The sequence below is a fragment of the Lactuca virosa genome, chromosome 1, assembly GCF_052849685.1.
Source record: "Lactuca virosa cultivar CGN04683 chromosome 1, Lactuca_virosa_CGN04683_v6, whole genome shotgun sequence".
Classification (NCBI taxonomy): Eukaryota; Viridiplantae; Streptophyta; class Magnoliopsida; order Asterales; family Asteraceae; genus Lactuca; species Lactuca virosa.
Window position 1 is genome coordinate 269,507,312 of NC_136426.1, and position 144,179 is coordinate 269,651,490.

Here is a 144,179-nt window from a genome sequence, read left to right on the forward strand (position 1 = left end):
CTATCTTTGTAAATCTTAGACCCGTTAGGTCTTGATTTGGTAGTAGTCTGTCAAAATTTTCCATCTTGGTTGATGTAAGACCTACTTCTATGTCATTTTTACCGAACTCATTACATCTGTAATCCCAGTATTTTTTTGACAGATATCTAATCTCATGGAAATTATATCCAAATGCTTTCGTTTACAATCAATCGTGTTATTCATTTGTATTGTTGGACTATGGAGAGTTAGTCCATGAGTCATTCTTATCTACTTCCTATTAAATTCTTATCAATATCTTCATCTTTCTAAACTTATAGTTAAAAGATGCCTCCACGTAAATCGACAAGACGCGATCCTCCCGCACCGACACCACCTGCTCCTCAATTCGACACGGCAGCCCTGAATGCTGCTGTAGCTGCAACTGTGGCTACAACCATGGCTCAATATCATTCTTCGGGTTCTACTGGGGAACGAACTCCTGTCCTATCTACTCATGGTGAAATACCTGTGCGCTCCAGAGAGTGCTCCTACAAGGACTTCACAAACTGCAAACCATTGTCCTTTAAAGGGACTGGCGGAGTCATTGCCCTATCGTAATGGTTCAAAAAGACAGAGTCGGTCTTTGAGATTTGCTCATGCCCGGAGGGAAGCAAGGTCAAGTTTGTTGCTTGCACCTTGGAGTCAAAAGCCCTGACATGGTGGAATAGCCATGTCAAGTCACTATCCCTTATAGTGGCAAATGCTATGGGTTGGGAAGCTCTGAGAGAGCTAATGGTTGAGGAGTACTGCCCGAGGGGCGAAATCCAAAAGCTAGAGGAAGAACTGTGGAGCCTAACCATAAAGGGCTCCAACATAGTCTCCTACACCGCCAAGTTCTGTGAACTGGTGGCCCTCTGTCCCAACATGGTTCATACAGAGGGGAAGAAGATTGAAAGATACATATGGGGGCTGGTGCCTCCATTCCAGGGAAATGTTTTGGCTTCAAACCCCACTACATTTGATAGTTCCAAGCGATTGACACAGCGGCTCATAGACCATGGGGTTCGTACCCCGGCCACAACAACAACCCTGGCCATCTCAGAACCCGTCAGAACCGCTGATTCCAAGCGGAAATTTTGGGATGACAAGAGAAAGACAAAGGCTGCCAAAAAGCAACAGGTCGTGGCAGTTCATGCTGCGATAGCACCTGCCACTGCTGCTATGGTAAAGCAGTACGCTGGAAGTTTGCCCAAGTGCAACAAGTGCAACTTCCACCACGTAGGAGCCTACCGGGAAATGCAGTGTTTGAACTGCAACATGAAGGGGCATATTGCCCGTTTTTGCAAAGCTCCGGCGAGGCCAATCACCCAAGTCCCCGGCGCTGGTGTGAGACAAACTTGCTACGGTTGTGGCGAGGTGGGCCACTACAAAAGGAACTGCCCGAAGGCAGGGAATGTCGGTGGAGTGGCAAGAGTTCTGACCATAGGCCACGAGGAAGCGGTTGCCGACCCCACAGTGGTCACTGGTACGTTTTTCCTCGATAACCCTTATGCATGCATTCTGTTTGATAGTGGAGCGGAGAGGAGTTTCGTGAATCAAAAATTTGCTCATTTACTTAAGCAAAAATCACGAGAAGTTAAAGAACCGTTCACTGTAGAAATGGCTAATGGAAAGACAGAGAGCACGAGCAGTATATACATAGAGTGTACCCTAACTTTAGATAGCCATTCTTTTTCGATCGACCTCATGTCGGTTTCTATTAAAAATTTTGATGTCATTATCGGCATGGATTGGTTGAGTCATCATCGTGCCGACATCATGTGTTACGAAAAGGCTGTACACCTTAATCTGTCGTCTGGCGAAACTCTAGTAGTATATGGCGACAAACCCGACACGAACCTTCGTATCATCTCGAGCATTCAAGCTCAGAAATTCTCGCGAAAGGAATGTCACGCATTCCTTGCTCATGTGGTCGATGTGAGCCAAGAAACGAAAGACATTCAGAACATACCAGTAGTACGCGACTTTCCCGACATCTTTCCAGAAGAACTCCCAGGATTACCTCCACAACGTCAAGTCGAGTTTCGAATCGACTTAGTTCCAGGGGCTACTCCCGTAGCCAAATCGCCCTATCGTCTAGCACCTGCAGAGATGCAAGAACTGTCCTGTCAACTTAACGAACTGCTCAGCAAGGGCTTTATAAGACCAAGCTTCTCACCCTGGGGAGCTCCAGTCTTGTTCATCAAGAAGAAAGACGGATCGTTTCGTATGTGCATCGAGTACAAGGAGCTCAACCAACTGACCATCAAAAATCGTTATCCTTTGCCTCGGATTGACGATTTATTCGATCAACTTCAAGGGGCGAACTTCTTTTCAAAAATCGACTTAAGGTCCGGATATCACCAACTACGAGTGCTAGGGGAGGATGTTCCGAAGACAGCCTTCCAAACTCGTTATGGGTATACGAATTCGTAGTAATGCCGTTCGGATTAACAAACGCACCTGCAATATTCATGGACTTAATGAATAGGGTGTGTCGTCCCTACTTGGATCAGTTCGTCATCGTTTTCATCGATAACATACTTATCTACTCTCATAGTAAGGAGGAGCATAGTCAACATATACTACTAGTCTTAGAAACCCTTCGTTCTGAGAAGCTCTATGCGAAGTTCTCGAAATGCGAATTTTGGATCCGACGAGTCGAATTCTTAGGGCACCTGGTTAGCGAAGAGGGAATACACGTGGACCCTTCCAAAATTAAAGCCATTGAGAACTGGTCAGCACCGAAGACGCCTACAGAAATTCGTCAATTTCTAGGCCTCGCTGGCTACTATCGCAGGTTCATTCAGAACTTCTCCCGCATTGCGAAACCTCTTACAACACTGATCCAGAAGGGTGTGGCCTTTGAGTGGGAAGAGAAGCAGGAGAGAGCGTTCCAAACGCTCAAAAGAGCCTTGTGTACCGCACCAATACTATCCCTCTCCGAAGGGATAGAAGACTTCATTGTCTATTGCGATGCGGCGAATCAAGTGCTCGGATGTGTTCTGATGCAGCGAGGTAAGGTCATCGCCTATGCCTCGAGACAGCTAAAGACACATGAGGTCAACTACTCTACCCACGATCTTGAGCTAGGAGGAGTTGTGTTTGCTCTGAAGATTTGGAGACACTACCTGTACGGTACAAAGAGCACAATCTTTACAGACCACAAGAGCCTACAACATATATTCGACCAGAAAGAGCTCAACATGAGACAACCACGGTGGGTCGAGCTACTCAGTGATTACGAATGTGAAATTCGTTATCATTCGGATAAAGCCAACGTAGTAGCTGACGCCCTAAGTCAGAAAGAATATTCTGGTCGTAGAGTCAAATCATTGACTATGACTATCCATTCACACTTGTCCATGCAAATTAAGGAGGCTCAGCTCGACACTTTGAAACCTGAAAATGTGGCGGGTGAATCCTTGAGAGGGATGGATAAGAACTTGGAGGTTAAGGATGGCGGAGCTTATTTTCTCATGGATCGGATCTGGACCCCGAAACGCGGTGGTTTCAGAGACTTGGTCATGAACGAGGCGCACAACACTCGTTATTCCGTCCACCCGGGTTCAGATAAGATGTATCTGGATCTTAAAAAGTTATACTGGTGGCCTAACATGAAAGCAAAGATTACTACCTTCGTGAGTAAATGCCTTACTTGCACAAAGGTCGAGGTCGAATACCAGAAACACTCCGGTCTACTACAACAGCCAGAGATACCGGAATGGAAATGGGAGCGGATTACTATGGACTTCATAACCAAGTTGCCCAAGACAACGGGTGGACTTGATACCATATGAGTCATCGTCGACAGATTGACCAAGTCCGCACACTTCCTGCCTATCAAGAAAACAGACAAGATGGAGAAACTTACAAGAACTTACATTAGGGAGATTGTACGACTGCACGGTGTTCCCATATCCATTATCTCAGACAGAGATAGTAGATTCACTTCGAGGTTCTGGCAGTCGTTACAAAGTTCCCTAGGAACTAGGGTGGACATGAGTACAGCCTACCATCCACAGACAGACGGGCAAAGTGAGAGAACTATCCAAACCTTGGAAGATATGTTGCGAGCCTGTGTGATCGACTTTGGGAAAGCATGGGATACTCATTTGCCCATCGTCGAATTTTCCTACAACAACAGTTATCACACGAGCATAATGGCTGCTCCATTCGAGGCCCTCTATGGCCGAAAGTGCAGATCCCCTCTGTGCTGGGCTGAGGTGGGAGATACCTAGTTAGCTAAAGGACGAGTTCCTGAAAGCACTCTCACAGGTCCGGAGATCATTCGGGAAACGACAGAGAAGATCGTTCAGATTCGTGAACGATTGAAAGCCTCTAGAGACCGACAGAAAAGCTATGCTGATAAACGAAGGAAACCGTTGGAATTCCAGGTGGGCGACCGTGTTCTATTGAAGGTCTCACCCTGGAAGGGCTTGATACGCTTCAGAAAGCGTGAAAAGCTAAATCCAAGGTACATAGGGCCTTACGAGATTCTCGCAAGAATCGGCCCTGTAGCTTACAAACTTAACTTACCACGCGAACTCAGTAACGTACACTCTACTTTCCACGTCTCGAACTTGAAAAAGTGTCTGTCCGACGAGACTCTTGTAATCCCACTCGACGAGATCGAGATCAACAAGAGCCTCAACTTCGTGGAAGAACCAGTAGAGATCATGGACCCGGAGGTCAAGCAAACGAAACAAAGCCGTATCCCGATAGTGAAGGTTCGCTGGAACGCCAAGCGAGGACCTGAATTCACTTGGGAGCGAGAGGATCAGATGAAACTGAAATATCCTCTTCTTTTTACTTAGTTATTTGTAACTACTTATTTGCTTAAACTCTAATTTCGGGACGAAATTCCTTCTAACGGGGGGATGATGTGACAACCCGAAATTTCTATTCTGTACAACCATTCACTTCAATAGGAGTCAAAACTGTTTCTGCTAATTTTCAAGCTTTTTGGAATAAGTTTGAGTATTTTAAGATTAGTACTTCAGGAGATAACAGGAGAGAGGATGCCCTAGGATTTATTGTGCAACAATATTATTCCAAAACTCCAAGAGTTTGGAGTTTACGGCCTAAACAAAGGTGTTTACGGCCGTAAACCCTAAAAGAGGGTATAAATATGACACTTAGTCATGATTATCACTTTTCACAATTTCAAGATCCAAATCTCAATTCTCTCTCAAGTATCATCGACGTTTCTTCTTGATCTTCAACATTGTAAGTGTTTCTAGCCCTCAAAAGTTGATATCTTACTTAATCTAGTGATCTAACATGATTCCATCCGTGAAATCATTCCAAAAGTGTAGATCTTCAAGTTTCACCAAGAACACCAAGAACACACACTAGTGTTCTTGGACTTTTAGCACCTTTTCAAGCTTCTACCTAGTAAGTACTTCTATCCTAGAGTATTATAGAGCTTGTTACACTTCTAAACATCAAGAAAACACCCAAGAAACCAAGGATCAAAGGTGTTTACGGTCCAAGGTGTTCTTGGACCGTAAACCCTAAAAAAGGTGCCAAAGGGTGCCCTAGTCCCTTCTAAGCCTTGGAAACTAGCCTAGATCCCTTCCTTGATGTGCTTAGTACTTGAAAACATCATAAAACCATAAACCATTTGGGTTTACGGCCGTAAACCCAAAGGGAAATGGTCGAGGGACCGTAAACTCCTAAAAGGAGTGAAATGGTGCCCTAATCTCTTCCTAAGGCTTAAACATGAAGTAGGAATGCTTCTTGTGATCTTTAAGGCTTCAAAACGCTAAATGGTCAAGAAACATGAGTTTACGGCCATAAACTCATGGGTTTACGACCGTAAACTCAATGAGTTATTGTCACAAAACCGTAAACTCAAATAAAGGGTTCCCTTGAACCCTAAACTCAATAGCAATGTCCTACAACACTTAGATGCAATCCTTAGGACTTATAGCACTTATATAAGGTGTTTTACATGTCCTAGGATGTCTTAACTTTGTTATTTAGTTGTTTTATGACTAACTGGATACATATATGTGTTATTATATGTTAACTAGGATCCTTGTGTGTGTTCAAGTCTTCACTTGACACTTAGCATCCTATACATTCCGTTCATCCAAACCACTCACTACAGGTGAGTTCATACCCCTTAATTAACCTTTTAAATGTATTTAAATGCTTTTATGGGGGGGGGGATAAAAGTTGAACTATTATAGTTATTATATCAATCACATGTGATTAATAACTACCAAACAAGTGGATTTCTTACTTTTCAAACTGTGTTATCAAACTGTTTTACTTCAAACTGTTTTACTTCAAACTGTTTTACAAACTCTTTTACTTATCAAATACTTTTATTAAACTCTTTTAACTTATATTCTGTGTATCTATATGGATATAATTATATAAGTAGGATTGGAAGGACTTAGGACTGATAGCTCACCTTACTTCCTGTTCCTTGTTTGGTTGTGGACTTAGGGTATTCGGGTTATTTGTCCGAAGGTCGTTTGAATCCTAGTTATATATCATGTATATGTGTATAGATATAAAAGGTTACTTCTTTCATTCAGTTCAATGCCTTTGGGTAGCAAAGGTACACAAACATATTCATATACACAAACAACATTACTAGTAAACTATAATAGGTATAGTTTAGGAAGATACTATTACTAGAACAATGAAACATACAATGAGTCAGTTCATTCATGAGTAATACATAGTGATGAGAAACAAACATAATACATAGTGATGAGAAACAAACATAATACATAGTGATGAGAAACAAACATAATACATAGTGATGAGAAACAAGCATAATACATAGTGATGAGAAACAAAACATACAAGCTAGACAGAGAAAGAACACACAATACAGCTAGCACATACATATACATATACATATACCTTACTTACAGTTATGTGAGCCACTTAACGGGGGCATGACACTACCTGTCATGACCCGTTTTGTATCCAGAATCTCCTTAATTGGGGAGCGTATGAGTTTGTGTATAGATCTATACTGGATTGACTATCCTACACCTTGCTGCTCGCTACAGTGGGACTTGCAAGTCTACGGGTGCCAAACGTCATTTCTTACGACGTCTTACATCGTCGTTTTACTATAGAGTCGGTAGCAGGATACATGCCGATCACATGGTACTTTAAATAACAAATAGTTTAAAGTAATTAGTACAACAGTAGTTACTTAATACAACACTACAGTACTATTTCATTTTCCCTTTACATTTACTTTGTGATATTCACACAATAAACAATAATGTAAGAACTATATTTTTGGTTAATGATAGTCAGATTTGGGAAAATACACACTCTTACAAGAGGCACACACACAGATACTAGATGCCTTGGTAGAAGGCTACTTTTAGTAGGAAACATAGGGTTTTCTAGGAGAGTTCAAACAATTACAAACTTTTACAAAACTTATACATTACAGACTTACAAACACTTTCATACAAATACAGACACTACCAAACAAGTGGATTTCTTACTTTTCAAACTGTGTTATCAAACTGTTTTACTTCAAACTGTTTTACTTCAAACTGTTTTACAAACTCTTTTACTTATCAAATACTTTTATTAAACTCTTTTAACTTATATTCTGTGTATCTATATGGATATAATTATATAAGTAGGATTGGAAGGACTTAGGACTGATAGCTCACCTTACTTCCTGTTCCTTGTTTGGTTGTGGACTTAGGGTATTCGGGTTATTTGTCCGAAGGTCGTTTGAATCCTAGTTATATATCATGTATATGTGTATAGATATAAAAGGTTACTTCTTTCATTCAGTTCAATGCCTTTGGGTAGCAAAGGTACACAAACATATTCATATACACAAACAACATTACTAGTAAACTATAATAGGTATAGTTTAGGAAGATACTATTACTAGAACAATGAAACATACAATGAGTCAGTTCATTCATGAGTAATACATAGTGATGAGAAACAAACATAATACATAGTGATGAGAAACAAACATAATACATAGTGATGAGAAACAAACATAATACATAGTGATGAGAAACAAACATAATACATAGTGATGAGAAACAAAACATACAAGCTAGACAGAGAAAGAACACACAATACAGCTAGCACATACATATACATATACATATACCTTACTTACAGTTATGTGAGCCACTTAACGGGGGCATGACACTACCTGTCATGACCCGTTTTGTATCCAGAATCTCCTTAATTGGGGAGCGTATGAGTTTGTGTATAGATCTATACTGGATTGACTATCCTACACCTTGCTGCTCGCTACAGTGGGACTTGCAAGTCTACGGGTGCCAAACGTCATTTCTTACGACGTCTTACATCGTCGTTTTACTATAGAGTCGGTAGCAGGATACATGCCGATCACATGGTACTTTAAATAACAAATAGTTTAAAGTAATTAGTACAACAGTAGTTACTTAATACAACACTACAGTACTATTTCATTTTCCCTTTACATTTACTTTGTGATATTCACACAATAAACAATAATGTAAGAACTATATTTTTGGTTAATGATAGTCAGATTTGGGAAAATACACACTCTTACAAGAGGCACACACACAGATACTAGATGCCTTGGTAGAAGGCTACTTTTAGTAGGAAACATAGGGTTTTCTAGGAGAGTTCAAACAATTACAAACTTTTACAAAACTTATACATTACAGACTTACAAACACTTTCATACAAATACAGACACTAATATACTTATGATCTCACCAGCTTTAAAGCTGATAAACTCTTTCAAAATAACGTGTATTTTCAGGTGACCAGTAGACAGGTACCGGTGCCTGGTTCTGAGAAGATGGAGCTCGTTCAAGACTCATCTTTTATTTTTGATGTATATTTTTGGTGTCTATATAACTTGACAGAACACACTTGTATGAAATTATATTATTAATGCAATGGATGATGTTGTTGCGTGTTTACTACTTTGCATTGTTGTGATACTGAACATGATGTCCTCCACCCCCGAACGTTTCCGTCGTTCCGGTTTTGGGGTGTGACAGAAGGGGACTGATGAACTGACAGTGATAGTAACATCTAAGAAGCTTGATGTTGCCATGCCTAGTGTTGGAGGCCAAAAGGGACATAACATTGTCGCTATGGGTAGGGAACCCACGAGCCTATGCGCTACAAGTTCAAATGTGGCAGGTGCAGACGAAAGGTTCATGTTCACCAAAATTGCACCTTGGAGGTAGAATTATGTCATCGTTGTCATCAGTATGGTCACATTAGTGCAAATTGCCCACATTGAATTTCTTACCAAAGTTCAGATTTCTGATACGAGATGCTTCGATAAGCCTTTATCTAAGCTCATACACCTTTTATTATAAAGCTCATATGTGGGTCTAAACTATTCAGAACTTACAACAATAAGTTCCTAATGTTCAAACTATTTTCCATTTCTCACAATTCGAACTATGAAGAGGGATGTCGTAGTCATAATCGAATTTGAGAATGCAATTAATACACCTGCTATCTCCTTAAATCTTCTTAGTGAAAGCGTTTCCTCACAATCATTTTCATGAATTGGAGAGAAACCTGATGACACTTAGATTTTATGGTGTACGTGTTCCTATCCATGTGAATTTGTCATAACCATAATGACAAGACAAGGTTAGTGACAAAACCAAACTTATATGGACTGAGCTTGTTCAATCTTAATTTCTTGCCACCTGGCAGCTCAGGGCCTACCATTACTTCCAAATTGTTATGCAAACAATTGAGCACTCATAGAACTCACATGCATAGTCAACTTTAACTGAAATGGGCACAGAAACAAGAATATGTCAACACGATACGTTAAAAACCAAAAGTCGTAGGCTAGTGATTAACAATAGGGTTAGTCTTGATCAGTTCTTGAAACTTTTCAAGATCTTTAAGACTCCCACTGACCTCTTGACATATAAGATTCTCTTTGTCAAGAAACATTCCTTAACAAACAAATATTCAAGAGTTAGTGCGGATTCTTATCGAGACAAACACTTCACACAATTGGTCTTAGTTGGTCTTTGTCTTATCTAAAACATCACAACTTACCAATTTCAAATGTACAAGAGTAAGAAACATTTTACTCTACATTTGATAAGTGTTATAAACCTTTATTAATATTATGTCACACAAGTTACAATCTTGGAGTATGACTTTAAGACTTGATTTTGGAACAAAGTATGATTTATCTTCTTGATTTAACCATTTCAACAATTCACGATTCCTCTTCTTAGCCATACAAGTGCACTAAGGTGTCCTTAGAGGATCAATTGTGATATGGTTTTCATAATCATAAGGATGATCATAAAACACGATACTAAATTACTCTCCCTTATTTTCAGATTGGAGAAACTTTTATCTTTTTGCCTAATTTGATTCTTCTTATTCGTTCTGCTATCTATTGAAACTTTTTCAATGATTCAGAATTACACTTAATCTTCTAAATATGACCATGTTTACTAAACTTTTAGTAAATCATAACGAATAGTCTTCTCATTCTTTGTGGTGGACCTGGCCAGTGCACAACCAAGTGTACCCAATCCCCTAGTCCTTCACTTGACTCACATATACATGTGAACAAGGAATTGGTCTTAATTTCCCAATGAAGAAGGTTCTCACTCATCATACAATACAAGTTGCATGATTCCAAGTTTCTATTTAATTGAAACTTAGGTGATGATCATCTTTCCTTATTCGGTAAATTATGACACTACCACAGACGAAAGAATCAAATCCATTTTCAATATTGCTAACAATATATAAACACCAATTTTCACAAAGGCCATTGCAAGGAAATATAAATAAGAGAAAATCAAAATTTTATTCTATATTTATAAAACACGGAAAGCTTGTCCTTACAATGCAAATACATATGAAAACTATGTTACTACATATTTCTAATCAATCTATCATAACTCCTAAGCAACTCAAAACTCTGATCATCGAACCATGCGACCGAAATCCACTTCTTTGCGATCAGACTCAGCATGTTATTTCCTTCTTTCTCTTTCATTCTGAAAAGCATCAAAATGTAACTTTACATCATGTAATAAGAAACAATAAATGGGAACTTAATAGAGTTAGATAATGAACTCACCTAAAGTAGAACCATACAATTTGATTCTACCATCTCTTAGATCTCTCAGGTGTTCAGGGCAGCTTCGCTTCCAATGTCATTTTCTTGGCAATAGAAACATATGGACTCTTTGGGAATGGTACATGGGACAATTGCATACTTAGCCCTTCTATTTGATTCTTTCCCATTTGGATGAGAAGACTTTTCTGGACTTCCAATGTTGCCATTGTCAATGTCCATGGAAGTTTGGGAAGTAGATCTTCCAATCAAATTTTCTTTACTAGTGCGCCAAATCATTTCTGATTCAGCAGCAATTAGCAAATAGGTAAAATTGATAAGGGACATGTCGCAGTATATCATATAGTAATCTTTAATGAACTCACCATATGACTTAGGAAGTGATTGAAGAACCAAGTCAACAACTAACTTCCTCGACACAACGACTCCTAACATTCCCACCCTGTCAATGTGTGACTTCATCTCCAAGACATGTGTACACACAGACCTTCCATCTTGGTGTTTGCTAGCCAATAGGGCTTGAGTGACCTTAAACTATTCAAGTCTTTGAACTTGTGGGTTAGGGAGAATTATTGGATGAGGTGGAGGAAGTGAAGTTCCACTACAACACAAGGAAGGGATTAATCTTTCACCTTGATTGTCTTATGGAATATCATCTTCATGTGGAAAGCTTTTTCCAACAGGATAAGGCAGACCATAGTTGTCTGACCTAGAAATATATATGGGAGCAATTCAAGTTAGTTAATTTAAGTCCTTAATATAACACCCAACATGAAATATTAAGGCTAGGACTCAACACAATATTCTACAATTCGGAAGAGGGATGCCATAATCTAATTGTAAAATATTTGAAGGTAGGTAAATGACGATTTACCAATTTCCACTATGAAAAACGAAAATGAACTTTAGGTTTTAAATGAATTGAAATTCCTAGATCTTTTGAGATTCATTAAACTTTTCAATGGCATGTTTAATCTCGATTATCCTCTTCAATTTTGTGACTGAGATGCCGAGGATCACAAAGAAGGTGTGAATAAGCATGCAAATTAGCTAGGTACACTTAATGTTACAAATCATCCAATCAATCTTCCGGTTAACCACACATGCTCCATTGATCCACGATTAACATCAAGCTACCCTTTGCCACATACTATCAGCCCCAGATTAGTGTGTCGGTTAACCACACACACTCCACTAACGACTTAACAAGGTGCAAAGTGCAATTTCATGGGTTAGCACCAAATTCACATTTTTCCGAAGTAACTAAGATTGGGAATTGATAAGTGTTTAGTTACTTGGTAGTTTCATTATACTTTTAATGCGAATTAATATCATACCCTAGTCGTTCGGATAACGACCCTCCACCAGTCAAGGAACCGGTGGGTGAGAGTGGACACCCATTAAACCACCATTTTATAGGCAGTAACCTTATACCACCCTTATAGACCGGCTTCGTGAATGAGGCCTACTAACGGTAAGACTGACTTTTAACTTATACATATATAATATATTAGACTTTTAATTTTATATAGTATAACGGTGTATTTTAAACTTTTAAGATACTAGGTGGTTTAATCTTTTAATTAAACTAGAATTTTAATTTAATTAAACTTAAACCATGTTATTATTGATTTATTAAACTTCTCTTTAATTTAAACACTTTAATTAATTTAATAAAGTCCATAAGGTGTAATTAAACTATTCAAAGCAAATAGGTTATTAAAAATTCAAAATTAAAACTATTTAATTAATTTTGAAGTTATGAACCCAAGAGTTGCATCTTTTGAAACCTTTCAATTCAGGAGTTAATGTTTTCATAATTTGAGACTTTTCAAATACCAAAACTTGAGGGCAAGTTTTGTAACACTTGAAAACTTTTCATTTCCATAACTTATGAGTTTAATGTCATTTTAATGGATGAGACTTTTCATGTTCCATAACTTGAGGACAAGTTATGGAAGTCATTAAAAAATATTTAGATCAATTTTAACAAATAAAATTATCATATAATTCATGATTGATCTAACTAAACTCATAAAGCAAGATAATTTATATCAACAATTTACAAGCAACTTTGTTTATCATATAACCAACAATTAACTTAAAACTTTGACAATTATCTTTTAACTGGAAGAGGATCAGCATTACGAAAATCAGAAAATACATTTTTTATGATTATAAAATAGTGTGTGGTAATAATCCTAAACCAATTCTGGCCAAAAACTCAAAATTCTGCAGCCCGAAGCATCTACTCGACGAATACATGATATGAATTGGACTCGTCAAGTTGCCCTTTTACTGAGTGGACTCGTCGAATTCATCAGGCAGAGGCCAGAAAATCGATTTTTTCAGCATTGAAAATTAAAAAGCATCAAATATAACAGAAAACAATCCTAGACTCTGATACCACTGTTGGGTTTTAAGCACTATAACACTCCTATGGTGCACATGCAACCCTAGATGCTTTGGATCTATGTTTTCTCTAATTATACATGCATTTTATATTTTCTAAAGCATACATCTTAACTAGCATACAATATAGGATATACAACATAAAAACCAAGTTAGATGAATACCTCTTGATGTAGTTTGTAGTTTTGGCCTTTCAAGAGCTTAGCACCTCAAGTGTGATGCCTCAAATGGTTCACAAACACTATGAACAAATGAGGACTTTGAGAGAGAGGCTAGACACTCCAAAATCGCCTATGATTCTCTTAGAATACTTAGGTGTGTCGATTATGGCTAAGGGATAATATATATATATATATATATATATATATATATATATATATATATATTGTAGGATTCCAAGAGTCATGAGTAAACCCTAATCCACACACTTAGGTTTTGATCCATATCTCATGTGGGCTAACTCTTATGGTTACTTACATAAACTTAACCCATCATGGATCAATAGCCCAAACAATATATATCACTGATTTACATAATCAGTCCCCGTTAATTTAATTAGTTTCTTTTGATCACAAAATTAATTCCAAATTAATTATTGATCAATACTAATTAAATAATATGATTTCATATTAATATATTATACTTGTAATATATTAATAAATCATAAATAACCTCTTTCTCAAATATCCATCTTATCAGATTGTTCTGGTGAAGGCAACCCAAATGGATCATGCTACTCTTGCGTCGAGTACATACCAATTATAGTTATGGGCTTAGAAACCTAATCCAATAATTTTGCATATTGAGGATCATGGATGAAGGATATCTGGATGAGTCAGTTGCAGGCGTTAGTTTAGGAGGCGATGGCCAGTAAAGGCGTAAGACCTAGGTTGGAGTAAGCCAATTGTTCTGGTTGGAGGATCAATAGTCGGATTGATTTGGATGGTTTCAGCGCAATGGGTCGGAGGAAGTCGCAGTGTAAGTTTAGTGGATTATTGGAATTCGAGATGGTTAAGATATTTCGTAGTTGAGAGGTGTAATGGATTGGTCAGAGCGCGAGTGCAGGGTGAGTCGCAGTCAGTTTCATATTTCAGGGATGTGCATGTGGTCCTAACATCGAAAGTTTCTAGGAAAAGATATTGTGGTAGTCGGTTGTCCCTTCTGGGAAAACAAAGACAAAGTTATGAGGTACCTGTTTTGATCAAGTTGGATGTTAGTTGGTGGTTGTGTAGCTTGTTGAACGGGTTGCTATCATTAGTAGGGTAAGAGTGTTTGTGACCTATTAAATTCTGCATGTGGGTGATGAATTTTGTCGTGGATTGGTTCAGGTTCTGAAATTGTTAGAGAATGTTCGATTTGTATCAGTTGACAATGTTTGGGGTGCATCGATCTTTTGGAAAGTGAGTTGTAGGATTGGTGATCATTTTGTTCCAATAATGGGTTTATTCGTCGTTTTCATCGGTTGAGTGTGTTCAAGGATTTGGTATTGTATCAGGAAAAGGTTCTTTAGATGCAGCAATCTTCCGTCAAGAGCAGCGAAGTGTTTAACCTTGTTTTGGGGTGGGTGTACCCTTGATTGTGTGGTGTTGAAATCATGGTTCTTGTAAGCCTGAGATGACAGTGATAGAGTAGTGAGGTTGTGATATGGTTTGGATATCGAATGGTTATAAGGTTGGCGGATTGCAGCTGAATCCAAGTAAGGGAGAATCGTTTGGATTAATGGGAATATTTCCAAGTGAGAATCAATGTGGAGGTTCATATTCTAGGCCATGTGGACAACAACTTCTGGTTGTGGCATGAGTCGCGAATTATGCGTGGAATAGTGTTCATTTTTTGGTTATAATCAGGGAGTAAAATGTTGAGAATTCAGGATATCTTGTCCGAGGACGTAAAGCATAGGTGGTGGGACATTTTGGGGTCATGACTAGTTTCAGGTTGAGAGTTTTATTAGCACATCTCTGCACGTTCTTGTCTAACGAAGGCTTGGGGGTTCAAAACATGACCCGAACGCCTGTTTGGGGTTTAGCAGGTCGGGGGTTTCGTCCATGTTAATTTCGGATAGATTTTGTGATAGCTGGCAAGACCATGGGCTGGGCCCATGCATTGATGGGTTTTGAGCATTCTAACACTCTTATGGTGTACATGCAACCCTAAAACCTTAGATCTATGTTTGACTAAGATACATCCAAATAATTATTTTTCCAAGGTTCTTATCCTAACTAGCATGGCATGGGGTACTTGAATCAAATAAAACTAGTAAAATTACTTACCTTGTAGTAGTAGTTGATTGCTTGGAGTTTGAGAGCCTAGCACCAATAACATGGATGCCTCAAATGGAAGTCACAAATCACCACAAACTTGGAAACTTGAGAGAATAGTCACAAACTTCTTGAAATCGGCCCTCTTAGTTTACACACATCAACTAGTCCAATTTCAAGAACCAAAGCCTCCTTTATATAGTGTGGTGGATTAGGGTTACATCCATGTAAACCCTAATACCCATGTCTTTTCATTTCCATGAGATCCATGGGTTAAAGCTCCATGGAGTGTCCATGGACTTTCCATGCAAGCCTAGCCCATTCCAAATAAGCATTAGCCCACAGTATATAAATACAAGAGCCCATATTTAATTAGTCATACTTTTGATCTCTAAATTAATTCTAAATTAATTATAGATCAATACTAATTAAATAATATGATTTTATATTAATATATTAGGACTTATAATATATTAATAAATCATAACTTATACTATTCTCAAACGATTATCCATAAATTGTTCGGGTGAAGTGCAACCCAAATGGACCATGCCGGGTCGGGTCAAGTACATACCAAATATAGTTATGGACTTAGACACTATATCCAACAGTCTCCCACTTGGATAAGTCTAATAACTATAGTTGCAAGTATGACTTCAGGAACCGATCAGCAATCATAGCTCTTTAAACTCTGTTGAACTATGAAGCGCCATTTTAGATAAGTGATCATATAATCCTCTGTTCTAGATATCAGCCGGACAAATACATGGAACATGGTCTTGCTTGTTGTCCAGCATTTGTTTCCCGATTTCCGATTTGTTTGACATAGAACTTAACTGAACACATCAATTAATTCTGACCGGGCCCGGTACATACGTCAAAACAAAATCATCGAGGGGCCCAGATATCGCTTCTAATCCTAGAAGGAACAGATAAACTTCGACTCATATGTTTGCTCTACTACTTGTTGAACTACACACAAAGGCACGGTTTATAACATCGAGTTACCAATGTGTTTTCGTGCAATCAATGCATAACCAACTCATAGGCAACAAATCATATCTCTAGGTTTGAAGACTTATATGATATTACCGTCTCATGATCACTCGAGATAAATTCCATGAAGTGATACAAGTGAGCGTGGGTTGAATCCAATACTCAGAACTTATGAGCACTCATGAGTGTTGTAGCCCCGCTTTGTCTAACATCTTAGACCTCTACAAGCCAACCCATGATAGACTTGATTCATATCTACTTCCAACATATGACCGACTGTAGAGAGTTTAAATAATATGATATAAACCATAACAAAATTATTTTGGAAGTCAAAACATGCAAAAAGAAATAATAGTAAACGATTGACAAGAGATAGCAACACTTTACTCATAAATAACAGCTTTTATTTATCATCAAATGTCAATTACATTTTACAAATTTCAAGATTATCTAACTACCAAAACTAATATCATCCTTCAGCCCTATGCTTTGAGTATGCTGGAGATGCTTAGCCCGAGTCAGTCCCTTCGTGAGGGGATCTGCTGGGTTCTCATCCGATGATACCCTCTTTGCCACGAGGATTCCTTCTTCTATTCGATGTCTGATGAAGTGATATTTTCTGTCAATGTGTCTGGATCTCCCATGATCTCTTGGTTCCTTGGCTAAGGCAACCGCACTATTGCTGTCACAGAAAATCTCCATTGGCTCCTTTATAGCTGCTACAACTCCAAGGTCTCCGATGAAGTTCTTTAGCGATATAGCCTCCTTTGCTGCCTCGCTTGCTGCTATATACTCTGATTCACAAGTGGAATCAGCCACTGTCTCCTGCTTGGAACTTTTCCAAGTAATTGCCCCTCCGTTTAGAGTAAAGACCCAGCCCGATTGAGAGCGGAAATTATCCATGTCAATCTGAAAGCTAGCATCACTATATCCTACAACTCTCAAGTCCTCACTGCCACCGAGGGTAAGGACCCAGTCCTTAGTCCTCCGTAGGTACTTGAGGATATTCTTTACTGGACTCCAGTGTGCCTTGCCATGGTTCCGCTGATACCTGCTAACCATGCTCAAAGCAAAGGCTACATCAGGTCGAGTACACGTCATAGCATACATGATCGATCCTACATGTGAAGCATAAGGTATTCGACTCATTTCTGCTATCTCAACCTCAGTACTAGGAATTTGTGTCTTACTCAATCTGGCGTTACTCTGGATGGGTAACTCTCCTTTGTTGGAGTTATGCATGTTGAACCTTTTCAACACTTTGTCCACATAGGTGCTTTGACTAAGTCCAATTAGTCTTTTACTCCTGTTTCTCAAAATCCTTATCCCTAGGATATAGGCAGCTTCTCCAAGGTCCTTCATAGCGAAACACTTCCCAAGCCAGGACTTTACTTCCTACAGGGTTGGGATGTCATTTCCTATGAGTAGTATGTCATCCACATACAGTACCAAAAAGCTGACTATACTCCCACTAGCCTTGCTATAGACACAAGATTCATCTTCACTCCTTGAAAAGCCAAATTCTTTGATTTTCTCATCAAAGCAAAGATTCCATCTGCGAGGTGCCTGTTTTAATCCATAAATGGATTTCTCGAGCTTACACACTCTACTGGGGTACTCTGTACTGACAAAACCCTCTAGCTGAACCATGTAAACATCTTCAGCCAACTTTCCATTAAGGAAAGCGGTTTTGACATCCATTTGCCATATTTCATAATCATGAAATGAAGCAATGGCTAACAGAACCCTAATAGACTTAATCTTGGCCACTGGTGAAAAGGTCTCATCATAATCAACTCCCGGAGTTTAAGAATAACCCGTTGCAACCAGTCGTGCCTTATAAGTGTGTACATTACCATCCATGTCGGTCTTCTTCTTGAAGATCCATTTGCACCCAACTATCTTACGATCAGGTACATTGTCAACCAAGTTCCAAACTTGATTGTCATACATGGACTGTATCTCGCTATCCATAGCCTCTTTCCATTTAGCAGCCTCAGGGCCTGCCATGGCTTCCGTGTAGCTGTTAGGCTCATCCAGATTTACCAGTGTGTTATCACTGATAAGTGTCTCACCTTCTGCAATAATACGAAAACCATAATAATGCTCAGGTGCATTCCTAACTATGGTGGAACGCCTTAGAGGTATAGATTCTTCAGTCGGCTCAACAGGAGTTTTCTCCTCAGGTTGAGGGCTAGGGGTTGAGGTTCGTTCACCACTTGACTCTTGAATTTCCTCAAGGTCAATTTGTTGCCTCCCACTGTCTCCTTGGCTCATGAATTCTCTCTCTCGAAAGAATCCTCTTCTTGCTAGAAAGACCACACTATCACTAGGTCTGTAGAAGATGTAACCAAAGGATTTCTGTGGGTAGCCGATGAAAATACACCTTTCGCTTCGGGGTTCGAGCTTATCATGAGTCTCGCGTCTCACGAAAGCCTCGCAACCCCAAATCTTGATGTGGTCTAGATTGGGAACTTTTCCAGTCCACACCTCGTGAGGTGTTTTGGCAACCTTCTTTGTAGGGACTAGATTAAGGATATGGGCGGCAGTCTCTAAGGCATACCCCCAAAATGAGATTGGTAGCGAAGCTCGACTCATCATGGAATGAACCATGTCCAACAAGGTCCGATTGCGCCTCTCAGCTACACCATTCAACTGTGGTGTCCTAGGAGGTGTCAATTGTGATACAATCCCACATTCCTTAAGATAGTCAAGGAACTCAGTACTAAGATACCACCACGATCAGATCGAAGCATCTTAATGTTCCTGCCCAACTGATTCTCCACTTCTTGCTTAAACTCTTTGAATTTCTCAAAGGTTTCTAACTTATGCTTGATTAGGTAGACATATCCATATCTACTAAAATCATCAATAAAAGTCACATAGAACCGATTAGCATCTCTTGTGGCGGTTCTGAAGGGTCCACACACATCCGTGTGTATGAGGTCCAACAAACCTTTACCCCTAGCACAAGTGCCAGTTAAAGGTGACTTTGTCATTTTACCAAGCAAACAAGATTCACAACTATCATCTGAATTTAGGTTAAATGACTCCAAGACTCCATCCTTTTGGAGTTGGCCTATGCGTTTCTTGCTTACATGTCCAAGACGACAATGCTATAAGGATGCTTTATCTAAGCTAGTGGACGAGTTAATACACAATACATTATTTCCTAGATTATCTACAACAAAAACAGTTTCATACACGCCATCATAAGGTAATTCTTTAAAATAAAGAACATTATTAAAGAAAGCATCAATACTACCATTATTATTATCAAAATAAAAGGTAAAACCTTGTTTATACAATGCATGAAAGGAAATAACATTTCTTGCCATTTCTGGCGAATAATAACATTTTCCCATTATCAAGTTTATCTTTCCCTGCTCCACATTCTCACTACTTTTTAGTCCCTGCAAATCGCAACATATGTGAATACCACAACCTGTATCAAGGACCCAAGACTTCGAATGAGGTGAGTTATTAGACAATATAGTGTATATACCTGCATGGTTGGGTTTTACTTTCCCATCCTTCAAATCTTGTTGGTACTTTGGGCAGTTTCGCTTCCATTGTGACTTTTCATGGAAATAGAAGCATTCAGCTTCATTAGGGTTAGCAGAAGGAGTGACAAAACCTTTCTTGGTTTTGCTTGAAGAGGAGCCTTCAAGGGTCTTACCCTTGGTACCCTTAGAAGGGTTCTTTCTCTTCTTCCCTTTGCCATGCCTGATTGCCAAGACATTGGCCGCAGTTGGAGTAGGAGTAGGAGTAGTAACAACCGACTTACCCTTTAGACCACTTTCGGCGGTCTTGAAGAGTCCTTGAAGTTTGCTGAGGGTGACTTCTTCTTTGTTCATGTGATATGTCATGCGGAATTGATCATAACACGATGGCAACGAGTGCAAAATGATGTCTATTGCTAACTCCTCAGGGAAGTTCACATTCAGCTTTAGTAAACGGTCCACATACGTTTGCATTTTCTGTATGTGGCCCGTGATGGGTTCACCATCCTTCATTCGGGTTGTTATCATGGAGGAGATTATTTCATATCGCTCTTGACGGGCACTTTGATGGTAGCGGTCCATCAAGTCCTGGTGCATCTCAAAAGGATAATAGTCCTCATAGGACTTTCGGAGCTCGGCTGTCATGGTGGCCATCATGATGTATGCCACTTTTGTAGCATCTCTTTCATGTACCTCATATTCAGCAAGCTCTTCAGGAGTAGTAGTTGGCTCGGGTACCTTCAGCTCCTTGTCGAGAACATATTCTTTGTTCTCATACCGAGTGACCATCCTGATGTTTCTGATCCAATCTATAAAGTTGGACCCATCAAAGATGACTCTCCCACAAAGATTCATGAGAGAGAAGGAGCTAGTAGGGTTTGAGCCAGAAGCATTGTTATTGAAAGACATCTGAAAATAAGAGGGAATAGATTAGATTAGATATAGAGATAGTCCTTAACAAAACACCCAAATGTAATATTAAGGCTAGGACCCAACACAATATTTTATAACTTAGAAGAGGGATGCCGTAATCTAAGCTATAAGATATTTGAAGGTAGGTGAATGACGATTCACCAATTTCCACCATGAAAAACGAAATATTTAATTAGGTTTTAATTGGTTTAGAAACTCCTAGATTCTTTGAGATTCATTGAACTTTCTTCAATGGCATGTTTCAATCTCGAGTGTGCCCTTCAAGTTTTGTGACTGGGATGCCGAGGATCACAAAACAAGGTGTGAAGTAACCATGCAAATTACTTGGTACCCTTAATGTATTACCCCTCAATCGATGTGCCGGTTAACCACACACGCTCCATCGATACAATGATAAACATTAAGTCACCCTTTACCTACCTTGTTAAGTTCAAGTTAGTGTGCCGGTTAACCACACACGCTCCGCTAACGACTTAAACAAAGTGTAAAGTGTAATTTCATTGATTAGCACCTTATTCACATTTTCCTAAAATAACTAAGATTGAGAATTCAATAAAGTTTAGTTACTTTAGTATTATCATTATACTTTTAATGAGAATTTATAAGTCCTTGTCCTACCCGTTCGGCTAACGACCCTCCACCGATCAAGGAAGCGGCGGGTGAGAGTGGACACCCATTAAGTTGCCATTTTATAGGCAACAACCTTATACCCCCCTTATAAACCGGCTTCGTGAATGAGGCGTACTAGCGGTAAGACGACTTGATCTTATACATATATAAATATTATTAAACTTATAATATTATAAAGTATAAGGGTTGAATTTTAACTTTCAAAATTCTAGGGCTTGGAACTAAAGTTTTTAATATGACTTTACATGTTCCAAAACTTGAGGGCAAGTTTTGTAAACTTTCAAAACTTTTCATTTCTCATAACTTATGAGTTAATGGTTATTTAAAATGAAGACTCTTCGTTTTTTATAACCTATGTGTTGTTTTAATGGTTATTTATAAATGTGACTTTTGGTTATCCATAACTTAAGACCTAGTTATAGACTCCATTAAAACACATAAAGATCAAGAATTAATCTAATCAATAATTAGCACATAATTTCTATGATCTTCTAAACTCATATGTTTATGAATGTTCATATAAAAAATTTCAAGAATCGTAAGTACATATACAAAACTTGAAATTTTGATACGAGCTTTTGAACATAACCTCGATTTACAAGTTTTTTTTTTTTTTTTTTTTTTTTTTTTTTTTTTTTTTTTGCATCAAGTATCAAATAAACAAACCAGTCTCTGATACCACTGATGGGTTTTGAGCATTCTAACACTCTTATGGTGTACATGCAACCCTAGAAACCTTGGATCTATGTTTGACTAAGATACATGCAAATAATTATTTTTCCAAGGTTCTTATCCTAACTAGCATGGCATGGGGTACTTGAATCAAATAAAACTAGTAGAATTACTTACCTTGTAGTAGTAGTTGATTGATTGGAGTTTGAGAGCCTAGCACCAATAATGTGGATGCCTCAAATGGAAGTCACAAATCACCACAAACTTGGAAACTTGAGAGAATAGTCACAAACTTCTTGAAATCGGCCCTCTTAGTTTACACACATCAACTACTCCAATTTCAAGAACCAAAGCCTCCTTTATATAGTGTGGTGGATTAGGGTTACATCCATGTAAACCCTAATACCCATGTCTTTTCATTTCCATGAGATCCATGGGTTAAAGCTCCATGGACTTTCCATGCAAGCCTAGCCCATTCCAAATAAGCATTAGCCCACACTATATAAATACAAGAGCCCATATTTAATTAGTCATACTTTTGATCTCTAAATTAATTATAGATCAATACTAATTAAACAATATGATTTTATATTAATATATTAGGACTTATAATATATTAATAAATCATAACTTATACTATTCTCAAACGATTATCCATAAATAGTTCGGGTGAAGTGCAACCCAAATGGACCATGCCGGGTCGGGTCAAGTACATACCAAATATAGTTATGGACTTAGACACTATATCCAACATGCATGTGGTGGGTGTATGGAAAGACGACGGGATAACATGTAGTATTGATGGGTTTTGAGCATTACAAAATTCCTATGGTGCACATGCAACCCTAATTGCTTTGGATCTAGGTTTTTCTCAAGTTATACATGCAAATCAATTTTCCAAAGCATGAACCCTAATCTAGCATAAAAGTTTCGGATTTAATGAATAAACAAGAGTTAGAAGAATACCTTTCTTGTTAAATAGTAATAACAAGCAATCCTTTCCTTGATCTTGGCCTTCAAGAGCTTAGTGCCTCAAGCGTTGCACCTCTATTGGAGTCACAAACTCCACAAGCAAAGAATGAGGAGAAGGAGAGGCAGAAATCAGATAGGGTTTCTTGTAGGGACGCAGTGGCCGATTTCATGAGGCTGGGGGGTTCCTTTTATAGTTGAGGCTGCTATGGTTTTCAACTAGAACCCTAATTCCCTTGGTTAGGCCCTAAGCAACACATGGACACCCACATGTTAAGCCTTGGATAAAAACTCTGTGGGCTTCCCATAGATTTTCGTCCATCTTATACCAACAGGATCCATTAGCCCAAACTACAACTATTACTGATTTACATAATTAGTCCCCGTACTTTTAATCAGTCTCTTTTGATTAGTAAATTAATTCCAAATTAATTTCTGATCAATACTAATTAAATAATATGATTTCTCAATGAATATATTATTCTTATAATATATTAATAAACCATTAGTTAACCTCTTTCTCAAAAACTCATCCTATCAAATTGCTATGGTAAATGCAACCCAAAAGGACCATGCTACTATCGGGTCAAGTACATACCAATTATAGTTATGGGCATAGACACCTAATCCAACAGTGTCCTACTTGGATAAGTCTAATAACTATAACTGCAAGTACGACTTCAAAATCTGTTTAGCAATCGTAGCTCTCAAAAGCCATTTTCGAATTCTGACCTAGTCAATGACGCGTCCTTTAGATAAAGGATCATATAATCCTATGTTCTACAAGATATCGTGTGGACAATGACATGGAACATAATCATTCTCAATGTCCAATAGTTTGTTTCCCGACTTCTGATTTGCTTGACATATAGCTTAATTGAACACATCAATTTAGTCGTGGCGGGCTCGACACATAATTCAACACAAAATCGTCTAGGGGCCTAAGATATCACTTGTTTACCCTCTTAGGTTAAAAGGAACAGATAAACGTTGACATATATGCTTGTACTATTTACTCATCAAATCGTACACAACAACACGTTTTATAACATCAAGTTACAGATGCGTTTACGCATTATCAATGCACAACCAACTCGTACACAACAACTCATATATTTTGGTTTAAAGATTATACGATATTATCCTCTCACAATCACTCGTGATAAATTCTATGAAGTGATTCAAATGAGCATGGGTTTAATCCAATACTCAAATCTTATTTCAGAAGTACTCATGAACGTTGCAGCAAACCTTTGCTATGTATAAGCACTTAGAGAATCTACAAACCAATTCATGACAGTCTAACCTCACAACTTACTCCCAAAGTATGATTGACTGTGGATAATTTGAATAATCTAATTATTCTAGAAGTAAAACATGCAAAAGTGAAACTATAGTATACAATTGAGACATGATAGTAAACTTTACTCATAAATAAATCTCCATTACTTAATTATCAAATGTCAATTATATTTATCTATCACAAGTTTCTAAACATCTATCTAATCACTAAAACTAATATCGTCCTTTAGACCAATGCTCCCTGTATGTTGTAAGTTCTTAACCCTGCTCAGACCCTTTGTGAGGGGATCTGCTGGGTTCTCCTCTGATGATACCCTCTTGACTACGAGGAGTCCCTCTTTTACCCGATGTCCGATGAAGTGGTATTTTTTGTCGATGTGTATGGATCTACCATGATCCCTTGGTTCCTTGGTTAAGGCAACCGCTCCTTCATTATCACAGAAAATCTCCATAGGTTCCTTCATGACTGGTACAACTCCAAGGTCTCCAATAAAGTTCTTCAACCATATTGCCTCCTTCAATGCTTCACTCGCTGCTATGTACTCTGATTCGCACGTTGAATCAGGCACGGTCTCCTGCTTGGAACTTTTCCAAGTAACTGTTCCTCCATTTAGGTTAAATACCCATCCCGACTGAGAGCGGAAGTTATCTCTGTCGGTTTGAAAGTTGGCGTCAATGTACCCTGCAACTCTCAAGTCATCACTCCCACCAATTGTAAGGACCCCGTCCTTAGTCCTTCGCAGGTACTTAAGAATGTTCTTAGCTGCAGTCGAATGAGCTCTACCCAGGTTCCCTTGATATCGGCTAACCATGCTCAACGCAAAAGCCACATCAGGGCGAGTACATGTCATTATGTAATGATCGAGCCAACGACGAAAGCATATGACACTCGGCTCATTTCTGCTATTACGGCATCGGTACTCGGACACTGAGTCTTACACAGCTTGGTATTGCTTTGGATTGGTAGTTCCCCTTTCTTGGAATTCTCCATGCTAAAACGTTTCAGCAACTTATCCAAGTAAGTACTTTTACGAAGTCCTATTAGTCTCCTACTTCTATTTCTCAATATCCTTATCCCCATAATATAAGCAGGTTCCCCTAGATCATTCATAGCGAAACATTCCCAATCCAGGACTTAACCTCCTGCAAGGTCAGGATGTCGTTTCCTATGAGTAGTATATCATCAACATACAAAACTAGAAAGCTAACTATACTCCCACTAGCCTTGACATACACACATGACTCATCGTCGCTTCACGAAAATCCAAACTATTTGACTTTGTCATCGAAAAAAAGATTCCATCTGGAAGACGCTTGTTTTAATCCATAAATGGATTTCTCAAGCTTGCACACTCTATTGGGTTATTTAGCATCCACCAAACCCTCTGGATGACACATGTAAACAGCTTCAGTCAACTTCCCATTAAGGAAAGCAGTTTTCACATCCATCTGCCAAATTTCATAATCATGAAATGCAGCGATAGCTAACATAACCCTAATAAACTTGATCTTGGCCACTGGTGAGAAGGTCTCATCATAGTCAACCACCGGGGTTTGAGTAAAGCCCTTCGCAACCAGCTGTGCCTTGAACGTATGCACTTTCCCATCCATGTCGGTCTTCTTATTGATGATCAACTTGCACCCGACCGTCTTATGACCCGGTACATTGTCAACAAAGTTCAAAATTTGATTATCATACATGTACTGAATCCCACTTTCCATTGCCTCTTTCCATTTTTCAGACTCCGGGCCTGCCATGGCTTCCTTATAGTTAGTAGGCTCATCCAAATTTACCAGTGTGCTATCACTGATAAACGTATCACCTTCCGTAGTAATTTGAAAACCATAAAATCTGGCACCATCCTAACTCGAGAGGAACGTCTTAAAGGTAATGACTCATCAATCGGTTCAAGACGAATCTCTTCCTCAGGTTGAGCGCTAGTGTTAGAGGTTCCTTCATCACTTTATTCTTGAACCTCTTCAAGATCAATTTGCCTCCTACTTTCCTCTTGGCATATGAGTTCTCTCTTGCGGAAAACCCCTATCCTTCCTACGAAGACCACGTTGTCACTAGGTCTATAGAAAAGATATCCAAAAGATTTTTGTGGGTAGTCGATGAAAATACACCGCTCACTATGAGGTTCAAGCTTGTTGTGAGTCTCTCGTCTTACGAAAGCCTAGCAACCCCAAACCTTGATATGTGCTAATAAGGGAACCTTCCCTGTCCACATGTCATGAGGTGTTTTTGCAACCTTCTTAGTTGGGACTAGGTGAAGGATATAGGCGACAGTCTCTAAGGCATACCCCCAAAATGAGATAGGTACCGAAGCTCGACTCATCATGGAACGAACCATGTCCAACAAGGTTCGATTGCGCCTCTCAGCTACACCATTGAGCGGCGGTGTCCTAGGTGGCATCAATTCTGAAGCAATTCCACATTCCTTAAGATAGTCGTGGAACTCGATACTAAGATACTCACCACCCCTATCGGATCTGAGCATCTTTATCTTCCTGCCCAATTGATTCTCCACTTCTTGCTTAAACTCTTTTAACTTTTCAAAGGTTTCCGACTTGTGCGTGATTAAGTAGATATACCTATATCTGCTATAATCGTCGGTAAAAGTCACATAGAAGCGGTTAGCATCCGTTGTGATTGATCTGAAGGGCCCACACACATCTGTGTGCATGAGATCCAACAATCCCTCAACTCTTTCACAAGTACGAGTGAAAGGTGATTTAGTCATCTTTCCAAGCAAACAAGATTCACACGTGTCATCTGACTTTAGGTCAAACGACTCCAACACTCCATCCTTTTGGAGTTGGGCTATGCGCTTCTTGTTGACATGTCCAAGACGACAATGCCACCAGCATGCCTTGTCTAAAAAATTATAAGAATCGATGTGCAACACATTATTTACTAAGTTATCTACAACCATCACTGTTTCATATACACCATTACAAGGCAATACTTCAAAATATAAAGTACCATTACAGAAACCATTAATAGAACCAATTTCATTATTAAATGAAAATCTAAAACCTTGTTTGTACAACCCATGAAAAGAAATAATATTCCTCGTCATCTCTGACGAGTAGCAACAACCATTCAACTCTAATCCTAACCCACTACTAAGCACTAAAGAATAAATCCTGATCTTGGTGACAGGCGACGATTTCCTATTCCCCATTATCAGGTTCATCTTCCCATGCTCCACATCCCTACTTCTTCTTAGCCCTGCAAATCAGAACAAATGTGAAAACCACATCCTGTATCAAGGACAAAAGATCTAGCATGTGATGAGTTATTAGATTGAATAGTATAAATACCTGCGAAGGAGGGCTTTATCTTCCCATCCTTGATGTCCTGCAAGTATTTCGGGCAACTTCGTTTCCACTGCCCTTTGTCGTTACAGTAGAAGAACGTTGTTTCTATAGGATCGGATGACGGAGTAGAAGAGCCGGTTTTACCTTTGGATCTAGAGGACTCATCATGGGACTTTCCCTTGTGGATCTTAGAGGGAGCTTTACTCTTCTTCCCTTTTCCATGTCCTATAGTGAGGACAGGGGCAACAACAGTAGGGGCAGACTCGACAACTTTGCCTTTGAGTCCACTTTCAGCAGTTGTCAACAATCCTTGAAGTTTGCTCAAGGTGACTTCCTCCTTGTTCATATGATAAGTCATCTTGAACTGATCATAACAGGGAGGTAAAGAGTGGAGAATGATATCAACCACCAAATCTTCGTCAAGGTTGACATTCAACTTGAGCAACCGATCCACATACCTTTGCATCCTTTCCAAGTGGCTCGTGATGGACTCTCCAAACTTCATCTTGGTAGTTATCAGTGAGGCAACAATCTCGTACCTTTCGTGACGCGCGCTTTGATGGTACTTTTCCATCAAATATTGGCACATGTCAGAAGGTCAGTAGTCCTCGTAGAAATTATGTAGCTCATGAGTCATAGTGGCTACCATTATACACGACACCTTTTTCGCGTCTTTTTCATGAGCCCTATACTCAACTATTTCTTCAACATAAGCTTTGGTTTCATCTATCTCTTTGAGCTCTTTGTGGAGGACGTATTCTTTCACCTTGTATCGCAAGGCCATACGAATGTTGCGAATCCAATCATTAAAATTGGATCCATCGAAGGTGACCCTGCCACAAATGTTCAAAAGAGAAAAGGAGCTTGAGGAGTTGGAGTTCGAGCCAGAAGCGTTGTTTGAGCCAGACATCTAAAAAGGAAAGAAAACAAAGTTTTGATTAGATCAAGAATCCTTAATATAATACCCAAATGAAATATTAAGGCTAGGACCCAACGCAATAATTCACAATTCGAAAGAGGGATGCCGTAATCCAATTGCAAATTATTTGAAGGTAGGTAAATGGCTATTTACCAATTCCACCATGAAAAATGAAAACAAAAATTAGGTTTTAAATGAAATGAAATTCCTAGATTCTTTGGAGATTCATTGAACTTTTCAATGGCATGTTTAATCTCAATTATGCCCTTTAAGTTTGTGACTGGGATACCGAGGATCACAAACAAGGTGTGAATAACCATGCAAATTAGCTTGGCACTCTCGACTCATTTACCACCTAATCAATGTGCCGGTTAACCACACACGCTCCATTGATCTATGATAATTCTCGAGCTACCCTTTGTCACCCTTGTTAGTCCAAGTTAGTGTGCCGATTAACCACACACGCTCCACTAACAACTTGGCAAGGTGCAAAGTGCAATTTCATGGACTAGCATCATTTTCACATTTTCCTAAAGTAACTAAGATTGGGAATTTATAAAAACATTTAGTTACTTTATAACTTTCATTATAATTATTAATGAGGAATTAATGTCTTATCCTACCTGTTCGGCTAACGACCCTCCACTAGTCAAAAGTACGGTGGGTAAGAGTGGATACCCAATGACGGTCATTTTATAGGCCGCTTTCTTATACACCGTTTATAGACCAGCTTCGTGAATGAGGCCTACTAACGGTAAGACTGACTCATCTTATACATATAAGTATTAAACTTTTAATATTATAATAGTATAAGGGTTATAGTTTAAACATTTAAAACACTAGGGTTTTAGAATTTAATATTTCAAAATTAAAACTTTTAATCAAATTTTAAATTCCAAACCTTGAGGGCAAATTTTGAAACTTTTCAAAACTTCTAGATCAAATTTTAAATAATTTAAACTAATCACATAATTTTGGACATTATCTAAAAATTTGATCACTATCTTCCAATTAGATGAGAATAATCATTACCATAAAAGAACATTCGAATTTTAACAGTTAAAACAATTTAAGGTAATGATCCTTGTCTAATTTAGGCTTAAAATCCAAAAAATCTGCCATCTGACGAACCAACTTGTCGAGTCAGGGCATGGACTCGTCGAGTAGGTCCAACTCGTCGAGTACATCTTAGGACTCGTCGAATTCTGCAATCAGAAGCCGAAAATCGATTTTTGTTCCAGCTTTGAAAAACATAATAGCATCAAATTTAACGCAAAAACACCCTAAGCTCTGATACCACTGATGGGTTTTGAGCATTACAAAATTCCTATGGTGTACATGCAACCCTAATTGCTGTGGATCTAGGTTTTTCTCAAGTTATACTTGCAAATCAATTTTCCAAATCATGGACCCTAATCTAGCATACAATTTTCTTATTTAATGAATAAACAAGAGTAAGAAGAATACCTATCTTGTTAACTAGTAATAACAAGCAATCCTTTTTTTGATCTTGACCTTCAAGAGCTTAGTACCTCAAGCGTTGCACCTCTAATGAAGTCACAAACAACACATGCAAAGAATGAGGAGAAGGAGAGGTTGAAATCGGCTAGGGTTTCTTCTAGGGAAGCAGTGGCCGATTTCATGAGGCTGGGTGTTCCTTTTATAGTTGAGGCTGCTAGGATTTTCAACTAAAAATCCTAGTTCCCTTTCTTAGGCCCTAAGCAACACATCGACCTCCACATGGTAAGACTTGGACGAAAACTCTATGGGCTTCCTATAGATTTTCATCCATCCTATGCCAACAGGATCCATTAGCCCAAACTACAACTATTACTGATTTACATAATCAATCCCCGTTCTTTTAATCAGTCTCTTTTGATCACTAAATTAATTCCAAATTAATTTCTGATCAATACTAATTAAATAATATGATTTCTCAATGAATATATATTATTCTTATAATATATTAATTAACCTCTTTCTCTAAAACTCATCCTATCAAATTGCTATGGTGAAGGCAACCGAAAAGGACCATGCTACTATATAGTCAAGTGCATACAATTTATAGTTATGGGCTTAGACACCTAATCCAACAAGTATATTCTAGGATGAGTTCGCCATTGCAGGAATGGTTGTAAGACTGTGAGGGGTTCATAGTCTTCATTTGGGCTGAGTCATGCTTGTTATTGATATTTAGTTACTCCAGGTATAGGTAGGGGTCTGTAGCTCCCAATTAAAGGCGATGCTGGTTTGGTTATGCTATCTTGGGTGATCGGACCATTCAGACATTTGAGGTTATGCTCAGTGCATTTGGTATTAGTTGTGAATCCCTAGGCCACTGATGGAACGCAAGATCAGGGTGTTCTATGATCTTAACATTCAAGCGGATTAAATAGTGTCACGGTGTATCGTGAATCAATAAGTGTATGACTCATGAGGGTGGACCTAGTAATGTCCGACATGGTTGGGGCGTTAGATGAAGTTGGAGTAGGAAAGTTCAAGAGTCAGGGGGTTGGATTCGTGTGACATGTAGTCTAGGTTAGCCTTTTTCAGTTGGACTCTTGGTCAGAGTTTCGTTGTGCGATTGTGTGTAGGGTTGTCGGTCTTAGAAAATGGTCATGGATTATGTATCCCTGTTTATTAAAAGTTCAATGTGCAATTAGGAGATCTCGGATAGATCGAATCTGCAAACTTTTTTTTAGCAGGATGTGAGGTATGTATTGTTTTGGCGCCGACAATTGAGACTGGTATTGGGAGTCACCTTTATTTTTGAGTCAGAGGTTTTCGGCATCGGTGAATTTTCAGGGTTCTGTTTATCAGTTATCAGTTAGATGTTCAAGGTTAGAGGAGTGTTGTTTGATTCGGGTTGCGGATTAGAGTCAGCATGGATGTGGTGTGAATGGTTCGGTCTGCCTGGAAGTCAGGCATTGTATCAAGTTTTCAGTTTTTAGGTGGTGTAGTTGGGTTTTCTCTTTGTTGGTTAAGGGAAACATGTTAAGGTTCGTTCCACTGTTAGGGTATATGTTCCTATGGATATTGGTTGAGTAGTAGTGGCGAAGGGTAGTCGTCTGTGTGAGACGATTCCCCGGTTCTGTTATGGTTGCAAGAAATTTTAGTCATGGTTGGCCGATGTAATTGAGTAAGTTGTAAGGATTGATTTCGAGGACGAAATCTAATTTTAGTGGGGGACAGTTGTAACACCCGTGTTCCAGAGTGGTTATGGTAACTATTTATCGAGGACTAAAGATGAAGTTTTGGGAAAAACTTTGTGTCACATTATGGTGCAAATGCCCACAACGTGGAATTGATTATATGGAGTGCATGTTTTAATGAGTGCCACAACGTGGTAGTAGGTTGGCCATGGCGTAACAGTTGTTCTGGCCTAATCCCGTAATTTTAGGGTTTCCTACCATATTTAAGCAACATTTCTAGAGGATAAGGGAATCCTCTTTAGCCTCAAAACCATAGCCTCCCTTTGAGAATTTTGGCTCATTTTGGTATTGTTGGTTCCTTGAAGAAGAAGAAGCAGAAGAAGGTCTTTTTGGTGGATTAATCAAGCAAGAAAACTTCTTCATCACCATCTTGAGCATATTATGGACCCTTGTGAGTATTCAAGTTCCAATCTTTGTAGTTTATGCATCCAGATCTAGGTTTCTTGTCCCTTTTCTTCACATTGTGAGAATTTGAATGAATGGATTCCATAAAGTTGACAACTTTATGGATCCTTGAGGTCCATTTCAATTTATATGTTTCAGATCTAGTGTTCCTTCGTGTATTTGGCCTCATGCACAAGTTTGAGTTCATTTCTTCCATGGTTTTGACCTAGTTTGGGAGAGACATGCATTGGACAAGCATGTCCATAAAAGCACTGACTTTACTATGCTTATGGAGTGCAAAAGTCTTCTGGAAAGTTTGATTGGGTGGCTTTAGTGATTAAGAGCTTAAAGGATTAGCTCATGCCTTAATATATTATTAAGGACTTAGGTTTAGAAGTTTTGGATTTTTGGGATGACTTAAGGGATAAAGTTGGAAAATTTATCCATTAAGACCTTGGGGTGTACCAGATTTGAGATTTAGAGCTCTTGAAATCGGAAGCAAACAAATGAAGCTCAATTGAGCTGTTCAAACTAGTTCCCACAATGTGGCGACTGGGAATCATCGACTGCCACGACAAGGGAGGTCACGACGTGGAGGGTCGATTTTGGCAGTTATGGCTTTAGTTTTGACCATTGACTTTGAGTGTTGACCTTGGACCGTTGACTTGTTGACATGGGTTGACTTTTGGAAAAGATTGATGTTTCTAGTGTGTAGACTAAGATTAGACCTTGTATGTTTTGATATGAGTGTTATAGCGTCTGTTGCGGGGCATTGAGATATGGTTTAGCAGATTTCGTGAGTTACGTGAGTCTGGTCACTATACTATAGGACACTAGGTGTCGTTATGTGCATGTTGTCTTCGGGACTCTTGCAGGTATGCTTGTATGTAATGTGCATGTGGGTTGGTACGGACCCGAGATTGATATGGTCCCGATGGAGTCGAACTAAACTCGGAGTCAATAAGGACTCGGGGTTGATATGGACCTAAGATTGATGCAGACCTGATGGAGTCAATCTGGACTCAGAGGTAATACGGACTCGGGGTTGATACGAACCCATTATAGTTATCTACTGTTATATTTGTGGTATGTGGTATTTTGCGAAACTCATTAAGATTTATGCTTACGGTTTGTGGTTTAAACATTTTTCAGGTACTTTCAGTTCAAGAGGGAAGGGCCCGACGTGATCGCACTACATCCCATATAGTTTAATCCGCATTGACTATTTGTGATTTGACTCTGATGTTTTGGAGAATAGTACTACTTTTATTTTCTTTTGGAACAAATGAATGAATGGTTTGATTGATTAAAAATGAAATTTTTACTTGGTAGTTTTGGGATGTTACAAGGAGGCTTTATAAACGGTGTTGGTTAGGAAGCTCTAAACGCTTGAACATTTTCCAATATCCTCACCTTTGCTTCATAAATGCTTCGTTTCACAACCTTAATAGTGATGTTGGACTAGCGGACCATTTTTCCCTTTCTTCGTTAGATAAAGCCTTCTCGTTTGAGAGGTTTTTTCGGAGGGAGGAACTTGCGTGTCTTCATTCATGTTTTCATCTTGGTGTTTGTATTCTCGATTCCAACCACTAAAGCCTTCTTCTCTCACTCTTGAATTGGAAGGCCCAACCACTAAAGCCTTCTACTTGTTCTTTGAGGTGTTTGAGTTTCTCAAAAACCTTTTGAAATTGGCATTTATGACCTTTGTCAGGTTATCATAAGTGTGAGCAGTTGGGGCTTGTTGCTTTAAATCTTCTAGGTTATCCTCCATAATTTTGATAACTTAGTTGGAATCAAAGTTTGGAATATCGACATAGTGTTGGGCATATTTTATAGTTCGGATAAGCAATTAATGAAGCACAAGGTTCATGTTGTCATTATCATGAATTTCTCTCTCCAATCTCTAAATGTTTTTCTCATGACGAACATTGGTTTGCTTGATAAGCTTGTTTGTAGCTTTGACCAGTTCATCATAAATGTGCAACATCTTTTCAACAGTGTCGTCATGATGCTTGATGGTGTGATTATATTGAACTTCTGACTCTTCCATAGAGTGCTTCAACCGCAAGGAGATGAGCTCGTCAAGTTGTTTCGCTCTGTCTTGGATGGAAGGGGAAGAAGACTTGATCCTGGACAGAGATTTGATAACTAATTCCATCTTGTAGGCTATGGATCTGACTTTTTTTTGACCGAGTAGACTTTCTCTTTCATGTGGATGAACTTGGCTGGATAAAAACTAATCTCATCCGAGGAGCCGGTATCAGACTCAGATTTATCTAGACTTTGGTATTCTCCTTTTTCTTCTCTTCCTTCAGGATTTCATCCCAGGAATCTTCAGTTTTCTGAACCTCAACATCATCCGATAAGGATAGAAGATCGATATCCATGAACGACTTGGATGAGGAGGGTTTTAGAAACTTTATCTTCCTAAGTGGATTTTGAGCATTTTCCAGGTTGGTGTCATTTGCTTCGAAAACGATCTCTTCTATTGTTTCTTCTTCATTTCATTGTTCGATATCATTATTAGAACCGAACAATGATTCCAATTCTCCTGTCTTTTCTTCCACCCTCATTTTCTTTTTTATTGCATCTCTTCATTTGTAGGTGGATCATCTAAGCCAATAGAGGAAGTAGGAACATCACCTTACTCTTCACTGTCATTTTTTTTCTCTTCTTCATGACCTTAATCAGTGTTGTCAGGGCCAAAGATCTTTTCTGCCTCAGGATCAACATTCTCCTTTTTTGGGAAGACTCCATGTAATCGTTCTCATCTCTTTCGGAGGAAGTGTAGAAGTTTCTCCAATTGTGTATTGAGATAACTGGTTTGGAACATGAGAACAATTGGATCATGAATCAAAGTATCAGTTCAACATCTTGTTATACCAAAAAAAAATTTGTAGTTTTATAAATTTATTAAACAGGTTTTTATACAAGGCCTAAAAACATAATAAAAGAATGCATACAAAAAAACTTGATTATTATAAAATAGATTGGTATTTGTTATATTTACCCCATACACAACATAAATGCATTAAATAACATTGGAGCTTCTATTAAAAGTAGATTGATATCTTTTGTACCTACCCCTTACCTAACACACACAAAAGTTATGTTTTGTTAAAAAAAACAAACTTTCATAGAAAATAATCTACAATCTTATAAAGTAAATTGATATTTATCGCATTAAATATAATTATGTTGTAGAGTCGGTTCGGAAGAATTTGATTATGTGTGTTAAATGTATATTGGTATTTATTGCATTTGACTTATTCATGCTTTAAATGCACTAAAAAGCAATATACTTTATTGAATTAATCAAAATTGAAAGTAATTCCTTTAGTGAAAACGACCATTTTTACCTTTATTTGGATGGAAGGGGAAGAAGACTTGATCCTGGACAGAGATTTGATAACTAATTCCATCTTGTAGGCTATGGATCTGACTTTTTTTTTGACCGAGTAGACTTTCTCTTTCATGTGGATGAACTTGGATGGATAAAAACTAATCTCATCCGAGGGGCCGGTATCAGACTCAGATTTATCTAGACTTTGGTATTCTCCTTTTTCTTCTCTTCCTTCAGGATTTCATCCCAGGAATCTTCAGTTTTCTGAACCTCGACATCATCCGATAAGGATAGAAGATCAATATCCATGAACGACTTGGATGAGGAGGGTTTTAGAAACTTTATCTTCCTAAGTGGATTTTGAGCATTTTCCACGTTGGTGTCATTTGCTTCGAAAACGATCTCTTCTATTGTTTCTTCTTCATTTCATTGTTCGATATCATTATTAGAACCGAACAATGATTCCAATTCTCCTGTCGTTTCTTCCTCCCTCGTTTTCTTTTTTATTGCATCTCTTCATTTGTAGGTGGATCATCTAAGCCAATAGAGGAAGTAGGAACATCACCTTACTCTTCACTGTCATTTTTTTTATCTTCTTCATGACCTTAATCAGAGTTGTCAGGGACAAAGATCTTTTCTACCTCAGGATCAACATTCTCCTTTTTTGGAAAGACTCCATGTAATCGTTCTCATCTCTTTCGGAGGAAGTGTAGAAGTTTCTCCAGTTGTGTATTGAGATACCTGGTTTGGAACATGAGAACAATTGGATCATGAATCAAAGTATCAGTTCAACATCTTGTTATACCAAAATTTTTTTGTAGTTTTATAAATTTATTAAACAGGTTTTTATACAAGGCCTAAAAACATAATAAAAGAATGCATACAAAAAAACTTGATTATTATAAAATAGATTGGTATTTGTTATATTTACCCCATACACAACATAAATGCATTAAATAACATTGGAGCTTCTATTAAAAGTAGATTGATATCTTTTGTACCTACCCCTTACCTAACACACACAAAAGTTATGTTTTGTTAAAAAAACAAACTTTCATAGAAAATAATCTACAATCTTATAAAGTAAATTGATATTTATCGCATTAAATATAATTATGTTGTAGAGTTGGTTCGGAAGAATTTGATTATGTGTGTTAAAAGTATATTGGTATTTATTGCATTTGACTTATTCATGCTTTAAATGCACTAAAAAGCAATATACTTTATTGCATTAATCAAAATTGAAAGTAATTCCTTTAGCCAAAACGACCATTTTTACCTTTATGGTTAATTTAGTAACTTTGACCATTTTTGCTACTTATAAATTATATAGTTTTGTTCATTTGTGTCACTTTAAACCAAACAAATAAACATTATAATCATAATAAAAAACCAAAAATCGATTCTTCAGAAATGGTCATTAGGTTAATTTGGTGGTTTTTGACCAGTTTTGGTTGTTGTTTTTGCATCTAATAACATTTGGTTAATTTGGTGGTTTTTGACCAATTTTGGTTGTTGTTTTTGCATCTAATAGCATGATAAAATAAGTTAACAGAAATTTTCCTTGGTTAAGTAAATATACAAAAAATTGCCATTTTAGACACTTTGGTAAATTTCACCATTTTTGTTCTTTTTTTTTTATTTCAATGAGTTAAAAATATTCAAAAAAGAACTTTATAATGATAGGAAAGACTTACAACATGACATATAATTATTTTTTAAACTAATGACAATTTTAACCTTTTTGCTCAAATTTGACCATTTTGTATATTTTGGTTCTTTTTGGTCAATGTTGTTTTCGTGTCTAATATCATGTTACTTTTCTTACTTTTTTAGTTGGGGAAAAAGGTTACTAATAATAAAAAAAACAAAAGTATATTGCTATTTGATTATGTGTGCAAACTAAAACTATATTGGTATTTATTGTATATGGCCGATTCATACTTTAAATGCATTAAAAAAGAAAAGTAATTTATTGAATTAGTCAGAACAAAAAGTTAATTTTTAATGAAAAACGACTATTTTTACCTTTTTGGTCAATTTGTTAATTTTGACCCTTTTTGCTAATTGCAAATTCTTCATTTTGCTAATTTGTGTCACTTTAAACCGAACAAAAAATCATTATAATGATAAGAAAAAACCAAAACAAATTCTTTAGAAATGGTTATTTCATCGATTTGTTGATTTTGACAAGTTTTGGTTGTTGTGTTTGCTTGTAATAGCATCCTACTTTTGTTAATTTTTTTAGTTTTTGGTACATCATTTTTGTCTGACCTACAATACAATAAAACAAACAATTTAAATTATATAACAACATTTCATTTTCATTTTTCTCTTAAAGTAGTAATATTTTATAATTTCTTTTAAAAGCACAAAATTAAAATGATTAAGGAAGTACAAACAGGAAGCATGAATTCGAAAATTTAAATTTCGTCCTACCTTATGACAAACATTTTTGGGGTTCTTCATAAAGATCTGGTGAGATGAGTGATTTTGTAATGCAGAAGTAAAAGTGAAGCAAATGTTTGCAGCTCATTCAGGTCATTCCCAAGAACAGCTTGTGCCAAGTCAGCATAAGTCTGCTATTCACAACAAGAATTAGCAATACCCAGGAAAAATGCACATGAGTGTACACAATTAAATTTTTTTACCTAAAACTATTAGGTAATCGAATGCCATTTCATGATAAACACAAAAATACTTTCTTGTAATTAAAACTGCATCATCATCATTCATGCCAGAGCCGAAGACCATGAAAACTATTCGTGTTATTTTTATATACCACAAACTTCATGAGAAACTTCACATAAATAACAATACTTTCTTGCTTTCCTTTATAAATCCACCAAATAGAAATAATAGTCACAGAGAATGGTCAGTGTTACAGGTTCATCACCCAGTCATGATAGGTACAAATTTTTAAACTTGGTTTATGGTAATTCATTGCAAAACAGGAGAGACTAATACATAGCAAGTATTTGATGCACACTATAAATATCAGACAACTTTCACAAAATATGCATTTATAAACTCAGTTGATTGGTAATTTATGTTGGAGCAGGTCCCTTGATACACGGAGTAATACAGATACAAAAAGGGAAGAGAGTTTTGAGATAGAGGAATAATCTTCCTGTTTCTTATTCACTGCACTGTATCTACATATTCAGAAAACCAAAAGGCTATATATAGCCAACACAAATCCAATGGAAATAAGTAAAAACAACCTAAAACTAAGCTAACTATTCCTAGAGAATAGGTCAAAGTTCACTCACGTGCACATACAATGACATGGTCAGCCTTTATTAAAAAAACTGAATAAAACAAATATTAAATATCAACCCATACCCATCAAGATTATCCAACATTCACCCCCATAATCTTGATGATCTTGTCCTGTTTTTCTTGCTAGCTGAATCCTGGTGATTCAATCTTGCTCCTTGCTTTAAGAACACAAAGTTCTTATCTCTTGCTCTTGCTAAACATTCTATTTTCTTGCTTGATTCGAACACTCTTTCTCCTTCGAATCTTATTGCTTGCTTGTTAACTTGCTATTCAAATCCCTTAGGTTTGATATTGCTATCTTGCTTTAATCTTGCTCTATCTTGCTTAGACTTCTTGATGTCTCTTTCTTCAATTTTCTTTCTTTCTCGATCAAAAGACCCAACACTAACGACTCCCTTTTCCTGCTTCTCTCTATAATGAGTCTATCTCTCGGCAATGGAGGTGATCGGCTCCAACAATGATCGACCTCTTCTTTCTATCTTACTTTCTTTCTTCTTTCTGCTTTCTTCTTTCCACTTTCTTCATTCTTCTTTCTTCTTGTCTTTCTTTCTTCTTTCTCTCTTTGTTCTTTCTACTTGCTTCATTCTTCTTTCTTCTTGTCTTTCTTTCTTGCTTTCTGTTTTCTGTCTTTCCATCTTTCTTCTTTCCTTTGATTACTGCCAATCAAACCTTCTTTCTGTTGCCGACCTATTGCTTCTGCTGCTCTCATTGCCCTGCAGCCAAAGGCTCCTCCCTCCAAAAGTCGACTCTCAAACCAACCCTCTTCAACCTGCGCTGATACCAAATGTTGGAGCAGGTCCCTTGATACACGAAGTAATACAGATACAAAAAGTGAAGAGAGTTTTGAGATAGAGGAATAATCTTCCTGTTTCTTATTCACTGCACTCTATCTACATATTCAGAAAACCACAAGGCTATATATAGCCAACACAAATCCAACGGAAATAAGCAAAAACAACCTAAAACTAAGCTAACTATTCCTAGAGAATAGGTCAAAGTTCACCCACGTGCACATACAATGACTTGGTCACCCTTTATTCAAAAAACTGAATAAAACAAATATTAAATATCAACCCATACCCATCAAGATTATCCAACATTCACCCCCATAATCTTGATGATCTTGTCCAATTTTTCTTACGAGCTGAATCCATGTGATTCAATCTTGCTCCTTGCTTTAAGAACACAAAGTTCTTATCTCTTGCTCTTGCTACACATTCTATTTTCTTACTTGATTCGAACACTCTTGCTCACTTCGAATCTTATTGCTTGCTTGTTAACTTTCTATTCAAACCAGTTAGGTTTGATCTTGCTATATTGCTTTAATCTTGCCCTATCTTCCTTAGACTTCTTGCTCTCTCTTGCTTCAATTTTCTTTCTTTCTCGATCAAAAGACCCAACACCACCGACTCCTTTTTCCAGCTTCTCTCTATAATGAGTCTATCTCTCGGCAATAGAGGTGATCGGCTCCAACAATGATCGACCTCTTCTTTCCATCTTACTTTCTTTCTTCTTTCTGCTTTCTTCTTTCCACTTTCTTCATTCTTCTTTCTTCTTGTCTTTCTTTCTTCTTTCTTTCTTTCTTCTTTCTACTTGCTTCATTCTTCTTTCTTCTTGTCTTTATTTCTTGCTTTCTGTTTTCTGTCTTTCCATCTTTCTTCTTTGCTTTGATTGCTGCCAATCAAACCTTCTTTCTGTTGCCGACCTATTGCTTCTGCTGCTCTCATTGCCCTGCAGCCAAAGGCTCCTCCCTCCGAAAGTCGACTCTCAAACCAACCCTTTTCAACCTGCTCTGATACCAAATGTTGGAGCAGGTCCCTTGATAGACGAAGTAATACAGATACAAAAAGTGAAGAGAGTTTTGAGATAGAGGAATAATCTTCCTATTTCTTATTCACTGCACTCAATCTACATATTTAGAAAACCACAAGGCTATATATAGCCAACACAAATCCAACGGAAATAAGCAAAAACAACCTAAAACTAAGCTAACTATTCCTAGAGAATAGGTCAAAGTTCACCCACGTGCACATACAATGACTTGGTCACCCTTTATTCAAAAAACTGAATAAAACAAATATTAAATATCAACCCATACCCATCAAGATTATCCAACATTCACCCCCATAATCTTGATGATCTTGTCCTATTTTTCTTGCTAGCTGAATCCTTGTGATTCAATCTTGCTCCTTGCTTTAAGAACACAAAGTTGTTATCCCTTGCTCTTGCTAAATATTTTATTTCCTTTTTTGATTCGAACACTCTTGCTCACTTCGAATCTTATTGCTTGCTTGTTAACTTGCTATTCAAACCAATTAGGTTTGATCTTGCTATCTTGCTTTAATCTTGCTCTATCTTGCTTAGACTTCTTGCTGTCTCTTGCTTCAATTTTCTTTCTTTCTCGATCAAAAGACCCAACACCACCGACTCCTTTTTCCTGGTGCTCTCTATAACGAGTCTATCTCTCGGCAATGGAGCTGATTGGCTCCAACAATGATCGACCTCTTCTTTCTATCTTACTTTCTTTCTTCTTTCTGCTTTCTTCTTTCCACTTTCTTCATTCTTCTTTCTTCTTTCTTCTTGTCTTTCTTTCTTCTTTCTCTCTTTCTTCTTTCTACTTGCTTCATTCTTCTTTCTTCTTGTCTTTATTTCTTGCTTTCTGTTTTCTGTCTTTCCATCTTTTTTCTTTCCTTTGATTGCTGCCAATCAAACCTTCTTTCTGTTGCCGACCTATTGCTTCTGCTGCTCTCATTGCCCTGCAGCCAAAGGCTCCTCCCTCCGAAAGTCGACTCTCAAACCAACCCTCTTCAACCTGCTCTGATACCAAATGTTGGAGCAGGTCCCTTGATACACGAAGTAATACAGATACAAAAAGTGAAGAGAGTTTTGAGATAGAGGAATAATCTTCCTGTTTCTTATTCATTACACTTAATCTACATATTCAGAAAACCACAAGGCTATATATAGCCAACACAAATCCAACGAAAATAAGAAAAAAAAACCTAACACTAAGCTAACTATTCCTAGAGAATAGGTCAAAGTTCACCCACGTGCACATACAATGACTTGGTCACCCTTTATTCAAAAAACTGAATAAAACAAATATTAAATATGAAATCACACCCATCAAGATTATCCAACATTCACCCCCATAATCTTGATGATCTTGTCCTATTTTTCTTGCTAGCTGAATCCTTGTGATTCAATCTTGCTCCTTGCTTTAAGAACACAAAGTTCTTATCTCTTGCTCTTGCTACACATTCTATTTTCTTACTTGATTCGAACACTCTTGCTCACTTCAAATCTTATTGCTTGCTTGTTAACTTTCTATTCAAACCAGTTAGGTTTGATCTTGCTATATTGCTTTAATCTTGCTCTATCTTCCTTAGACTTCTTGCTCTCTCTTGCTTCAATTTTCTTTCTTTCTCGATCAAAAGACCCAACACCACCGACTCCTTTTTCCTGCTTCTCTCTATAATGAGTCTATCTCTCGGCAATAGAGGTGATCGGCTCCAACAATGATCGACCTCTTCTTTCCATCTTACTTTCTTTCTTCTTTCTGCTTTCTTCTTTCCACTTTCTTCATTCTTCTTTCTTCTTGTCTTTCTTTATTCTTTCTTTCTTTCTTCTTTCTACTTGCTTCATTCTTCTTTCTTCTTGTCTTTCTTTCTTGCTTTCTGTTTTCTGTCTTTCCATCTTTCTTCTTTCTTTTGATTGCTGCCAATCAAACCTTCTTTCTGTTGCCGACCTATTGCTTCTGCTGCTCTCATTGCCCTGCAGTCAAAGGCTCCTCCCTCCGAAAGTCGACTCTCAAACCAACCCTCTTCAACCTACTCTGATACCAAATGTTGGAGCAGGTCCCTTGATACACGAAGTAATACAGATACAAAAATTGAAGAGAGTTTTGAGATAGAGGAATAATCTTCCTGTTTCTTATTCACTGCACTCTATCTACATATTCAGAAAACCACAAGGCTATATATAGCCAACACAAATCCAACGGAAATAAGCAAAAGCAACCTAAAACTAAGCTAACTATTCCTAAAGAATAGGTCAAAGTTCACCCACGTGCACATACAATGACTTGGTCACCCTTTATTCAAAAAACTGAATAAAACAAATATTAAACATCAACCCATACCCATCAAGATTATCCAACATTCACCCCCATAATCTTGATGATCTTGTCCTATTTTTCTTACTAGCTGAATCCTTGTGATTCAATCTTGCTCCTTGCTTTAAGAACACAAAGTTCTTATCTCTTGCTCTTGCTAAACATTCTATTTTCTTGCTTGATTCGAACACTCTTCCTCACTTCGAATCTTATTGCTTGCTTGTTAACTTGCTATTCAAACTAGTTAGGTTTGATCTTGCTATCTTGCTTTAATCTTGCTCTATCTTGCTTAGATTTCTTGCTATCTCTTGCTTCAATTTTCTTTCTTTCTCGATCAAAAGACCCAACACCACCGTCTCCTTTTTCCTGTTGCTCTCTATAATGAGTCTATCTCTCGGCAATGGAGCTGATCGGCTCCAACAATGATCGACCTCTTCTTTCTATCTTACTTTCTTTCTTCTGTCTGCTTTCTTCTTTCCACTTTCTTCATTCTTCTTTCTTCTTGTCTTTATTTCTTCTTTCTCTCTTTCTTCTTTCTACTTGCTTCATTCTTCTTTCTTCTTGTCTTTATTTCTTGCTTTCTGTTTTCTGTCTTTCCATCTTTCTTCTTTCCTTTGATTGCTGCCAATCAAACCTTCTTTCTGTTGTCGACCTATTGCTTCTGCTGCTCTCATTGCCCTGCAGCCAAAGGCTCCTCCCTCCGAAAGTCGACTCTCAAACCAACCCTCTTCAACCTGCTCTGATACCAAATGTTGGAGCAGGTCCCTTGATACACGAAGTAATACAGATACAAAAAGTGAAGAGAGTTTTGAGATAGAGGAATAATCTTCCTGTTTCTTATTCACTGCACTCTATCTACATATTCAGAAAACCACAAGGCTATATATAGCCAACACAAATCCAACGGAAATAAGCAAAAACAACCTAAAACTAAGCTAACTATTCCTAGAGAATAGGTCAAAGTTCACCCACGTGCACATACAATGACTTGGTCACCCTTTATTCAAAAAACTGAATAAAACAAATATTAAATATCAACCCATACCCATCAAGATTATCCAACATTCACCCCCATAATCTTGATGATCTTGTCCTATTTTTCTTACTAGCTGAATCCTTGTGATTCAATCTTGCTCCTTGCTTTAAGAACACAAAGTTCTTATCTCTTGCTCTTGCTAAACATTCTATTTTCTTGCTTGATTCGAACACTCTTGCTCACTTCGAATCTTATTGCTTGCTTGTTAACTTGCTATTCAAACCAGTTAGGTTTGATCTTGCTATCTTGCTTTGATCTTGCTCTATCTTGCTTAGGCTTCTTACTGTCTCTTGCTTTAATTTTCTTTCTTTCTCGATCAAAAGACCCAACACCACCGACTCCTTTTTCCTGTTGCTCTCTATAATGAGTCTATCTCTCGGCAATGGAGCTGATCGGCTCCAATAATGATCGACCTCTTCTTTCTATCTAACTTTCTTTCTTCTTTCTGTTTCTTCTTTCCACTTTCTTCATTCTTCTTTCTTCTTGTCTTTCTTTCTTCTTTCTATCTTTCTTCTTTCTACTTGCTTCATTCTTCTTTCTTCTTGTCGTTATTTCTTGCTTTCTATTTTCTCTCTTTCCATCTTTCTTCTTTCCTTTGATTGCTGCCAATCAAACCTTCTTTCTGTTGTTGACCTATTGCTTCTGCTGCTCTCATTGCCCTGCAGCCAAAGGCTCCTCCCTCCGAAAGTCGACTATCAAACCAACCCTCTTCAACCTGCTCTAATACCAAATGTTGGAGCAGGTACCTTGATACACGAAGTAATACAGATACAAAAAGTGAAGAGAGTTTTGAGATAGAGGAATAATCTTCCTGTTTCTTATTCACTGCACTCTATCTACATATTCAGAAAACCACAAGGCTATATATAGCCAACACAAATCCAACGAAAATAAGCAAAAACAACGTAAAACTAAGCTAACTATTCCTAGAGAATAGGTCAAAGTTCACCCACGTGCACATACAATGACTTGGTCACCATTTATTAAAAAAACTGAATAAAACAAATATTAAATATCAACCCATACCCATCAAGATTATCTAACATTCACCCCCATAATCTTGATGATCTTGTCCTATTTTTCTTGCTAGCTGAATACTGGTGATTCAATCTTGCTCCTTGCTTTAAGAACACAAAGTTCTTATCTCTTGCTCTTGCTAAACATTCTATTTTCTTGCTTGATTCGAACACTCTTGCTCACTTCGAATCTTATTGCTTGCTTGTTAACTTGCTATTCAAACCAGTTAGGTTTGATCTTGCTATCTTGCTTTAATCTTTCTCTATCTTGCTTAGACTTCTTGATGTCTCTTGCTTCAATTTTCTTTCGTTCTCGATCAAAAGACCCAACACCACCAACTCCTTTTTCGTGCTGCTCTCTATAATGAGTCTATCTCTCGGCAATGGAGCTGATCGGCTCCAACAATGATCGACCTCTTCTTTCTATCTTACTTTCTTTCTTCTTTCTGCTTTCTTCTTTCCACTTTCTTCATTCTTCTTTCTTCTTGTCTTTCTTTCTTCTTTCTCTCTTTGTTCTTTCTACTTGCTTCATTCTTCTTTCTTCTTGTCTTTATTTCTTGCTTTCTGTTTTTTGTCTTTCCATCTTTATTCTTTCCTTTGATTGATGCCAATCAACCCTTCTTTCTGTTGCCGACCTATTGCTTCTGCTGCTCTCATTGCCCTGCAGCCAAAGGCTCCTCCCTCCGAAAGTCGACTCTCAAACCAACCCTTTTCAACCTGCTCTGATACCAAATGTTGGAGCAGGTCCCTTGATACACGAAGTAATACAGATACAAAAAGTGAAGAGAGTTTTGAGATAGAGGAATAATCTTCCTGTTTCTTATTCACTGCACTCAATCTACATATTCAGAAAACCACAAGGCTATATATAGCCAATACAAATCCAATGGAAATAAGCAAAAACAACCTAACACTAAGCTAACTATTCCTAGAGAATAGGTCAAAGTTCACCCACGTGCACATACAGTGACTTGGTCGCCCTTTATTCAAAAAACTGAATAAAACAAATATTAAATATCAACCCATACCCATCAAGATTATCCAACATTCACCCCCATAATCTTGATGATCTTGTCCTATTTTTCTTGCTAGCTGAATCCTTGTGATTCAATCTTGCTCCTTGCTTTAAGAACACAAAGTTGTTATCTCTTGCTCTTGCTAAACATTTTATTTTCTTTTTTGATTCGAACACTCTTGCTCACTTCGAATCTTATTGCTTGCTTGTTAACTTGCTATTCAAACCAGTTAGGTTTGATCTTGCTATCTTGCTTTAATCTTGCTCTATCTTGCTTAGACTTCTTGCTGTCTCTTGCTTCAATTTTCTTTCTTTCTTGATCAAAAGACCCAACACCACCAACTCTTTTTTCCTGCTGCTCTCTATAACGAGTCTATCTCTCGGCAATGGAGCTGATCGGCTCCAACAATGATCGACCTCTTCTTTCTATCTTACTTTCTTTCTTCTTTCTGTTTTCTTCTTTCCACTTTCTTCATTCTTCTTTCTTGTTGTCTTTCTTTCTTCTTTCTCTCTTTCTTCTTTCTACTTGCTTCATTCTTCTTTCTTCTTGTCTTTATTTCTTGCTTTCTGTTTTCTGTCTTTCCATCTTTCTTCTTTCCTTTGATTGCTGCCAATCAAACCTTCTTTCTGTTGCCGACCTATTGCTTCTGCTGCTCTCATTGCCCTGCAGCCAAAGGCTCCTCCCTCCGAAAGTCGACTCTCAAACCAACCCTCTTCAACCTGCTCTGATACCAAATGTTGGAGCAGGTCCCTTGATACACGAAGTAATACAGATACAAAAAGTGAAGAGAGTTTTGAGATAGAGGAATAATCTTCCTGTTTCTTATTCACTACACTCAATCTACATATTCAGAAAACCACAAGGCTATATATAGCCAACACAAATCCAACGTAAATAAGCAAAAACAACCTAACACTAAGCTAACTATTCCTAGAGAATAGGTCAAAGTTCACCCACGTGCACATACAATGACTTGGTCACCCTTTATTCAAAAAACTGATTAAAACAAATATTAAATATCAACCCACACCCATTAAGATTATCCAACATTCACCCCCATAATCTTGATGATCTTGTCCTATTTTTCTTGCTAGCTGAATCCTTGTGATTCAATCTTGCTCCTTGCTTTAAGAACACAAAGTTCTTATCTCTTGCTTTTGCTACACATTCTATTTTCTTGCTTGATTCGAACACTCTTGCTCACTTCGAATCTTATTGCTTGCTTGTTAACTTGCTATTCAAACCAGTTAGGTTTGATCTTGCTATCTTGCTTTAATCTTGCTCTATCTTGCTTAGACTTCTTGCTGTCTCTTGCTTCAATTTTCTTTCTTTCTCGATCAAAAGACCCAACACCACCGACTCCTTTTTCCTGCTGCTCTCTATAATGAGTCTATCTCTCGGCAATGGAGGTGATCGGCTCCAATAATGATCGACCTCTTCTTTCCATCTTACTTTCTTTCTTCTTTCTGCTTTCTTCTTTCCACTTTCTTCATTCTTCTTTCTTCTGGTCTTTCTTTCTTCTTTCTCTCTTTCTTCTTTCTACTTGCTTCATTCTTCTTTCTTCTTGTCTTTCTTTCTTGCTTTCTGTTTTCTGTCTTTCCCTCTTTCTTCTTTCCTTTGATTACTGCCAATCAAACCTTCTTTCTGTTGCCGACCTATTGCTTCTGCTGCTCTCATTGCGCTGCAATCAAAGGCTTCTCCCTCCGAAAGTCGACTCTCAAACCAACCCTCTTCAACCTGCTCTGATACCAAATCTTGGGGCAGGTACCTTGATACACGAAGTAATACAGATACAAAAAGTGAAGAGAGTTTTGAGATAGAGGAATAATCTTCCTGTTTCTTATTCACTGCACTCTATCTACATATTCAGAAAACCACAAGGCTATATATAGCCAACACAAATCCAACGGAAATAAGCAAAAACAACGTAAAACTAAGCTAACTATTCCTAGAGAATAGGTCAAAGTTCACCCACGTGCACATACAATGACTTGGTCACCATTTATTAAAAAAACTGAATAAAACAAATATTAAATATCAACCCATACCCATCAAGATTATCTAACATTCACCCCCATAATCTTGATGATCTTGTCCTATTTTTCTTGCTAGCTGAATCCTGGTGATTCAATCTTGCTCCTTGCTTTAAGAACACAAAGTTCTTATCTCTTGCTCTTGCTAAACATTCTATTTCCTTGCTTGATTCGAACACTCTTGCTCACTTCGAATCTTATTGCTTGCTTGTTAACTTGCTATTCAAACCAGTTAGGTTTGATCTTGCTATCTTGCTTTAATCTTTCTCTATCTTGCTTAGACTTCTTGATGTCTCTTGCTTCAAATTTCTTTCGTTCTCGATCAAAAGACCCAACACCACCAACTCCTTTTTCGTGCTGCTCTCTATAATGAGTCTATCTCTCGGCAATGGAGCTGATCGGCTCCAACAATGATCGACCTCTTCTTTCTATCTTACTTTCTTTCTTCTTTTTGCTTTCTTCTTTCCACTTTCTTCATTCTTCTTTCTTCTTGTCTTTCTTTCTTCTTTCTCTCTTTGTTCTTTCTACTTGCTTCATTCTTCTTTCTTCTTGTCTTTATTTCTTGCTTTCTGTTTTCTGTCTTTCCATCTTTATTCTTTCCTTTGATTGATGCCAATCAACCCTTCTTTCTGTTGCCGACCTATTGCTTCTGCTGCTCTCATTGCCCTGCAGCCAAAGGCTCCTCCCTCCGAAAGTCGACTCTCAAACCAACCCTTTTCAACCTGCTCTGATACCAAATGTTGGAGCAGGTCCCTTGATACACGAAGTAATACAGATACAAAAAGTGAAGAGAGTTTTGAGATAGAGGAATAATCTTCCTGTTTCTTATTCACTGCACTCAATCTACATATTCAGAAAACCACAAGGCTATATATAGCCAACACAAATCCAATGGAAATAAGCAAAAACAACGTAAAACTAAGCTAACTATTCCTAGAGAATAGGTCAAAGTTCACCCACGTGCACATACAATGACTTGGTCACCATTTATTAAAAAAACTGAATAAAACAAATATTAAATATCAACCCATACCCATCAAGATTATCTAACATTCACCCCCATAATCTTGATGATCTTGTCCTATTTTTCTTGCTAGCTGAATCCTGGTGATTCAATCTTGCTCATTGCTTTAAGAACACAAAGTTCTTATCTCTTGCTCTTGCTAAACATTCTATTTCCTTGCTTGATTCGAACACTCTTGCTCACTTCGAATCTTATTGCTTGCTTGTTAACTTGCTATTCAAACCAGTTAGGTTTGATCTTGCTATCTTGCTTTAATCTTTCTCTATCTTGCTTAGACTTCTTGATGTCTCTTGCTTCAATTTTCTTTCGTTCTCGATCAAAAGACCCAACACCACCAACTCCTTTTTCGTGCTGCTCTCTATAATGAGTCTATCTCTCGGCAATGGAGCTGATCGGCTCCAACAATGATCGACCTCTTCTTTCTATCTTACTTTCTTTCTTCTTTCTGCTTTCTTCTTTCCACTTTCTTCATTCTTCTTTCTTCTTGTCTTTCTTTCTTCTTTCTCTCTTTGTTCTTTCTACTTGCTTCATTCTTCTTTCTTCTTGTCTTTATTTCTTGCTTTCTGTTTTCTGTCTTTCCATCTTTATTCTTTCCTTTGATTGATGCCAATCAACCCTTCTTTCTGTTGCCGACTTATTGCTTCTGCTGCTCTCATTGCCCTGCAGCCAAAGGCTCCTCCCTCCGAAAGTCGACTCTCAAACCAACCCTTTTCAACCTGCTCTGATACCAAATGTTGGAGCAGGTCCCTTGATACACGAAGTAATACAGATACAAAAAGTGAAGAGAGTTTTGAGATAGAGGAATAATCTTCCTGTTTCTTATTCACTGCACTCAATCTACATATTCAGAAAACCACAAGGCTATATATAGCCAACACAAATCCAATGGAAATAAGCAAAAACAACCTAACACTAAGCTAACTATTCCTAGAGAATAGGTCAAAGTTCACCCACGTGCACATACAGTGACTGGGTCACCCTTTATTCAAAAAACTGAATAAAACAAATATTAAATATCAACCCATACCCATCAAGATTATCCAACATTCACCCCCATAATCTTGATGATCTTGTCCTATTTTTCTTGCTAGCTGAATCCTTGTGATTCAATCTTGCTCCTTGCTTTAAGAACATAAAGTTGTTATCTCTTGCTCTTGCTAAACATTTTATTTTCTTTTTTGATTCGAACACACTTGCTCACTTCGAATCTTATTGCTTGCTTGTTAACTTGCTATTCAAACCAGTTAGGTTTGATCTTGCTATCTTGCTTTAATCTTGCTCTATCTTGCTTAGACTTCTTGCTGTCTCTTGCTTCAATTTTCTTTCTTTCTCGATCAAAAGACCCAACACCACCGACTCCTTTTTCCTGCTGCTCTGTATAACGAGTCTATCTCTCGGCAATGGAGCTGATCGGCTCCAACAATGATCGACCTCTTCTTTCTATCTTACTTTCTTTCTTCTTTCTGTTTTCTTCTTTCCACTTTCTTCATTCTTCTTTCTTGTTGTCTTTCTTTCTTCTTTCTCTCTTTCTTCTTTCTACTTGCTTCATTCTTCTTTCTTCTTGTCTTTCTTTCTTGCTTTCTGTTTTCTGTCTTTCCATCTTTCTTCTTTCCATTGATTACTGCCAATCAAACCTTCTTTCTGTTGCCGACCTATTGCTTCTGCTGCTCTCATTGCGCTGCAATCAAAGGCTTCTCCCTCCGAAAGTCGACTCTCAAACCAACCCTCTTCAACCTGCTCTGATACCAAATCTTGGAGCAGGTCCCTTGATACACGAAGTAATACAGATACAAAAAGTGAAGAGAGTTTTGAGATAGAGGAATAATCTTCCTATTTCTTATTCACTGCACTCTATCTACATATTCAGAAAACCACAAGGCTATATATAGCCAACACAAATCCAACGGAAATAAGCAAAAACAACCTAAAACTAAGCTAACTATTCCTAGAGAATAGGCCAAAGTTCACCCACGTGCGCATACAATGACTTGGTCACCCTTTATTCAAAAAACTGAATAAAACAAATATTAAATATCAACCCATACCCATCAAGATTATCCAACATTCACCCCCATAATCTTGATGATCTTGTCCTATTTTTCTTACGAGCTGAATCCTTGTGATTCAATCTTGCTCCTTGCTTTAAAAACACAAAGTTCTTATCTCTTGCTCTTGCTAAACATTCTATTTTCTTGCTTGATTCGAACACTCTTGCTCACTTCGAATCTTATTGCTTGCTTGTTAACTTGCTATTCAAACCAGTTAGGTTTGATCTCGCTATCTTGCTTTAATCTTACTCTATCTTGCTTAGACTTCTTGCTGTCTCTTGCTTCAATTTTCTTTCTTTCTCGATCAAAAGACCCAACACCACCGACTCCTTTTTCCTGCTGCTCTCTATAACGAGTCTATCTCTCGGCAATGGAACTGATCGGCTCCAACAATGATCGACCTCTTCTTTCTATCTTACTTTCTTTCTTCTTTCTGCTTTCTTCTTTCCACTTTCTTCATTCTTCTTTTTTCTTGTCTTTCTTTCTTCTTTCTCTATTTCTTCTATCTACTTGCTTCATTCTTCTTTCTTCTTTTCTTTATTTCTTGCTTTCTGTTTTCTGGCTTTCCATCTTTCTTCTTTCCTTTGATTGCTGCCAATCAAACCTTCTTTCTGTTGTCGACCTATTGCTTCTGCTGCTCTCATTGCCCTGCAGCCAAAGGCTCCTCCCTCCGAAAGTCGACTCTCAAACCAACCCTCTTCAACCTGCTCTGATACCAAATGTTGGAGCAGGTCCCTTGATACACGAAGTAATACAGATACAAAAAGTGAAGAGAGTTTTGAGATAGAGGAATAATCTTCCTGTTTCTTACTCACCGCACTCAATCTACATATTCAGAAAACTACAAGGCTATATATAGCCAACACAAATCCAACGGAAATAAGAAAAAACAACCTAACACTAAGCTAACTATTCCTAGAGAATAGGTCAAAGTTCACCCACGTGCACATACAATGACTTGGTCACCCTTTATTCAAAAAACTGAATAAAACAAATATTAAATATCAACCCATACCCATCAAGATTATCCAACATTCACCCCCATAATCTTGATGATCTTGTCCTATTTTTCTTACTAGCTGAATCCTTGTGATTCAATCTTGCTCCTTGCTTTAAGAACACAAAGTTCTTATCTCTTGCTCTTGCTAAACATTTTATTTTCTTTTTTGATTCGAACACTCTTGCTCACATCGAATCTTATTGCTTGCTTGTTAACTTGCTATTCAAACCAGTTAGGTTTGATCTTGCTATCTTGCTTTAATCTTGCTCTATCTTGCTTAGACTTCTTGCTGTCTCTTGCTTCAATTTTCTTTCTTTCTCGATCAAAATACCCAACACCACCGACTCCTTTTTCCTGCTGCTCTCTATAATGAGTCTATCTCTCGGCAATGGAGCTGATCGGCTCCAACAATAATCGACCTCTTCTTTCTATCTTACTTTCTTTCTTCTTTCTGCTTTCTTCTTTCCACTTTCTTCATTCTTCTTTCTTCTTTCTACTCTCTTTCTTCTTTCTCTCTTTCTTCTTTCTACTTGCTTCATTCTTCTTTCTTCTTGTCTTTATTTCTTGCTTTCTGTTTTCTGTCTTTCCATCTTTCTTCTTTCCTTTGATTGCTACCAATCAAACCTTCTTTCTGTTGTCGACCTATTGCTTCTGCTGCTCTCATTGCCCTGCAGCCAAAGGCTCCTCCCTCCGAAAGTCGACTCTCAAACCAACCCTCTTCAACCTGCTCTGATACCAAATGTTGGAGCAGGTCCTTTGATACATGAAGTAATACAGATACAAAAAGTGAAGAGAGTTTTGAGATAGAGGAATAATCTTCCTGTTTCTTATTCACTGCACTCAATCTACATATTCAGAAAACCACAAGGCTATATATAGCCAAGACAAATCCAACGGAAATAAGCAAAAACAACCTAACACTAAGCTAACTATTCCTAGAGAATAGGTCAAAGTTCACCCACGTGCACATACAACGACTTGGTCACCCTTTATTCAAAAAACTGAATAAAACAAATATTAAATATCAACCCATACCCATCAAGATTATCCAACATTCACCCCCATAATCTTGATGATCTTGTTCTATTTTTCTTACTAGTTGAATCCTTGTGATTCAATCTTGCTCCTTGCTTTCAGAAAACAAAGTTCTTATCTATTGCTCTTGCTAAACATTTTATTTTCTTTTTTGATTCGAACACTCTTGCTCACTTCGAATCTTATTGCTTGCTTGTTAACTTGCTGTTCAAACCAGTTAGGTTTGATCTTGCTATCTTGCTTTAATCTTGCTCTATCTTGCTTAGACTTCTTGCTATCTCTTGCTTCAATTTTCTTTCTTTCTCGATCAAAAGACCCAACACCACCGACTCCTTTTTCCTGCTGCTCTCTATAATGAGTCTATCTCTCAGCAATGGAGCTGATCGGCTCCAACAATGATCGACCTCTTCTTTCTATCTTACTTTCTTTCTTCTTTCTGCTTTCTTCTTTCCACTTTCTTCATTCTTCTTTCTTGTTGTCTTTCTTTCTTCTTTCTCTCTTTCTTCTTTCTACTTGCTTCATTCTTCTTTCTTCTTGTCTTTATTTCTTGCTTTCTGTTTTCTGTCTTTCCATCTTTCTTCTTTCCTTTGATTGCTGCCAATCAAACCTTCTTTCTGTTGCCGACCTATTGCTTCTGCTGCTCTCATTGCCCTGCAGCCAAAGGCTCCTCCCTCCGAAAGTCGACTCTCAAACCAACCCTCTTCAACCTGCTCTGATACCAAATGTTGGAGCAGGTCCCTTGATACACGAAGTAATACATATACAAAAAGTGAAGAGAGTTTTGAGATAGAGGAATAATCTTCCTGTTTCTTATTCACTGCACTCAATCTACATATTCAGAAAACCACAAGGCTATATATAGCCAACACAAATCCAAAGGAAATAAGCAAAAACAACCTAACACTAAGCTAACTATTCCTAGAGAATAGGTCAAAGTTCACCCACGTGCACATACAATGACTTGGTCACGCTTTATTCAAAAAACTGAATAAAACAAATATTAAATATCAACCCATACCCATCAACATTATCCAACATTCACCCCCATAATCTTGATGATCTTGTCCTATTTTTCTTGCTAGCTGAATCCTTATGATTCAATCTTGCTCCTTGCTTTAAGAACACAAAGTTCTTATCTCTTGCTCTTGCTAAACATTTTATTTTCTTTTTTAATTCGAACACTCTTGCTCACTTCGAATCTTATTGCTTGCTTGTTAACTTGCTATTCAAACCAGTTAGGTTTGATCTTGCTATCTTGCTTTAATCTTGCTCTATCTTGCTTAGACTTCTTGATGTCTATTGCTTCAATTTTCTTTCTTTCTCGATCAAAAGACCCAACACCACCGACTCCTTTTTCCTGCTTCTCTCTATAATGAGTCTATCTCTCGGCAATGGAGGTGATTAGCTCCAACAATGATCGACCTCTTCTTTCTATCTTACTTTCTTTCTTCTTTCTGCTTTCTTCTTTCCACTTTCTTCATTCTTCTTTCTTCTTGTCTTTTTTTCTTCTTTCTCTCTTTCTTCTTTCTACTTTCTTCATTCTTCTTTCTTCTTGTGTTTCTTTCTTGCTTTCTTTCTTTCTTGCTTTCTGTTTTCTGTCTTTCCATCTTTCTTCTTTCTTTTGATTGCTGCCAATCACACATTCTTTCTGTTGCCGACCTATTGCTTTTGCTGCTCTCATTGCCCTGCAGCCAAAGGCTCCTCCCTCTGAAAGTCGACTCTCAAACCAACCCTCTTCAACCTGCTCTGATACCAAACGTTGGAGCAGGTCCCTTAATACACGAAGTAATATAGATACAAAAAGTGAAGAGAGTTTTGAGATAGAGGAATAATCTTCCTGTTTCTTTTTCACTACACTCTATCTACATATTCAGAAAACGAAAAGGCTATATATAGCCAGCACAAATCCAACGGAAATAAGCAAAAACAACCTAAAACTAAGCTAACTATTCCTAGAGAATAGGTCAAAGTTCACCCACGTGCACATACAATGACTTGGTTGTTGGATAAGGTGTCTAAGTCCATAACTTATTTGGTATATACTTGACCCGACCCGGCATGGTCCATTTGGGTTGCACTTCACCCAAACGAGTTATGGATAATTTTATGAGAGTTGTATACTTACGATTTATTAATATATTATAAGTTATAATATATTAATATAAAGTCATGTTACTTAATTAGTTTTAATCTTGAATTAATTATGAATTAATTTAGTGATTAAAAGGAAGACTAATTAAATCATGGGCTATTATATTTATATAGTGTGGGCTACACTCATTTGGGAATGGGCTAAGCTTATATGGAAGTCCATGGATGATCCATGGAGCTTTTACCCATGGATCCTTGGAAGAGGAAAAGACATGGGTTATTAGGGTTTCACCCTAACCATGTACACTATATAAACAAGCTTATGTTGCATGAAAAAGACACTAGTGTGTGTGTAAGTGTGGTGGCCAAAATCAAGAGTTAGTATACTCTCTCATACATTTTCCAAGTTTGTGGTGATTTGTGATTTCTATTTGAGGCATTCACATTATTGGTGCTTGGCTCTCAAACTCCAAGGAATCAACAATCAACAAAATGTATGTAATTCATCTAGTTCTTTTATGGTTAAAAGTACCCCATGCCATGCTAGATAGGTTATAAACCTTGGAAAATAATATTTTGCATGTATCTTAGACAAACATAGATCCAAGGTTTAATAGGGTTGCATGTACACTTAGGAAGTGTTAGAATGCTCAAAACCTAACAGTGGTATCAGAGCCTAGGCTTGTTTGTTTGATACTTGATGCAAAATAGTGATAAAAGGTCGATTTTTTGCTGTCTGACTGATGAACTCGCCGAGTCCATGGGGGGACTCGCCGAGTTCATGTGTAAACTCATCCTACTCGGCGAGTAGGTTCGTGCACTCGGCGAGTAGGAGCCTCAGAATGCAGATTTTCGACTTTTGCTGCTGGAAATGGACTAGAAACATTACCCTAAACTGTTTTGGTGTTTTAAAACTTGTTTTAGTTGGTGTAATGGTTGTTCTAATCCATTTACAATAGCTTGTATCAAAATTTCATGCTTTGTATGTGTTCATATAATTCTTGAAACTTTGATGATCATGTTCATGTTCTTATGAATTTAGAAGATGATAGGAATTATTTGCTGAATTGTTTAGGATTAATTCTTGATCATTTATGTGTTTTAATGGAGTCCATAATTTGTCCTCAAGTTATGGATATCCAAAGGTCACTTCTTTTAAACACACACTTAAAACACATAAGTTAAATGGAAATGAAGAGTCTTCATTTTTATGAACCTTTAATTCATAAGTTATGAAATGAAAAGTTTTGAATAGTTTCAAAACTTGTCCTCAAGTTTTGGAATTTGTAAAGTTACACACACTTTAATATACTTTAATTCCAAACCCTTAGAGTTTTAAAAGTTAAAATTCAACCCTTATACTATTTATAACATTAATGGTTAATTATTATATATATGTATAAGATCAAAGTCGTCTTACCGCTAGTACGCCTTATTCACGAAGCCAGTCTATAAGGTGGGTATAAGGTTGTTGCCTATAAAATGGCAACTTAATGGGTGTCCACTCTCACCCACCGCTTGCTTGACTGGTGGAGGGTCGTTAGCCGAACGGGTAGGACAAGGACTTATAAATTCTCATTAAAGTATGATGAATATTATAAAGTAAGTAAACCTTTTATAAATTCCCAATCTTAGTTACTTTAGGAAAATGTGAATATGGTGCTAACCCATGAAATTCACACTTTGTACCTTACCAAGTCGTTGGTGGAGCGTGTGTGGTTAACCGGCACACTAACTTGGACTAGTAAGGATCATGAAGGGTGACTTAATGTTTATCATAGATCGGTGGAGCGTGTGTGGTTAACCGGCACATTGATTAGGTGATAATATTAAGGGTACCAAGTGAATTTGCATGGTTATTCACACCTTGTTTTGTGATCCTCGGCATCCCAGTCACAAAACTTGAAGGGCACAATCGAGATTGAAACATGCCATTGAAAAGTTCAATGAATCTCAAAAGAATCTAGGAATTTCAAAACCAATTAAACCTAATAATTCATTTCGTTTTCATGGTGGAAATTGGTGAATCGTCATTCACCTACCTTCAAATATGTTATAGCTTAGATTACGGCATCCCTCTTCTAAGTTATAATATATTGTGTTGGATCCTAGCCTTAATATTACATTTGGGTGTATTATTAAGGATTCGATATATCTGATCTAAATTTGTTTTCTTCTTTTCAGATGTCTTCCAACAACAAAGCTTCGGGCTCTAACCCTACTGGCTCCTTTTCCCTCATGAACCTTTGTGGGAGGGTCATCTTTGATGGTTCCAACTTCATGGATTGGATCCGGAACATCAGGATGGTTACTCGTTACGAGGACAAGGAATATGTCCTCGATAAGGAGCTAAAGGAGCTTGATGAGTCCATTGCTACTCCTGAGGAGGTCGCTGAGTATCAGGCACATGAAAGAGATGCCACCAAGGTGGCATGCATCATGATGGCCACCATGACAGCTGAACTCCAAAAGTCCTATGAGGACTATTACCCTTTTGAGATGCATCAGGATCTGATGGAAAGGTACCATTAGAGTGCTCGTCAAGAGCGGTATGAAATAATCTCCTCCATGATCACTACCTGTATGAAGGATAGCGAACCAATCACGAGCCACATACAGAAAATGCAAAGGTATATGGACCGTCTAATGAAACTGAATGTGAACTTCCCTAAGGAGTTGGCAATTGATATCATTTTGCACTCCTTGCCATCGTATTATGATCAATTTCGTATGACATACCACATGAACAAGGAGGAAGTCACACTCAGTAAGCTTCAAGGACTTCTGAAGACTGCCGAAAGTGGTCTTAAGAGTAAGTCGGTTGCTACTCCTACTCCTACTACTACCCCTGTTTTGGCTATCGGGCAAGGCAAAGGGAAAAAGAGGAAGCACCCTTCGAAGGGTACCAAGGGAAAGTCCCTTGAAGGCTCCTCATCAGGAACCAAAGGTGGTTCTATCACTCCTTCTGCCATCCCTAAGGATGTTGAATGCTTCTACTGTCAAAATAAGGGGCACTGGAAGCGAAACTGCCCAAAATACTTGCAAGATGTCAAGGATGGGAAAGTGAAACCATCCCATGCAGGTATTTACACTATATTGTCTAATAACTCACCATATTCTAATTCTTGGGTTCTTGATACAGGTTGTGGTATTCACATCTGTTGTGACTTGCAGGGCCTAAGAAGAAGTGAGGATGTGGAGCACGGAAAGATAAACTTAATCATGGGGAACAAGAAAGTTGCACCTGTTACCAAGATTGGAGTTTATACTTTGTTGCTAGATAGTGGGTTAAAGTTAGATTTGAATAAATGTGTGTACTCGTCTGAAATGGCGAGGAATATTATTTCCTTTCATGCTTTGTACAAATAAGGTTTTACCTTTTCTTTTGATAATGAAGTTGGTAGTATTAATGTTTTCTTTAATAATGTTCTTTATTTTAAAGCATTACCTTATGATGGTGTGTATGAAGCTGTATCGGTTGTAGATAATTTAGGAAATAATGTATTATGTATTGATTCTTCTACTAGCTTGGATAAAGCATCTTTGTGGCATTGTCGTCTTGGACATGTAAGCAAGAAACGCATAGGCCAGCTCCAAAAGGATGGAGTCTTGGAGTCGTTCGACCTCAAGTCGGATGATAGTTGTGAGTCTTGTCTACTTGGAAAAATGACAAAATCACCCTTCACTGGTACTTGTGCAAGGGGTGAGGGTTTGTTGGACCTTATACATACTGATGTATGTGGACCATTCAAAACCGCCACAAGGGATGCTAATCGCTATTATGTGACTTTTATTGATGATTTTAGTAGATATGGTTATGTCTACTTAATCAAACATAAGTCAGAAACTTTTGAAAGGTTTAAAGAGTTTAAACAGGAAGTAGAAAATCAATTGGGCAGGAACATTAAGATGCTTCGATCCGATCGAGGTGGTGAGTATCTTAGTACTGAGTTCCTCGACTATCTTAAGGGGTGTGGGATTGTCTCACAATTGACACCTCCCAGGACACCACAGCTGAATGGTGTAGCTGAGAGGCGCAATCGAACTTTGTTGGACATGGTTCGCTCTATGATGAGTCGAGCTTCGCTACCAATCTCTTTTTGGGGGTATGCCTTAGAGACTGCCGCCCACATCCTTAATCTAGTCCCTACAAAGAAGGTTGCCAAAACACCTCATGAAATGTGGACTGGGAAAGTTCCCAATCTAGACCATATCAAGATTTGGGGTTGCAAGGCTTTCGTGAGGCGCGAAACTCATGATAAGCTCGAACCTCTAAGTGAAAGGTGTATTTTCATCGGCTACCCACAAAAATCCTTTGGTTACCTCTTCTACAGACCCAGTGAGAATGTGGTCTTTGTGGCTAGGAGAGGAGTCTTTCGAGAGAGAGAATTTATAAGCCAAGGAGACAGTGGGAGGCAAATTGACCTTGAAGAAATTCAAGACTCAATTGGTGAAGGAACCTCAGACACTACCAATCAACTTGAGGAGGAAATTCCTGTTGATCCAGCTGACGAGTCTATACTTCCGAGGCGTTCCACAAGGGTTAGGAACACACCTGAGTTTTATTATGGATTTCATATTACTACGGAAGGTGATACATTTATCAGTGACAGTACACTGGTAAATCTGGATGAACCTAACAGTGTTAAGGAAGCCATGGCAGGCCTAGAGTCTGCTAAATGGAAGGAGGCTATGGACAGCGAGATACAGTCCATGTATGACAATCAAGTTTGGAACTTGGTTGACAATGTACCTGGCCGTAAGACAGTCGGGTGCAAATGGATCTTCAAGAAGAAGACCGACATGGATGGGAAGGTGCACACTTATAAGGCTCGACTGGTTGCGAAGGGGTTTACTCAGACTCAGGGTATTGATTATGATGAAACCTTTTCACCAGTAGCAAAGATTAAGTCTATTAGGGTTATGCTAGCCATTGCTGCATTTTATGATTATGAAATATGGCAAATGGATGTCAAAACCGCTTTCCTTAACGGAAAGTTGGCTGAGGATGTTTACATGAATCAGCCAGAAGGTTTTGTCAGTGCAAAGTACCCCAATAGAGTGTGCAAGCTTGAGAAATCCATTTATGGATTGAAACAAGCATCTCGAAGTTGGAATCTTTGTTTCGATGAGAAGGTCAAAGAGTTTGGTTTCTCAAGAAGTGAAGATGAGTCCTGCGTGTATGTCAGAGCTAGTGGGAGTATAGTTTGTTTTTTGGTACTGTATGTGGATGACATACTACTCATAGGAAATGACATCCCAACCTTGCAGGAGGTTAAGTCCTGGCTTGGGAAGTGCTTTGCTATGAAGGACCTTGGAGAAGCTACCTATATCATAGGGATAAGGATATTAAGAGAAAGGAGTAAAAGACTAATTGGACTTAGTCAGAGTATCTACTTGGATAAGGTTTTGAAAAGGTTCAACATGCAGAATTCCAAGAAAGGAGAATTACCGATCCAAAGCAATGCCAAACTAAGCAAGGCTCAGAGCCCGAGTACTGAAGATGAGATAGCTGAGATGAGTCGATTACCTTATGCTTCCGCTGTTGGTTCGATCATGTATGCTATGACTTGTACCCGTCCTGATGTGGCCTTCGCTTTGAGCATGGTCAGCAGATATCAGGGGAACCCTGGCAAGGCTCATTGGACTGCGGTAAAGAATATTCTCAAGTACCTGCGGAGGACTAAGGATTGGATCCTTACCCTTGGTGGGAGTGATGACTTGAGAGTAGTAGGGTATAGTGATGCTAGCTTTCAGACTGATAGGGATAACTTCCGCTCTCAGTCGGGCTGGGTCTTTACCTTAAATGGAGGGGCAATCACTTGGAAGAGTTCCAAACAGGAGACTGTAGCTGATTCGACTTGTGAATCAGAGTACATAGCAGCGAGTGAAGCGGCAAAGGAGGCGATATGGCTGAGGAACTTCATCGGAGACCTTGGAGTTGTACCAGCTATTAAGGAGCCTATGGAGATTTTCTGTGACAGCAATAGTGCGGTTGCCTTAGCTAAGGAACCAATAGATCATGGCAGATCCCGACACATTGATAGAAAATATCACTTCATAAGACACAAGATAGAAGAGGGACTCCTCGTGGCAAAGAGGGTATCGTCAGATGAGAACCCTGCGGATCCCCTTACGAAGGGACTGACGAGGGTTAAGCATTTGCAGCATGCGAGGCGCATCGGGCTGAGGGACGATACTAGTTTTACAGATTAGATAATTTTTCTGAAACTTGTAAAATGTAATCGAGGTTTGATGATGAATAAAATTTGTGATTTATTTATGAGTAAAGTGTTGCTATCATTGTCAATTATTTACTATTGTTTCAGTTTTGCATGTTTTGACTTCCAGAATAATTAATTTATTCAAACTCTCCACAGTCGGTCATATGTCGGAAGTAGGTATGAATCAAGACTGTCATGAATTGGGATTGTAGATGACTAAAGGTGTTTAGCCATAGCAATGGTTGCTACAACATTCATGAGTACTCATAAGTTATGAGTATTGGAATAAACCCACGCTCACTTGTATCACTTCATGGAATTTATCTCGAGTGATCGTGAGACGGTAATATCATATAAGTCTTCAAACCTAGAGATATGAGTTGTTACCTATGAGTTGGTTGTGCATTGATTGCACGTAAACGCATCAGTAACTTGATGTTATAAAACGTGCCTTTGTGTGCAATTCAATAAGTAGTAGAACAAGCATATGAGTCGAAGTTTATCTGTTCCTTCTAGAAATAGAAGCGATATCTGGGCCCCTCGATGATTTTGTGTTGACCCATGTACCGGGCCCGGTCAAAACTAAATTGATGTGTTCAGTTAAGTTCTTTGTCAAACAAATCGGAAATCGAGAAACAACTGCTAGACAATAAGTAAGACATTCTTCCATGTATTTGTCCGGCTGATATCATGAGAGCAGAGGATTATATGATCACTTATCTAAAATGGCGCTTCATAGTTGACAAGAGTTTTCGAGAGCTACGATTGCCGGTTGGTTCCTGAAGTAATATAGGCAAATACAGTTATGGGACTTATCCAAGTGGGAGTCTGTTGGATAAGGTGTCTAAGTCCATAACTTATTTGGTATATACTTGACCCGACCCGGCATGGTCCATTTGGGTTGCACTTCACCCAAACGAGTTATGGATAATTTTATGAGCGTTGTATACTTACGATTTATTAATATATTATAAGTTATAATATATTAATATAAAGTCATGTTACTTAATTAGTTTTAATCTTGAATTAATTATGAATTAATTTAGTGATTAAAAGGAAGACTAATTAAATCATGGGCTATTATATTTATATAGTGTGGGCTACACTCATTTGGGAATGGGCTAAGCTTATATGGAAGTCCATGGATGATCCATGGAGCTTTTACCCATGGATCCTTGGAAGAGGAAAAGACATGGGTTATTAGGGTTTCACCCTAACCATGTACACTATATAAACAAGCTTATGTTGCATGAAAAAGACACTAGTGTGTGTGTAAGTGTGGTGGCCAAAATCAAGAGTTAGTATACTCTCTCATACATTTTCCAAGTTTGTGGTGATTTGTGATTTCCATTTGAGGCATTCACATTATTGGTGCTTGGCTCTCAAACTCCAAGGAATCAACAATCAACAAAAGGTATGTAATTCATCTAGTTCTTTTATGGTTAAAAGTACCCCATGCCATGCTAGATAGGTTATAAACCTTGGAAAATAATATTTTGCATGTATATTAGACAAACATAGATCCAAGGTTTAATAGGGTTGCATGTACACTTAGAAAGTGTTAGAATGCTCAAAACCCAACATTGGTCACCCTTTATACAAAAAACTGAATAAAACATATATTAAATATCAACCCATACCCATCTAGATTATCCAACATTCACCCCCATAATCTTGATGATCTTGTCCTATTTTTCTTGCTAGTTGAATCCTTGTGATTCAATCTTGCTCCTTGCTTTAAGAACACAAAGTTCTTATCTCTTGCTCTTGCTAAACATTCAATTTTCTTGCTTGATTCGAACACTCTTTCTCACTTCGAATCTTATTGCTTGCTTGTTAACTTGCTATTCAAACCACTTAGGTTTGATCTTGTTATCTTGCTTTAATCATGCTCTATCTTGCTTACACTTCTTGCTGTCTCTTACTTCAATTTTCTTTCTTTCTCGATCAATAGACCCAACACCACTGACTCCCTTTTACTGATTCTCTCTATAATGAGTCTATCTCTCGGCAATGGAGGTGATCGGCTCCAACAATGATCGACCTCTTCTTTCTATCTTACTTTCTTTCTTCTTTCTGCGTTCTTCTTTCCACTTTCTTCATTGTTCTTTCTTCTTGTCTTTCTTTCTTCTTTCTCTCTTTCTTCTTTCTACTTTCTTCATTTTTTTTCTTCTTGTCTTTCTTTCTTGCTTGCTTTCTTTCTTGCTTTCTATTTTCTGTCTTTCCATCTTTCTTCCTTCTTTTGATTGCTACCAATCAAACCTTCTTTCTGTTGTCGACCTATTGCTTCTGCTGCTCTCATTGCCCTGCAGCCAAAGGCTCCTCCCTCTGAAAGTCGACTCTCAAACCAGCCCTCTGCAACCTGCTCTGATACCAAATGTTGGAGCAGGTCCCTTGATACACGAAGTAATACAGATACAAAAAGTGAAGAGAGTTTCGAGATAGATGAATAATCTTGCTGTTTCTTATTCACTGCACTCTATCTACATATTCAGAAAACCAAAAGGCTATATATAGCCAACACAAATCCAACGGAAATAAGCAAAAACAACCTAAAACTAAGCTAACTATTCCTAGAGAATAGGTCAAAGTTCACCCACGTGCACATACAATGACTTGGTCACCCTTTATTCAAAAAACTGAATGAAACAAATGTTAAATATCAACCCATACCCATCAAGATTATCCAACAATTTAACTTTGGGTTAGCATTAAAAAGATCTAGGTATTGTTCCACCACCCCTGTATTCCTACCTCCATATACTCCAACGTATTGCTTTTTTAGGGTAAAATTGGTATCTTATCATTTCCTCCAGTAATCTACAGTATACTAACACATTTTATGGCTTTCGTTACATTTTTGTAACACGAAAATTATAACGTAATAAATAAGTCCATCAAAAAAACGTTATTAAATTACCAAGAAACATAATTTTTTGCTGTCATATTTGTGTACCAGATGTTTGATCAATTTGCCTTTGTAATAATATCATCATCGCCATGCATATGGTATGCGTATGTACTATTGTATAGTGGTATCAGGTTGCTCAGCTTAGATGTAAGTCACAATATTGCTAATAAGTGCATGAAAAATAGGCATATTGTTGTTTACAGGTAGAGGAATATGAGTTGTATAGAAATGGGAACAACCCTCTCATACTTATTGCTTTTGTTACGACCTTGAGAACCATTTCTTGTTAATTAGATTTGTTGATTGCTACCTTCTTTAAGTCCATAGCTATTTCAATATAATCTAACCCTAAAAAATTGAACAAAAGGAAATAAATTAGAAAAAAAAACATAAAAATATACATTTTCGCTCAAGTATAGGTTAATTTAGCAATGATGATGGATGTGTGTACACATTTAGCTATTTCTTTTCTTAAACAGTCAATTATCAAATACTTTAGCGACATTTTTATGTAGTTTTTGTTGACATTGACAAAACTTTCCAATAAAAGGAAGTAATAAAAAACTTGATCATCCTTAGACCTTAGCAGTCAATGCAATAGACTTATTAAGACAATTAAAAGTAGAAGTAAGTTAACCTATTAATATTAGGCTTTTTTGATCAGGCCTAACTAAGAAAATATGTTTGATTCCAATACCATTCTGTGTAAGAACAGTTGATCGTCTTATCTTTCCAGTGAAATCTTCCCGATGTATTTTCCTGCTAACAATCCATCCAATTGCAAATTGAGCTTCTTCAGAACAATATTTTGGTAGTTTGAGTTATAACGTTTATCATCTTTTTTTTTTGCGATATTAATTGCTAGAATGTCTCCATCCTATTAAACCAAATTGTTGGGTTTTTTTTTTCAGAAAAACTAGGAAATTTTAACATATCAAATTATTAATAGGATCACAAATGAAAAAAAAATTCATAGATACGACTTCTCTTGAGAGGAAAAACACTATATAAACATTCAACATCCAGGCAACATGAAGGGAAAAAATATACTTACTTATTTTAAAATGTCATGGGGAAGAATTCGAAGTTTTTTGACGCTCTTTAAATCATTGACTTGTGAACCTTCTATACTAAACTTTCACGAAAACTTGACTGTGAGTCCAGGTTATTGGAAAATATTCCAAACATTGCTAGCGAGTAATATCTCCATTTAAACAACTACCATTACAAACAAATTACAATGAAAATGATGTATTAGCCTTTTTCTTATTTTCTGTTTCATATGTTGAGTTTTTAAAACGCAATAGAACTAATAAAGAGTTATCACATTCAAGCAAAACTTGCAAAGATTCAGGATGTACTGCTTAGTAGATACCCTGGCTAATAAAGTAACAAAATTTAACCTTCCCAAATACTTGTATCACCATCAGTTTCCTTCGTTTCTCTGAACATTTGACAACAGGTTACACCTGAACTAAAAATTTGATAGATTTAAAATATTAACCAAAACTCATGGTAAAATAGCTATAAAAAGTTGAAAAAAGATTAGGACAATGTAATATATAACAAATTCAATAGGTACGTACGACATACCATTTGTTTTTAGAACCTCAGTGTCATCTTATGCTGAGGAAAGGATGAAGGGACGTTAAGCATGAAAGCATGCAGCTGCTCATCAATGTAGACACCTCATCATTTTTTTTATCTAAATCTCTTACATGGTGCACCTAAGTTAAATTAACATTCTTTAATTAAGAGACCTAACAATTGAAATTTGACTTTCAACAAAAGCTAACAGAATAATAACTACTTACAACGAACAAGTATATGAAAATCAAATCTTAGTTGTTAGGTTTCTTAATTGAAAGAATGTTAATTTCACTTAGTTGCATTGTGTTAGAGATTTGGATGAAAAAAAAGAAACATATTTAGCTTCTAATTATGATATAAAATATTTCTCTATGGTCATTAGAATCGTGCGTCTAATTACTCAAACTCCATTTCTCTCTCTCTCTCCATAAACTAACACATTGTCATAGAGAAAGAAGCCACAATTTAAAAGACATGTTTCATTGTGATTTCCATATTGAAAAAACAAATGTGCTTGTAATTGTTTTCATTTAACCCTGGTCCATTTTTGGTTACTCAATAACTAAATTATCTCTGAAAATAAAATATTAAGATCAAAAACAAATTGAACTTCAAGAAGATGGCATAAACTTTGTATATGAAAGCAATATATGTTTTACTTGTAAAGGTCATCAAGATGATGGAATGTACTAACGTTTTCTGTTCCTAGTCTGTAAAGGTCATCAAGCTCAATCAACATGAAAAAAGAGAAAATAAATGTCAGCAAATGAGTTATCTTGTTGAAATGCTCTTCATTAAATGAAGCAAAAAGTTTAATATCAACTTTTGTAAAACCTAAAAAGTATTCCTCAACGTCATCCTAATTTGCCTTATGCACGTTATCTTCAAAGTACTTCAAGTTAATTAAAAATCATCATTCTTCTTTGAGCATGCAACAAACCCTAATCAGACCATGTTTATGTGTCTTAAAAAGTATTATTGAAAGTGATATTTTGTTATTGTGACTTCAAATCGCTAAATCCCTTTCTCGGATAAAATAAAGTTTATTTTGTCTTTTATTTCATTAAATATTAGATTTTGCAGAAATTAAGATCTCTGAATACCAGTTTAAAAACATCATCGTATTTTTACACACGATACTTAACAACAGTAACGTAAAAAACCAAATATTGACCTTCTCCTCTAGAGGAAATTCAATATTGCTTTATTAATTAATCTCTTGGAAACAAAACGTGGTTAAAACAACATTGATCAATAAGGACTGTTCTTTTAAGTTATAACCCAACGAAGAAAATAAAGACAATCCCACATCAGTATATAGTAAATCTGAAATAGAATTAGAATAGAGTTTTTTTTTTTTGCTCGTCTGCTACAAAGAATGGGGAAGAAAATATACCATTAGATACAACTTCAAATCAGTCACGTGGATTAGAATAAGCATGCAGTCAATTGAAGCTAGTTGCTGCATTTCCAAATCAAAATATTTGTAACAAAAAAAGAATGTTATGAAAAATATAAAAATGAAAAAAAAAACCTACGTTGAAAAAAAAATGAAATTGAAATTGAAATTATGAAAAACAAATAGATACGTTTCTTTGTTCAAATGGCCACAAAACTTCAGAATTACCGTTAGCATGATGGTGTAACAGTTTGAAGCTGCTATGTTCTTGTAACCTCGTACCTCCCCTGATGCTTCTTTCCTTTCTAGCCACTGTTTGGTTATTAACAACAACTCCTAATCAGAGAAGGTATATTAGAAGAACAAGATGAATTCAATCAAAAAAGTTAAAATAGTATGGGAGTTAGTAAACCGTAACCAGATTTCTAGAGAACAACCTAAGCAAAGTCTTCTACTTTTGCACCGAATAGAATCACAAAGAACAAAATCATAAAGTGAAATATGTTTTATGGTAATTTCAAGAACAGAGAATTAAATACTGCAATTTCTCAAGATTCCAGAAGTAAAAGCATGTTATAGGATAAGTGGTCAGAATTAAGAAAATAAAGAATAAAAAAACCATATTATCATGTCAAAGTGAACTCATGTATATAGGTTTGTCCATGGAACATATTTTATTCATGTCGAAGTCACATATGAGGATCCAAATTGAATTGAAATTAACTAAAATTTAATCTCCTCTTCACATACTGATCAACATTAAAATATCAAAACAAAAAATTTCATGTAAAGTCTAGTTTTCGTTTATATACAATATTCTACAAAACATTCTCCCTTTGACATTTTATCCAACACCCTCAGGTACTCCCTAAATCATCTCACTTTCTACATCACAATCCCTAGCTCTTAGGTATGGAGAATCAAAAGAAAACACCTCAATTCGATTAAATTCAATTCTCAATATTAATTTCTTTTAAACATATAGATATGTTGACCAAATCCTAAAAAAATACAATTAACAACAAACATATGAAACAATATGTACCTTAAATATAGTAAATATGCAGTGGGTGTCAAGACTATAAAGGGTGACAAGTGCTTGGCTCCCTTTAAACGCCATAAAGCTTCGAATTTCTTCCGGGGTATTTGCGAGGCGAGAAAAAGGAAGATATCATAGTGATTAAAATAATGAGTAACACTAATATTGAAAACCCAATTAATTGATGGGTTTGATACATAAAAATAGTGAGTTTTTCATAAAATCGGCAATGGAAGCTTTAAATATTTTCTAGTAAATTTCAATTATATAACAAAACCAAACCATCAAGAATCCTTTTAAAGATGTGAGAATGATATTAAAACAACCATATGGTGTTATAGAATGACAACCTTTAAAGCCTTCAGACCCTCTTGGATTTGGGGTGTTGAAGTAGATGAAAATAATAAGAAGTTTGATCTTCTCTACAAGTAATCCACCAACAAGAATAAGGTACCCAAAATGCTCGTTTTCTTCTTGTATTGTTTTTTTCTTTTAGCCTTTAAGTGCATAACAAATAAGCACTATAAAGAAAGATACAAAAGTACCAAAAGTCAAGCACCAAACTTCAAAAGAGAGTGAGAGAGCTCCCAAGCTCTTACTAGCTACACTTTTTGGATAGAAAGAGTAGAAAAAGAACTAGCCATTTTTCATGCAAAGAGTCTCTATTTATATCTCATGCAAGTTAATAATTTTCATTATAATACTCTAAAGTATTATAAAGAAAAAAGTAAAGGGAGACAAGGCATGGAAACAAGTTATTGAGGTTGACAAGCAACCTCCATGTCCTTTAGTAACTTTCGGCCATATAGGTCAAAAGAAGAAGACAAATTTGCATGACTAGTTATTTTAACCAAAGACCAACTAGCTAACTAAACCATGGTAAGCCAAAGTGTCCAAAACTTTGTACATGGCTTATAAATCATACTATATTATACAATTACTAGTTTGGTCTTTCTTTTGTCATTATATTCATAAAACAACAATTATTTTCTAATGAAGTACAAGAGTTGAATATATTTATTAATAACCAATTACTTAATAAATTTTCAATAAGTACCAACTTCATTAAGGTGTGACCCTATAGTGTAACAACCTAATTTTCATAAAATTTTTAAACTTTTGTTTTCATAACATCAACCATAGTAAATATAAAAATCCCAATACATATCCATGTTATTTTGAAAATTCAAAGTACAAAGGACCAAATGTGAAAACACCGGAGAATGCATGCCTCGTCATCAAGCCGGGCCCTTGCCCTAAACAATGGAAGTACCTGAAACATACAAATAAACTGTAAGCACAAGCTTAGTGAGTTTCCCAATCACACAAAACATATAATCACATAATGTCATGATCATACATATATATATATATATATATATATATATATATATATATATATATATATATATAAATTGCCATGGACTCCCTCCATGGTCTTCGATGGAATGCCATGGTCTACCCCCATGGTCTTATACCCTTATGACATGGGCTCCTCCCATGGTCTTGACAAGTACCATGGGGTACCCCCATGGTCTTCACATAAACCCATGCATAAATCAAATAACATATCATTTCCCATTCAATACAAACATTGTTGGAATAGGTGTCTAAGCTCATAACTATAATTGGTATGTACTTAACCTAATAGTAGCATGATCCTTTTGGATGAGTTTTATTAATATATTATAAGAACAATATATTAATTGAGAAATCATATTATTTAATTAGTATTGATCAGAAATTAATTTGGAATTAATTTAGTGATCAAAAGAGACTGATTAAAAGAACGGGAACTGATTATGTAAATCAGTAATAGTTGTAGTTTGGGCTAATGGATCATATTGGTATAGGATGGACGAAAATCAATGGGGAGCCCATAGACTTTTTGTCCAAGGCTTGCCATATGGGGGTCCATATGTTGCTTAGGGTCTAAGTAAGGGAAATTAGGGTTTCCAGTTGGAAAAGCCTAGCAACTCACTTATATAAGGAACCCATAGGTTACAGTTTTCGGCTACGCATTCTTAGAGAACTCTTTGGCCGGAAAATTCTGAAACTCCGTAACCTTTCTCCTTCTTCCTCATTCCTAGTGGTGTTTGTGACTCCATTAGAGGTGCAACAATTGAGGCACTAAGCTCTTGATGGTCAAGATCAAGCAATCAACAAGAAAAGTATTCTTCTAACTTTTGTTTATTCATTGAATCCAAAAATTGTATGCTAGATTAAGGTTCTTGCTTTAGAAAATTATTATGCATGTATAACTTCAGAAAAACCTAGACCCAAAGCAATTAGTGTTGCATGTGCACCATAAGAATATTGTAATACTCAAAACCCATCAGTGGTATCAGAGCTTAGGGTGTTTTTCTGTTATATTAGATGCATTTGTGATTTGTTCAAAGTTGAAAAAAAATCGTTTTTGGACTCTGCATGATGAACACGACATGTTCATAGTTATACACGACGTGTTATGGCATGAAACGACGTGGCGACTCGTCTCTTGGCAGATTTTTTGGATTTTAAGCCTAAATTAGATAAGGATCATTACCTTAAATTTTTTTAACTGTTAAAATTCGAATTTTCTTTTATGGTAATGATTATCCTCATCTAATTGGAAGATAATGGTCAAATTTTAAGATAATGTCCAAAATTATTTGAATAGTTTAATTATTTAAAATTTGATCTAGAAAGTTTTGAATAGTTTCAAAACTTGCCGTCAAGTTTTGGAATTTAAAAATTGATTAAATGTTTTAATTTTGAAATATTAATTTCTAAAATCCTAGTGTTTTAAAAGTTTAAAATACAACCCTTATACTATTATAATATTAAAAGACTAATATATATATATATATATATATATATATATATATATATATATATATATAAAATGGCTCAGTCTTACCGTTAGTACGCCTCATTCACGAAACCGATCTATAAGGGGGTATAAGGAATCTTCCTCTAAAATGGCGGTTGAATGGGTGTCCACACTCACCCACCGCTTCCTTGATCGGTGGAGGGTTGTTAGCCGAACGGGTAGGACTGGACATTAATTCCTCAGTAATAAGTATAATGTATATTATAAAGTAACTAAACGTTTTTATAAATTCCCCATCTTAGTTACTTTAGCAAAAATGTGAAAATGATGCTATTCCATGAAATTGCACTTTGCACCTTGCCAAATCGTTAGTGGAGCGTGTGTGGTTAACTGGAACACTAACTTGGACTAACAAGGGTGACAAAAGGTAGCTCAAGAATTGCCATAGATCAATGGAGCGTGTGTCGTTAACCGACACATTCATTAGGTGGTAAATGGCATCGAGAGTGCCAAGCTAATTTGCATGGTTATTCACTACTTGTTTGTGATCCTCAGTATCCCAGTCACACACTTGAAGGGCATAATCGAGATTAAACATGCCATTGAAAAGTTCAATGACGATGAAAAGAATCTAGGAATTTAATTTCATTTAAAGCCTAATTCTTCATTTAATTTTTCGTGGTGGAATTGGTAAATCGTCATTTACCTACCTTCATATAATTTTCAATTGGATTACGACATCCCTTTTCCGAATTGTGAATTATAGTGTCGGGTCCTAGCCTTAATATTTCATTTGGGTGTTATATTAAGGATTGCTTATGTAATCAAAACTTTGTTCCTTTTCTTTTTCAGAAGTCTGGCTCAAACAATTCTTCTGGCTCGAAGTCCAACTCCTCAAGCTCCTTTTTTCTTTTGAACATTTGTGGGAGGGTCACCTTTGATGGGTCAAATTTCAATGATTGGATCTGCAACATTCGCATGGCCCTTCGATACGAGGAGAAATAATACATCCTTGACGAAAAGCTCAAAGAGATAGATAAAACCAAAGCTTCTGCTCAAGAAATAGCTGAGTATAGGGCTCACGAAAAAGACACGACAAAGGTGTCGTCTTTAATGGTAGCCACTATGACTCTTGAGCTCCAGCAGTTCTACGAGGACTACTGGACTTACGAGATGTGCTAAGATTTGATGGAAAAGTACCATCAAAGTGCGCGTCAAGAGAGGTACGAGATTGTCACCTCGTTAATAACAACCAAGATGAAAGATGGAGGGTCCATAACGAGCCACTTGCAAAGGATGCAAAGGTATGTGGATCGTCTCCTCAAGTTGAATGTCAACTTTGACGAAGAGTTGGCGATTGATATCATTCTCCACTCTTTACCTCCTTGTTATGATCAGTTCAAGATGACTTATCATATGAACAAGGAGGAAGTCACATTGAGCAAACTTCAAGGATTGTTGAGAATTGTTGAAAATTGACTGAAAGGCAAAGCTGTCGAGTCCACCCCTACTTCTGCTGCCCCCGTCCTCGCTATAGGAAATGGAAAAGGGAAGAAGAGGAAAGCTCCCTCTAAGAGCCACAAGGGAAAGTCCTAGAGTTAAATTCGGTTCTGCCACTCCCTCATCCGATCCTAAAGAAGCAACGTGCTTGTACTGTAACGACAATGGTCATTGGAAACGAAGCTACCCAAAATACTTGCAGGATATCAAGGATGGGAAGATAATGCCCTCCTTCATAGGTATTTATACTATTCAATCTAATAACTCATCATATGCTACTTCATGGGTCCTTGATACAGGATGTGGTTTTCACATTTGTTCTGATTTGTAGGGGCTAAGAAGAAGTAAGGATGTGGAGCATGGGAAGATGCACCTGATAACGGGGAATAGGAAATCGTCGCTTGTCACCAAGATCGGTATTTATTCTTTAGTGCTTTGTAGTGGGTTAAGATTAGACTTGAATCATTGTTGCTACTTGTCAGAGATGACGAGAAATATTATTTCTTTTCATGGTTTGTACGGAAAAGGTTTTAGATTTTCATTTAATAATGAAGTTGGTTATATTAATGCTTTCTATAATGGTATTTTATATTTTGAAGCATTGTCTTGTAATGGTGTATATGAAACTGTGATAGTTGTTGACAAATTATGAAATAATGAGTTGCATATCGATTCGTCTAATGGTTTAGACAAGGAATGCTTGTGGCATTGTCATCTTGGACACGTCAACAAGAAACACATAGCCCAACTCCAAAAGGATGGATTCTTGGAGTCATTTGACCTAAAGTCGGATGACATGTGCAAATCTTGTTTACTTGGAAAGATGACTAAATCGCCTTTCACCGACACTTGTGAAAGAGGTGAGGAATTGTTGGATCTCATACACAACGATGTGTGTGGGCCCTTCAGATCCAACACAAGGGATGCTAACCGCTTCTATGTTACATATATCGACGATTATAGCAGATATGGGTATATCTACTTTATCAAGCACAAGTCGGAAACCTTTGAAAGTTCAAAGAGTTTAAACAAGAAGTGGAGAATCAATTGGGCAGGAAGATAAAGATGCTTTGATCCGATAAGAGTAGTGAGTATCTTAGTATCGAGTTCCACGACTATCTTAAAGACTGTGGAATTGTTTCACAATTGACGCCACCTAGGACACCGTAGCTTAATGGTGTAGCTGAGAGGCTCAATCGAACCTTGTTGGACATGGTTCGCTCCATGATGAGTCAATCTTCGTTACCTATCTCATTTTGGGGGTATGCCTTAGAGACTGCTGCCCATATCCTTAATCTAGTCCCAACTAAGAAGGTTGCCAAAACACCTCACGAGATGTGGATATGGAAGGTTCCCTCGTTAGCACATATCAAGGTTTGGGGTTGCGAGGCTTTCGTAAGATGAGAGACTCACGACAATTTTGAACCTCGTAGTGAGCGGTGTATTTTCATCGGCTACCCATAGAAATCTTTTGGATACAATTTCTACAGACCGAGTGACAACATGGTCTTCGTAGCAAGGAGAGGGGTTTTCTGCGAAAGAGAACTCATATGCCAAGAGGATAGTGGGAGGAAAATTGATCTTAAAGAGCTTCAACAGTCAAGTGATGAAGGAACCTCTAACACTTGCACTCAACTTGAATTAAAAAATCTTGTTGAACCAGTTGACGAGTCCATACCTCTAAGACATTCCAGTAGAGTTAGTGTTCCACCTGTGTTGCATGGTTTCCATATAACTGCTGAAGGTGATACGTTTGTTGGGTTTTGAGCACTATAACACTTCTATGGTGCACATGCAAACCTAAATGCTTTGGATCTATGTTTTCTCTAATTATACATGCATATTTTCAATTTTCCAAAGCATCGTCCTAACTAGCATACAAATTGTCAAATGGACAATACAACTAGTTAGATGACTTACCTTTTAGAAGGACTTGTAGTTCTTGAGCTTTGAAAGCTTGAGCACCTCAAGTGTGATGACTCTAATGTTTCACAAACACCAATATGCAAGAGGAGGCTTGAGATAATAGGTTACTTAGCACAAAATCAACTTCACTCTCTCAGAATGAATAGGGTGCCAATTTTAGGACTAGGGGTATGCTTTTATAATGTAGCAAATGCTAGGGTTACATTTTGTAAACCCTAATAACCTTTCATATTAATTAGCTTCATGGGTTAACCTCCATGGACTATCCACTGATTATCTCATTGGTTTAGCCCATCTAAATAATCATGGATCATTAGCCCACACTATAAGAATCATTGATTTACATAATCAATCCCCATATATTTAATTAGTCTCTTTTGACGACAAAATAAATTCCAAATTAATTCTTTATCAATACTAATTAAATAATATGATTTCATATTAGTATATTATAGTCATAATATATTAATAAATCATAATAACCTTATTCTCAAAAGTCCATCCTATCAAATTGCACTGGTGAAGGCAACCTAAAAGGACCATGCTACAATCGGGTCAAGTACATCCCAGTTATAGTTATGGGCTTAGAAACCAAATCCAATAGTCTCCCACTTGGATAAGTCTAATATCTATAACTGTCAATGCAACTTCAGGATCCGACTTAGCAATCGTAAGCTTTCAAAAGCCGCTGTCGAACTCTGACCTAGTCAGTGACGCGTCCTTCAGATAAGGGATCATATATTCCTTTGTTCTCAAGATATCTATGCGGACAAATACATGGAACATAGTCCTACATATTGTCCTGCAATTTGTTTCTGGGATTCCGATTCGTCTGACATAGAACATAGTTGAACACATCAATTTAGTTCTGACCGGTCCCGACACATAGTCAAAACAGAATCATCGAGGGGCCCAAGATATCGCTTTTAATCCTCTTAGGATAAAAGGAACAATAAACTTCGAAATTATATGCTTGTAATAACTACTCATTAAGTCATGCACAACGATACGTTTTATAACATCAAGTTACTGATGCGTTTTCGTATCATCAATGCACAACCAACTCGTAGTCAACAAGTCATATATCTTAGTTTGAAGATTATATGATATTATCATCTCACAATTACTCGTGATAAATTCCATGAAGTAATTCAGGTGAGCGCGGGTTGAATCCAATACTCAAAACTTATTTCAGGAGCACTCATTAATGGTGTACCAAACTTTTGCTATGTCTAACACCTTAGACAATCTACAAGCCAACTCATGACAATCTTCTTTCATACTTACTTCCAACGTATGATCGACTGTGGATAGTTTGAATAATCTTATTATTTGAGAAGTCAAAACATGCAAAGTGAAAGACAAGAATAATACTAATCCTATATGGCCCCAAAACTTTTGAGTGTAAATAAAACACCTTTTTATTTAATCACCATATTGATTACTCATTATTCATTGTATATTGTTTCGATTTATCAACTAAAACTTGAATTAAAACAATAGCTATCCCATGCTCCAAGCATGCATACTATGTTTACATACGGTCCTTACTTTGTGAAATAGATCAATTGTAAGCATTTCCAATGATACTCATTTCACAATTCCAAATCCTTATCATAAGTGTAAGAATTCCAAGTTCTTACCATTTACTGTAATTTGTTAGATTCTAAACTTATATGCAGTGATCCTTTTGTAATGACTATGTATACAAGTCATAGAGAATTTTTCAATTACAAAACTTTCCATTGGAGATTGTAACAAGACAATTCCATAGATCCGAATTCTCATATTTAAAGCACATTCCTTTGAACATCCTTCTTGCATAAAAGTTTCTAACTTTCTCATAGATTCTTGATATCCAACTCTCATTATGGAAACATTTCCATATTTTCCATATGACAACTCATTGTTAATAGAATTATGTCTATTCATGATAATTTCATTATGGTCCATCCATTACTATACTTCCAACTATACATAAGCAACCAATCTTTGGCGAACCTTGGATTGTTCTTAGTTGTTTAATGTAACATCCCGCTATTTTCTGTTTATAAAGTCAACCTTAGTCAACCAAAAGTCAAAGTTGGGTCAACTAAAGTCTTCTTTATTGTTTTGGGTTTCATTAAGGTTAAAACAATAACCTTTTTTTGTTAAAAATCCTTAAAATAATTGTGGTTGAAATAAGAAGCGAAATGCTTAAAAATCGAGAACATTCGTATCCTATTCCCTTCGGACCGCAAATCCACTAACCGCAAACGAGGGCCGTGAACGTGTGAGGCGTGAACAGGCGAGCCGTGAACCTCGAACCATGAATCCCTTCGCCCGTGAACCGAGGCCGCAAACCACAAACCGCCTTCGGCCGTGAACCGAGACCGTGAACCCCTCGGGCCGAGAACCCTCGCATGTATAAGCAATTCAGCCGAATTTTCTTCACTTTTTACACTTTCAAACACCATTCCAAGTCTTTTTCTCTCAAGTATCATCAGCCAAGAACAGGAAGAACAACCTCTCTCCTCAAGAACATGTTATATTCATCATTTCTCATCATATTCAAGTGTTAAATCACTAGTTCTTCATAAGATCTTGTTGGATTAGATGTCTAAGCCCATAACTATTATTGGTATGTACTCGACCCGAGCGTAGCATGGTCTATTTGGGTTTCATATCATCAGGACAATTTGTTAGGATGGACTTTTGAGAGAAGGTAATTTATGGTTTATTAATATATTATAAGTTATAATATATTAATATGAAATCATGTGTTTTAATTAGTATTGATCAAGAATTAATTTGGAATTAATTTAGTGATCAAAAGAGACTAATTAAATATGTGGGGACTAATTATGATAATTAGTTATATTTATATGTGTTGGGCTTATGATCCATGTTGGACCAAGCTTATGTATGGATACATAAAGAGTTGGGCCACATGAACCATGGATCATAAAACCCATGGGTATGGATTTGGGTTATACCCATGACCCTTGGAATCCACACATATAAATACATGCTCTTAGCCTCAAAAACGCCACTTGAGTCATTTTTGGAGTTCATGGGTGTTTTTGGGTGCATGGAATTCTCTCTCAAGTTCTACCTTTGTCCATAATGTGTTGTGACTTCATTTGAGGCTTCCACACTATTGGGGCTAAGCTCTTTAAGGCCAAATACACGAAGACTTCAATCTCAATCAAAAGGTATGTTATCCTAACTAGTATCTTATATTGTTTATGTCAAATGTATGCTAGTTAGAGGTTTAATGCCTTGGAAACCATTTGCATGTATAATTAGCGAAAACATAGATCGAAGGTATTTAGGGTTGTATGTGCACCATAGGATGTTGTATTATACTAAAAACCCAACAGTGGTATCAGAGCCATGGGTTGTTTTCTATTATATTTGATGCAAATGTTTGTTTTTCAAAGTTGAAAACAAAAACAAAAAAACATGAAGTTTGTCAAATTTTAAGATAATTACTTGATTTTATGGAAAACTAATTATTTGTAAAATTTGAGTCATTTTACTACAAGAGTTGAATTAGGTCAATTTATTAAAAGATAGAATGATATGATTATTTTATTTGTTTTAAAAGTTTAATCTAAATTTTTTAAGGAGATACAAATTTTGTCATAAAATTTTGGAACTCAAAAGTCTTTTTTAAAAGTTATGATCTTAAGAGTTTTGAAACTTCCATAAGTTATGGATTATCAAAAGCTTTTTCGTGTTACCTTGTTTTATGAGTTAATTTAGATTAATAAAAAAAACTTTGTGTTAGTTGTTTTCAATCCAAATTAATCTACAAATTGTTCATAAAATGTGTTTTTGTAACTTGTCCTCAAGTTATATGAAAAGACACATTTATGATTCTTAAAACTCATAAATAATGTCATAGGTTACAAAATGAAGAGTCTTTTTCTCATAAATAGTTTTTATGAACTCCATAACTTGTCCTCAAGTTATGGATGTTCAAGAGTCTCTTCATTTAAGTCTCTAAAACTTTAATTAAACTCATAAGTTATGAAAATCAAAGAGTTTTGAATAGTTTCAAAACTTGTCCTTAAGTTTTGGAATTTGTAAATATTTACTTATGAATGCTTTAATTCCAAATCAAGCCCTAGAATTTTAAAAGTTTAAAATTCAACCCTTATACTATTATTATAATTTTAATTATATAGATATGTACAAGATAAAGTCAATCCTACCATTAGTAGGCCTCATTCACGAAACCGGTCTATAAGGGGGGTATAAGGTTACTGCCTATAAAATGGCAGTTTAATGGATGTCCACTCTCACCCACCGCTTCCTTGACTGGTGGAGGGTCGTTAGCTGAACGGGTAGGATAAAGACTATAATTCTCCCTTCATTAAAAGTATAATGATAAATACTAAGTAACTAAAAACTTATAAATTTCCCAATCTTAGTTACTTAGGAAAATGTGAAATTGTGCTAACCCATGAAATTACACTTTGCACCTTTGTTAAGTTGTTAGTGGAGCGTGTGTGGTTAATCGGCACACTAACATGGGACTGACAATGTGTGGAGAGGGGTAACTTAAGTTTATCATAGATTGGTGGAGCGTGTGTGGTTAACCGGCACATCAATTAGGTGATAAAGTTGAGGGTACCAAGTCAATTTGCATGGTTATTCACACATTGTTTGTGATCGTCGGCATCCCAGTCACAAACTTGAGAGGGCACAATCGAGATTCAAACATGCCATTGAAAGTTCAATGTATCTCAAAAGATCTAGGAGTTTCAAATCGAATTAAAACTTAATTATATTTCGTTTTCATGGTGGAAATTGGTAATCGTCATTTACCTACCTTTAACTATTTTATAGCTTGGATTACGGCATCCCTCTTCCGGTTATAAATAGGTTGTTGGATCCTAGCCTTAATATTTCATATTGGGTGTTATATTAAGGACTTTAAATCAACTAAACTTGAATTTCTCCCATTATAGATGTCTGGTTAAGACAACTATGGTCTTCCTAAATCTTTAGGAACAAGCTTTCCTATTGAAGATGATATCCCACATGGCAATCAAGGTGAAAGATTAATCCCTTTGTTGTGCATTAATGGGACTGAAAGTCGTGCTTCACTTCCTCCACATCCTCCAATTATTCTCCCTATCCCACAAGTTCAAATACTTGAAAAGTTCAAGGTCACTCAATCCCTGTTGGCAAGCCGGGAGAGTCGGGTGTCGAAGTCTCGAGGTAGCTGGCTGTTGACTTGGTTCTTCAGTCACACCCTGATGACAGATCAAGACATGACCCTTAATGATCTTACCTATTTTCTTGATGCTGCTACATCAGCAATGATTTGGGGCACTGGTAAAGCAAAATTTGATTGGAAGATCAACTTCCCAAACTTCCATGGACATTGAAAATGGTAACACTAGAAGTCCAGAAAAGTTTTCTCTTCCCAATGGAAAGGGATCGGCCATGGTCAAGTCATTTGACCTAATGGTAAAGAGAAAGGATAAGTCTGAGATAGTCTCATGTACCATTTCCAAAGAGTCTATATGTTTCTTTTGCCAAAAGAAAGGGCATTGGTTGCGAAGCTGCCAGATTTACCTGAAAAATCTGGTAAAGTCAAAAGTTTTATTCTACTTCAGGTAAAGTCCATTATCTAACTCTATTAAGTATCTTTTGGAGATTCTTAATACATAATATAATCTAATTACATTTTGATGTTTTAGAAAATCAAAGGAAGCTTAAAGAAAGAGTATGCTGATTCTGATCACGAAAATGGTTCGGTGATCAGAATTTTGAGCAACTGCTTAAGAGTTACGATAGATTGCTTAGGAATAGATATCAACATAGTTTTCATATGTATTTGAATTGTAAGGATAAGATTTTTCGGCAAGTTTTAAAATAAAAAAAAAGTTTTGATTTATTTATTTTAAGTATCCTTACAATGGCATTTGTGAAAAATTGTTGTTTATATGTTTCCATTGAAAGCAATATTTGAAAATAAAATTCGATTCTTTCACTTATGGTAGTGTCATAATTTACCAAATAAGGAAAGATTCTCATCACCCAAGTTTCAGTTGGATAGAAAATTGGAATCATGCAAGTTGTATTGTGTTATGAATGAGAATTTTCATCGTTGGTAAATTAAGACTAAGACCATGTTCACTTGTATGTGTGAGTCGAGTGAAGGACTAAAGGATTGGGTACACTTGGTTGTGCACTGATCAGGTTCACCACAAAGGTCAATACGATTATTCGTTATGATTTACTAAAGTTTAGTAAATATGGTTATGCGTACAAGTTTAAGTGTAATTCTGAAACATTAGAAAAGTTTCAATGTATGGCAGAACAGATGAGAAGAATCAAATAAGGCAGAAAGATAAAAGTTTCTCCAATCTAAAGAGTGTGAGAGTACTTGAGTATCTTGTTTTATAACTATCTTAGTGATTATGAAACCATATCACAATTGATTCTCTAAGGACACCTTAGTGCATTTGTTTGACTAAGGAGAGGAATCATGAATTGTTGAAATGGTTAAATCAAAAGACAAATCGTACTTCGTTCCAAAATCAAATCTTAGAGTCATACTCTAAGATTGTAACTTGAGTTACATAATCTTAAGAAAGGCTTAAAACACTTTTCAAATGTAGAGTAAAATGTTTTCTTACTCTAGTATATTTGAAATGGGTAAGTTGTGATGTTTTGGATAAGATAAAGACCAACTAAGACCAATTGTGAGAAGTGTTTAACTTGATAAGAATCCGCACTAACTCTTGAATATTTGTTTTATCAAGGAATGGTTCTTGACAAAAAGAATCTTATATGTCAAGAGGACAGTGGGAGTCTTAAAGATCTTGAATAGTTTCAAGAATTAATCAAGAGTAAACCTATTGTTAATCACTAGCACACAGCTTGAGGTTTGTAACCTATTGTGTTGACATATTCTTGTGATTAAGTTTATGACAAATTCACATGGATAGGAACACTTATACCATAAAAAATCTAAGTGTCATAAGGTTTCTCCCCGATTCATGAAAATGATGGTGAGGAAATGATTTCACTAAGTAGATTTTAAGTAGATAGCAATTGTGATCTTTGCTTTCTCAAAGTCGTTAGTGGATCGTGCGTGGTTAACCGGCACACAAACATGGACTTATGAGAAATGGAAAAGGTCTAAACAATTGAGACTATCATTACGACATCCATTTTCATAGTTCTGAAATTGTTTAGACACACATGTGAGCTATCTAACAAAAGGTGTATGATTTTGATAAAGTCTTGTCAAAACAATCTCGTATCAAAAATCTGAACTTTAGTAAGAAAGTCAATATAGTGTTGACTTCTAGAAGTCCAACTCTTTTCTGATATATGTCAAAGCTAGTGGGAGCATAAGTGTTATGCTAATAATCATCATGCTAGTGGGAGCATGATAATTATGATAAGTATTGCAAGCTAGCAATGTTAATTATAGAAAACAAAGTTTCAATTGTTGAAGTTGCGGGGGTTGGAAAAGTTGTTTTGCTATAAGTAAGGGAGATGATATACTTCATTTCAATTCTAAAATCTTAGATTGAGATTTTAATCAACTTTAGTCAAGGATATACATATGAATTTTATGTTGGAATGGTTCAACATAAGAAAATTCTATATATTGCGTTCTCAAAATTCGATTATGATTACGACATCCTTCCTCATAGTCAAATTTTGAGAACATGGCAAATAAAATTTTTATAGCATGAATCGTGTCCCATATGCTTCGGGTATAGGATTGATTACATGTGCTATAATATTTATCCTTTCTAAATTTTCCAAATGCATGGGGCATTAAGAAGGGAAAAGGTCTAGAATTGGATATGACTAAAATTATTAAACAATTGTCGAGGACAATCTAAGGTTTACCAAAGATTGGTTGCTTAGGGACAGTTGGAAGCATAGTGTTAATTTTGGAAGGACCATATTGACATATTCTGAAAAGCGACAACTCTTGTTCAGAAGTGATAGTCAAAATGGGAATATGGAAATATTCTCATAGGTGGAAGTTATTCAATCTGTGTAAGATTAGAAAACTTAATGCAAGAAGGATGTTCAAAGCAATGTACCTTGAATATGAGACTTCATTTCCATGGAGTTGATCTCCATTGGAATACTCTGTAATGTCTGGTGACAAGTCTTTGTGACTTTGTGCATAATCATTACAGAGGATTAGTACATATAAGTTTAAAATCTAACAGATTTCGGTAAATGGCAGGATTTGGAATTCTTACATTTTTCGATAAGGAATTGGGAGTGTGAAATAAGAATCATTGGAATTATGTTCAATCGATCTATTTCACAAAGTAAGGATCGTAAACAAACATAGTGTGCATACTTTGTGTATGTCATAATTGGTGTTTAGAAAAACATAGTGTACATGCTTGGAGCATGGGACAACTACTGTTTTTTTAAATTCAAGTATAAAGTTGATAAAATCGAAACATTGAATAACGAGTAATCAATATGGTTCTTAGATAAAAGGTGTTTTATTTACTCTCAAAGTGTTGGGCCATATAGGATTAGTATTATTCTTATGTTTCACTTTGCATGTTTTGACTACCAGAATAACTAGTTCATTCTTCCCGAATGACTAAGTTATTCAAACCATCCACAGTCGTTAATGTTGGATTAATGTCTAAGTCCATAACTATATTTGGTATGTACTTGACCCGACCCGGCATGGTCCATTTGGGTTGCACTTCACCGGCATAATTTATATGGATATTCTTTTGAGAATAGTATATTTATGATTTATATTAATATATTATAAGTTCTAATATATTAATATGGAATCATATTATTTAATTAGTATTGATCAAGAATTAATTTAGAATTAATTAAGTGATCAAAAAGAACTAGTTAAATATGGACTCTTATATATATGGAATGAGACAAGTTCATTTAGGTTGGGCTAAGCTTTCATGGATGGTCCATGGAGCTTTTAACCCACGGATCCTATGTAAATGAAAGGTCATGGGTATTAGGGTTTACATGGATGTAACCCTAATCCTCCATAATAGCGCCTTTAAGAGCTACGATTGCTAGTCGGGTTATGAAGTCGTACTTGTAATAATAGTTTTAGACTTATCCAAGTGGGAGACTGTTGGATTGGATGTCTAAGACCATAACTATTATTGGTATGTACTCGACCCGAGTGTAGCATGGTCCATTCGGGTTGCATATCATCAGGACAATTTGTTATGATGGACTTTTCAGAGAAGGTAATTTATGGTTTATTAATATATTAAAAGTTATAATATATTAATATGAAATCATATGTTTTAATTAGTATTGATCAAAAATTAATTTGGAATTAATTTAGTGATCAAAAGAGACTAATTAAATATGTGGGGACTAATTATGATAACTAGTTATATTTATATGTGTTGGGCTTATGACCCATGTTGGACCAAGTTTATGTATGGATACATAAAGAGTTGGGCCACATCAACCATGGATCATAAAACCCATGGGTATGGATTCGGGTTATACCCATGACCCTTGGAATCCACACATATAAATACATGCTCTTAGCCTCAAAAACGCCATTTGAGTCATTCTTGGAGTTCATGGGTGTTTTTGGGTGCATGGAATTCTCTCTCAAGTTCTACCTTTGTCCATGATGTGTTGTGACTTCATTTGAGGCTTCCACACTATTGGGGCTAAGCTCTTTAAGGCCAAATACACCAAGAGTTCAAGCTCCATCAAAAGTTATTTTATCCTAACTAGTATATTATATGGTTTATGTCAAATGTATGCTAGTTAGAGGTTTAATGCCTTGGAAACCATTTGCATGTATAATTAGTGAAAACCTAGATCCAAGGTATTTAGGGTTGTATGTGCACCATAGGATGTTGTATTATACTAAAAACCCAACAGATCTAACAGGTATCACTTCTTGATCTTGTTATCATTTCCAGAACATCATTCAATCTTCTTATAGTAGGCTGAAAATCATTTGATTTCACTAGTCTTCACGAAGAACACGAAGAACACGCGAAGAACACGAGGAACAAGCACCTGAAAACCTTTCAATATACTTAGAAACTGGTCTAGGATCATGAAGTGTTCTTCAATCATCGAATGACATTGGGCCGTGAACCCTCCACTCCTGGCCATGAACACCTATCAGCTTCCATTTTAGCTTCTAACACTCCAAGTTGTAAGTTATACATACAAATTAGTCCAATTTCCAATCATTCCTATGATTATATTAGCTAATTGGATGCATATATGTTATACAAAGTACTATATAGGACTTGTTTTGTTGCGGGATTTCACTCGTGGAACTAAACATCATATACAAAATCATCATTTGAATCACCCTAAAAAAAGGTGAGTTCATACCCCCGTATTTTCATAGTTTTTACTGTTTTAAAAGGGGGGGGGGGGGGAATAAAAGTCTAACACAAGGATTTTGTGTTACAAACAAATAGTTTCAAAATATCTTACCAAAAATGGATTTCATTTATTATTAAATCAAAAAGTTTCAAATTGTGTTAAAGTGACATCAAGTCACCAAAAGTATTTCAAAATGTTAAATTCTTTAAATGATTTATAAACTTGTGTTTTTCCCCAAAAATCATATTTATATATATATATATATATATATATATATATATATATATATATATATATATATATATAAGATTTAAAAGGCTTAGGACTACTAATTCACTCTGGTTCCTTTTCCTTGTTTGGATGTGGGCTATTAGTATCGATTATTTGTTCGAATGTCGTTTAAATTTTACGTATATATATTTGTATATGTATATAAATATAAAAGGTATTTCATTTAGTTCAAATACGATTTGTAACATGTTTAGGAAAGGTTGCATTCATGAACAGTTAGTACCAATTCAGAAACTACATATAAATTATAATAAGTATAATTTAAGATTCATAGAACATTATTGACGATTCAAGTATACTAGAGTACACCATTTTACAAGAACAAGGGTTTGTTTCAAAACTAATAAAGAGTATACAACTTTCAAATACATGTTAAGAATACTAATTTAGGAGCATTATATAAATCATTATTTTAGAATGATTAGGTTTTCAGTTATACTATACACGTAACGTCTATATGTTTTTTTATGAGTCAATTGATTCAGGTTGTTTAATTCATTTAAACAACATAGTTAAAGTCCTGACATTATAACCAGAATCTCCAATCGGGGATCGAAACGAGTGTGTATAGATCTATATTGGGATTGACAACCCCGAACTCAGACTGCTAGGTACAGCCAGACATACACGCCTTCGAGTGACAATTGTTATCAACTTTTGACGCCTTCAAAGCGTTTTTTCAGGCTATCTAGTCTCAGTATGGTTAGAATATATCATTAAAAATATATTAACGATACAGTTAGTGTACAAATAACTAAACATGAGTACATTTTCAAAGTACCGGTTTACCAAAATACATTTTACAATATTACATCTCAGTATTCAATAACAACTGGTGAAGCCAGACACACTCACTTTTACAGATTATACAAAAGAATACAAATACAGAACACTGGTTTACAAACAGAACAGTTTTATGTGATTAAAACTACTTTTCATATACAACAGAAAATATAGGATTTTCTGGATCAGTTTACATATTCAAGAAACAGAAACATACTTTCCAACATAAATACTTATGCACTTACTCAACTTTATGTTGATACTCTCTTTTCAAATTACTTGTATTCTCAGGGAATCAGTAGACAGGTACTCCCCGAGCTTTTGAGAAGATGAAGCTATTTTTGAGTCATGTCTTCTTCTTTGTATAACTATTTTGGCGTCGATATACATTGATTGAACACATGTAAAAACTTATACATATTAACACAATGGTTGTTTATACTTTGATTACTATAATGCATGTGTTGTGATACTACAAATGAAGTCATCCACCCCCGGACGTTTCCGCCGTTTGGTTTGGGGGTGTGATAGATTGGTATCAAAGCATTGTTTATAGTGAACTCAATATATCAATCCATAAAAGATATACAAACTATAAATACATTGGGGCTGAGAGCTCTGACTACAAGTATACTTTTAAAAATTTAAGTATTTTTAAAAGAAGTATACTAATACTCATAGCTACAAGTACAGTATCACAATCATAACAACTTAAAAGTATTTTGATGTTTCACACTACAGTCAAACATGGGCAGTTATGTAATCATATCTGGGATTAATATAGCCTGATCAACTATAATTGTTTGAGATATGACCAACATGTGTTTGGGAGTGATGGTAGTGTTGCGGCATGTCTAAAACTTACCAACTATACATATATAGAAGAACTCTAGAACAGAACATAAAGTTAAAATACTATAGGAGTTTTTTAGGCACTATATACTAATAACAAACATATGAAAACAAAAGAACCATTATAGGTAGAGCTATAAATATTAAGGGTATATTACAATTATATATAATTAAAGTTTTATAGAATTAGAATATGTGATCTAGCTTCATTTCCTGTTCCTTGTTTGGTTGTGGATTTAGAACATGATCATTTAATCGAAGGTCGATTATACCCAAGTTATATATAATTATTATAAACTTTGTAGTTATAGTAATACCCAAAACGGGTCATACATAATTCATTATCTGTTAACTGTAAGTTTGTCTCGTAGAAACTCGTATTTGCAATCTATCGTTACTAATTATATTCTATATCTCTTATCCCTATTCTCGCTTAGATATCAATGGTTGGATTTCATCTACCCGGAGACCCGTACTTCCCCAATCAGGAAAATAGAGGATGGCTCCACGACGAGCCAGAAGAGAATCCTGAAATCCCCTTAGATGATGATTTTGAAGAAAGTTTTCCTGAAGATACTGATTCGGAATCAGAAGCCTATAATCCACCACCAGTTTCACAGAATCCCAATCCACGACAAAACTTCCAAGGCCCGACGCCTCTGTGAAGTAATGAAGTGTTTGAGTTCAGAGATATCATATTCATGTTTATTCTTGATATCTGATTGTCTTTTCATCTTATAATTCCTAAGGTGAAAGATTCCTCCTCGGAGAAACCCAAGGCGTACTCATGTTAATGAAGCCCCAGCACCACCTCCGCCACCACCTCCTCAATGGAGGATGGCTCTACGACGAGCCAAAAGAGAATCCTGAAATCCCATCAGGCGACGGTCACGACAGCTGTTGCAGGTGCTATGTCTCATATAAACACCACTAGCGCTAGTGGATCAGGAGTTGGATTGCATCCCTCCAGCCACGGCGAAAGTCACGGGAACGCACGAGAGTGTACCTACAAGGACTTCCCAAAAGCCAAACCCATGACCTTTAACGTGTCACACCCCAAAATTGGAACGGCGGAAACGTTCGGGGGTGGAGGACGTCATGTTTAGTATCATAAGACATGTATCATAGTAAGCAAGTAATGAACAACCATTTCATTAGAAAGAAAGTGTTTAAAAAGTATGTGTTCACAAAACATAGAATACATAAGCAAATAACAAAACAAGACTTGAAGCTATTATGCTCCATCTTCTGAATTCCCAACGCGAGTACCTGTCTACTAGTCTCCTGAGAATACAAGTTATTTGGAAGAGTTGATCAGCAATTAAGCTGGTGAGTTCATAAGATTTTAGTGATGTAAGTAAGTTGTAGAAAGTTGTTGTAAAATGTAGTTGAAATGTAGTAAGTTGTAAGTTCTGTTTAGAAAAGTTCGCCTGTTTCTCTAGAAAATCCTATATTTCCTACTTTCATGAAAGATACGTAAAAATGATTCTACAATCCTTTCTATGAGTACTAAATGGATACAAGTTATATAAAACTCATAGTAAACAAACAATCGACTGTGCGCATCTGCCCTAAGCCCACAACCAAACAAGGAACAGGAAGTAAGGCGGATAGCACACATCCCATTGTTTGTTAGATCATTGTTGTATATAACCCTAGCATATTCACTTGTTACTCATGGAGTTAATTGTAATAGTTCCTTCATATTTAATGAAAAGATTCTTTAAGAAAACCCTTATTTCTTATAATAAAATGGTGACCACAGTGATTACTTCTATAATCACTTAGTTTATACTGGCTATATATGATCTAATATCGAATAGATAGATAATTGGGTGAATCTGCCCTAATCCCACAACCAAACAAGGAACAGGAAGTAAGGCGGAAAGCACACATCCAACTACCTGTTGGGTATTAATGATATATAACCATGATGTATAAACTAAGGTATTATAGAGTCAATCACCTAAAGTCCTTTAAGTTTATACTGGTTTAATAAAATGGATTAAACCCTTTACTGGAAAGTTTCTAGTTTTGAATACCAAAAGTTCTGATTTGGAAAGTATGTTTTGTACTAGAAAACTGTGCATTGACTATGTGTCCTATGACTTGACCCATACCTGGTACCCTTATGATTACTTAATGAATACTTAAGATATATATATCTAAAATCGAATAGATAATAGATTGGGTGAATCCGTTCCAAGCCCACAACCAAACAAGGAACATGAAGTGAAGCGGAGAACACACATCCTATTATCTATCGGATCCTATTGTTATATATATATCCTTTGATGTATACATTAAGAAATCATAAGGTTAGAATTATGGTCCCTTTCTACTGAATGTACTAGACTCGACTGTTCTGTTTGTCGTTTGTAAAAATGTAAGTTTTCCCCTAGTTTATAACTACCTTAACTCGAAAATAGTTTGCATTTGACTTTCAAGGGGTACTGTCACTTTATGAAAGTAATGGGAAATGTAAGTACACAGTTGTCGTTTATAATGACATGTGGATGTACTGAAGACCTAAAACATGTTTGTTTTTTTATGGTCATAATGTGAAGGCTAGTACCCCTACTAAATGCTCACCCTGTCTAGAGATTAAGGGAACCAAACACGACCTCTGCAAATTCTTGCAAGCCGTGTAATTCACATTCAAGTTATATGATCATGTATACCCAATATAACTATCACCTTTTGTTTAAAACAATGAGTTAGTGATTCATTGGTATAATTAGATCCTGTATGTTCTCATGCTATAGCAACCTAGTTTGTTTGTTCTGTATGGTATTGTTTGATTCTAATTATAGTATTCTCTCTGTATGTTATTGTTTATTTCTCATAATAGTATCTCTCTCTGTATGTTATTGTTTGTTTGTATGCTTCATTGTACTAGAAGTAATGAATAGCATCCTCCTAAACAATACCTATTATACTTTACTAAAGTTTTACTTGAATTGTTATTGAAAAGACTCGTTTATCTACCAAGTTATGTTTGTACTTTAAATACGGAGTTTTGTATAACTATAAAGTAACATAACTTTAAAAGAGTTTTTGAAATGTTTTGGCAACTTGTAAATGACATAAGTAACATTTTGAAAGATGTTTATAACAAACAGTTACACAATTATCATTGTGTTCAACTTGTATTCCCCCCTTTAAAACATTTAAAATAGTTAAAAGATTCATTACGGGGTATGAACTCACCTGATGTGGGTGATTCAACGAATACGCGTGTAAGGATGAGAAGTTCCACGACTGAAGTCCCAAGACACAACAAGTCCTAAATGACATATATTGACATATATTGGCATGAATATGGTGTTTATAAGCAACTATATGAAAGGAAACACCTTCCGGGACTAGGAAACACTTGGAATGAAGTGTTGAATCACATGTGATTCAACCAAGGGATGTTTAAGGTCAATAAATGGTGTTTACGGCCATGGTTTTATGGCCAAGGGAGTTTATAGCCGTAAACTCATGGTCAAACATGCATAAGAGGGTGTTTGAAGGCTAGGGAAGCTTTAAGGACCATTGCTCTACACAAGGATGATAAAGACCATCATAAGAAAGGCTTTTGATGAGTTTACAGCCAAGCAAGGAGCTTACGGCCATAAACTCATGGACATTATGAAGTGAGGGTAGTTTAAGGTCTTATTTCCATCAAGGAAGGGTTCTAGGTCAAAGGTTTGCTTGATGGAAGAGTTTAAGGCCCAAACATGCCATAACATGGAGTTTACGGCCAAGGAAGATCTTGGGCCATAAACTCATGATCTTCATGGGAAAAGGCATGTTTCAATGTTGTAATTCAAGGCCTCCTACTAGATATGAAGTGTAAGGAAGAGTACTTACGATATGCAGGCTTGAAAGGGTTGATTTTGGCCAAGAACACTAGTGTGTGTTCTTGGTGTTTTGTTGAAGATCTAAGAAAACATGATTTCCATGGATGAATCATGAGGATGAAGCTAGTTAAGAAGGATTAACAACAAACTAGAGATAGAACACTTACACTTTTGAAGATCTAAGATGAAAAGTTGGATGATACTTCAGAGAGAACTCAAGTGTTCTTGAGGGAAAGTGAGATAATGAATGAAAATGAGGGAATATGAGTCTTAAGGGTGAGTTTACGGCCCACCTTGAGTTTACGGCCGTAAACTCAAGTGTTGTGGCCGTGAACTCTAAATGAAGGGGTTAAGGCTCGATTTGTTGCACACTGTCTCTAGCAGGTTCATTCCAACACTCATTCCTTAGGTGCACTAGGCTTAAAACTCCTTAGAATGACTTTTACCCAGGCTAGAACTCATTACCAATGAGTTTGACACTCAGTTGAGTTGACTGACTGGGCTTTTAAAACAAAGTTTTTTCGGGTTGTCACATAACGGAACTGGAGGAGTAATGGTGTTAAGACAATGAATCGAGAAAACGGAGGCAGTCTTCGAGATTTTCTCCTGCCTGGTGGGTAGCAAAGTCAAATTCACAGATTGTACCTTTTCTGATAGAGCCCTATCATGGTGGAACTGAAGGGTTTTGAGCATTCTAACACTCCTAAGGTGTATATGCAACCCTAGAAACCTTGGATATATGTTTTACTAAGATACATGCAAATTTTATTTCCAAGGTTATTAACCTAACTAGCATGGCATGGGGAACTTTTAAACATAATAGCTAGTTGAAGTACATACCTTTTTGTTGTTTGGATTCCTTGAGAACCTTGTGAGCCTAGCACCTCAAGTGTGATGCCTCAAATGTCTCACATAACACCACAACCCTTGGAATAACCTTGAGAGAAGCACACTTACACTCAAAATTCGGCTAGCCCTCTAACACTTCCTTGTAGTAGTCGATTTTGCTAGACTTGGGGTCTTTATATAGTTGTGACACAAGTAGGGTTACACCATGTAAACCCTAATTGTCATGGTTTCCATATTCCATGATCCACGGGTTTGTAATCTCCATGGACTATCCATGGAGCACCTTATGGGTTTTAGCCCAATCCACACAAACCATGGATCATTAGTCCACTATACAAGAATAGATGATTTACACAATCAACCCCATATATATAATTAGTCTCTTTTTGATCACTTAATTAATTCCAAATTAATTCTTTGATCAATACTAATTAAATAATATTATTAATATATTAGAACTTATAATATATTAATAAACCTTAAGTGTCCTTTCTCTCATTTAGTCTATCCAAGTGTTGCAATGCCATGCAACCCAAATGGACCATGCTAACCGGGTCAAGTACATTCCAGGAATAGTTATGAACTTAGACACCTAATCCAAAAGTCTCCCACTTGGATAAGTCTAATAACTATAACTGCAAGAATGACTTCAGGAACCAATAAGCAATCGTAGCTCTTTCAAGGTCTCGCAGAACTGAGATGATGATGATATGTCATTTAAGATAAGTGATCATATAATCCTCTGTTCTAGATATCAGCTGGACAAATACATGGAACATTGTCTTACTTATTGTCCAGTATTTTGTTTCCCGATTTCCGATTTGTTTGACATAGAACTTAATCGAACACATCAATGTAGTTCTAACCGAGCCCGGTACATAAGTTAAAACATAATCATCGAGGGGCCCAGATATCGCTTCTAATCCAAGAAGGAACAGATAAACTTCGACTCATATGCTTGTTCTACTACTTGTTGAATTATACACAAAGGCACGTTTTATAACATCGAGTTACCAATTCGTTTTCATACAATCAATGTTTAACCAACTCATAGTTAACAACTCATATCTGTAGGTTTAAAGACTTATATGATATTACCGTCTCATGATCACTCGAGATAAATTCCATGAACTGATACAAGTCAGCGTGGGTTGAATCCAATACTCAGAACTTATGAGCACTCATGAGTGTTGTAGCAACTCTTGCTATGTCCAACAACTTAGACATATATAAGCCAACTCATGACAGTCTTGATTCATATCTACTTCCAACATATGGCCGACTGTGGAGAGTTAGAATAATATGATATATCATAACATAATTATTCTAGAAGTCAAAACATGCAAAATGAAATGATAGTAAACGATTGACAAAAGATAGCAACACTTATACTTATAAATAAACAACAACTTTTATTTATCATCAAATGTCAATTACACTTTACAAATTTCAAAAACTATCTAACTTCTAAAACTCATATCATCCTTTAGCCCTATGCGCCTCGCATGCTGAAGATGCTTAACCCTACCCAGTCCCTTCGTGAGGGGATCTACTGGGTTCTCATCCGATGATACCCTCTTTCCCACGAGGAGTCCTTCTTCTATCCGATGTCTGATAAAATGGTATTTTCTGTCGATGTGTCTGGATCTTCCGTGATCCCTTGGTTCCTTGGCTAAGGCAACTGCACTTTCACTATCACAGAAAATTTCCATAGGCTCCTTTATAGCTGGTATAACTCCAAGGTCTCCAATGAAGTTCTTTAGCCATATAGCCTCCTTTGCTGCCTCGCTTGCTGCTATATAGTATGATTCACAAGTTGAATCAGCTACTGTCTCCTGCTTGGAACTTTTCCAAGTAATTGCTCCTCCATTTAAGGTAAAGACCCAGCCTCACTAAGAGTGGAAATTATCCCTATCAGTCTGGAGGCTAGCATCACTATACCCTACTACTCTCAAGTCATCACTCCCATTGAGGGTACGGACCCAGTCCTTAGTCCTCCGCAGGTACTTGAGAATGTTCTTTACCGCAGTCCAGTGAGCCTTACCAGGGTTCCCCTGATATCTGCTGACCATGCTCAAAGCCAAGGCCACATCTGGACGAGTACAAGTCACATCATACATGATCGAGCCTACAGCAGAAGTATACGGTACTCGACTCATCTTAGCTATCTCAGCCTCTGTACTCGGGCTCTGAGTCTTACTCAATCTGGCGTTACTCTGGATCGGTAACTCTCCTTTCTTGGAATTATTCATGATGAACCTATTCAGCACCTTATCCAAGTAGGTACTCTGACTAAGTCCAATTAGTCTCTTACTCCTGTCTCTCAAAATCCTTATCCCTATTTTATAGCCAGCTTCTCCAAGGTCCTTCATCGCGAAACACTTCCCAAGCTAGGACTTTACTTCCTGTAGAGTTGGGATATCATTTCCTATGAGTAGTATGTGATCCACATACAATACCAAAAAGCTAACTATACTCCCACTAGCCTTGATATATACACAAGATTCATCTTTACTCCTTGAAACGCCAAACTCTTTGACTTTCTCATCGAAACAAATATTCCATCTGCGAGGTACTTGTTTCAATCCATAAATGGATTTCTCAAGCTTACACAATCTATTAGGGTACTCTGTGCTGATAAAACCCTCTGGCCGACTCATGTAAACATCCTCAGCCAACTTTCCATTAAGGAAAGCAGTTTTGACATCCATTTGCCATATTTCATAATCATGAAATGCAGCAATGGCTAACATAACCCTAATAGACTTAATCTTCGCTACTGGTGAAAAGGTCTCATCATAATCAACTCCCGGAGTTTAAGAAAAGCCCTTTGCTACCTGTTGCGCCTTATAAGTGTGTACATTACCATCCATTTCGGTCTTCTTCTTGAAGATCCATTTTCCATATTTCATAATCATGAAATGCAGCAATGGCTAACATAACCCTAATATACTTAATCTTCACTACTGGTGAAAAGGTCTCATCATAATCAACTCTAGGAGTTTGTGAAAAGCCCTTTGCAACTAGTTGCGCCTTATAAGTGTGTACATTACCATCTATGTCAGTCTTCTTCTTGACGATCCATTTGCACCCAATTGTCTTATGACCTGGTACATTCTCAACCAAGTTCCAAACTTGATTGCCATACATGGACTGTATCTCGCTGTCCATAGCCTCTTTCCATTTAGCAGCCTCAGGTCCTACCATGGCTTCCGTGTAGCTGTTAGGTTCATCCAGACCTATCAGTGTGTTATCACTGATAAGTGTATCACCTTCCGCAGTAATATGGAAACCATAGTAATGCTCAGGTGCATTCCTAACCCTCGTGGAACGCCTCAGAGGTACAGACTCGTCAATCGGATGAACATGAGTTTCTTCCTCAGGTTGATTGCTAGGGTTTGAGGTTCCTTCACCACTTGACTCTTGAATTTCTTCAAGGTCAATTTGCCTCCCACTGTTTCCTTGGTTTATGAACTCTCTCTCTCTCGAAAGACTCCCCTCCTTTCTACAAAGACCACATTATCACTGGGTTTGTAGAAGAGGTAACCAAAGGATTTCTGTGTGTAGCCGATGAAAATACACCTCTCAGTATGAGGTTCGAGCTTATCGTGACTCTCGCGCCTCATGAAAGCCTCGCAACCCCAAATCTTGATGTGTTCTAGATTGGGAACTTTTCCAGTCCACATATCGTGAGGTGTTTTGGCAACCTTTTTGGGAGGGACTAGATTAAGAATATGGGCGGCAGTCTTTAAGGCATACCACCAGAATGAGATTGGTAGCGAAGCTCGACTCATCATGGAACGAACCATGTCCAACAAGGTTCGATTACGCCTCTCAGCCACACCATTAAGCTGTGGTGTTCTGGGAAGTGTCAATTGTGAGACAATCCCACATTGCTTAAGATAGTCAAGGAACTCTATACTAAGATACTCACCACCTCGATCGGATCTAAGCATCTAAATGTTCCTGCCCATATGATTCTCCACTTCCTGCTTAAACTCTTTGAACTTTTCAAATGTTTATGACTTATGCTTCATTAAGTAGACATATCCATATCTACTATAATCATTAGTAAAAGTCACATAGAAGCGGTTAGCATCCCTTGTGGCGGTTCTGAAGGGTCCACACACATTAGTGTGTACCAGATCCAACAAACCTTCAGCCCTAGCACAAGAACTAGTGAAGGGTGATTTTGTCATTTTTCCAAGTAGACAAGATTCACAACTATAATCTGACTTTAGGTCAAATGAATCCAAGACTCCGTCCTTTTGGAGTTGGCCTATGCGTTTCTTACTTACATGTCCAAGACGACAATGCCATAATGATGCTTTATCCAAGTTAGTGGAATAATCAATAAACAATACATTATTTCCTAGGTTATCTACAACCGACACAGCTTCATACACACCATCACAAGGTAATGCTTTAAAATAAAGAACATTATTAAAGAAAGCATTAATACCACCACATTCGTTATCAAAAGAAAAGGTAAATCCTTGTTTGTACAAAGCATGAAAAGAGATAATATTCCTTGCCATTTCAGACGAGTAACAACATTTATTCAAATCTAATGTTAACCCAGTACTTAGCAACAAAGTATAAACTCCAATCTTGGTGACAAGTGATGCTTTCCTATTCCCCATGATTAAGCTTATCTTCCCATGCTCCAAATCCTCACTTCTTCTTAGTCCCTGCAAATCAGAACAAATATGAATACCACAACCGGTATCAAGGACCCAAGAATTAGAATGGGGTGAGTTATTAGACAATATAGTGTAAATACCTACATGGTTGGGTTTCACTTTCACATCCTTCACATCTTGCAGATACTTTGGGCAGTTTCACTTCTAGTGTGACGTTTCGTGGGAATAGAAGCATTCAGCCTCTTTAGGGTTGGCAGAAGGAGTGACGGAACCTCTCTTGCTTCCACTTGAAGAGGAGCCATCAAGGGACTTTCCATTGGTACCCTTCGAAGGGCTCTTCCTCTTCTTCCCTTTGCCTTGCCCGATTGCCAAGAGGGGGGCCGCGGTAGGAGTAGGAGTGGTAACAACCGATTTACCCTTAAGACCACTTTCGGCGGTCTTCAAGAGTTCCTGAAGTTCGCTGAGTGTAACTTCCTCCTTGTTCATGTGGTATGTCATTCGGAATTGATCAAAACAAGAAGGTAAGGAGTGAAAAATGATGTCAATTGCCAACCCCTCGGGGAAGTTCACATTTAGCTTCAGCAAACGGTCCACATACCTTTTCATTTTCTATAAGTGGCCCGTGATGGGCTCACCATCCTTCATTCGGGTTGTTATCATGGAGCAGATGGTGTCATACCTCTCTTGGCGAGCACTTTGATGGTAGCGGACGACTCATCAAGTTCCTTGAGCTCCTTGTCGAGGACATATTCCTTGTCCTCGTAACGAGTCACCATCCTGATGTTCCGGATCCAATCCATAAAGTTGGAACCATCGAAGATGACTCTCCCACAAAGGTTCATGAGAGAGAAGGAGTCGGTAGGGTTTGAGCCAGAAGAACCATTGTTGGAAGACATCTGAATAAGAAAGACAAGTTTAGATTAGATATAAAGATTGTCCTTAATAAAACACCCAAATGTAATATTAAGGCTAGGACCCAACACAATATTTTATAACTTAGAAGAGGGATGCTGTAATCTAAGCAATAAAATATTTGAAGGTAGGTGAATGACGATTCACCAATTTCCACAATGAAAAACGAAAAAAATTATTAGGTTTTAATTGGTTTTTGAAACTCCTAGATTCTTTGAGATTTATTGAACTTTTCAATGGCATGTTTCAATCACGAATGTTCCCTTCAATTTTTATGACTGGGATGCCGATGATCACAATACAATGTGTGAACTTTTCAATGGCATGTTTCAATCACGAATGTTCCCTTAATGTTTATCACTCAATCGATGTGCAGGTTAACCATACGCGCTCCACCGACCTATGATAAACCTTAAGTCACCCTTTTACTACCTTGTTAAGTCTAGGTTAGTGTGCCGGTTAACCACACACGCTCCACTAACGACTTAAACAAAGTGCAAAGTGTAATTTCATGGGTTAGCACCTTATTCACATTTTCCTAAAATAACTAAGACTGGGAATTTATAAAAACATTTAGTTACTTTACTTTCATCATACTTTTAATGAGGATTTAAAGTCATTGTCCTACCCATTCGGCTAACGACCCTCCACCATTCAAGGAAGCGGTGGGTGAGAGTGGACACCCATTAAGCTACCATTTTATAGGCAACAACCTTATACCCCCCGTATAGACCGGCTTCGTGAATGATGCCTACTAACGGTAAAACGACTTAATCTTATATATATATATATATATATATATATATATATATATATATATATATATATATATATATATATATATATATATATATATGTATATATATATATATATATATATATATATATATATATATATATATATATTGTTGAGTCTAATTGTGTTGCGTCTTGGGCTTTTTGTTTTGTATCCGGATTAGGCCTGTCCATCCGTGTTTATCTGTTAGGGTTATACTATAAATATGCATGCATGTATGCATTAGACCGTGTTGATTGTTACATTCATTGTTTTGTAACCCTAAACACCTCTATAGTTGAAGTTCTTAATCGAGCTCTTCTGAGGTGTTGAAGTATTAATCATACGACATATTCAAAGCCATTCTTGTGTTCTTGATTACATTCTTAACTGTTTGCTTGCATAGAATCTAACGATCCTAATAGAACTTTGTTCTAACAATTGGTATCAGAGCAGGAGACTATGTGATCAATACACATTCCTTCTGTATTCAGAATTCTTTAGGGTTTCCGCTTTTATCGTATAAATAGAAGCCGTCTTCTTCGTATCGACGGCAACTCTGTTTCAGATAAATCCCTAATCTCAAGTTTACAGGTTTGATTCTAGCAGCTCACCATGTATCACGAAGATTCGCAAACAGATCCCATCAGCATCTCAAACAACATTGGATCAACAACCAGGATACCCATACTCTACACTCAAGACTATGAAGTATGGGTGCATCACTTTGAAGACTACGTGGTTGGATCTGAAGATAATGGCTATCTCATCTGGGAAGCTATCACACTTGGGCCGTTTGTTCATTCAGGAACGAAAACGACAGTTAAGTCCCAAAAGGAATATAACAAGCTGGTGGCAGATGTTGAGAAGATGCCACAAGATGAGAAAGACAAGTTGTTGTGTAACGTAAAGGCCATGAGAATGATCAGATTCGCCTTACAATCTGACACTTTTCGATTGGTTGGATCATGCACGACGGCCAAAGAAATCTGGGATAGGTTGAAAGAACTTTATTCAACTGATGAAGATCTGGAACACTCCATTCAAACCTTGCTGCTCTCAGAATTTGGAGTTTTCGAACAGAAACCAGTAGAAAAACTCATACAAACCTTCGATCGGTTCAATCATCTCCTAAGTAAGATGATCAAGCATGGAATAGAAAGAAAGTTGATCGAGCAGAAGGTGACCTTCATGAACGGTCTGAGACCAGAATGGATGGCTGTGGTTTCAACCGTGAAAGCGCATGAACAGTTTAAATCTTACTCACTGGCGAAACTTGTGGGAATACTTAAGTCCCATGAAAGTGTAGTAACAAAAGAAGCGAAAGTATTTTCTGGTGTGGGATCGCTGGCCCTTGTCTCAAAAGCAAAAAGCATTGCAGAAGAAGAAGAAGAGTCTGATATGTCTGAGTGTGACCTTACAAGCGAGGAGTATGCTATGATGGTCACCAATCCAAAGAAGTTTGCAAGAAGAAAATTTCCTGTCAACAAGAACCGAAACTGGCAGGGAAGTTACAGTTCTGAGAAGGTGAAGGACGAAGCGAAAGTCTCTTCTTAAAAGGATGAAGACAAGAAGGAGAGCAAACTTGCAGGAGACTCTGGGTTCGACTGCAACTACTGTCACGGCAAGAACCACTTTGCCAAAGACTGCATGCTAAAGAAAATGGCTGAGAAAAGAGATGGTGAAGATGATGAGACGTACTACATGCGCAAGTTAGAAGAGATCAAGAAAAAGAAGGCAACTAACAGCTCTATGAATGCCCTAATTGTGCAGGAGAATTCAGGTGAAGATGAGTTCGGTGGCGGCGAAGTTTGGTCAACCGATTCTGAAGATGAAGAGGTGAGAAAGCCCACTCATGGAAAGGCTTATGTGGCAAAGGAAGTAGGTTCGGCTGGAAAGTGTTTAATTGTCACAGCTGGTTCATCAACCGAAAGTGCAAGTGAGGAACCGAACCTGACTGAGGACAAGTGTTTTGCTGCCAGGCCTGTGAGTGAGAAGATCAACGACTGCGATCGGTTGATCAAAAAGGTACAAACCATCCTTGAATCACTTAAAGTTCCAATAACAGATTACGAAGAAGAATTAAATGAATTAAAATTTAAATTTTCTAACTTAAGTGGTAGTCTCATGCAAACTCGCTTAGCGAATTCTAACCTAACTGACCAACTCAGCAGGGTGTCTTCAAAAAGTGAGGAGAGAAGGATGTGGATTGAGCTGAAGGAGGCGGAGTTAATTAGGGCTAGGGATGAAAGTATTTATTTACAAAGAGACAATTTAAAGTTTTTAAAAGAAAGGAATGTTTTTTGTTTAATTGCTAAGCGTTTATACTTTAATATTGCTCAATTGCATTTAAGTTGTGAGATAGGAAAGAAGATTCATAAGATGATGTTACCCTTCCTTGAATTTAAGGAGGATGAGGTCATAGCAGAATGTGAATCAGTAGTGTCCTCAGAAGAAACGTTAATTCATTACAAAATCGGACTGGACAAGATAGAAACCTTCATTGACTCTAAGGAACATAAATGTATGCTCAAAGATCTTTTAGATGAAAATGATAGGTTAAAAATAAAGTCCGAAACTATTAAATCATTTGACTCATCTAACGCAAAATTGATTTCAGAAAATAAAATGAACTTAGAAAACAAGTCTAAATTTGATGAGGAAAGTGAGATGAGCAAAATCTCAGTGGAAGATGTAGTTGATTGCTCAGAGTTTATGAAAAGCGAAACCAAGAATGAGAAACCCCTCATTTCTGAAAATTCGGTTGAGTTCGCTCGCTTGTCAAGAGACAAGACAAAGAAACTCAAGGAAAAATCTATGGTCTACCAAAAGGTTCAAACGGTGTCGAATCAGGTGTATGCAGTTACAGGAATCACTGCTAAACAAACAGCAGAATTAGAAATCTTGGTCGACAAAGACAATGCTGAAGGATGCGACGATTACTTCTCGTCTGCCCCTATCGACAACGCAGACGAAACCGTAGGCTTATCTGAGAAAACTTCATGGAGGGTTAAAGGAAGATATGTTGCTGAACCCATCAACAAACCCTCAAGTTTCGACAAACCAAGCACAAGTGCAACCAAAGAAATCCCTGAAGAACCGATGACAGAACCAACTGTTCCAACAAATACAACCGAAATTAAAAAGGAGAAGCCAAAGGCTAGCTTCAATATCCACAAATCACAGAAGGAGTTAGCTGAACAGAAACGCTTAAGAAATCAAAGATACGCAAGGAATCTAAATGAGCGAAAACCTCACTGGGAATCCCAAAATCCCAACTACGTACCTCCTAAGAAAGAATCAACGAATAGAGGAAAGGTAAAACTAAAAAGAAAAGAAAACTTCAGCCCAAATTCCTTCTATTCCAAATCTCAGAACCGAAAGTCTACTTTGAGTTCCCAAACTAGCGTACCGAACCGAAAGACAAGTTTTCGTCCCCACATGGACTCACAGAACTGAAAGACAAGTTTCGGTTCAACCGCCAAGGCTAACAACCAAAAGCTTACTTTCGGTCCCAACAACAGCACTCAGAACCGAAAGTCGAGTCTCGGTCCTAAGTCTAGTTTCGGTCCTTCTCACTCCCAAAGAAAATTAACTTCAATGAAGGATATCAAAGGCAAGGGAAAGCTTGATTCTGAGTTCAATAATAAGAAAAACTAAGCTAAACCTAGGATTCAAAAGAATATTCCTAAACCATCTAACAGCACACAAACTTATACACCAAAACTTAAACAAGATAAAACTAAAATCAAGGTGTACACCATTAAAAGAAAAGATCAAACGACTCTAGTAAAAAGAACATATTTAGTTGATATTTCTTCTGTACTTCCTTTTTCTGTGAAAAACTCACCAGGACCCAAGAAAATTTGGGTTCCTAAATCTGCTTAAATTTGCAGGTAATCAGTGACGAGCAGTTCGATGATGAATGGTATATAGACAGTGGCTGCTCGCGTCACATGACAGGAAGGAAGGAAGAACTGAGGGAGTTTCGGTCCCTAAAAGATGGTGGGTGTGTAAAGTATGGAAATAACTCCTATGGAACAATCAAGGGATATGGTATGATTACCAATGGAGATTTCTCGATTCGAAAAGTGGCGTATGTGGAAGGATTGCAGCATAACCTCATCAGCGTGTCACAATTAGTTGTGGGAACAGGTCTGAAAGTATCATTTGATGATGAGAGCTCTGAAATAATAGAAAAGCAATCGAAAAAGGTTCTGCTAAAGTCTAAACACAAAGGAGAAATGTATCCTTTAAATTTCAACCCAATACGAGGAAAACCAGCAATATGTCTGCTGTGAAAGGCGAATACTGATGAAAGCTGGTTGTGGCATCGACGACTATCGCACCTGAACTTCAAAAAACATTAATAAGTTGGTGCTTGGTGATCACGTTCGAGGCCTCCCTCTTCTCAAGTTTGACAAGGAACATCTGTGTGTTGCATGTGAGATGGGCAAACAAAGCAGAAAGAGCCACCCTACACGAATTAATACAAAGATTGTTGAAGCTCTGGAACCATTGCACATTGACTTATGTGGACCTTCGGCTATCGAGAGCATCGGTGGTAGTAAGTACATCCTTGTGATTGTAGATGATTTTTCACGCTTCACCTGGGTTTTCTTTCTTAAACAGAAATCAGATGCAACTCCCAAGTTGAAGACTTTTATCAAGCAAGTGGAATTGTAGCTAAGAAAGACGGTGAGGAATATCAGAAGTGACAACGGTCTGGAATTCAAGAATAATGATTTTGAGGACTTTCTGGCTGACAAGGGGATAACTCACAATTTTTCGGCCCCTTATACACCGCAACAGAATGGGATTGTTGAAAGACGAAATCGTTCTCTGTGTGAAGCAGCCAGAACCATGCTCAGTTTCGCTTCTCTTCCGTTATACTTCTGGGCTGATGTAGTTGCAGCCGCGTGCTACATTCAGAACCGATCCTTTCTCAACAAGAGATTCTCAATCACTCCATACGAGATAATAAATAATCGAAAGCCCAACGTCAAATTTTTCCATGTGTTCGGTTCAAGGTGCTTCATCTTCAATTCAAAGGAGAACCGAAACAAGTTTGACGTCAAAGCAGATGAAGGAATTTTTCTAGGATATTCACTCTCTTCTAAAGCTTACAGAGTGTTGAACAAACGCTCCAAACGAATTGAAGAAACATATTACGTCACCTTTGACGATAATTATATGAAGAAAGTGCGAAGGAGTGCAAATGACTTAAGTGAAATATTTCCTGAATCTGGACAGGTCTCGGTTCCAATATCCAACCTGTTTGATGAGTACATTCGGTTATTTGATGAACCAGAGAAAGCGGCACACTCAGAGGCAAAAGCAGCAGATAACAAAATTGATAATCTCAAGAAGATCATAGATGAAGCTGCCAAAGAAATGGAAAGTGAACCTCCTAAAACCATAGGTGTTCAATCCTCAACTGACTCTCCCATCAACGGCTCAATATTCAAGGCGGAGAGTTCTTCAGTACCAAAGACAACCGAAATGTCTTTCGAGGGGGAGAATCCTATTCTATCCCCAACTCCTAAAGGTCCAAGCGAGGGTGAACATATTGCTCCAAACCCACTCAATAGTTGTCCAATCAAGGGGGAGAATCCTACTCCCATAGAGGATGCAAATTCTGATGATGCCACAGGTTACACTTCGCCAGTCGAGGGGGAGAAATAGAATGCAACTGACGAAGGCGAGGGTGATCAATCAGAACTTGAAGAGGAAGTGAATGCTGAATTGGATCCAGCATATGACCCAAATTATCCTCCGTTAGTCAAATGGACCAAGAACCATCCCAAAGCTCAAATTATTGGAGAATCATCTGAAAAAGTACTCACTCGCTCACAGTTGAAAGCGAAACAAACTGCATTATTCTCTAAAGTTGAATTCTGTATGTTTAATTCATTCATATCCAAGGTCGAGCCGAAAACAGTTAATGTTGCACTTGATCATTCTGACTGGGTTCAAGCAATGCAAGATGAGCGCCATGAGTTTGAACGCAACCGTGTTTGGAGGCTGATTCCTACCCCAAAGGATGCTTCAGTGGTAGGCCTAAATGGGTCTTCAGAAATAAATTAGATAAAGAAGGGAATGTCATTCATAACAACACTCGGTTGGTGGTGAAAGGTTATTGCCAAGAGGAAGGGATAGATTATGAGGAAACCTTCGCTCCAGTAGCTAGGTTGGAATCAGTTAGAATCTTCCTGGCATATGCTGCTCATAAAAACTTCGAAGTTTTCCAAATGGATGTCAAATGCGCTTTCTTGAATGGGGAACTAGAAGAAACAGTGTATGTTGAGCAACCTCCCGGGTTCGTGAATGAGAAATTCCCTGATCATTGCTATGTGCTGGATAAAGCGGTATATGGTTTGAAGCAAGCACCGAGAGCCTGGTATGAAACTTTAACTCTCTTTCTGAAAATGTCGAAATTTAAGCAAGGTTCGGTCGACCCAACCTTCTTCCGAAAGAAAGAAGGCGAACATCTAATGATAATTCAAATTTATGTCGATGACATCATCTTCGGCTCCACGAATCCTAGCTTAACAACTGAATTCAGGAAGTTGATGGAGACTAAATTTGAAATGAGCGCAATGGGTCTGATTAATTTTTTCCTTGGTTTGAATATTAGACAGGGACCAGAAGGTATCTTTATCAACCAGGAGGCGTACACAAAGACCCTGCTAACAAAATTTGGCATGACAGGAGACTCAAAAGTGAAGGTTCCTATGGCGCTTGGCACTAAGTTAACACCTTCTCTGGAAAAACCTGCTGTTGACATAACACTATATCGACAAATGATAGGCTCCCTTATGTATCTAACAGCTACTAGACCGGACATTATGTTTTCTGTTTGTTATTGTGCCAGGTTTCAAGCAAATCCAAGAGAACCTCACATGGTGGCAATGAAAAATATTTTCCGTTACCTGAAGCGTACCTCATCTCTCGGTCTCTGGTATCCTGCTAGATCTGGATTCTTCATTCAAGCCTTTTCTGATGCTGATCTTGGAGGATGTGGTCTGGACCGAAAAAGCACTACAGGTGGATGCCAATTTCTTGACGGAAAACTGGTTAGCTGGCAGTCCAAGAAGCATCTTGTACTTCTCAAGTCATTTGGATTCAAAGTCAACTAAAAGATTACGGGCTAAGTATGAAGAAGATTCCTCTCTATTGTGACTCAGAAAGTGCAATAAGGATATGTCACAATCCAGTACAACACTCAAAGACTAAGCACATTGCACTTAGATATCATTTCATCAAGGATCACGTAGAAGATGGGAACGTGGAAGTGCATTTTGTTCGATCCTCTGATCAATTGGCTGACATATTCACTAAAGCCTTACCTGAAGCGAGTTTCAATAAAATTCTGCAAGGCTTGGGAATGATGGAAGCAGAGTCGGTACCGAATCCTTAATTCAACACCTAAAAATTAGACAAGCGAAATGGAGCGAACGCTCGGTCTATTTCGGCTCCATAATTTTCGGGAACCGAAATGAACCGACCGCTCGGTCTATTTCGGCTCTGGAATTTTGAGGAACCGAAATGAACCGACCGCTCGGTCTATTTCGGCTCCATAATTTTCGAGAACCGAAATGAACCGACCGCTCGGTCTATTTCGGCTCTGGAATTTTAAGGAACCGAAATGAACCGACCGCTCAGTCTATTTCGCTTCATTCCTTTTAAATAAGGTTTCGGTTGTACATTTTGTTCAAAGAGTGTTTTATGCAACCTTATTTTCTTTTTCTGTTTTTATTATTGTTCAGAAAACTGCAAAAAATCCAAAAATATTTTCTTTTTCTGTTTTTATTATTTTTCAGAAAACTTCAAAAATCCAAAAATATTTTCTTTTTCTATTTTTATTGTTTTTCAGAACATTTCAAAACTTCAAATTTTTTTTTGTGGTGTGTTTGTTTGTTTGTTCCTTTCATTAGGTCACACGTGCATAAGTGCAACAGAATTTGGAGCTAAGACAGGTATAATTATTTCCATAAGAACTAGTTAAGCGTCCCTAGAAGCATGCTGCTGCATGTTGACCAAAGCCTCTACGACTTAGAGCAAGGCCTTAAGGATTCGATCTCCACCTATCGTTTCTTCCCAATCAGGCTGTTCAGATCCACTCAGTCTAGAGCTACCTTACTCCTCTCATATGAGTTAAGAGTTTTTTTGCTCAGTCACGTCTTTATAGCAGAAGGTACTTTCGGTTCCTTAACCACCTTCCTTACTTTCTCCATCAACCTTCGGTTCATTACTGTAACCCTTGAGACTCTCAGTCTTTACCACTGAGGTCTATGGTTGCACAAAATCTGTGTTTATGATCTTAGATATGTATACCACGTACTGAGTGAAACCCACAATCCAACACCAACAACGAATTGACGGTGAATTGTCATATTCAAGATGTTACTGGTTACCAAATGAAATCTCATTTTTATTTTTGAGTGATCTTTTATGTATTTGTCTAACACCAAGGCTTTTTCTTCCCATAAAGATCCAGTTTCTTTTTGTTTTTGAGATTTCTATATCTTCTTTTATCACTATAAAATATATTCCACCTACTTGTTCAACAGACCACATCGGTCTCACAAGTACTTCCTCTCGTGTTCGGTCTTATGTTAAGCATCGACGTTCGGTTGAAGATAAGCCACCTTAAGCCAATGATTTAAAAAGAAGCCTTTCAATGTTTCTCTATAAGCATTTGATCGTTATTTCACGGGAACCCACACAAGCACTTCAAGTCTCTCTTGACTTTGAAGGAAGCGATTCTTGCCTGGAATCCCCTGCTTTCTGTCTTACAATGAGACATCACTCACATCCAATACACATTTGCTTTATTTCTTTATCTTTTGTCACTCTATTGCACGAAATTTTTAATTTTCCAACATTCTGGTTGCTGTTAGTTCGATTTGTGTTTATCTTTTGACGAAACAGGGGTAATTCTATATCTTGGAGCGCAACTGAATTTCAAACGACGATTGAGGATAAGAATTTGGGCGCGTGAATTTGAACCGTCTCACTACCCACGCGTGCTGACGTATACCTGGGAGTACCCAACCTGTCACATCGCGCTTTTTAAGGCGACGTTTTAGTGATCGCGTCATTATCATGATGATTTTTCTCTCTCCTAGAAACGGTATATAAAGGGTTTCTTCTTTTATTTGTCTTTTACCAGCAACAAATTCTCTCAAAATTACAAGGCAAGTTTCAAACTGTTCATCTTCTTTCGTCGATCAACAATCGCGACTTCTTCATCCGTTCACGATCAGACTGCTTCGTCCACATTGCTTTCGATCAAGCCCAATCAGAACATGATTCTTGAACTCAATCCATTTCTGTATAATTCGTATATGCTGGTGGTGGTTGAGTGTTTGAAGTATTCTCCACTGGTTGTAGCCCTAACACAGGTGGAAGCCGTCCCAATGTCTCTTTTGTCCCAGGTTTACTCCACTGCATCTTATGACAAGAACAAGGAATGAATCCACTTCCCAATCCACTCTCATAAAACTTCAATTTCGAAGGGGAGATTTTGTTCCCTGTTGCACCTCGTTGTGGATTCATCTGTGATTTCACCCGATTTCATCACCACTACTCAGCTTTTCTCGATGCTGTACGAAATGGGATATACTGACGTGTTTATAACAATAATGAAGGTTAAGAAGGCCTGCCTATCGTCCCTATGGAATGGAATGCTTACTCTTCTCATCAAGAGTTTGGCGGAGAGAAGTGCTCGATCTGATGGCACCAGCAAGGCTTTCCTAACCCTTCTCTACGGCTTTTACAATGGTTTCAATCTTGATTATGGGACGATCATCTGGTCTCAAGTGGTGCAAAGCCTCAACACTACAACGAGGCATTCTGAAATCTCATGTGCACGATTCTGGACTCTCATTACCAGAAGGGCGATAAATTCTTTGGAAATTTCGGTGATGAAGGATGCCCTAGTTGCGTCTATTGCTACGTTTCACACCAAGAAAATCATAATTTCTGATCCTCTGAAGTTTCCTCACATTGGCTCTATCCCTGAGACAATGTATAGATGTGTTACAGACGAAAGTAAACTCATCGCTGATTATCGAAAACTTCCTCCCACGGAACCGAGAGTTCTATCTCCTGAACAGCAGGCTGCCCTAGATGCTGTTGACAAGCCGAGTAACCGAGGGAAACGAGCCTCTACCTAGAAGGAGACAACAGAGGAGGATAAGTCTAAGCCTACCAAGACCAAGAAGCGAAAGACTGATAAAGTAGATTCTTCTAAACCGAAGAAGATTAAAAAGATGGCAAAAAGGTCCAAGAGTCCTACTCCTCCTGGCTCAGAAAATGACGATGAAGGTGAAGAAGAGGAAATTCGTTGTGCATCACCGAGAGGTAACACTCCTCCCCGATCTCCTACTCCAACCGAATATCCTCATAACAAACTTCCAACCCCACCTCCATCACCGAAACAGACAGTTCCAGTTTCGGTTCCTCCTATTCCCCCACCTACCACATCTCAAACAACAACTCTACCACCAGTTTCGTCTATTCCTATTTCTACAACTCCAATCCCAACTCCTATTTTTTCCCAATCCACTACCACCACTATTCCTGAACCGACAGTAGGAGTCAACGTATCTGATACGGGGGCGACTACTGAAACAGAACCCCCAGTTACTTCTACACCCCTTTCACCCTCACAATCAACCGACTCCGGTGCCACTCTCGGTGGTGCTAATGATGAGTATGATTCTACATACTTCAGTCCCTATCGGCTTCCTACTGATGAGGATGATGATGCTCCTGTCACACGTCAACACTTGCAAAGCGTTCATGAGAAATTGGATAAGTTGATTGAAGACAGCAAGTCCTATAGTGGTGTTGTGCTTAAAGCCTTTTTGAACACTGCTCTTGAACAATATACGAAGTCAATTGACAAATCCACCAAAGCTGTTAATGCGTCTACCTCCTCTTGCCAAAAGGCCACCACTGATGTTACTGAAATTGTACATAGTACTCAGATTTTTCTTGAGTCACTTAAAGGGCATGCTCATACAAATGCAGCAAAGGTAAATGCTTCTGTGGATTCTTTCTCCAAGTCTCTTCAGGAAGAAAAAACTAAGTTTGTGGCTATGCGTTCCTCTATCCAAGCCGAGAACTATTCACTTATAAGTTCAGTGAATTCTCGACTTGAATCTCTTCACGCTGATTTGGCGAAAGAAAGTGCTTTGAAGGAAGATCTTGCTCGCCAAACATCCATGATCGAAGTACAGAAAGTGCAACTAGCCCAAGCAGAAAAATAAATTTCTTTGTTAAAGACCGAAAGAGCTGTTTTTCGCAGCTGTGCAGGGGATGTGAAGGATATGCTCACTAACATTCTTGGTGGTCATGATCCTATCCTCACTTTCACCATTCGGAATCATCTTACAACAAAACTTCTTCCAGCCCTTGCATTGTTACACGAGATGAAGGGTGTTTCGGAGAGATTTACTGCTCCAAAACAAGGGGGAGAGGGTGCTCCTCAACCGAAGGTTAAGACTAAAACCGAAACTGCTCAACCGAAGGTCAAAGTTACAACCGAAGTGAAGGATAATGTAGCTTCAGGTTCTGGTCCACAAGAAAAGCAAAAGGAGATTGATGATGATAGCAGTAACGAATCCGGTGAAACTATTGTTGAGGCTCTCAAGCGAAAGGAGAGAGACAAAGAGCTTGATGAAACCTTGAAGGTTGCAAGGAAGCAGAGGAGAGGGAAAGGAGAAACAAGGAAGAAGAAGAAGCCTTGAACTGCAAGAAGGCCTTGTTTCCCTTATGGACTAAAGAGGCACTTATCAATCAAGCTATAGAGTTTCCAAGTGTTTATTGGTTGGAACCTGTTGCTTCGTTTGACTGTGATAATTATAAGGACTCGCAGTTCGATATGCCGATAACAAGAAAGGCGTTCACGTTTCACTGTTTTGATTCGACTGCTGAGATTCCTTTTCCTCATCCAAAGGTTGACCGAGAGCTTATTGATTTCTATCTGAAGTATGGACAACCTCAGTACTGGACATGGAGCACACATAAAATAATCACTGTCAAGGTACTGAAACCTACGTCTGCTGGGAGATTTGTAAATGTCAATTTCAAAATCACACGAGGTTCTGCAAACTCGGTGTCGATTATATCTCTAGCAGATCTTCCGAATCTAAACCCTCATGATTGGATTTTATTATTCAATATTCTGCTTACAAATCCGAGGGAATATGAACCGATTTTGGAGCACTTGAAGAGGATGTTGGCTTCTTACATCCATGAGGTCGCAGCTATTGATCAAGAGATAGCGAAAGTAATGAACAAGAAACCGACCATCAAGCCAACATCGAAACCAGGAGATGTGAATAAGATGAAAATGGGCCAAATAGATTCAAAACATCTCACTGTGATGTTTACAAAAGGCGAAGCTCACAAATTTTTGTTCGCTCTTGTTGATAAACATTTATTTTCAACTGACTGCTTGGAGCACATCATCAACATTATAAATCGGTGCAAGTAGAACTCAGAGGCTGACAAGAAGAATTTTACTGACATGCTTCGGTGGTACATAACGTTCCGTCATCATTTGTTGGCTATCATTCCGAAGGTCTTCAAAACAATAAAGAAGACTTATGCAGCTCAACCGAAGTGAGCTTTCGGTCCCGTTGACGCAAAGGGGTAGATTGTTGAGTCTAATTGTGTTGCGTCTTGGGCTTTTTGTTTTGTATTCGGATTGGGCCTGTCCATCCGTGTTTATCTGTTAGGGTTAGACTATAAATATGCATGCATGTATGCATTAGACCGTGTTGATTATTACGTTCATTGTTTTGTAACCCTAAACACCTCTACAGTTGAAGTTTTTAATCGAGCTCTTCTGAGGTGTTGAAGTATTAATCATACGACATATTCAAAGCCATTCTTGTGTTCTTGATTACATTCTTAACTGTTTGCTTGCATAGAATCTAATGATCCTAATAGAACTTTGTTCTAACATATATATATATATATATATATATATATATTAATTTATAATATTATAAAGTATAAGGGTTGAATTTTAACTTTTAAAATTCTAGGGGTTGGAACTAAAGTTTTTAAAGTGACTTTACACGTTCCAAAACTTGGGGGCAAGTTTTGTAACTTTCAAAACTTTTCATCTTTCAGAACTTATGTGTTAATGGATTAATAAAATGAGAGACTTTTCATTTTATGTAACCTATGTGTTTAATAATGCACTTTAAAAGAATGACTTTTGGTAATCCATAACTTGAGGACAAATTATGGATTCCATTAAAACACATCAAGATCAAGAATTAAACTAACAAGCAAGTTACAAATAATTCTTATGATCTTATAAACTCATAAGTTAATGGATATTCATATCAACAATTTCAAGAATCATAAATAAACCATACAAAACTTGAAATTTTGATAATAGCCATTGAAAATGGATTAGCATAACCATTACACCATCTAAAACAAGTTTTATAACACCAAAACAGTTTAGGGTAATGTTTCTAGTCCATTTCCAGCTGCAAAAGTCGAAAATCTGTATTCTGACACGCCAACTCGTCGAGTGGATAAACTTACTCGCCGAGTTGGTTGAAGATAGGCATGGACTCGGCGAGTTCACTCAGGTAGAAAGCAGTTTTTTTTTATTTTCTTAACAAGTTTGCATCAAGTATCAAGTAAACAAACCTAGGCTCTGATACCACTGAAGGGTTTTGAGCATTCTAACACTCCTAAGGTGTACATGCAACCCTAGATACCTTGGATCTATGTTTTACTAAGATACATGCAAATTTGATTTCCAAGGTTATTAACCTAACTAGCATGGCATGGGGAGCTTTTAAACATAATAGCTAGTTGAAGTACATACCTTTTTGTTGTTTGGATTCCTTGAGAACCTTGTGAGCCTAGCACCTCAAGTGTGATGCCTCAAATGTCTCACACAACACCACAACCCTTGGAATAACCTTGAGAGAAGCACACTTACACTCAAAATTCGGCTAGCCCTCTATCACTTCCTTATAGTAGTCGATTTTGCTAGACTTGGGGTCTTTATATAGTTGTGACACAAGTAGGGTTACACCATGTAAACCCTAATTGTCATGGTTTTCCATATTCCATGATCCATGGGTTTGTAACCTCCATGGACTATCCATGGAGCACCTTATGGGTTTTAGCCCAATCCACACAAACCATGGATCATTAGCCCACTATACAAGAATAATGATTTACACAATCAACCCCATATATTTAATTAGTCACTTTTTGATCACTTAATTAATTCCAAATTAATTCTTTGATCAATACTAATTAAATAATATTATTCATATATTAGAACTTATAATATATTAATAAACCTTAACTGTCATTTCTCTCATTTAGTCTATCCAAGTGCTGCAATGCCATGCAACCCAAATGGACCATGCTAACCGGGTCAAGTACATTCCAGGAATAGTTATGAAATTAGACACCTAATCCAACAGGAACGGCCATGTTAAGTCGCTGACCTTGGTAGTGGCTAACTCTATAAGTTGGGAGAACTTGAAAACCATGCTGATCCGGGAGTACTGCCCGCAAGGGGAAATTCTGAAGTTTGAGCAAGAGCTCTGGGGTCATACTATGGTTGGTTCAGACATAACAACCTAAACAAATCGATTATGCGACATAGCGATCCTATGTACAGAAATGGTTGCTCTGGAGAGCAAAAAGATCGAGAGGTACATCTGGGGGCTGTCGCCCCAGATTCAGGGAAGTGTCATTGCTTCCAGGCCTGTTACCTTTGACAGTGCCAAATAGTTGGCACAGTCCCTTATCGACTATAGAGCCCGTCAAAACTCATTAGTTGTTGCCCCATAACAACCCAAGGGAAACAACAACCACAACAAGAAATCCTGTAATAAGAGAAAGGGAAAATCTTCTCATGAACCCTCGAAGAAGCAATAGTTAGTGGCGGTCCATACTGCTACTGTACCTGTTGCTGTTCCTGCTAACCCTGCACCAGCTAAGCCCTATGCTGGTAATCTCCCCAAATGCGACAAGTGCAATTTTCACCACAACGTAAATTGTCGGGAAATGCAGTGTCGTAACTGCAACTGAAAAGGGCATACTGCCCGATTCTATAAATAACCACCCCAACCGATTAACCTAGTACCTGCCGCTGGAGTAGGTCAAGCATCCTATGGATGCGGTGATGTGGGGCATTTAAAAAGAGATTGTTCGAAAGCTGGAAATGCCATTGGAGTTGGGAAGATTCTGGCATTGGGTCACGACGAAGCGGTGGCAGACCCTGCAGTGGTCACGGGTACGTTTCTTCTCAACAATACTTATGCATTCATTCTATTTGATTGTGGTGCTGAGAAGAGCTTCGTGAGCCATAATTTTAAACATCTGCTAAATCAAAACTCCCAACCACTAAATCAAACCATTACAGTAGAAATAGCTAATGGGAAATCCGAATACACCAACGATATATACATAGGATGTACCCTTACCTTGAATAACTTTTTGTTCCCTATAGACCTTATGTCGGTCTCTATCAAACGTTTCGACGTCGTTATTGGTATGGATTGGTTGTGCTCTAACCATGCCGACATCCTATGCTATGAAAAAGCCATTCGCCTGAACTTGCCAACTAACGAAACTCTTATCGTCTATGGCGACAAACCCGGAACGAACCATCAGATCATTTCTTGCATCAAGGCACAGAAGTACCTTAGCAAGGAGTATTGTGCTTTCTTAGCTCACGTGGTAGACAAAAAGCAAGAGGTGAAGGTCATCGGGAGCATTCCTGAGGTCTGCAACTTTCCGGTAATATTTCCCGACAAAATTCCAGGAGTGCCTCCCAAATGACAAGCGAATTCGTGAAGAAGAAGGATGGATCATTTCGTATGTGCATAAACTACCGTGAGCTGAATAAACTTACCATCAAGAATCGATATCCTCTGCCTCACATTGACGATCTATTCGACCAACTTCAAGGTGCGAGCTACTTCTCGAAAATAGACTTAAGATCCGGGTATCACCAGTTACGGATTTTGGAGGAGGACATTCCCAAAACAGCGTTCAGAACTTGTCATGGTCATTACGAGTTTGTAGTCATGCCATTCGGATTGACGAATGCACCTGTGTGTTCATAGACTTGATGAATAGAGTGTGTCGTCCATTCCTGGACAAATTCGTCATAGTCTTCATTGACCACATCCTTATCTACTCAAGAAGTGAAGAGGATCATGGCCAACATTTTCGTCATGTATTGAAAACTCTCAGAACAGAAAAACTCTATGTGAAGTTCTCAAAATCTGAATTTTGGATCAGGAAGGTAGACTTCTTGGGTCACGTGGTTAGTCAAGAGGGAATACATGTGGACACTTCCAAAATAAAGGCAATTGAGAACTGGTCAGCACCTAAATTACCTACTGAAATTCGTCAATTCTTAGGTCTTGCTGGCTACTATCACATATTCATCCAAAATTTCTCCCGAGTTGCTAAACCTCTTACCACCCTGACGCAAAAGGGTGTAACTTTTAGCTGGAGAGAGAAACAAGAAACAACGTTCCAAACGCTAAAGCGAGCTCTGTGCAGCGCACCGATCATGTCTCTTCCTGTAGGGACAGAGGATTTCGTAGTGTACTGTGATGCTTCTAATCCATGTATTGGATGTGTTCTTATATAAAGAGTAAAGGTTATATCCTACGCCTCAAGACAGCTAAAGACACATGAGGTCAACTATACAACACATGACCTTGAACTAGGAGCAGTGGTATTTGCTCTGAAGATCTGGAGACATTATTTATATTGAACGAAATGCACAATATTCACGGACCATAAAAGTCTTCAGCATATCTTCGACCAGAAAGAGCTGAACATGAGGCATCGACAGTGCGTGGAGCTATTGAACGACTACGAATCTGAGATTCTTTATCACCCTGGTAAAGCCGATGTAGTAGTTAACACCCTTAGCATAAAAGAATACTCAGGACGCCGAGTAAAGTCGTTGACCATGACCGGATATGGACACCAAAGTTTGGTGGTTACAGAGATGTTCTTATGAATGAAGCACACAAAACCCGATAATTCATCCAGGTTCAGGCAAGATGTACCTGGAGCTCAAGAAACTGTACTGGTGGCCTAACATGAAGGCCGAAATCGCTACCTTTGTGGGCAGGTGCGTTACTTGTGCCAAAGTCAAGGTAGAGTACCAGAAACCTTAAGGTTTATTGCAACAACCTGATATCCCTGAATGGAAGTGGGAGCGGATTACAATGGATTTCATAACTAAGTTACCCAAGACATCGGGTGGCTATGATACTATTTGGGTAATCGTCGATAGATTAACCAAATACGCACACTTCTTACCAATAAAAGAAACCGACAAGATGGAGAAGCTAACACGAACTTACCTCAAAGATATTGTTAGACTGTATGGTGTGCCAATATTTATTATTTCTAACTGAGATAGCATATTCACCTCTCGTTTCTGGCAGTCTTTACAAAACTCTCTGGGAACTAGGCTGGACATGAATACAACCTACCATCCAACAACTGACGGACAAAGTGAGAGAACGATTCAAATTCTAGAAGATATGTTGCGAGCTTGCGTGATAGAATTTGGAAAAGCATGGGATACTCATTTACCCCTTGTCGAATTCTCTTACAACAACAATTATCACACTAGCATAAAGGCTTCTCCTTTCGAAGCCCTCTATGGCCGCAAGTGCAGATCACCTCTATGTTGGGCTGAATGGGTGACACGCAGCTAGCTAGAGGTCAAGTTCCTGACAGTACTCTCACTGGTCCGGAAATCATTCGTGAAACTACGGAGAAAATCGTACAAATTCGGGACCGACTTAAAGTTTCTAGATATAGACAGAAAAGCTATTCTGACAAAAGAAGAAAACCTTTGGAGTTCCATGTTGGTGACCGCGTCTTATTCAAGGTCTCACCGTGGAAGGGCATGATACGCTTTGGAAAGCGTGGCAAGCTGAACCCAAGGTACATAGGACCATTCGAGATTCTAGCTAGAATCGGTCCAGTAGCTTACAAACTTCGACTACCTCAAGGACTAAGTAACATACATCCTACCTTCCACGTCTCTAACTTGAAAAAGTGTCTATCCGACGAGACTCTTGTGATTCTACTCGACGAGTTCGAGATAAACGAGAGCCTCAATTTCGTGGAAGAACCCGTAGAAATTCTAGCAGGGAAGTTAAGAGAACCAAACAAAGCCGTATTTCTGTTTGTAAAGTCAACCCTAGTCAACCCTAGTGAAGGTTCGTTGGAATGCAAAACGGTGACCTGAATTCACTTGGGAACGGGAGGATCAAATGCAACAGAAGTATCCACATCTTTTTCCCTAGTCTTTCTGTAGCGCTTTAGTCCTAATTTCTGTTTGTAAATTCAACCCTAGTCAACCAAAGTCAAACTTGGGTCACCTAAACTCTTCTTTATTGTTTTGGGTTTCATTAAGGTTAAAATAATAACCTTTGTTTGTTCAAAATCCTTAAAATAATTATGATTGAAATAAGAAGGGAAATGCTTAAAAAACGAGAACATTCGCATCATATTCCGTTCGGACCGCAAATCCTCTGACCGAAAACGAGGGCCGTGAACGTGCGAGCCGTGAACCTCGGACCGTGAATGCCTTCGGCCGTGAACCGAGGCCGCAAACCACAAACCGCCTTCGGCCGTGAACCGAGGCCGTGAACCCCTCGGGCCGAGAACCCTCTCATATATAAGCAATTCAGCCAAATTTTCTTCACTTTTTACACTTTCAAACACCATTCCAAGTCTTTTTCTCTCTAGTATCATCAGCCAAGAACACGAAGAACAATCTCTCTCCTCATGAACATGCTATATTCATCCTTTCTCATCATATTCAAGTGTTAAATCACTAGTTCTTCATAAGATCTAATAGGTATCACCTCTTGATCTTGTTATCATTTCAAGAACATCATTCAATCTTCTTAAACTAGGCTGAAAATCATTTGACATCACTAGTCTTCACGAAGAACACGAAGAATACGCAAAGAACACGAAGAACAAGCACCTGAAAACCTTTGACTCTTCTTAGAAACTTGTCTAGGATCATCAAGTGTTCTTCAATCATTCAAGAACATTGGGCCGTGAACCCTTCACTCCTAGCCGTAAACACCTATCAGCTTCCATTTTAGCTTCTAAAACTCCAATTTGTAAGTTGTACCTACAAATTAGTCCAATTTCCAATCATTCCTATGATTATATTAGCTATTTGGATGCATATATGTTATACAAATTACTATATAGGACTTGTTTTGTTGCGTGAATTCACTCGTTGAACTAAACATCCTATACAAATCATCATTTGAATCACCCTATAAAAGGTGAGTTCATACCCCCGTATTTTCATAGTTTTTACCGTTTTAAGGAGAGGGGGGGGAATACAAGTCTAACACAAGGATTTTGTGTTACAAACAAATGGTTTCAAAATATCTTACCAAAAATGGATTTCATTTATTATCGAATCAAAAAGTTTCAAATTGTGTTAAAGTGACATAAAGTCACCAAAAGTATTTCAAAATGATAAATTCTTTAAATGATTTATAAACTTATGTTTTTCCCCAAAAATCACACATATATATATATATATATATATATATATATATATATATATATATATATATATATATATATATATATATATATATGTATATATATATATAAGATTTAAAAGGCTTAGGACTAATAATTCACTTTGGTTCCTTTTCCTTGTTTGGATGTGTGCTATTAGTATCGGTTATTTGTCCGAATGTTGTTTCAAATTTTTACTTATATATATTTGTATATGTATATAAATATAAAAGTTATTCCATTCAGTTCAAATACCCTTTGTAACATGTTGAGCAAGGGGTTGCATTCATGAACAGTTAGTACCAATTCAGAAAGTACATATAAATTATAATAGGTATAATTTATGATTCATAGAACATTATTGACGATTCAAGTATACTCGAGTACACCATTTTACAAGAACAAGGGTTTGTTTCAAAACTAATTAACAATATACAGCTTTCAAATACATGTTAAGAATACTAATTCAGGAGCATTCTATCAATCAATATTTCAGAATGATTGGGTTTTCACTTATATTATACACGTAACGTCTATATACTTTTTATGAGTCAATTGATTCAGGTTGTTTAATTCATTTAAACAACATAGTTAAAATCCTGATATTATAACCAGAATTTCCAGTCGAGAATCAAAACAAGTGTGTATAGATCTATATTGGGATTGACAACCTCGCACTCAGACTGCTAGCTATAGCCAGACATACACACCTACGAGTGACAGTTGTTTCAGGCCATCTAGTCTCAGTATGGTTATAATAACTCATTAAAAAGATATTAACAATATGGTTAGTGTACAATTAATTAAACATGAGTACATTTTCAAAGTACTAGTTTACCAAAATACATTTTACAGTATTACATCTCAGTATTCAATAACAGTTGGTGAAACCAGGCACACTCAGTTTTACAAATTATACAAAAGAATACAAATACAGAACACTGGTTTACAAACATAACGGTTTTATGTGATTAAAACTACTTTTCATATAAGGCAGAAAATATAGGATTTTCTGGATTAGTTTACATATTCATGAAATAGAAACATACTTTCAAACATAAATACTTATGCGCTCACTCAACTTTTTGTTGATACTCTTTTTTCAAATTACTTGTATTCTCAGGGAATCAGTAGACAGATACTCCCCGAGCTTTTGAGAAGACGGAGCTATTTTTGAGTCATGTATTCTTCTTTTGTATAACTACTTTGGTGTCGTTATATATTGATTGAACACATGCAAAAACTTATACGTATTAATGTAATGGGTGTTTGTACTTTGATTACTATAATGCATGTGTTGTGATACTACAAATGAAGTCATCTACCCCCGGACGTTTCCGCCGTCTCGTTTGGGGGTGTGACGTTTAATAACTTTAGTCATATCCAATTCTAATGCTTCTTACCTCTTAATGCCCTAGGCATTTGGAAAAATAGAACACATGATCATTATAGGATATGCAATCCATCCTATACACGAAGCATATGGGATACGTGTAACATCCCAAAATTCAAGGCCAAAAATTTCATTTTTAATTAGGTTATTACATGAAACCAAAATGTGAATAATCAAAATATAATATTATGAAACCATATCAGAGTATAATCCCAAGGATCTCGTGTGAGGAGAACATAGTGTGATGCGCTACGACCAAGCCGGCTCCTTTCCTTTGAAAAAAAGTACCTGAAACCAAAACTGTAAACCGTAAGAACGAAGCTTAGTGAGTTCCCCCATCATACCACATACCACATAACACCATCGGTATCTCTCAACCGGTAACTGCCATCGGTATCTTTCAACCGGTAACCGGGGACTATTTCACCCCTACCACTATCACATAATAATATGTCATAAACATACTCATCACGTACAAACATCATAAACATGCTGATCACATACTAACATATCATAATCAGACAGATAAGCATTGCATGGGTTCTGTATATCCCTTCGGTATCTTTCAACCGGTAACTGCCATCGGCATCTTTCAACGGGTATCTGCCATCGGTATCTTTCAACCGGTATCCGCCATCGGTATCTTTCAACCGGTATCCGCCATCGGTATCTTTCAATCGGTATCCGCCATCGGTATCTTTCAACCGGTAACCGGGGACTATTTCACCCCCTACCACTATCATATAATAACATGATATAATCATACAGTCAGGCATATCTGGGGTACTGACCTACCCTTCGATCCTAACGACCGAGACAGGGAAGAACTATTCCCTACTACTAGCACTGACACACATAGCATATCACATAGGCATATCACATAAGCATATCTCATAAGCATATCACATAAGCATACCAAGATAATTATCACAAAGACAATTATCTACCAACTATCCCTGTTGGTGGGCCGGCATTGTGGCCTTAGACCCACCCCTACTGGAAGGTAACTCACCTCGCACTGCTGAAGTCCCGAAGACTCAACCCCACACTGCTGACGTCCCGCAGACTCAACCCCAGCTGTTGGATGACAGATTCCTAATCTGTCAATATCAAAACATTACCCAATTAATAATTGGGTTCCACTACATAACCATAAGTACATGCTTTGGGTAATTACTACATTACCCCTAGCTTGGCTTATTTAAGCCCAAGGCCCAATTCATAGGCCCAAACTCGACTAGGACTCAAAGCCCAACATATGGCCCAATTTTCCAAATTGGGCCCGAACCCTTACAAGGTCTTACCATAAGGCCCAACCATTTAGTCCAGTCCAACATTCAACATTCTAATGACCCAATATCACATAATGATAAAGGCCCAAACTATGGCACATCTATAGCCCAATTTTCCAAATTGGGCCCAACTCCTCATATGGGCCTTACCACAAAGCCCATTAATTATTCTAGTCCATTTGCTTGATCTTGGATGGCTCATTAATAACCCAATCAGCAAGGCCCAATAGAAAGGCCCAACAATAAACCCAAGTGAAAGTAGGGTTTCACATAAAATGACGATTAGGGTTAAGTGTTTCTCACTTAACCAATTAAGGACTTAATCCATTAAGTCCATCACTCTTCTAAATAAATCATACGATGTGATTGGGCTTAACACACAATTCCGTTCCAGTGGCCCAAATGTGGGTCCCGATAGGTCTAAGCCCATAAATCCAATATTAGGGTTTTCTAAACCCTAATTAGGGTTTCCAATCCCCATCTTAGCCCAATAGGCCCAATAGCTAGGTCCTGAAGCCCATTAGGGTTTCCTAAGGTCAATTAGGGTCCATTAGACCCATTAGACACATGTTTGGGCTTTAATGTCAATTAGGGCTTCATTAGGCCCAATAGGGTTTCACTAAGCCCATTAAGGCTTCTTTGGGCCCATTAGGGTTTAGAAGGCCCATTAGGGTTTTAGTCCCTTGTCCAAACATCCAAACCAAATCACAACATCAACGAGGCACACCGCCACCCGACACGGCGGCTGGTGGCGGCAGGAGGCGGCAGCCACCACCCTAAGGTGGTGATTTGATTTTTCTTTCCATTATTGTAATTTGTTACAATTTAAAACACAAAATCTCAAATAAACACACACACCTACTAACACACACACAAACACAGTGGTGTATGGTGGCAGCCACCACCTCACGGTGGTGGCGATGGTTGTTCTAGGTTCTTCGGCCAACAAGCTAGACACATAACACATGCTACAGAAGGAACAAACACCCACACACCTTTCTTCCTTGAAAACGGATCCAGCCACCCTCCCAGTGGCTGTTGGCGGCGACAGAAGTACAAAGCGACGGCAGCAGCGGCGGCCAAGGGCCACTTCCGGCGATAACAGTCGCCTGAACGACGTCGAACACTTGAGATGGTTGTTCACATCCTAATCTTCTTCTTCTCTCACGACCCATGCTTGGTCTCGGTGGGGTTTCCCAGCCGCTCATGGCACTACCACGACATCAGGCAGCGGAAAGGCCATGCTCGTCGACGCGGCAGTAGGTGGAGCAGCAGCGCTACAGCGGAGAGGGGAGGCGGCGACGTAACTGCTCGAGGAATGGCGGCGGCTCACAGCCTCAACGTCGGCGATGCAGCAGACGGTCGATCTTGGTGATGTCATCGGCGGCTGAGGAGAGCTTCTAGGTGATGGCGGTGACCGGAGGTGAAGAGGGGTGTGGTGGCCGGTGGAGACATAAGGATGCATGGAGGTGGCGTCTGCAACTTCCTTTTAGGGTTAGGGTTCCTTAGGTCTTTAAACCTGATGCCCTACTAAAGTCATTACCATAATGGCAGAAATGGTCCCTCACTATAAAATTCTTTTCACAGAAAACCCACAATTTACACTTTCAACCCTGCTTTTGGAAATCTTCTTCAAATTAGATCCAATAGTTACCATTTAAACCCTCGGCATTAAAATCCTTTACACCTTAGGTACAAAATTTACTATCAGCCCTTCCACCTCATTTCTTTTTAAAATAATTCTCGATAATTACCACGGAGCCCCTGTCTTCATAAATATTTATAAAATGAGTCCCAAACTCACTCTTTTAACCCCCGACTTCTAAAAATGTGGCAATTAACTCCTCGAACCCAACACCCTGCATATACAATTATTTATTTTAGGCTACCATTCGTCCATTAATTTATTTATTTAACTAACAAATAAACGGGTGTTACCACTCTCCCCCACTTAAATTAGATTTCGTCCTCGAAATCATTCCTTACTATTTCTTATATGCCAAACCACTTCTAGTAACATGATCACCGTCTTGGGCACACCCTAGCCTTCCCAGGGTAGCTGTGACCAATCTTCGCAAAGCCCTAATATCCTCATATGAACGAATTCCTCGCAACAGGGTCACATCTACTTCGTCTGAATCTACTATCTCGAGATGGTCTGATTCCCTGACAGACCACTCATATTGATTCTGTTGGATATAGTGTCTAAGTCCATAACTATATTTGGTATGTACTTGACCCGACCCGGCATGGTCCATTTGGGTTGCACTTCACCCGAACAATTTATGGATAATCATTTGAGAATAGTATAAGTTATGATTTATTAGTATATTATAAGTCCTAATATATTAATATAAAATCATATTATTTAATTAGTATTGATCTATAATTAATCTAGAATTAATTTAGAGATCAAAAGTATGACTAACTAAATATGGGCTCTTGTATTTATATAGTGTGGGCTAATGCTTATTTGGAATGGGCTAGGCTTGCATGGAAAGTCCATGGATACTCCATGGAGCTTTAACCCATGGATCTCATGGAAATAAAAAGACATGGGTATTAGGGTTTACATGAATATAACCCTAATCCACCACACTATATAAAGGAGGCTTTGGTTCTTGAAATCACACGAGTTGTGGTGAGTAAAGTAAGAAGGCCGATTTCAAGAAGGTGATTACTATTCTCTCAAAGTTCCAAGTTTGTGGTGATTTGTGATTTCCATTTGAGGCATCAACACTATTGGTGCTAGGCTCTAAAACTCCAAGCAATCAACTACAACTACAAGGTAAGTAATTCTACGAGCTTTATTTGATTCAAGTTCCCCATGCCATGCTAGATAGGATAAGAACCTTGGAAAAATAATTATTTGCATGTATCATAGTCAAACATAGATCCAAGGTTTCTAGGGTTGCATGTACACCATAGGAGTGTTAGAATGCTCAAAAACCCATCAGTGGTATCAGAGACAGGTTTGTTTATTTGATACTTAATGCAAAAAAAAAAAAAAAAAAAAAAAAAAAAAACTTGAAAATCGAAGTTTTTTTTCAAAAGCTCGTATCAAAATTTCAAGTTTTGTATATGTACTGACGATTCTTGAAATTTTTGTTATGAACATTCATAAACATATGAGTTCAGAAGATCATACAAATTATGTGCTAATAATTGATTAGATTAATTCTTGATCTTTATGTGTTTTAATGGAGTCCATAACTAGTTCTTAAGTTATGGATAACCAAAAGTCACATTTATAAATAACCATTAAAAGAACACATAGGTTACAAAAAATGAAGAGTCTTCATTTTTAATAACCATTAACTCATAAGTTATGAGAAATGTAAAGTTTTGAAAGTTTACAAAACTTGCCCTCAAGTTTTGGAACATGTAAAGTCATATTAAAAACTTTAGTTCCAACCCCTAGAATTTTAAAAGTTAAAATTTAACCCTTATACTTTATAATATTATAAGTTTAATAATATTTATATATGTATAAGATCAAGTCGTCTTACCGCTACTACGCCTCATTCACGAAGCCGGTCTATAAGGGGGGTATAAGGTTGTTGCCTATAAAATGGCAACTTAATGGGTGTCCACTCTCACCCACCGCTTCCTTGATCGGTGGAGGGTCGTTAGCCGAACGGGTAGGACAACGACTTATAAATTATCATTAAAAGTATAATGATAATACTAAAGTAACTAAACTTTATTGAATTCTCAATCTTAGTTATTTTAGGAAAATGTGAATAAGGTGCTAATCCATGAAATTACACTTTACACTTTGTTTAAGTCGTTAGTGGAGCATGTGTGGTTAACCGGCACACTAACTTGAACTTAACAAGGTAGGTAAAGGGTGACTTAATGTTTATCATAGTATCGATGGAGCGTGTGTGGTTAACCGGCACATCGATTGAGGGGTAATACATTAAGGGTACCAAGTAATTTGCATGGTTACTTCACACCTTGTTTTGTGATCCTCGGCATCCCAGTCACAAAACTAGAAGGGCACACTCGAGATTGAAACATGTCATTGAAGAAAGTTCAATGAATCTCAAAGAATCTAGGAGTTTCTAAACCAATTAAAACCTAATTAAATATTTTGTTTTTCATGGTGGAAATTGGTGAATCGTCATTCACCTACCTTCAAATATCTTATAGCTTAGATTACGGCATCCCTCTTCTAAGTTATAAAATATTGTGTTGGGTCCTAGCCTTAATATTACATTTGGGTGTTTTGTTAAGGACTATCTCTATATCTAATCTAATTTATTCCCTCTTCTTTTCAGATGTCTTCCAATAACAATGCTTCTTGCTCAAACCCTACTAGCTCCTTCTCTCTCACGAATCTTTGTGGGAGAGTCATCTTTGATGGGTCCAACTTTACAGATTGCATCAGAAACATCAGGATGGTCACTCGGTATCAGAACAAAGAATATGTTCTCGACAACGAGCTGAAGGTACCCGAGCCAACTGCTACTCCTGAAGAGCTTGCTGAATATGAGGTACATGAAAGAGATGCTACAAAAGTGGCATGCATCATGATGGCCACCATGACAGCCGAGCTCCAAAAGTCCTATGAGGACTATTATCCTTTTGAGATGCACCAGGACTTGATGGACCGCTACCATCAAAGTGCTCGTCAAGAGCGATATGAAATAATCTCCTCCATGATAACAACCCGAATGAAGGATGGTGAACCCATCACGGACCACATGCAGAAAATGCAAAGGTATGTGGACCGTTTACTGAAGCTGAATGTGAACTTCCCTGAGGAGTTAGCAATAGACATCATTTTGCACTCCTTGCCATCGTGTTATGATCAATTCTGCATGACATATCACATGAACAAGGAAGAAGTCACCCTCAGCAAACTTCAAGGACTCTTGAAGACCGCCGAAAGTGGTCTAAAGGGTAAGTCGGTTGTTACTACTCCTACTCCTACTCTAACTGCGGCCAATGTCTTGGCAATCGGGCATGGCAAAGGGAAGAAGAGAAAGAACCCTTCTAAGGGTACCAAGGGTAAGACCCTTGAAGGCTCCTCTTCAAGCAAAACCAAGAAAGGTTTTGTCACTCCTTCTGCTAACCCTAATGAGGCTCAATGCTTCTATTGCCATGAAAAGTCGCACTGGAAGCGAAACTGCCCAAAGTGCCAGCAATATTTGAAGGATGGGAAAGTAAAACCCAACCATGCAGGTATATACACTATATTGTCTAATAACTCACCTCATTCTAAGTCTTGGGTCCTTGATACAGGTTATAGTATTCACATATGTTGTGATTTGCAGGCACTAAAAAGAAGTGAGAATGTGGAGTAGGGAAAGATAAACTTGATCATGGGAAACAGGAAAGCTTCACCTGTCACCAAGATAGGAGTTTATTCCTTAGTGCTAAATAGTGGGTTTGCATTAGATTTGAATAAATGTTATTATTCGCCAGAAATGGCAAGAAATGTTATTTCCTTTCATGTATTGTGTAAACAAGGTTTTACCTTTTATTTTGATAATAATAATGGTAGTATTGATGCTTTCTTTAATAATGTTCTTTATTTTAAAGCATTACCTTGTGATGGCGTGTATGAAACTGTATCTGTTATAGATAATCTACGAAATAATGTATTGTGTATTAACTCTTCCACTAGCTTAGATAAAGCATCCCTATGGCATTGTCGTCTTGGACATGTAAGCAAGAAACGCATAGGCCAACTCCAAAAGGATGGAGTCTTGGAGTCATTTGACCTAAAGTCAGATGATAGTTGTGAATCTTGTTTGCTTGGTAAAATGACAAAGTCACCTTTTACTGGCACTTGTGCTAGGGATGAAGGTTTGTTGGACCTCATACACACGGATGTGTGTGGACCCTTCAGAACCGCCACAAGAGATGCTAATCGGTTCTATGTGACTTTTACTGATGCTTTTAGTAGATATGGATATCTCTACCTAATCAAGCATAAGTCAGAAACCTTTGAGAAATTCAAAGAGTTTAAGCAAGAAGTGGAGAACCATTTGGGCAGGAACATTAAGATGCTTCGATCCGATCGTGGTGGTGAGTATCTTAGTACTGAGTTCCTTGACTATCTTAAGGAATGTGGGATTGTCTCACAATTGACACCTCCGAGGACACCAAAGTTGAATGGTGTAGCTGAGAGGCGCAATCGGACCTTGTTGGACATGGTTCGTTCCATGATGAGTCGAGCTTCGCTACCAATCTCATTTTGGGGGTATGCCTTAGAGACTGCCGCCTATATCCTTAATCTAGTCCCTACAAAGAAGGTTGCCAATACACCTCACGAGTTGTGGACTGGAAAAGTTCCCAATATAGACAACATCAAGATTTGGGGTTGCGAGCCTTTCGTGAGACGCGAGACTCACGATAAGCTCGAACCCCGAAGCGAAAGGTGTATTTTCATCGGCTACCCACAGAAATCCTTTGGTTACATCTTCTACAGACCCAGTGATAATGTGGTCTTTGTAGCAAGAAGAGGATTCTTTCGAGAGAGAGAATTCATGAGCCAAGGAGATAGTGGGAGGCAAATTGATCTTGAGGAAATTCAAGAGTCAAGTGGTGAAGGAACCTCAAACCCTAGCCCTTAACCTGAGGAGAAAGCTCCTGTTGAGCCGACTGAAGAACCTATACCTCTGAGGCGTTCCACCAGAGTTAGGAATGCACCTGAGCATTATTATGGTTTTCATATTACTGCAGAAGGTGAGACACTTATCAGTGATAACACACTGGTAAATCTGGATGAGCGTAACAGCTACACGGAAGCCATGGCAGGCCCTGAGGCTGCTAAATGGAAAGAGGCTATGGATAGCGAGATACAGTCCATGTATGACAATCAAGTTTGGAACTTGGTTGACAATGTACCTGATCGTAATATAGTTGGGTGCAAATGGATCTTCAAGAACAAGATCGACATGGATGTTAATGTACACACTTATAAGGCACGACTGGTTGCAAAGGGTTATTCTCAAACTCCGGGAGTTGATTATGATGAGACCTTTTCACCAGTTGCCAAGATTAAGTTTATTAGAGTTCTGTTAGCCATTGCTGGATTTCATGATTATGAAATATGGCAAATGGATGTCAAAACCGCTTTCTTTAATGGAAAGTTGGCTGAAGATGTTTACATGGTTCAGCCAGAGGGTTTTGTCAGTACATAGTACCCCAGTAGAGTGTGTAAGCTCGAGAAATCCATTTATGGATTAAAACAGGCACCTCGCAGATGGAATCTTTGCTTTGATGAGAAAATCAAAGAATTTGGCTTTTCAAGGAGTGAAGATGAATCTTGTGTCTATATCAAGGCTAGTGGGAGTATAGTCAGCTTTTTGGTACTGTATGTGGATGACATACTACTCATAGGAAATGACATCCCAACCCTGCAAGAAGTAAAGTCCTGGCTTGGGAAGTGTTTCGCTATGGACTTAGTCAAAGCACCTTGGAGAAGCTGCCTATATCCTAGGGATAAGGATTTTGAGAAACAGGAGTAAAAGACTAATTGGACTTAGTCAAAGCACCTATGTGGACAAAATGTTGAAAAGGTTCAACATGCATAACTCCAAGAAAGGAGAGTTACCCATCCAGAGTAACGCTAGATTGAGTAAGACACAAAGCCCTAGTACTGAGGCTGAGATAGCAGAAATGAGTCGAATACCTTATGCTTCAGCTGTAGGATCGATCATGTATGCTATGACGTGTACTCCACCTGATGTAGCCTTTGCTTTGAGCATGGTTAGCAGGTATCAGGGGAACCCTGGCAAGGCACATTGGACTGTGGTAAAGAATATCCTCAAGTACCTACGGAGGACGAAGGACTGGGTCCTTACCCTCGGTGTTAGTGAGGACTTGAGAGTTGTAGGGTATAGTGATGCTAGCTTTTAGACTGACAGGGATAATTTCCGCTCTCAGTCGGGCTGGGTCTTTACTCTAAACGGAGGGGCAATTACTTGGAAAAGTTCCATGGACTATCCATGGAGCTCCATATGGTTATAACCAAACCCATAAACCATGGATCATTAATCCACCATAAAAGAATTGATGATTGTCATAATCAACCCTATATATTTAATTAGTCTCACTTTGATCACCAAATTAATACTAGATTAATACTTGATCAATACTAATTAAATAATACTATTATTAATATATTAGAACTTATAATATATTAATAATCATAAGTGCCTTATTCTCTCATTTAGTCTATCCAAGTACTGCAATGCCATGCAACCCAAATGGACCATGTCGGGTCGGGTCAAGTACATACCAAATAAAGTTATGGACTTAGACACTATATCCAACATAACATTGCTAACTTGCAACACTTACCATAATAATTATGCGCCCACTAGCATAACAATTATTTTGTTACTTGCATAACATTTATGCTACCACTAGTTGTGACATAAATCCAGAAATCAGCTGGACTTCTAGAAATCAATACTTTATTGACTTTCTTACCAAAGTTCAGATCTCTCACATGAGATGCTTCGATAAGCCTTTATCTAAGCTCAAACACCTTTTATTAGAAAGCTCGTATGTGTGTCGAAACAATTTCAGAACTTAAAACAATAACTCAAATGTTTAGACCTTTTGCCATTTCTCACAATTCGAACTATGAAGAGGGATGTCGTAGTCATAATCGAATTTGAGAATGCAAATATCACAATTGCTAACTCGTTAAAATCTACTTAGTGAAAGTGTTTCCTCAAAATCATTTTCATGAATTGGAGATAAACCTTATGACCCTTATATTTTTTATGGTGTATGTGTTCCTATCCATGTGAATTTGCCATAATCATAATCTTAAGACAAGGTTAGTGACAAATCCAAACTTATATGGACTGAATATGTTCAAACTTAATTTCTTGCCACCTGGTAGCACAAGGGCCTGCCATTGCTTCCAGGTTGTTATGCATACAATTGAGAACTCATAGAACTCAAATGCATAGTCAACTTTAACTGGAATGACCACAAAGACAAGAATATGTCAACACGATATGTTACAAACCTCAAGTCGTGTGCTAGTGATTAACAATAAGTGTAATCTTGATTAGTTCTTGAGACTTTTCAAGACCTTTAAGACTCCCACTAACCTCTTGACATATAAGATTCTCTTTGTTAAGAAACATTACTTGACAAACAAATATTCAAGAGTTAGTGCAGTTTCTTATCAAGACAAACACTTTTCACAACTGGTCTTAGTTGGTCTTGGTTTTATCCAAAATATCACAACATACCAATTTCAAATGTACAAGAGTAGAAAACATTTTACTCTACATTTATGATATGTCACTCAATATACAATCTTGGAGTATGACTCTAAGATTTGATTTGGAACAAATTATGATTTATCTTAATTGATTTAACCATTTCAACAATTCATGATTCCTCTTCTTAGCCAAACAAATTCACTAAAGCATCCTTAGAATTTCAAATTGGGATATGGTTTTCATAATCATTAAGATGATCATAAAACACGATACTCAAGTACTATCCCATCTTTTCATATTGGAGAAACTTTTATCTTTCTGCCGACTTTGATTCTTCTTATTCGTTCTGCTATACAATTAGACTTTTCAATGACTCATAATTATACTTAATCTTGTAAGCATAACCATATTTACTATCCTTAGTAAACCATAACGAATAGTCTTATCGTTCTTTGTAGTGGACCTAACCAACGAACAACCAAGTGTACCCGATCCCTGGTCCTTCACTTGTGTCACACCCCCGAAACAGATGGTAGAAACGTCTGGGGTTTGGTGACTTCATCTTGTAATATCATCACAATGTATATAAACGAATCAAAGACAACATCATCATCACACATAAAATATAAGAACCATCATAGTTTACATCAGTGTGTTGGTTTACAAATTACATTCCAAATGTCAAAAGTATGATGATAACAAAAATACACAAAAATCCACGTATTCATTATGACGAACCTGCTTAACGATTCCCTGAGAATACAAGTTATTTCGAAAACGGTCAACATATATAATGTTGGTGAGTTCATAAACATGTTTGTAACAAAAGTTTTGTATCATTTGTAAACTTCCAAAAAATCCTATATTTTCCGCAAAAATTGTTTGAGCGTTTTGTTTCAAATCTTGTATTATAGCATGTGTGTTCATATTTCGAAAGTGTATAAAGAGAGAGTTCCAGAAATTTCTATATTTTCTATTTTAAGTAAAATGTAAGATATCGTGTTTGTTCCCCAGAAAATCCGATATTTTCTGTCTGTAAAAGAGTTGTAGTTTTTACACCATAAGACCCGAGTATTATAGAAATTAATAGCTCGTACATGTATCAAAAGTATAGTATAGGTATTCCGTAAATTTATCGTGTTGTTAAACTCTATGTGAGTCGTTATAACCATGCTTGATATGACTGATCTGCGTGTCATGACGTTTTTCAGGCGTCGACTTGTTTAAGATAAGACATTTGTCACCCTAGAGTGGCAGAGTCTAGCTGTAGCGAACAGCTCAGGTGCGGGGCTGTCAACCCCATATAGATCTATACACAAACTCTCGCTCTCCCTCCAGGAGACTCTGGTTATAACTACAAAACTTAAGGTTGTACACTATGTAGGTACGCATGAAAGAACGTCTCACAAGAACCTTAACTAAATTTACGCGAACAGTGTATCACATTTTTTACCGTTTTAAAATAATGTGTTTGAGTATGCATTTGATCACAAAACATTGGTGATGAAAATACCATTTGTTTTATCAAAGCGTCAAGTATTGTTTGTTATTGGCCCGATTAACATAAAATGTGACGTGAGGCCCAATAAGAAAGTCAATGGGCCTATAAGGCCCAAATAACGTGTAATGAGAACACAAGGCCCAATAAGGAGTGGAAATGACGTAATTAACCCATTCATTATTATAATGCATTCTTTTAGCTCAATTAATATCAAAATGGCATAAAAGGTCCACTTTTATTGAAATTGACATTCTTGGCCCAATAAGCCGAGAATTTACATTATAAGTCCATTTTTGATAAAAATGACACTATAGGCCCATTAAGACCAAAAGCTTACATTTAAGTGCCCATTTTTTTGTAAAATGACATTTTTAGCCCACTTTTTTTAGAAACAACATTTTCGGCCCAACTATATTGGAAATGACATTTTTGGCCCAAATAAATTGGAAATGACATTTTCGGCCTAAATTTAATAAAACTGACATTTTAGTCCATAAAGGCCAAAAATTATGTTTTAGGCCCATGAAACCGTAAATTTCTAAATAAGGCCCAGTTTTATGAAAATTGATCATCTTAGCCCATTAAAACCGTGAAGGCCCAAATAGAAACCCATTTTGTGAAAATTACACTTTTTACCCAAATTAAAACCGTGAAGGCCCAAATAGAAACCATGAATATCATAATGATCCATTTTTATCTAAAAATGACTCTTTTGGTCCTCTCAAAACAGTGAGTTAACATAAAGACTTCACTTTTTGTTTATCTGTCAAATTTGGCCCCTTTTACAGTTTTATTTAGTTTCATAGCATTCCTTAACATGTTTAATCCTTTCAACTTCATAGTAAGTTTCATAAAGTGATTTAGTTGCCAAACATCACCAAGTTTTAGTAGATATTTCATGTTTGGTGAAGGTTTAACATGTTTTCATATCATAATCACCACATATAACATGAAAACACACACATAAATGCATAAATACTTAGATCCAACACAAAAGAAACTTGTATTCTCCCCCAAAAACATATTAAAACCTGAAAACAAGGAGGTATGAACTTACTTTGATGATCGATTCGGTTGTGATGAAGAGAAGGAGGTGTTTTCGATCTAGCAAGCTCCCTTGATGAGATTTTCGGACTTATGGAGTTCTAGGAAGCAAAAAACATGCAATGGGGTGATTATGAGTGATAAGTTTATCATAAAATCAAGTTACACACCTTCAATAGAAAGTAACTTACCAAAAATGTATGAACTTTGATGAAGTGTGTCTTGAACAAACACACAAGCACACACGAATTTTTAAAGAGGAAGGATGAGTGAGTTCTTGAAAGAATTTAGAGAGAATGGGAGTTGAAGTATGTGTTGAAATGAAGATGGTGGTGGAAGATCCTATGGCCGAGAATATGAAGAGAAGAGAGGGAGTTAAGTGGTCTTTGCATGAGGGATTAGAAGTCTTGAATGTGGGTCCAACTGGGGCCCAAATGAGGATTCTTAGTCCAAAAGAATCAAGTTGAGGGTTTATTGTCCCATTAGGCCCAATAAGGGTATCCTGGTCCAATAAGAGATTTGAACCGGAAAGTTAGGGATACAACCCAAATGTTGAGCGAATATAGTGTATTGATTTAGGTTTAGGGCTTCATGTGTGAATTTTGATTCGAATTGTTGTTGTTGAATGAATAACATGTATAACATTATACTTAGGGTTACAAGAATTCTCCAAAAGTAATTACACATGGACAGAATTTCCTAGCCTTAAAATACTAGTTGTGACATCATCCCCCCATTAGAGGGAATTTCGTCCCAAAATTCTTTTCAAAACTATTATTAGGAACTAGAGAAAAGGTGAGGGTACTTTTGCATCATTTTATGATCGCGTTCCCATGTGAATTCCGGTCCGCGTTTAGCATTCCATCGAACCTTCATAATCGGAATGCGGCTTTGTTTTGTACACTTCACTTCTCTGTCCATTATTTCAATCGGTTCTTCGATGAACAGGAGATTCTCGTTCACTTCAATTTCATCCAAGGGGGTCACGAGGGTTTCATCTGATAAGCACTTTTTCAGATTCGACACGTGGAACACGGGGTGTACGTTGCTGAGCTCCGCAGGTAACTGCAGCTTATATGCCACCAGACCAATCCCGGCAAGAATCTCGAATGGTCCAATGTATTGTGGATTTAGTTTTCCCCGCTTCCTAAATCGGATCTTCCCTTTCAAGGGAGAGACCTTCAATAGCACTCGATCTCTGACTTCAAATTCCAGGGGTTTTTTCTGTTTATCGGTATAGCTCTTTTGTCGGTCTCACGATGCTTGGAGTCATGCCTTGATTTGAACTATTTTCTCCGTCGTTTCCCGAATGATCTCGGTGCCTGTAAGAGTGTTGTTTTGTGTTTGTCCTCTTGCCAACTGAGTGTCTCCCACCTTAGCCCAGCAAAGAGGTGATCTGCATTTACGGCCATACAAAGCTTCAAATGGAGCAACCTTAATGCTCATGTGGTAGTTGTTATTGTACGAGAACTCGATTAAGGGAAAATGGGTATCCCATGCCTTGCCAAAATCGATCACACAGGCTCAGAGCATGTCTTCAAGCGTTTGAATGGTTCGCTCACTTTGGCTATCAGTATGGGGGTGGTAGGCGGTGCTCATATCTAGTTGTGTTCCCAATGCTTTCTGGAGCGACTACCAAAACCGAGAGCTAAATCTAATATCTCGATCTGAGCTAAATCTATAAATTTGTGTTAACCTCTCCACTTTGTACGTCTCCTTTATTGGTAGGAAATGGGCAGATTTGGTTAACCTATCGACAATCACCCATATAGCATCCAATCTGTCCGCCGTCTTAGGTAATTTGGTTATGAAGTCGATTGTAATGCTTTCCCATTTCCACTCGGGAATTTCAGGTTGTTGTAGTAATCCCGAGGGCTTCTAGTTTTCCACTTTAACTTTGGCACAAGTGAGACACTTGCCCACGTAAGTGGCAATTTTTGCTTTCATGTTCGGCCACCAATAATGATGTTTAATGTCCAGGTACATCTTATCGGAACCTGGATGGACGGAGTATCCTGTTTTGTGCACTTCGTTCGTGACTACATCCCTGAATCCTCCAAATTTTGGGACGCAGATACGTTCCATGAAGTAGTAACCTCCGTCTTCTTTGACTTCAAGATTCTTATACATTCCACGCAGTGTTTCATTCGCGGCATTCTCCGGATTCAACGCCTCCAATTGAGCTTCCTTTATTTATGAAGTTAAATGGGAGTGGATGGTTCTTGATAATGTTTTCACCCGGAGGCCTGAGTATTCTTTTCTGCTTAAGGCATCATCCATCACGTTAGCCTTGTCTGGGTGATACTTGATCTCACATTCGTAGTCATTTAGCAGCTTAACCCATCGCCGCTGCCTCATGTTCAGTTCCTTTTGGTTCAGAATATGTTGGAGGCTTTTGTGACCTATGAAAATGGTGCACTTGGTACCATAAAGGTAGTGCCTCCAAATTTTTTGAGCGAAGACCACGACTCCCAGCTCGATATCATGAGTAGTATACTTTACTGCGTCGATTTTCAATTGTTTGGATGCGTATGCTATTATTTTTGCATGCTGCATCAGGACACAACCTAACCCTTTGTTTGATGCGTCACAATATACCACAAAATCTTCTGTTCCCTTTGGCAGAGACAGTACCGAAGCATTGCAAAGCGCTCGTTTTAGGGTTTGGAAAACAATTTCCTGTTTGCCATTCCAGTTGAAGGGTACGCCTTTCTGGGTTATAGTGGTGAGGGGTTTGGCAATCTTGGAGAAGTTATGAATGAACCTTCTATAGTAACCAGCAAGACCCAAGAATTGCCTGAATTCTGTTGGCGTTTTTTGAATCGTCCAGTCTTCAATAGCTTTGATCTTGGAAGGATCCACATGAATTCCTTCCTCATTGACTACATGACCGAAGAAATTCACACTGCGAATCCAGAACTCCCATTTGGAGAGTTTTGCATATAGCTTTTCATCTCTAAGAGTTTCCAAGTTCTGACGTAGATGCTGACCATGCTCCTCCTTACTTCGAGAGCATATGAGTATGTCATCAATGAAAACAATTACAAAATTATCGAGGAAAGGGCAAAAAACTTGATTCATGAGGTACATAAATGCTGCAGGAGCATTCGTCAGACCGAAGGGCATAACAACGAATTCATAATGGCCGTATCAAGTTCGGAAAGCAGTTTGAGGAATATCTTCTTCCCGGACTCGGAGCTGATGATAATCGGACCTCAAATCCATTTTAGAAAAATAATTGGCTCCTTGAAGCTAGTCGAATATCTCATCAATCCGAGGAAGTGGATATCGATTTTTGATGGTGAGTTTGTTCAACTCTCGATAGTCGATGCACATTCTGAATGATCTGTCCTTCTTAAAAAACAAGACCGGGGCTCCCCGGGGTGCAAAACTCGGCCTGATGAATCCTTTGTCTAAGAGTTCTCTTAATTGACTGGATAACTCCTACATTTCGGCAGGAGCTAACATGTAGGGTGATTTGGAAAATGATGTGGCTCCTGGTATTAGGTCAATTCGAAATTCGACCTGTCTTTCTGGGGGTATTCCCGGAAGGTCTTCAGGAAATATGTCCGGAAAGTCACATGCCACTGGGATATATTTTATTTTTATTTACTCTTTTGTTTTATCCACAACGTGGGCGAGGAAGGCATAATTTTTCTTGTGCAGGCATTTTTGTGCCTTGATGCACGAGATAAGAAGAAGATTGGCGCCAAGCTTATCACCGTAGATTACTAGGGTTTCGTGGCGAGGGAGGTGAAGGCGAACGACCTTCTCGTGGCACATAATGTCGGCATGATGGGGGCTTAACCAATCCATTCCTATAATCACATCAAAACTCCTAATATCTACCGACATCAAATTTATTTGAAACAAGTGATTATTTAGCGTAAGAGTGCACCCTATGAATATATCTTTGGTTGTTTCAGTTTTCCCATTAGCCATCTCCAATGCAAAGGCTTCGCATAGCTTTTTGGGGTTGTTGGTTTAGTAAGTGTTTGAATTTATTACTCACGAAACTCCGCTTAACCTCGCTATCAAATAGGATGCATGAGTAAGTGTTGTTGAGGGGAAACGTACCAGTAACAACTGTTGGGTCTTGAACTGCATCTCCTTGACCCAATGTCAGGACCCTGCCTAATCCTCCTGCTCCTTGGTTGTTGGCTATGGGGAAATTTCGCCTAAAATGGCCAGTTCCTCCACATCCATAACAAGTATGACTGGCCCAATTGTTGTTGTTGTTGTTGTTGTTATTGTTGTTGGTGTGGTTGTTTTTGTTGTTTTTGTTGTTGTTGCTGCTGTTGTTGTTTGGCTGTTGGTTCTGTTGGGGTTGAGATGTAACGCTCGTAGATCCGGGCTAGTCAATCTAGAGATAATAGGGGTCGGAAACGACTTTTCGACAAAAGATTATTTAGAATAAATAATCTTAGCCAAGTTGTATAATATGTCTCAAGGTTTCCGTACATATAAAGAACGCCGAAATCCGAGTTATAACGAAGAAGTTATGACCCGTCGAAGTTTTACGGCAAAACCGGCACGACACCAGGAAGCGTAAATAGTGAATTTACGATAGAGTGAGTTTTAGCCTTAGCGATCTAAACGGAAGTCGTAGAAAACGTTAAACCGAGAGCGTCCATAAAAAGAACGCCCAAATCTGACTTCCTATGAGGAAGTTATGATTTTTTGAAGTTTCGGCTTAGCAGTGTACAGCCCGAAGTTCGAATATTAGATCGAGCGGTTTTTAGCCGACACAACCTGAATGAGAATCGAAGATCTCGTTAATAGTAGCATAACGATAAAAAGACAGACGAAAACGAACGTCGGATGAAGAAGTTATGAATTTTTAACGGACCAATTATGTCCCGGTCTGTTAAAAATATAACTTTTAAAATAAATCAAAATTAGATGACGGAGTCTAAACCAAAGTTGTAGAGTATGTTCCCGCCTTCGCGTGGATATAAAGAACATTGAAAATGGAGCTCGTACTCGAGAGTTACGAATTTTTAAAGTTTGCACTTGGATTTGCGAAGCCTGATGCGATGATGATGACGTGGTCGATTTCCAGCCGTCCGATGCTGATGACAGAGCTCGCTTCGGATGGAGACACGTAGCCCTCGCAACGCCCGACTTCGCCCACGTTGCACCTCCGAGACCTCGCCACGTGTCTTGCCATCTGCTGATCTTATCCAACGAACGCGCTGCGTACTTCGGTCCTACGCCCCGCGTAGTGAGGCCTCTTGGCCTATAAAAGGGAACCGAGGGCAGCCTCATTCTTCACCCATTTTTCACTACTATCTCTACAATCTTTCTCTCTCTAGAGTTCCAAACCCCTCCTAAATCCTAGGTAAACCCCCTAGCTCCCGAAGGAAGCCCCGAGGCTCCCGAAGTCCCGAGAAAAAGGGTCTTTCGGTTCGGAAACGCTGCTCCAAGCGAAGCCCAGTTTTCTTTAAAATTCGTTGTAAGTGAGCTACGCCTAAGCAATTTTTAATGTAACTTTTAAATAATTATAGTAATGTTATTAGGTCCTTAAAATAATTATTTGGGCTATTATTATGAGATATATTGAGTGTTATTTAACGCTTATATAATAATAATAATAGCTAGACTATTAATTAGTCGCGGTTAACGTTAGACTAAACCCTAGTGGTATTGATACTAGGTTTTGTCGAGGGAAATTGTTTTAAGAAGTAACGAAGCGCTGTTCGAGTGCAGAGACACCACCTAATCAGGTGAGTGCATAGTTACTTTAATCTTACACATAGATATGAAGTATTTTATATAAATTACGTGCTATGTGTGTATACTGTCTGAATACTTGTTGTCTATGCTGGATGAAACGTTTTATACATGTTTTAAATGATATAAACTGTATATGTATTTTATATCTACAAAATGTGTTGGGTAAAACATGGGTAGATTAGAGGTCATATAAATGATGAAAGATGAGATAAATGATGAGCGATGAAAGATGAGATGAATGATGAGCGATGATATATGAGTGATAAAACATGGTGCGAAGCGATGACCTAAGCGATGAGCCAAAGCGATGACCTAAGAGATGAGCCAAAGCGATGAGCCCAACGATGACCCAAGCGATGGCCCCGTCATCTAGCAGAGTATGGATGACAACCACGGACTATTCTAGACAGTCTAGTGGAACACTAGCAGGCTCGCAACCTGTAGGTGCTGTGAACGATGTGTTCACCCGGTGTACTCTAAAAACCCATTGACAGGTATTACGAGTGGACTTTTAAAAACGATGTGGTCAATAAACGAGATAAACCTTGGCTACTCTGCAGACTTAGTGCCGATTCCTGAGGATACACCTTAGGAATGATTGAACGAGGAATAAATGAATCTTAGGATAGATCCTTAAGAGCAAAGAAGATAATGGGGGATGGATCATTGGGTTGATTGTTTAATTTTTAACATAATAATTATATTATTGTGGGTTGAAAACCCTATGTACTCACCAGGTTTCCCAACCTGACCCACTCAAGCTTATTTGTATCACAGTTGTCGATATGAAGCCACTTTACATGAGGGATTTAAAAGAGATGTAGATCACTAGTGTAAATGAATGTAAGTTCTGTTTATGCTTATGTTTCTGTATTGACGATGACATCCCAAGGTTTTGAAAATGAATAAAAATACATTTCTTCGGAAATGCTTTGATAACGTATTTATCATGTTTTACTGGGAACAAATTCCGCAACATTTTTATTAAAAGAGATACTCTGATTTTTATAAAGCATAAACAAAATCGGTGTTTTCTGGCCGTGAAAATGGGGATGTCACAGTTGGTGTCAGAGCATTAGTTTAAGCGAACTAGGAATTTGTAGCAAATTTCTAGACTTAAACTTAGAATGCTAAGTGATGATTGTGAGATGAGTGTCTGCTATATTTTAGACACGAGCACTAGTTTATTTTAAGAAAGATGCCTAAAATGTTTTATGTGCTAAATGTTTTATGTTATAGCTATAAAGATGCCTTATATGCTATTATTTGTTCAGATCTATGGTCTATTGCCGACCGGATCTGGAAATCTTATGTGTTCAGATTTCTAAACGTTTAATTACGATATTCGAACTGGCATGTAACTTTTCGGAGTAATCGGGAGATTTATACGTCTATCGTAACTAAAACTTTCGTATCTTAAATTCTCGCCTCGGTACACAAAATGTCTGCTTTGGTGTACAAAACGTCATGGTGAAGACAGACTAGGAAATATCCGAGGAAGATGACAACCTGAGCCGAAGAATGTGACGGTTCATGCATCGGTCGTTGCGCCTGCACTCGAACCTATCACAATGGCAGAAGTTCAGGAAGTGATGTGAACCATGATAGACTGATAAATAAGAGGAAATAATAAGGTTTACGATAGTGAATGATACCTATCAGAAGATATCGTAAGAGAGATATCTTGCCTTTAGAATGCGTCTAATAAATAATACGTCTCGTACGGGAGAAGTACACTTTCGATTGGCAGAAAGAAAGAATTTTTGGTATAATCCATAAAGTTATCCCATGGTCTTGAATTTCCAATACCAACCGAGTTGAAGCAGAATTGATGATTGAAGATGTGCATGGAAGAAGTCCTAGTAGAGTCTAGGGAATTTTTTTTAATGATTATTTGGACACACTCGTATGTGTTAAATTGTTTTATGATTTTAGGACTTGGGGACTGCGAGACAATACTTGGGACGAGTATGAGTAGGTGTGAAAGGTAGTAGATGCATATACTACCGGAAGCACAAGACTCACGCTTGGATCAGGAAAAGTCACAAGGTTACCGAGAAGCTAGTAGTTGATTCCGTTTTGTTCATGTATGTCATTACCATTGTTTCGGTAATGACTAAGAAGTTGATTGTTATTCCGACCCTAGTGGTCATATCAAATCGAGTCCTACTAAGATAAGTATGTTACGAGGTTCAGAGAACCAAGTTCGATGTAGCATCTGACTTAAGCCGGAAGATTGAAATGAAAGATAATCAAAGTGATCAGTACATGTATCATGAAAGTTGCTTGTAGCTAGAAATGCTACCTTTTAAGATGTGATAAGAACATGAAGGAAGGTATAGTCCGTTCCGGAATTTGACTCTAAAAGACCTGAGTCTAAGCATTGCAACATACGATGAGAGGTCATTAGAATGTGACCCATCGGTCTATTGTGGAAGTCAAATAACAATGTTTGAAGAAGGAGTCTCCAGTAAGGATCGAGATTGTGACCAGAAGGTCATAAGTTGGAGTCTAACGTGAGATAGGAGCAAGTGCAAGATTGAGCACCGCCTGCAGTCAACGAGTCCAAGAGTTAGATACTTGTTCGAAACAACATAGAAGTTATGGTTATCGCTTAGGATGAAGAGATAACGGATGGATTCATCATGTGAGCCCTGTTTCGTTGATGATTCCGGGACGTAATCATCCTAAGGGGGAGATAATTGTAACGCCCGTAGATCCGGACTAGTCAATCTAGAGATAATAGGGGTCGGAAACGACTTTTCGACAAAAGATTACTTAGAATAAATAATCTTAGCCAAGCTGTAGAATATGTCTCTAGGTTTCCGTACATATAAAGAACGCCGAAATCCGAGTTATAGCGAAGAAGTTATGACCCGTCGAAGTTTTACGGCAAAACCGGCACGACACCGGGAAGCGTAAATAGTGAATTTACGATACAGCGACTTTTAGCCTTAGCGATCTAAACGAAAGTCGTAGAAAACGTTAAACCGAGAGCTTCCATAAAAAGAACGCCCAAATCTGACTTTGTATGAGGAAGTTATGATTTTTCGAAGTTTCGGCTTAGCAGTGTAGAGCCCGAAGTTCGAATATTATATCGAGCGGTTTTTAGCCGACACAACCTAAACGAGAATCGAAGATCTCGTTAATAGTAGCATAACGATAAAAAGACAGACGAAAACGGACGTCGGATGAAGAAATTATGAATTTTTAACGGACCAATTATGTCCCGGCCTGTTAAAAATATAACTTTTAAAATAAATCAAAATTAGCTGACGGAGTCTAAACGAAAGTTGTAGAGTACGTTCCCGCCTTCGCGTGGATATAAAGAACGTTGAAAACGGAGCTCGTACGCGAGAGTTACGAATTTTTAAAGTTTGCACTTAGATTTGCGAAGCCTGATGCGATGATGATGACGTGGTCGATTTCCAGCCGTCCGATGTTGATGACAGAGCTCGCTTCGGATGGAGACACGTAGCCCACGCTACGCCCAACTTCCGAACTCAGAATGCGCCGCGTACGAGAAGCTCTTCCCCGGCCCGACTTCGCCCACGTTGCACCTCCGAGACCTCGCCACGTGTCTTGCCAGCTGCTGATCTTATCCAACGAACGCGCTGCGTACTTCGGTCCTACGCCCCGCGTAGTGAGGCCTCTCGGCCTATAAAAGGGAACCGAGGGCAGCCTCATTCTTCGCCCATTTTTCACTTCTCTCTCTACAATCTTTCTCTCTCTAGAGTTCCAAACCCCCCTTAAAACCTAGGTAAACCCCCCAGCTCCCGAAGGAAGCCCCGAGGCTCCCGGAGTCCCGAGAAAAAGGGTCTTTCGGTTCGGAAACGCTGCTCCAAGCGAAGCCCAGCTTTCTTTAAAATTCGCTGTAAGTGAGCTACGCCTAAGAAATTTTTAATGTAACTTTTAAATAATTATAGTAATGTTATTAGGTCCTTAAAATAATTATTTGGGCTATTATTATGAGTTATATTGAGTGTTATTTAACGCTTATATAATAATAATAATAGCTAGACTATTAATTAGTCGCGGTTAACGTTAGACTAAACCCTAGTGGTATTGATACTAGGTTTTGTCGAGGGAAATTGTTTTAAGAAGTAACGAAGCGCTGTTCAAGTGCAGAGACACCACCTAATCAGGTGAGTGCATAGTTACTTTAATCTTACACATAGATATGAAGTATTTTATATAAATTACGTGATATGTGTGTATACTGTCTGAATACTTGCTGTCTATGCTGGATGAAACGTTTTATACATGTTTTAAATGATATAAACTGTATATGTATTTTATATCTACAAAATGTGTTGGGTAAAACATGGGTAGATTAGAGGTCAGATAAATGATGAAAGATGAGATAAATGATGAGCGATGAAAGATGAGATGAATGATGAGCGATGATATATGAGTGATAAAACATGGTGCGAAGCGATGACCTAAGCGATGAGCCAAAGCGATGACCTAAGAGATGAGCCAAAGCGATGAGCCCAACGATGACCCAAGCGATGGCCCCGTCATCTAGCAGAGTATGGATGACAACCACGGACTATTCTAGACAGTCTAGTGGAACACTAGCAGGCTCGCAACATGTAGGTGCTGTGAACGATGTGTTCACCTGGTGTACTCTAAAAACCCATTGACAGGTATTACGAGTGGACTCTTAAAAACGATGTTGTCAATAAACGAGATAAACCTTGGCTACTCTGCAGACTTAGTGCCGATTCCTTAGCATACTCCTTAGGAATGATTGAACGAGGAATAAATGAATCTTAGGATAGATCCTTAAGAGAAAAGAAGATAATGGGGGATGGATAATTGGGTTGATTGTTTAATTTTTAACATAATAATTATATTATTGTGGGTTGAAAACCCTATGTACTCACCAGGTTTCCCAACCTGACCCACTCAAGCTTATTTGTATCACAGTTGTCGATATGAAGCCACTTTACATGAGGGATTTAAAAGATATGTAGATCACTAGTGTAAATGAATGTAAGTTCTGTTTATGCTTATGTTTCTGCATTGACGATGACATCCCAAGGTTTTGAAAATGAATAAAAATACATTTCTTCGGAAATGCTTTGATAACGAATTTATCATGTTTTACTGGGAACAAATTCCGCAACACTTTTATTAAAAGAGATACTCTGATTTTTATAAAGCATAAACAAAATCGATGTTTTCTGGCCGTGAAAATGGGGATGTCACAGTTGGTATCAGAGCATTAGTTTAAGCGAACTAGGAATTTATAGCAAATTTCTAGACTTAAACTTAGAATGCTAAGCGATGATTGTGAGATGAGTGTCTGGTATATTTTATACATGAGCAGTAGTTTATTTTAGGAAAGATGCCTAAAATGTTTTATGTGCTAAATTTTTTATGTTATAGCTATAAAGATGCCTTATATGCTATTATTTGTTCAGATCTATGGTCTATTGCCGACCGGATCTGGAAATCTTATGTGTTCAGATTTCTAAACGTTTAATTACGATATTCGAACTGGCATGTAAATTTTCGGAGTAATCGGGAGATTTATACGTCTATCGTAACTAAAACTTTCGTATCTTAAATTCTCGCCTCGGTACACAAAATGTCTGCTTTGGTGTACAAAACGTCATGGTGAAGACAGACTAGGAAATATCCGAGGAAGATGACAACCTGAGCCGAAGAATGTGACGGTTCATGCATCGGTCGTTGCGCCTGCACTCGAACCTATCACAATGGCAGAAGTTCAGGAAGTGATGTGAACCATGATAGACTGATAAATAAGAGGAAATAATAAGGTTTACGATAGTGAATGATACCTATCAGAAGATATCGTAAAAGAGGTATCTTGCCTTTAGAATGCGTCTAATAAATAATACGTCTCGTAAGGGAGAAGTACACTTTCGATTGGCAGAAAGAAAGAATTTTTGGTATAATCCATAAAGTTATCCCATGGTCTTGAATTTCCAATACCAACCGAGTTGAAGCAGAATTGATGATTGAAGATGTGCATGGAAAAAGTCCTAGTAGAGTCCAGGGAATTTTTTTTTAATGATTATTTGGACACACTCG